Genomic DNA, 112215 nt, shown 5'->3' on the forward strand with positions numbered 1-112215 from the left:
GGCAGGCAGTACGTGCAGCGACAAGAGCAGTGTATCAGGGCACATGCACAGGAGTTCCGTGCCCGTGCGGCGGGGGCTGGCGGAGCCCGGAGCCCCGCGCCCGGGACGTGCCCCCGCAGCCGCCCCGCCGCTCACCCTGAGCGGCGGGCGGGACGGGGCGGGGCCAGGCGGGGGGCGCGGCCTGCCGCCCTCTTCGGCCAATCTGAGAGCAGGGTTGCTGCCGTATGTAAATGAGCCGCGGGGCGATTGGGCGGCGCGGGCGGGGGCGGTGCTGGGGCGGGCGGCGCTGGACGGGGCGGGCGGCGGCGGGCGCGCAGCTGGAATGGGGCGGGCGGGAGCGGGGCGCCCGGTGCAGCTGGCGGGGGGCGCCGGCCGCCCGCCATAAAGTGAATGGCCACGGTGAATGGGAGGCAGTCGGCCGGCGCCCTCCGCCTCCGCCCTCCCTGTGAGCCGCGGGCCGGCAGGGACGCGCAAAGTGGCTGGGGAGCCGGGGGGATTTACTTTCTGACAGCGGCAGAGCAGCCCGAGGCGTGGGGCGGCGGTCAGCTTCGCCCCTCTCGCAGGATTAAGTCCGCTCAGCCGAACCCGCATCTGGAGCTACTGTAAGTGCCTTTCCTTCCCTCGCCTTCCGAGAGAGCTTCTCCCCTCCTTCCTCTTTGAGCCCCTTCATACTAGCCCAGGCGGTGGTAATCTTTCCAATGCTGGCACAGGGTAAGAGCATCCCTGGCGGGGTGGCTCGGTGTGCTCTGCTCGGCAGCAGGGGTCAGCCCCAGTGCCGCACGAGGCCGGCTTTCCGTCGCCACCCGTGGGTCAAGGGGCAGCAACCAGGTGAGAGCGGGTGGATAGAGCCCTGCCCTGCCATCCAGAAGAGGTCCCGGGGCTGTGCGCGGCCGAGCTGTTCCCCATCGCTGCCGGGAGCGCTGCCCGCGGGGCAGCGGGGCGCCGCGCTTCTACTGCCCTGCCCTTGTAGGGCCCAGCGACCCACGACTCGCTGCCGTGGGGCTGCCGCAGCCCCGACCGTCCCCTCGGGGCCGACGCGGGCCCCTTCCCGACAAGCGCTGCTGTAGTCTCTCGCCGTTGCTAAACTTAGTCATTTTCCACTCGGGGGAGTGGGGCAGGGGCTGTTTAAATTAGCCGGGGTTCGCTGTAAATAACAGCGTTGCGGGCTGCGGCTCAGCTGTCTGCAGGGTCCGGGGCAGAACGGCGCAGGGAGCAGAGGCGGGGAGATGTCGCCGGGGAAAAGGAAGGCAGCCCGACGGCTTTTGGACAGTTGGATAAATGATATTTATGTAAGGGCTGGCTCCTGTTTACAGCAGAGCCGACCTCCCTGTAGCGCCGGGGAGAAGCGAGCCGGCCCCCGCGGACGGAGCGAATCTGCCCCGGGACGCCGCTGGCTGCGGCGCGCCGGTGGATGGGGTTCCGGGGACCCGACCGGGAATAACAGACCTGGTCGGGCCGCGTGGAGGGAGCGCCGACCCCGCGGCAGCTCTGCCGGAGGCATCGAGGCTCCCCGGCGGAGAGCGGCTGCCCGGCGGCGGGAGGCTGCGGGCAGAACCGGCTGTCGGGCCTCCGGGCGCTTGCAGAGGCTCTCCCGCCTCCCCGGCGCCGGAGGTACGGGTCACAGCGGTGCCCCTTCGTCCCGCGGAGTGCCCGGGAAGCCCGGCCAACTGTAGCGGGCTCCCGACGGAGCCCGGTACTGTCCGCTGCCCCGTCTATTCCCCGCTCAACGAGTGCGGCTCCGGGAGAAGAGCCAGCCCGCCAGTGCGGCACCCCCTTGTCCTTTCCCCCGACCTCCTTCTCGGAGTGGGAGTAAGGAACGGGTGCGTCCCGGCTGGCCGCGGCTCCGGCGGGGGAGGGCGACCGAGGCGGGGGCCGATGCCGGCGCTTCGCTGCAGCTGCTGGAGCGGGCTCAGGGAGGGGGGGGCGGCGGGCCCGGTGCCGCCGAGCGGGGCACACCTGTCGGCCGTTCACCCGGCGCCCCCGCGGCTGGACAGCTGAGGGGACAAGCGGGGAGGGGGCTGGATTCCCCCCGCCCGGCACCGCCAGGGCCCTGCAGAGGCGCTGACGGGGGTTGCCGCAGCCCCAGCCCGCACCTCCTCGCTGGGGTTCGGCAGCTCGGGACAGCAGTCCCTTGGCCGGGGCTCCGCACCCTTCCCCGCCCGGCCCGCCGGGTTACCGGGTACAGAGCTCGGCTCCGCACAGGCGGCCGCGGAGGAACACGCTGCTTCAGGACGCCGGTGCCCCGCAGAGCCTGGAGATGAGCCCCCGGCCGCCGCACCCGTCTGATGCTTCGAGCTGGCAGTGCAGAAATCAAAACTAATCCCTCATGTCCTTCCCGTTCTTTCACCTGGGAGAGAAGCAGCCTCCCGACTGATGGGCCCACGATGCGTCCACTTTCTAAGTGCTGCAAGCAAAGAGAGGAATTTGGCGTCCCCCAGACAAACTTGTGGGTCTGCCACACATGGCCCGTGGCCTGGAAGACAGGATGCTAGGGGTGAAATGGCTCTCTCCCATCTGCAGTTTTGGGAGATGCTAAAAGCAACTGCTCAGGAAGGTGTCTTTCAGAGTTTCACCTCTGTTCCTGTCCCATCTTCCAAAGACAGGGAAAGGACCACCTTTTTGGTGATGGGATCAGTGTCTCCCTGGCTCCTGGCACCACGTCCCTCAGCCTGCCGGTGAGCTGAAGGGAGTGGGTGTTTCTGCAGGCTTTGATGGTGCCTTGCTGTGAGGGACAAAAGGCTGCCTGCTGACTCCTGAAGGACTATCTGATCATGGTAGCTGCTTTCGGTTTTCACAAATGTCTGCTGAAGAAGAGCAGAGTTTGCTTTTAATATTTTTAAAATAATTTTTCATTAGCAAATTTTCACACCATGCCCAGTACTCCTCATAAGGAACCTCACAGAGAGATGCCTTTCCCTGCCAGCCTGGAGAGGGGTCTGGGCAAGGGCGGTGGTTTTCCTGCTGTTACTGTAGTTCCTGGGTTTGCCTGACCTGCAGTCCAGATTTTGCCCATGGAAGCCCACCTATATTCCTGTCCTAGCACTGGTTTAAAAACCAATATTAATCTTTGTCAGAGAAACTGTTGCAAGCCTCAATTAATATCTATTGCATTTCTATAAGTGCATAATTCAGGCAATTAATAGATCAGCAAATTGTGACTGGATTGCAAAAGTATTGGTTAATGCTCCCTGTGGAGAGTTGGCAAAAAAAAAAAAAATCTCTGTCAAATGCTACCCAAAACCTTGAGATTGAGAGGTGAGGCTGACTTTGGAGACTGCCAAAAAGAAAAAGCCAGAAACCTGATCTAGGAGACCGCTCCAAAAGGAAGATGAGATGAGCAGGGGACATGAGGTCTGTCTCGTGACCTGGCACATGTGCCCTGGCCTTGGGGACAGGGGAGGTACCTGGGTTTGGGAACAAAATCCCAGATGGGGAGAACTGCTGCTTTCAAGCTGTGCACCCTGCATCAAGAAGGCAATGGGATGAGACTGTGGTGCCATGGAGGGAGGAGGGTCTGAAAAGGGAGGCTGTGGTGTCTCTGAGCAGGTTTAGTTATTTATCTGGCAGTTTAAAAATGAGAGATTGCTATTTACTTAGGGTCTGATGGCAGAGGGGCAAAGCTCCCCATCTTGCTGTGGGCCAGTGGGGCTGAGGGCGTTAGGCTGTGCCAAGGCTGGGCATTTGCTTTTGGCTGGGGAACAGTCTCTACCAGCTGGTATCAAAGTTCGTGCTGAGGCTCGAAAAACCCTCTATTGTCAACACCCAGCTAAAATAGTCTGAGGTTTCGGACGGCTGGAGAAGGAATATTTCTGAGGCCAGTCCGCCACACTTCCCTTCCTCTTCTTTGTGTGCTGCTCCCCCTCACCAGCACCCCTGCCCTCCTCCTGCCTCACCTCTGAATATTAATGCCTCTGGCAGATTGGATAATAATGTGACTGGGAATTGAATGAAGCTGGTTATTAGCTCTGGGCTTCCTTGGGGCATTTAAGGGAGTCCACAGGCTGATCCTGGAAGCTTGGCAGCACAAGGGACTGGGGCCAGATTCGGCAAAGAGGGGAGTCACTTCTGTGGGAAAGGTTTTGCTTGAATCCTCATCTCCCTCTGACCCCAGAGGAGGACAGGTATGGCAGCCTAGCCAGAGCAATTCCTGTGGGATGGTCAGCAATAGATCTGTTGGGTTTTGGAAAAAAAAAAAAAATTAAAAGTTTTTTTTAGGAAAGACCTAGAAGATCTAGCTGGGCAGAAGCTAAGAGACATTTCTGTTATTAGGCTTTAAAAAGATGTGGGGAGTGAGCAAGGGAGGTCCCTCTCTTCCCTTCCCATCAGTGTCAGAGTATTACCAAGCCGATTCAAGATGAGAGCCAATCCTCTACCCCTGAACAGGAAATTTCCCACTGATTTGCAGGGTGTAGGTTCAGCTTTGGAACACTCATTTCTGAAGAGCTGAACCTTATGATCTCTCTCCTCAGGAGCCTACTAGCTTTTCTATATGTGAATCTCTGGATGCTTTAGCATGAAGGGAAATATCCCTGTTGAGCAGAGGAGAAATTGAGCTCTGGCAGAATTACCTGATCTGAGTCAGAAATATAGCCTCTGTCCCTTGACCCTCAGTCTGATGCTCTTTGCTATCTCCTAAACCACAGCTCCACCAAAAAATAAACATTTACACCCTTTTGAATAGTGCAAAAGAGGAGGGAAACAAGAGCTGGATTTGCAGAAACTGATAATAATTTTGTTCCTCTGATTTTTTCAACTATTCAAAATGTTCTGAGATGCATTAATGGGGCTGTAGTTACTGGGGATCCTAGCAGATCCCCAGCTTGCCGAAGCTGGGTCCTGTGTGCACTAAATTAACCTCTAAAAATCACCACCAGAGCTACTGTGATTGAGACACCTGTTTGTAAACCCCTATCAAACAAGTTCACAGTCCCAAATCTGAGAGTAATATGTAATACATATGCCACTCTGAATCGCGTAGCACTGATCTGATAGACTATTCTTTTCAAATAAATACATTAAAATGCTATTTGGGGAGCTTCAGTGGTGTGGCACAGGCTGGAAGGATCAGGACCTGCTGAGCTCTCTGCAAAAACTGAAAAAGTACAAAGATGGAATAAAACAAACAACTAGAGGTTCACAGTTACTTCCACCTCTCTTTCTTTTCTCTCTCTCTTTCCATTCCTTCTTCCCTTCACCCTTATTTAAAACAGAAGCAGCTTTCCCACCACCCACTGCCTTTTCTCCCCTTTGCAATGCTGCCATTTATATGAGTCTAATTTTCTTTTTAAAAAGCTGATTATAAATGACCATTGTGAAACACGAGGATTTAACTGTAAATCAAGTTGACCTGTCTGGGTGTGGACATTTTTATTTACTCCTTTTTTTGAAAAGCAAATAAACATAGAATCCTTCCCACATAAAACAGCTCCCCACTTCGATTTGAACACAGTTTAAAAGAAATCTCTTTTGGTTTAGCCATTTTTATTTCCTGTTTGTTTCTGAGCTTAGACTTGACAATGAAAACCACATGAAATTCCCTTTTTGTTCCATCAGTTTTATTTTTGGTGCTATAATATCCTAACTTCCAGTTCTGTGAGTTGGGTTTGGGTTTTATTTGTTTGCATTTATTTGAAGGCTGGCTTTTTTTAAAGTAAATGCATGGAGGTTTGCTTCCAAAATAAGGAAGAGGATTGAGAGGACTGGATGGAGTAGGATAATTTAAAAAAAAACAAAATAGATCATTACGGTAAATTAATCGAGCTATAAAGGTCAGCCTCCGTATGGATCCATACCTAAGCAGAGAGAAATACCAAAGCGATGAAAAATATGGACTTTCTTGTCCCATTTAAAAGGGTTTCACAGCCTACTTTGTTTTGGGTGGGTTTTAATAACAGTGCCCCAGTGCCTGAGCTCAGATATGCCCGAGGTGCAGAGCAGGGCGGGAAGCTGGAAAGCCGTTCCCTGCCCCTGGAGCTGCAGCAGAGGTTGCTCTCAGGGTGACAGGGGCTGGGCGGGCAGAGGCATTTTTGGCGGTACAGCCCCGTCCCCGGAGCGGGCTGGCCCGTCGACGGGACGTGGTGTGACCCAGGCAGCAGCGTTGGGAGATGGCTCACATCCTTCTGCCCCATCCCTTTTCTCTCCGAGCCGCTTTGATGGGATCGCCCGAGGGCCAGACTGGCTGAGTAATTAGGGCTCTGCAGCTTCCACCCCTACCCACCCAAACTGCCTACCTCCCAGGGCTCCGCATGGGATGCGGCCTCGAGCAGATGGAAAAACTGAGGATTTGGCGGGGGGGGGGGGGGGGGGAGGTGGAGTAGGGGTGGAGGGAGAAAAAAAAAAAACGAGGCAGGCTTTGTGCATTGTCCTTAGGCAGCACACTCCCACATTTCAGGATTCCCAAAGTCAAACCTCTTGGTTTTGCTTTTGCAATGACTGTTGTGCCCTGGATTTAGGGACGCGAGACATTTTGCCACGGCCTCGAGTGGCGCCTCTGGGCGAGAGGCTCCAGGAGAGGGGCTGCCAGTCCTCTCTGCTTACCCACCCGCCCTTCCTCCTCCTCGCCCCCGATACGCACAACGTTCGCGGCCGGTGCACGACAGGAATCCCGGGCGATCCGCGGGCCCGATCCTGCCGGCACAGGCCGTCTGTGAGGCACTGCGGGATCGGCCCCGGCAATGTTTGCTAATTGCCTCCTTCGGCCCCTTCAAACAGTGTCTGGGTTAACAGGCTGACCTTCAGGGCATGTTGCAAGGTCCATAAAGATGCAGTGCGGAGAGGGAGCGAGCTCCAGCATCCCTCTCGGAGTCGCCACCCCTCCTGCCCCAACCCTACCAGCTGCAGTATCGCAAGGAAGAGGGGAGGGATACTGTAAGCTGAGATCATCCACTTGTTTTATTCACGGCAGTCTCCATTCTGCAAGGATCTTCCTGCCAGAGAGCTTTAAAAAAAATTTAAATACAAATTACTTGAGGGTGGGGGAAGAAGACAAATCATCAGGAAACTTTACAGCCGAGCACAGCAGACATCGGCTCCCTCCAGCACTGCGGGTTTGCACTGAGACAACGCATCCCCCGGAGCAAGCCAGCAGTTTCTGGGCTCTTGTTTCCTTAACCAACAGAGCTGCTCGTTGGCCATGGTGGTTGGTGGGCCCATCACAGAACTCCTGGCAGTTACCTCTTTTCCCTTTGTGGCTCTGCAACCCACTGAGCTCTGACAGGTTGTTTTAAAACAATGATCTAGTACCACCCCCACCCCACCCCCCCCCCCCAAAAAAAAAAGCTTCTTTCTAGCTGCTGGTTTTGCTGAGTTCTGTCATAGAACAAATTTTTGTGATCAAGCTGAAGGTTCTCCAGAAAGGATTTCCAGAAGTGGTGATGGATGGCAGACACTGGCAGCTCTAGGGCACAGAGATCAGAAAGCCATAGTGGTGTGACATGCTGGTGGCAGGGCATCCACCCCAACCTTCAACCCCCTGCGTTACCCACTTGATGAAGAACTTTCTTGAGCATGTTTACTAATTGTGAGAATCATTTACATCCTTGATAACGTCTGATTCATCCACTGCCCTCCATCTGCATACAAATCTCCTAACAGCAGCTGGAGTCACAGAGCTATCTGGGCCTCCCTAAAATGAGCCAACTTTACAGCCACAGAGATACAGAAATGACCGTGCTGAGCTTCTGCGAGCACAGCCCCCCTAGGAATCAGGCCAGTTTCCTTTGACTGCCAGAATAATTAGTCAAATTTATACAATCACCCAACTAAATACAGCAACACATACCGATCTGCTGATGCCAGGCCGTGGTGGCCTTTGCTGCTGCATGAGCAGCGCGTGTTCGGCTGAACTGCAGACAGGCTGCCTGCACCTCCCATTCCTGCCCGGGATCCCGGCTTGCAACTGTCTCATCTTGCTCCTGGCTCCGCAAAAGCAGATCATGATCCCCTGTACATTGTGGCTGTGCAGCTATTTCTCTCAAGCAGATGCAGGCAGATCCCTTGGTAGTGGCAGAAGTTGCTTTGAAGCCAGCCTGACAGGGCTGCAGGAGTGGGCAGGGCAGGTGGGAATGAACAGAGTTGGTATGTTCTGGCCAGGCCAGTGCTGGCACTCCACTTTAGCAGATCCTTTACATCAGTTGCAAGATTTCCCCAGGCAGAATTTCTAACTGAAATCAGTCTTTTTTCTCCCTTCCCCAAAACAAAAGGATTAATTTCCCTAAAGGACTTTTCTCCCATAACTGCAGACCATGCTCTCACTCCTAGCACTCCTGCATGGTGGATCCACACCATGCCAGCAACTTTGTGTGATCGAAAGTTGTTTGGGCAAAACTGGGTTTTTCTGATTTATTTTGTTCCGGATGCCTAATAAACAAGGGAAGCCATAACAAAGCGTAGCCTTATTAATATAACTGCGCAGTCTGCCAGAATGAAAATCCCAATCCCGGTTGATAAATCCAAGGTGCCAAACACCCCACTGAGGCATAGCATCCAACGGACACTGGAAACACAGTCGAACACAGTGAGACCTGCAGCACAATGCTTACAAGAATGCAAGAACTATGAATGTTTAGTGTAGGGGAAAAAAACCGACTTTGCAGAAAGTCTGGAAGTGCTAAAATTAGCAATTTGTTTCCAAATTTTGTGTGCTATTTCAGAAACTATCCAGGTATGCTAAGGGTAGCACTGAGGCCCAAAGATACTATTGCAAAGAACTTGCTTTAAGCCAAGCCCAAGCATATTACCCTGCCTCTGCAGAACCTAATGCTTCAGCTCGGCAGGGTCTGCACCAGTCTGGGGGACTGCAGACACACCTGTTGTGGGGAACGATGCACTGTGTATGGGGCATGGTGACATCAGGGTGCTTCCACAGCACAGGGACACAGTGCAGCCCAACAAATAAGCGAACAGGACACATTCCATTGTGGGCTTTTTTTGCTGTGGACATGGGTATGGAGCTGTCAATCCTTGGGACATTTCCATTGTGATAATCCTCCGGAATACAGGCAGTTTATTAACCCTCTGCTGCCTAGAGCAGAGGTTTCAGCCATCATCCTCCTCTGCAGCTGGGGGTTCATGTCAAAATGAGGGAAGCAAGTGGACTGGTCCCATTTTGCAGGCTGCCTCCATCCCCCAGGAAATGCATTAGGCAGCATCCAGCATGGTTGGGCATTTTCCTAGCACTTCCTATCTGAGGATCTGAAAGCACTTAAAAGAATTTTGCTTCATTACCTCCCCCAGCTCTTTTACATGATTTCTGAGATTAAGGATACAATCCTAGAACAGTCAAGTAGTTTTACCTACATCATAAGACAAGTCAGTGGCAGCACCTTACCTCCTCACCCTCTTCCCACCTCACATTTTTGGGGACTTCTCCTTAGAGCCATGCACAAAAAGAGAAATAACCTGGACCCCCTCGTCAGAGAGCTGCCAGCTCACAGGTCCTTGCTGCCAGCTGTGGCCAGGGCTACTGCAGTTCCATGCATAGCTCTCAGTGCTCTGCAGCCCAGTCCGTGTGTGGGGCAGTGCCAGATAACTTGCTCTGACAACAAAGCCACTAAATGCCTCAGGATGCTTTGGCAGTTCCTACTGATGAGAGGAATAAAACCCCTAAACCGTATTCCAGGCTTCAAAGCAGCACACACCACTACGAAGCCACCCTCAGGAGCTCAGGGGTTAGTGCCCAGCTGTAGGGACTAAATCGAGAAATGAAGTTTATTATAACCTGTGACTCAGCCCTTGCTGGAGGTCGATGATCCACTTCTGAGTGCGCACCCGAAACCACTGCTCAGGCAGCCTGAGGCTGTGCCTGATGTTTTTGGAGGCAGGCAGCTTGCTCTCCTGTCCCATAATGGCCCTGTGCTCCGGGTCACCAGTTGGCTGCTGCTGTTTATCTTCCAGTGATTAATGGTTGCTCTTGGTTCCTGCTGCAATTCCATTAAGATTAGAGATTTAAAGCTACACGGAGATGTTTAGCAGTGGGTGACCTTGGTCTCCCCATAGTTACATTGCCATAGTCACAAGGAGACAAATATTAACTCATTTTGCACCCCATCCTTCTTGCTTTCTAGCAGTGGGGCAAGAGCCCCTCACAGGCAGCACTTGTGTTGGCCAGCAAAGAGAATCTGACTCTTGGTTAGTGCACGATTCACGATTCACGAGCTGTGCTGATGTGTCACTTGTAATTCCAGCCCACGGGCACTCTGATGGCACCATCACCTGAACAAACACGTGTCCAGAGAACAAAATGCTGTTCTGCGAGGGAACAGGCACGGTCTCAATCACTTCCTCTTTGACAACGAGCAAAGGGAGAGGCAGGAGCTGTTCCACTTTACCTCAGCCCCTCACGGGGACCAAAGTACAGAGGCAGATCATCTTCCTGAAAATCTGCATTTAAATAGAGTCCCAAATGTTTGTCTGTCCTAAAAGTAAGCCGGCACAGGGAACATGAGCACGGGAGGAGTGAAGCAATCAGCAGTAGATTGACTTCTGCGATTGATGGAGCAGGAAGAGACAGCTCTGACCCGAAGGATCTAGTGTAACATCATACCTTCACCTCAGGGGATGCAAGAATGAAAGGACACTTCCCCCTAAATGATTGTGGAGCACCTTTCAGCCTGAGGGGTAACCCTGAACTCTTTGTGGAGATCAGCAATTCCAAGCAGAAGATTCAGCTACTCTGGCCCTGGCTGGAGGCAGGGAGCTCACAGCTCCACAGGGTTGTGCTGATGTGCTCAAGAGAGGCCAGCTTAGGGCTTCTCTCCTGTCCTTGGGTCATCAGCAGTCATTGTACTGCTGTCTTGGAACCTGAAGCATCAAGTCCCTCCCAAAGCACCCCTGCATGCCCATGGGATATGAAATAACATCAAAAGAATGCAAGAGACAGCTTTTCACTTCCAGATCAACCTGTCAAAGCAGGTCCAGCAGGAAGCCTGCTCCCCAATGGCAGTGCAGAGAGTCGAGCAGCACACACCAGTCAGTCTCTAGGCAGCTCTCAACGGGCAAGGCCCACAAACCAAAAGCCACCCCTATATTTGACCTTACTTTGCTTGAAGTCAGCCTTTATGTTTCCTTCCCACCCCTTCAAAGAGAAAAAAAAACCCCAAGCAACGGCCTCTTTGCTCCCAGGTGATGGAGCAGTGTGTTACTTAGAACCAGGAGATGGGTCATAGGGACCCTTGTTTCTCTTTTCAGGTAAACAAGGTTGCCCTCCTCACAAAGGACTGTCCTCCTTCTACTGCCTAAATGGCCCTGGCTTGGGCAGTCGGGAACTGACACAGAAATAGAAATGGGGTCCATTTGAAAAGAGAAAAGGCCTAGAGCCAGGACTGCTCTTCCCTTGCCCTCCACCATGCCCATGGCACAGGGACAGCCATTCCCTGTCTGGCTGGAGGGTCTTGCACAGGTGACCACAGCATGTTCACATGGGCACCAAGGAGAGGATGCACATAGGCAGGGGTCATAACATATATCAATGGAAGGAGTTACAGGTGCTGGAGCAGACTGGGAGCCATGGCTAGTTTTACCAAACTGAAGCCTCTGAGCAAGCCTGGCTGCATGTTGCTAGTACAGGACCTGTCCCTAAAGAAATCATTCTTTTATGCTAAAATAAAGTGAGATGAAGAGTCAAATGAAGATAGTAAATTTGATTTTATCTAAAAATATTTCTGAGGTGCCAATTCCACTGATTTCTTGAGACTGGGCAAACAACTTAGTAGAAATGCCATGAAGGTTTAGCGTTGACTTTCTTAATGTCTCTGCCTACAGCAAGATCTAGCCAACGTGGACAAAAGCTCCTTTTTTTAAATCCAAAAGGGCTGTATAATCTAGAGGAATACCTCACAGCCTTTTGTGTCAGTACTATGGGGTTGGCTTTGGGTAAATACATTGGTACAGACCTCACATACTGTCACCACTGCAGACTTTTCCTGCTTTTATAATCAAGCTGAGAAGATCCCTCTCTCCCCTTGCTCTAGCTTCTCCATGACCTGCTCAGAGCAAACTGAGAGGGCATTCCTTGATGCTACCATGTATGGCACGTGCAATAGGTTATGCAATTACATATATACATACATCTCTCTGAAATCCTCCTGCTTTTAAATTCAGTTCACAAAGCAAACTTGTGTTCAGCCACAAGTCCCAGTTTAAACTTGAATGCTGGCCACACTTCATAATCAGTTTTAATCAATGTGCCCACTGTATCTCGGAGGCAGGCCAGCATGCTAGGTTGTGTCCAGCAGCTTAGATGAACTTTGCAACCACTGCATAGGTGCAGCTCGGGATGGGGCATAGATTTTCAATACCAGGACTAGGTTCTCCTGGGCCTTGTACCTTATGTTGTCATTTACGCCTATGGAAACTTGGCAATGTAGGATACTCCCCCCTGGTTTTACTATCTTCACTCTAGTTTGTACAGATGAAACCCATGCAAGATTTGGAAAAAAGAGCAAACAGGACCCGGCACAGGAGGACACTGTCCTTGAGTTACAGCAAGGCAAGGATCTGAATTCCTCCTTAAATTGTCCAGTACAGAGTCAAGCTCTAGAAGAAAGGAAATTGTGCTTGACAGATGCAATCATATGCAAATGGCTGTAGAAGAGGGGAAATTATCATCTACAAACATTGGGCAGAAATTCCATCTGCTGCAGACTCAAGAAGGGCTCTTAATAAATTCTGAGACAGCAAAGTGACACACATCTTAATCAAGACTTAATCCATGGAATTAATTCACTGCGCGTTTCTGCATAATTCTGAGAGTAATGCTAAAAGCCATGGCAATATCAGCAGCAGATGGACTCCCCTACTCCATGCAAAGGTATTAAAGAAAACACAGCCCCTGTCACATCACTTCATATATGTACACACAGCAGAATGCAACAGGGCTGTGCCGGGCTGCTGCCAGGAGCTTAACACAGCCAGCAGACATCAAAGGTCAGGCTTGCCACAAAGTGGAAATGGAAGCCAGCCTCATGGCAAAGCCAGAGTCCTGCCACTTCTCTCCCATAGGAGAGGAGAAGCCCAGAGCAAGGCAAAGGTCCGGGAAACCAGAAGCAGGTCCTGGTTCATTAGGTGCTGCTTCCAGAGTGCACTGACTGAGGTCAGTGTTGAGACTGCCCCACCAGTACCTGGGAGAGGCAGTGAATGGAGGTCAAGTGAAGTGAAGAGCAAGGAAAACTGCAGGGGTTTTGTGAGTGAGATCTGCTGCAAAAGGCAGCCAGATAAACATTAGAAATGGCTTCTTTCCCTCTCATCACAGCCTGAAAGCACACTACAGGTATGGGGATCAGCCCTGACAAGGGCCCTGGCAGAAGCCTTGTGCAAATTGACTAAAGGAGGCTTTAGACAGCTCTGAAAATACATCCTTAGTCACTGTCATCCTCCTCCAAATGAGGTGCAACAGCTATGTGATTAATCTCTTGTTTACATGTCTAAAAACTAACACAGTCCAGACTGTCTTCAGCACGTTCCCTCCTTGACATGCATGGATTTGAGGGGCTGGGCAATCCTTCACCACCCAGGATCCAGTCTTTACAACAGATCTCCACCAAAGTTTGAAAATCCCAAACACCTGGTCCAATCTTCCCTAAACCCAGGGGTCCCAGATCCTGGTGCAATGTATCAGCTGTTGTTTCTTAGATAAAAAGGACCCCTAGCTGAGAAGGTGAGGTATCAGCTGGGAGTGGCCTAAGTTTCAGAAACTGCTGTGGTTCCTTCAAAGTGATCCAGCCTTCATAAACTGTGTGCCGGTGGCAGTGAAGCATCCTGCATTTTGCTGGGTTATGATCCAAAATTCAGATTAGGGGCTAAAACAGGGCCAGCTCACCTTTCCAAGCGGATGCAGCCAGGCTTGGAACATTTACTGCCTCATGCCCACCTCTTCATGAGCATCCAGTGTAGTCCAGAACAAAGCGGTGCTCTCAGCTGAGCTCCTTTAGGCAACACAGGTGGAGGGTGCAGGGTCCATAAGGAAGTGAATGATGAAAAGAATTGATCTTGGGACAGAAAGGTGTGGAAAGAGGTGGCAGAAGAGTCACAGTGGTTCCTGCTGTCGTGGGGAGCAGCACTGACAGCTTCCCAGTGGGGATGCTTTCAGCCAGGGAAAATGGCTCACCAGCACAGGCCAGTCACTTGAGGGGTCATGGGGAGCCTAAAGTCAGCATGATCTAAGGCTGGAAGCAAGCTCCTGCTGCAGCCAGGACCACTCGTTCCCAGGCACCTAAGCATGTGAAATGTGATTCTCATGTTAATTCAGGTTCCAGAGGTCCTTGTGTAGCCCAAAGGAGTCCACTTGCACCGCCTGGATCTCTGCTTGTAGCAATGGCTGTGCAGGCAGATGTGCCTTCTTATCAGTGCCAGGCACCAGAATGCTTTTCTTTTGGGATGTGTGAGTGTAGTGCTCTCTGAACAGCCAGAGGCTTGGCCAGCTCATGGAGAAACAAGGGAGAAAGAGGAGGGAAGCTGGGCAGGGAGGATGGGAGAGGTGGGATGACTGGGGAAGGTGCTAACAGCCCTTGGCTGGCCCAGAACCACTTCCTCAGATCTCCATTACACAGCATGCTCCAGGCGTTGCTATTTCAGTCTGAATGTCACCTATAAATTGGAGGCTCTTTCTCTGAAGGCTGCAAATAGAAGTGTCACTAGATGATCTTTGATTTATAGGGAAGCTCAGCTGAAAGCCCAGTATGTCCATTTTCCAGCCAAGAAACTCAAAGGTGTCCAGGGATCGCACAGGGATCCTTTCCTTTCCCTAGACCTTTCCTCAAGGCAAGTCCCTGCTGGAGGTGGTGAGGAGAGGTCATACATATATTGATCTCTCTGATCACCCTGTGACTACTGTTTTTCAGATTCCTCCTTCACCACCACCCATCCCTGCCCCATGGATTTCAACCTGCTGGCAGACGCGGAGGCTCGCAGCCCGGCCTTGTCTCTCTCGGACTCTGGAACTCCTCAACACGAGCACAGCTGCAAAGGGCAGGACCACAGCGGTAAGTGCAAGGTTCAAGATACAAGAAAAACCCTGACCCATCTTGTGGGTGGATCTGGGTGGCCAGTGGCTTGCAGGAGCTGGCTGCAGTGCTCCCAGAGGAAGTTTCCCATTCTACTGAGAAGCCAGCAAAATGCCATAGCAGCATGGCTGTGCCAACAAGCAGGGGAAAGGCATTAGGGTCCATATTGCAATGACAGCTGTCGGGAGGTTAGGAGCATCATGTCAGTGGTGGGGTCATCTGGCCCTGGCTGCAGGAAGCCACTGCTCACCAGGGTACAGCCCATGGCAGGCCAGAGCCAGGCAAGTCAGGTCGCAGCCCAATCAAGATTTTATTGTATTTGCCTAAACAGAATCCCCAGAGCAGGAGAGCTCTCCCCACAACATGGGAGGTATCCAAGGCACAGAAGGTTACACCTAATCTTAAACTGCTCTTCTATTTTTTTTTTTTTACCTCTGTTTAAATTGTTTGGGTTTAAACTTTCCACAGTAAAGGTAAACCTTAGGCTGAACTTTCCAGGTTCAGGATGAAAGGGAAGCACTGTCTTGTTCCTGATTTAACTGAAAAAGTCTCCTCATCTGTGCCTTGGTGCACTGCTCTGCTGCTCTCCCGCAGAGGTGCCTCTGACCATTCCCAAAGGCTGAACCATTCCCAAGCCTGCTGAATTTTTTATCAGGCTCTGAATAAGCAGCATCACCATTCACACCTGTTCAGAATTCAGCTACCAAATGCTATGGTTTCCTCTGGATTTTACATGTGCCTGGTTACCACTCCATCCCTTGTTATTCTGGATGTGTCAGGACAATGCAAAGCTGCTTCTGCCAGTGCCAGCATGAGGGAGTGAGGGCTGGGGACAGCCCGTTGCTCTCCGTGTAAAGCCTCCAGGCTCACCCGCATACAAAAGCTAATAAGGATAATGATGCAGATTAAAATTCCCCAGAGAAAGTATCATGAAGGGAGTTACACTGGGATAACTAGAGTCAGAGAATCCACCTGACAAATTCCCCACTGCACACGTACCTTAGTTGGGCACATCCCCAAGCTCAGTGGCTCCTCGTCAGCTGCTTTGGATGCATGGCAGTGTCTCCATTCAAGTGGCCTTCCCTATTGAGCCCACCCTGGCATGCTGTAGAAGTGCCAATTTAGGCCCTGACTTTTCTTTCCATTAGGCATGAGCAGCTAATTCCAGCTATGGCCACTGTCATTTCACTGAGTGGGTGAATGTGTACAAGATATATTCCACAACCTATTTGGGGGTGACAATAAACGTTGGATACCTGGCTACAATCACTCCCCACTGTCTTAAGCAGTCTAGAAATAAAATGGTTCTGGGAGGCAACTGTTTGTCAGCATTACCTGTCTGCAGATGCTGGCACCTTGTAGAGGTTGATGGCCTCTGCATCATGCATCAACAGTGTCAGGCAGAATAGAGCTGGCTACCAAGAGCTGCCTGGGACAGGGGCAGGGCTGCACTTCTAGCACTTCTTGACTCCCCTCAAGAGAGCAGCCTCCCTACTTCTCCTTGGCTCTGCTTCATTCATCCACACAAGAAAGAGATCCTGAGGAAGTGAACACAAACCTTGCTTGTCTGGGCTCAGCACTCAGGGAACACAAGTGTCCTCCAATTGTATGGCATGGTTTGTGACACCCCCTTCTGTTAGGTTTCATCAGGCAGCACAGGTCAGGGGAGAGCAATGATGAGGAGTGAGGCAGGTAAAGAACTGCCCCACATCTCCCCATATTGTGCTCCTCAGCATGGATTCAAGGCACCCACATCCTTTCTGTGGGCTCCTTTCTTTCCCTGTATTGCCATAGTTTGGGTCCCCACTGTGATCAGTCAAAACTCTGCACCTTTTACAGAGGACACTTAATCCCTGCTTACAGAAAAAAACAGAAAAGAGATGACACACAGAAAGAAACACAGGTAGCAGATATAGAAACAAAGAGGACACCAAGATGAACTGCAGAGATTTTTTCAAGGCTCAAAGCTGGGATTCCTACTTCTCCTTGGACTTAAGATTTATGGAAAAAGGTATACCAGAGGGTGTTGAGAAGATGAATACCAAATAAGATATATTGTGATCTCCTTCACCCAGATGTAGCCCATAAACCAGTGGTACCTTCACTCCATTTTCTTTCCCTCTTGGTAAAGTTTCTTCCTGAGTGAAGAAGGGCAGTCCTGGGCAGGAGTTCCTGATTAGGGCATAGCCTCCTGCTTCACAGCAGCCCCTTTGGAAATGAATATTTGTCAGGGACTTTGGTAGGAATACACCCCCTGTATGGATCAGGCTCGTAATTAACCCAGGCTCAGCAGATGAACAAACAAACCAAATGTTGTCCGTTCATCAGTGTTGATCCATTCCTAATAACTAGCTCAGATGGGTAGCATCACTCCCCATTTAATCTCTTCTGGAGATGGATAGTGCAGGAATCTCTCACATCCAATACTGGTTTAGAGCACTGAGCTAGAGAAATCAGATTAATCTCCTTGGCAAGAATCACTATAAAAATCCGCATTAAGAGCACGCTTCCAAGAGTTCTGCTGAATTGGGATGCTCATGAAAATGAGAAGAGTAGCACAAGACCACAACCAAGCTCTTTCATTCCACTTTTCAGTTCCTAAGGCTTTGTTTCAAGAGTGTGCCGGGGAAGTTCTGGTACAGGTACAGCCTGTACCAGATGGAAACACAAACTGGTCCAGATGTTGAGAACAGGACATAGCACCTTCCTGCTCAGAAGAACCAACTTATACCCTGCTGCTGTGAGCAATGGCCAACTCACTGTCCTTGCATTCACATTCCTGCTGGTGGATAGTATCAGACGTGCTACAGAAGCAGAGGTGGCTGGTGGGGAGCAAATCACTGACCACACCCAGGGTTTCCTCCCTGGAGAACGAGTACCTCTCCTGCACATGCTCTCTACAACTCCCGCATTCCTGCCTTTGAAGAAAGGCAAGTTTTCAGGAACAGCAGGAAAATATTTCTGAATTAACAGACTGTCATAGGAACAAGGCAGTGGCACCAGGTTCCTGAGACAGGAGCATCTTCCAGGTCTGGAGCCCACTAAAGCACCTGCCGTTGGCACAGCACTGCCCTGCAGCAGTCTCTGTGGGGGCTCAGATGCTTTTAGGCCTCTCACATGCCCCATAAAAACTAAATGGAAAAGACAGAGCCTATTATTCCAAAGCGCATCCATTTGACTTGTGGAATCCCTTTTTTAACTGACCCAACTGTATTTTAGGCTGCTGTCTCCTTGCCTCCCTACTCATTAGGGGGCTGTACCAGACACCTTCATGTAGAGATTTTTCTGGACTTGGAAACCTTTTAAACCAGCTTCCACTCAAAGAACTGCAACCAAACAAAAATTTCAATTATAGCAGAGTGATGCCAGGATTTTTTTAAAGGTTCTTCTTCCAAGTGGAACAGTTTGGGAGCAATTTGCAAAAATTTCTACTTAGTTTAGCTGACTATTTCCCATTGTAAAAGAACACCTTCTCTCCTGGCTGAAGACCCAATTGTTATTTGAAAATGCTTCACCTGGCTTCTAGATCAGAGGAAGGTGTTGAACATCAGAAATTATTTATTTTCACTGGAATACGTTTTCCTATATGGTGACTTTTCTTGATTCCCAGCACAATTAAATACAAGATACAGCTTTCCTACATCATAAAAGAAAGCATCACATTTGAGCAGTTGGGCACTCTATGGAGGACAACTAAATGGAAGATACCTGTATTTGCACTCTGCCCCTATTTGCATTTCTCCTGCTCATATTTGCACAGCCCCCAGAAAGGGCTGTGGGAGATGCAAGCAGCTGGCTGCCCACCTCCACAAACAGAAGCCAAAAGCTCAGCATGCAGATATGGACTTGATGCCCAGAAGGAGGCTGAGCAGTACATTTCAGCAAGATATCAGTGTGAACACTGGAGAGTTTTGAGATGTTCATTTAATGGGCAGTGAAATTAAAGACTGCCTCTAGGAGAGGGATCTGTGAATCAGGAGGAGGGCAGGGGCAGAAAGACAGGGAGATGCTGGAGTGCTTCATGGTAAGGTCTAAGAGAGGCCTTTCCCTATTTTTTAAAAATCAAAACACATGCACCTAAGGAAGAATGTAAAGGAGCGAGAAGGGGTGTGAAAATTTGTGCTCCTCAGGTATACTTAATTGAAGAGCCTTAGCTTACTATCAGTTTGCAATTTGTTTTTTCCCATCACTTGTCCACAGAAACATTAATGGATCTTTCTCTGTGTTGTGTCAATTTCTGTTCAGTTTTTCTAAAAGACACCTTAGGCAGAGAGTTTTAAGCAGATCTGAGTAAGTTCTGCCACTATGCCCCATGTGAACTGTGATAAATGAAACCCAAATATTGGAAGTTTGGAAAATCTAAATCCAGTCACTTGGAAGCTAACATCTGTTATGGCAGTTAAATAAAACTGTGCAACATGAAGGGGGAATTGGTTTTGGTGGTGTGTGGATGCCTGCTTGCAAGAACAAGGGAGGGAGATGGGACCACTCCTGGTGGCTGCAGTGGAAAGGGACCTCACTGAGCATGCACTGGTTGCCCCAAGGATAGGCTCCCCAACTGCATCCAAGCCCTCAAATTAACTCAGGGGATCTCTCCCTCTTTCTGTTTCTCACACAGACACTGAGAAGTCCCAGCAAAACCAGACGGACGACTCCAACCCTGAAGACGGCTCGCTCAAAAAGAAGCAGCGGAGGCAGAGGACGCACTTCACCAGCCAACAGCTCCAAGAGCTGGAAGCCACTTTTCAGAGAAACCGTTATCCAGACATGAGCACCAGGGAGGAGATTGCAGTCTGGACCAACTTGACAGAGGCACGAGTCCGGGTAGGACTGCAGCCCTTCCACATTCCTGGGCCTGAGCTTGTGGGGAAGAAGCCTGCTGTGATATATGACCAAGCTGTCCCCCAACCAAGGAAGAAATTAAGAGCACTAGAAAATTTCCCTGTCTTGGAAACACCTCACCAGGGTCTGCACTTGAGATTTGACACATCCTGCCACACACGTACTCCACACTGGTGGTGCCTTCCCCATCCAGGGCCACCTTGCAATTATACAGGAAGATACAAAGCCCAGGCTGTGCCCCACAGAGCCCCACCAGCTGGCTGCCTTGACCCAGCAGACCCCTTCCTTGCAGTACCATCACTCCCCAGCCTTACCCTTGCTGGAGGGCACTCTTTTGGGTTCCCAAACCAATGTGTAGTCACAGGCATGGTGTGGCAGGGCTCCAGCTGGAGTGAGAGCTTCTCTCTGCTACTAGAAATATGAGTTAGCAGCACCATGAATAGCCTTCCAGCAGTTTCCATGCTCTAGGAAGTTATATTGTTTGAACCCCTCTAACACTAACAGGTTTTCCTTTTAGAAGACAGACTTACAACATCCCACTCCAAGCCAGTCCTGAGATAAAGTCAAAAGAAGAGAAGTTATTTCCTTTGTTCAGCAGCTTTCAAGCCACATCCCCCAAATACTTTGCTCCCAAGTCACAAAATCCCAACCCCTCCTCCTGGCTGTGGTCACTTGGAAATGCAGCAAGTATTTTCCTCTCTTTTTCCTCTATAAAGGGCATCTGTTTGTTGAGTGAGGTGGGTTATTCTGTGTGTTGTGAAATGGCAGTGGTTTGGGTTTTAGTTTGTTGGCTGAGGACCACCTGGTGATTCCTGCTAGGAGATGACCCTGAAGCCCAGACATCTTGCTGTAGCTCTTCCCTGATGCTCAGCCTCCCATCTCACTGGGAACTTCGCCATCCCTTCAACAGCTCTTGTCTTACTGGGCAAAGAAACGAGGGCAAGGCTCCTTGCAAGGTCAGCCAGTGCAATTCCCATGCCCTCCCTCTCTCTCTCTTGCAGGTCTGGTTCAAAAACCGCAGAGCTAAGTGGAGGAAACGAGAGAGGAACCAACAGGCTGAATTGTGCAAGAACAGCTTCGGAGCCCAGTTCAATGGACTGATGCAGCCTTATGATGACATGTATTCCAGCTATTCCTACAACAACTGGGCCACCAAGGGGCTTGCCAGCAGTCCACTCTCGGCCAAGAGCTTTCCATTCTTCAACTCCATGAACGTCAGTCCCCTCTCCTCCCAGCCCATGTTCTCCCCACCCAGCTCCATCACCTCAATGACCATGCCTTCATCCATGGTCCCTACTGCGGTGACCGGAGTACCAGCCCCTAGCCTCAACAACCTGGGAAACATCAATAATCTGAACAGCCCGAGCCTCAACTCTGCTGTCTCATCCAGTGCCTGTCCTTACGCCTCAACAGCCAGCCCCTACATGTACAGGGACACGTGCAACTCCAGCCTGGCCAGCCTGCGGCTGAAGGCCAAGCAGCACGCCAACTTCACCTACCCAGCGGTGCAGACGGCAGCCTCCAACCTGAGCCCTTGCCAGTACGCCGTGGACAGGCCTGTATGAAGGGCTGCCCTCTGCCAACCAGGGACTTGACCTTAGCCTGACAAAAGGAGACCTTTAGCCCTACAACAGCGTACGTCCTGCAGAGAATGAGAGTGAACATGAGAGCATAAGACGGAGACAGGGAGAGAGAGAGAGAGAAAAGAACGAGCAGGCAGACGAACCTTTATGAAGATTTGTCTATTGTATGGTGAATTTTGACTGTCTTTCCCCTTCAATGCCCCTTCCCTTCTTGCCCACCAAACCTTCTCCTCCATGGTAAAATAAACCAAAAGAGTCCACTGGAAGCCCCATGGGGAAATAGCAGCCCCAACACGCAAGTTGCCTGACCCATGGGCAGCACAACAAAGTATGTTTCAATCTGCCCCTCCAAGCCCCACAGGGGTGAGCCCCCCAAATTCCCGGGACAGCACAGGCAGCCTCACACCACCCTTGCAGGAAATAGCCAGAGACAGGACAGCTTGAAGGGGGCTGCCAGTTGGTGCTTGGCTGAACCATATTCTCTGCACATGTGCAAGATTTCAATGAAAGATATCTTGCCCATTTATTTATCATACAGCCAGTAAGGAAGCCTTGTCTCAGTCAATTAGCATCTCTTTATAATGCATATATACACATGGCCCTTCAGACTTGAAGCCTTTAGGAGTGGGGGTTGTAAAAATATAAAATATGTGTGTATATATATATCTATCTTATATATATACAAATACACATAGAGACATTAAAATATGCTTTCTTGTTTTGTATGTGAAATAACCTACAAAGTAGACCTTAAAACCAAAAACCCTGTAAAGGAAGCACATCCACCAAGGCAGTGTCCTGGCTGTCATGCTTTACTGCTTCAGTCATTTTGGTCAGACACACTGCTGCCAGCATACATCCCAAACATCCCCATCTGCAACAATCAGCTCCTCCTTGCACATCTCCTTCCCTTCCCCAAATCCCATTTCCAAAAAAGATAATAAAAGTTGGTACAAACTCTTTAAGCTTCTGCTTGTGTGGTTATTGAAAGTACAAACCTGCACCTGAAGATTCTGGAATCAAGTGCCAGCAGCCCAGGTAAAGGTAAGCATCCTTAGAAGAACCAGCACAAAGCAGTCCGAGTTGGAACAGGGGCTGAAGTTTGGGAGAGCAGTCCATGTTGCTCACTTACATTTCAAACACCTGGCTCCTCAGAACAAAAAAAATCCCACACGCACAGTAGGAAGAGGTAAACAAGCCCCCTCCCTGTTTCCTGTCTACACGCACCCAGTGCAGCAGGAAGCTTCTGGCGGCTCAGACTTCCCCACTGTGCTGGATAGGGCCAGTGCCTTTGGGCTCCCAGGGCAGGGGAATCCCCCCAGGCACTCTGGCTCTGAGAGTGGTCCCCAGGGGAGACATCAGATGCAGCAACTTGCCCTGCTCAGTTTCTGTTGGGAAAGCTGTAAAACAGAGGTGGCCCTCTCAAGCTATACAGGCTCCTGGAAAAGCTGCTCCTTCAGCCAGTGCAAAGCGAGGCAGCAGATCGCCCCCAAGGGCCCAAGGAAGCTCCACATGCAGCAGGGGAGCAGGACATCTCTACCCAGTGCAATCACCTTTCCCTTCATCAAGCACAATCTCCAAGGGGAAAACAGAACTCCAATATTTTACTTTCCTCTTTAGATAGAGAAGAACAGCTCTAAAATACCTTCACGACAAACTGTCCTACCAGGAAGAATAAGACAGGCAAATCTGACATAACCCATGTTCTGCAAGATTGAGAGCATGCAGAGAGAAAGCAAGTTCTTCACTAAGAATGGATCCTCACCAGGACAACAGTAAGAGGTGTCTCACAAACCAAGCATGTAAACTGCTCAGTCTTTGCTAAAGCCTCTTTCTCAGGGAGCAGTTGCTTCTGAAGGTATTCAAGAGCAGGTGCTGAAAGCAGTCACAGGTGTCAGCCCACCCTCACTGTAATGAATTATTCTTTGCTCTGAGCTAATCCAAAATCTGAGAGTCAAGATATCCTGCACTGAAACAGCTAACAGTGGAAGGGTTCAAAGATCAAATGTAAACATATAAAACATAAACACAGTGTATCCCAGACCATATGTTTCATTGTAACCTGGATCCTACCTTGCTGCTGGGCACCAGTGCTGTTGAAATAGATTCAATGGTTAATCTCCATTCTGTGCTGGAGCTGCCATCCAGCAGCCTTTCCACCAAATACACACTTCATCTTGGTGCTACTGTACTTAACTCCCTTCTCTGGCACAACTCTTCCATCTATGGGAGAAAAGAAGGGCCTGGGCTTCTCCCTAATACCCTTTCCTCCACTGAGCCCAGCTGATAACAGAGTCCACCTTTTCTCCCTGGTAAGCCAAGACAGGTGGTGCCACAATCCTCTCCTACTGCCTCGATGAAGAGCTGATCCCTTTAATCTTTTTACACACTTGGTCTTTTCCCTCCTCCTTTTCACCACACACTGCCCCTCCACCCTGTGCTTGGTGATTCTCTATGCTGCTCTGATGCTTGTGGAGGTCCTCTACTTGTCACACAAAGAATATGATGTTTGGCTTGGGGAAGCAGTACAAGACTTGGCTGCTGACTGTTGCAGGTTTCAGTGGATAAAAGATATGTCCAACTGTGCTGAGCAGGAGGCCATCTCCAGCACATGGTTCTTATTATCTTCTCTGGGAGCCAGTGGGGAAAAGTCAAGACCTAGTTTAGGTCCTGGTTTTTCAGCCTGAGGTTTTTCATGCAGTCATTAAAATTAACATTACTCCAGACCACTCTGATTCCTGAGCAGGACAGACACAGTACCCATATGAGGTAACTGGTACCTGTGGCAAGTGGCTCTGCAGCCTGGCTAGTTGGCTCAAGTTTTTCCTTCCCATGCTGTATGGAGAAGATGGTGGGGTCTGTTTCTGTTGTCAGAGGTATTGCACCGTGTAGGACCCAGATCAGATGGCAAACCACACACCTGCTCTGAGCTGAAAGCACTTTGTAGAATGGTACCTAACAACTGACACAACCACAGGAAAAACCTTAAAATCTACAGAAAAAAGAGATGGCCAACAGCAAATAACTAACTGAGCAAGCTGGCAGCAGATTGCTCTGGGAGATGTCTCCTGTCTGACAAATGCCACCTGCCTTCCTGGTGCAGGTAAATCAGTTCAGCCTCTCACGTTCAGCTTCTTCCCCACGGGGCCAGGACTTTGAACACAGCCGGTGTTCTACAGACCTTACCCAGGACTTCTCTCTCACAAGTCCTCAGTACCTCCCCAGATATATCTTGTTGATACTGCAACCCCAAGCATGTGATTTTGAGCAGGATCCCACTTATTCTGGAGACCTGTTAGACAAATAACTTTGTCGTTGGATACTTCCCAATCTGCAGATTTAGCAAGTGCACATTCTCCTCCATCATCCAGATCATTAATGGAAGTGCTGAGCAAAACCAGACCCACAACAGATGTCCCTGAATTTCACTCAACAGACCCCTTCCTTTTCAGCGGTGAACTGTGGATAACTCACTCGGTATAATTATCCAGTGGGTTTTGTACCTACCCAAATCCCATCTAGATCATCCTTAAAAGCCATTTGATTGGCAGCCAAAGCTCTCTGTCACCATGCTCTTACCCTGTCAGAGAGGAAAACCGGATTATTTTGACCAGATTCTGTTCTTGATGTGCCCACAGCTCCTGCTCATCTCCACTGCTTACACATAGGGAGTACACATAGGGAGATTATTTGATCCATTTTTTTCTTGTTTGGTCAGCTGGGGTTTTTTGGTGGTTTGGGTTTTTGTTCGTTTGTTTTGGTTTGTTTGTTTGGGATTTTTGTTTTGTTTTGTTTTGTGGGTTTTTTGTTGTTGTTGTGGGTTTGCTGTTTTGATTTATTGTTTTGGGTTTTTTTCTTGTTTTGGTGGAGTTCACTGTTTGTTTTGTGGTTTCTTTTCTTTGCGGTTTTTTTGTTTGTTTGCTTGGTTTTTTTGGTTTTTTTGGTTTTTTTTTTTTTTTTTTTTTTTTTTTAAGGGGGGTTTAACTGTGAGCAGTTCCTGGCTTTTGGCCCCCAGCCATTTTGAAGAGGGGAAAATTCTGCGAGAATTGTCACAGGTAACAATGACTAATTCTAGGATTGCTTTGTGTGAGGTTCGCCACACCGAGAGGGTCTGAAAAAAAAAAAATCCGTTTATTTAAATACTCTCTTCCTTGCACTTTTCGTATTCAAGGCCAGAGTTTAGCCCCCATCACCAGCACGGCCTGTGCTCTCCGCTCCCCCGCAGCTGTGTCTGAAGGCCAGCACGGAGCGCAGCGCCCTTGGGCGTCCTCGGCAGCTGCCGTCGGCTCTCCCTCTCAGCCGAGAGCAGCACGGCTCCGTCCCCGCCTCCTGTCCTGCTCACACCGCGAGGATGTTCCGGCTCCTCTTGCCTGGTGCGTGCTGCAATAGAGCCCCGAAGCGCGGGGTGGGTGCGCGCCTCCGAGGCGCTGCTGTGCGTGTTAAAGCTGGGCTCAGATGGGTCCACGGCCGTGAGAGGCGGCTCTAATTTCCGTCCCAGTCGCCGTTCAGGGCCCGGCGCCGTCGGGCCTGCGGGTCAGGCCCGACCCGGCCGGCAGCGCCCTCAGCGCGGGCGGCGGCGCCACCTAGCGGCGGGATGCAGGAGTGCCGCGCTCCCGCCCGCGGGGCCGATACAGCCTCAGGGAAAAACCTCCCCACCGCCGTGACGGCCTCAGGCCTAATGATGAGATGGGAGATTGAGATTAAATATGAGAAAAAATTTCTTCACTGTTAGGGTGGTCAGGCACTGGAATAGGTTGCACTGGAATAGGTTGCCCAGGACTGTGGTGGAATCGCCACCCCAGAGGTGCTGAAGAGGCATCAGGATCTGGTGCTGGGTGATGTGGTTTAATGGTTACAGTGGTAGTGTTGGGTGGATGGTCACTTGATGTTCTTAAAGGTCTCTTCCAACCCCGATGATTCTATAATTCTGTGTGTTGGCACAGATGCCCGACACAGCTGAGGGAGCATGCCCGGGGCAGCTGTAGACAGATAGGAGAGGTGGCAGTTGCTTCACCAGGACCACAGCTGTTAGAAAAAGTGCCCCAAATAGCACCATGCAGGAGAGAGACCACGCCATTACTCCCATATGTTCACCACTCCCTCTCTAAAGAGACTTTCTAAATGTGGAAGCCAGTTTATTCCTATTCCCCAACACTTCAGCTGACTGCTCCTGACTTTCCCACAGGTGGGGAAGGTGCTGTTACATCACTACCCAACACGCTGCCAAGTCTAAAGCAGGAGCCCTTGTCAGGGAAGGCTGGACAGGGCACAGGCTGCTGCCATCTCCCGGCATTGAAAGTGCAGCCACAGCTCTGTGGTAACTTTCCAGTCCACTGCCTTGAAAGGCCAAATCTCATTCACCAGGCAGGAGCCAACACCCACCCAGAGGGCTCAGACCCTCGGAGTCAGGCCCTGAGGCACATCTTGGCTTTATGAAGCACAGTGACATGCTCATTTCATATGGTAAAACAGCAGCCTGATCTTTTTATCATCTCTCTCTCACTTCTAGCTCCCTGGGGGTGAGCAGAGGAGCTCAGGCAGCACAACCAGCTGATGACTGCAGAAGGGGTAAGCACAGAGGGTCAGCCTGCTGGACAGGTTGCTTATCCTCAGGTGACACAGTATTGAGATAGAGAAAGCAGCACTCTTCTCACAGTTCTGTACAAAGATCAAGAATGAAAAAGGCATCAAAGAAAACAATCAATCAAACAATCCATACATGACAGTATTTATTACATCACCCAGTGGCAGATGCACCCAGAGATGAGTTGACTCTGGGACCCTTTGGCCCCAGCCCATGAGACTGGCCATGGGCTGGGATCATTGGCAGTGCCTGACATACTCTACAGGACAGAGCTGGACCCTGCTCGACTTCTAGGGTTTGAGGCTGTAGCTACTCAAGTTAAATAGATTGTTTAATATTGTACAAGAGGCACACCACAGGTAACAGTCATTAAAGTTCATGGGATTCAGTTCCTTGCATCACAGAGGAGAAGGGAGAGCCCAGGCAGATCCCCTCCCTACATAACCTTAAAAAACAGCAGGAATTTTCCATTTCAGTGCTGTTTCCACCAGTAATCTATTAGAGCTTCCCTGCAGAATAGCGGCAGGTTTGGGCTCTGTTCTTCCCCAAAACTGGGGATCACGGAGAGGGCAGTGCTGCTTCGAGAGGAATTTCCCTACCTTTTTTCCAAGGAGAGCCTTGGTGTATGCAGGATTATATCAGTCCCCAGGAAGGAAGTGAGGCACAAGGCAAACCCAAGTGATGCAAAGAAGACAGAAAAAAAGAACCACAACCCCAAGGTTTCCAGCCCCCAGCCTCTTCCCCTTTCTCCTGTTAACAGCCTGCCACAACCTGCACCTCACTCTGGCATGCCACCCACTGCAAGGCAGACACACCAAAGGCCAATGAGCAAGTTACTCTGAAGGCTGTTACCCACAGTGATCTCTTCCTAAACCCCATCACACCCATCCCATCAGGCACTCGGGCTCCAGACAGAAGCAGAAAGTTTCCCCTTTCCCTCTCCCTCTCTCTCCACTTCCATCCCAATCTCTTCTTCCATCCCTTGGTTTTAATTCCACTTTGATTTCTGGGTGCTACTCAGGTAAGTTTTCAGGAAGAAGTTGGAGAAGAGGGCCAATAAAGTGGTATACAAGACCGATGAAAGGAGAAGGACTGGCCACGTAATTTGGCAGAGCTTATCATCTTTCCAGAAGAAGATAAAGATGTTCATTATTACAAATCCTGTCATCTGCACCATCTGTGCAGTGGTGAGTAGCATGGCGAGGGAGCGGGGTACTCGGATGCCCATGGCTGTCACAGTGTAGTAGAAGTACGTGAAACAATGGATAACGAGGTTCAAGGCTGCGTTCCACCCCATACCAACTGCCATATCCTTATAGCCCCACCAGGCTATAATCATTGTGAAAAAGTGGTGGTACCAGTGGACAAAGATGAGCTTCTTTTTCCGGAGAACAATGAACAGAGTGTCACCTGGGGTTGGGGGAGAGGTATATCATAAGTCAAGTGAAAGCACAGCACTTGCACCAGTTGTCACATGAAACAGACCAAGCAAGCTTCAATGCTGAAGCCATTATTTGGTTTGATCCCACCAAAACCTAGGTTCCCATTGAAATAATCTGTATTGAAAGACTGTTTAGGCACCCTACCGTCTGGCATGTTCCTAGTATACGAACCTCTTGCCCCAAGCTTGCTTTCCCAGATCTACCTGGTCTGCATTTCCAAACTGGCTCTTCTTTACTTCTTTTTATGAAAACTGTGTGGAAAGCCCAGCCCTCCCTGCCTGTCTGCTGCCCCCTCGCCATGGTCATTCTAGTGCAGAATTACCTAGTCCAGGTACTGACCTGGGGATCAAACTAGAACAGTAACATCAGGCTGCAACCCTGTGGAGAGCAAGTGTATGATTTGAGTTGAGCAATAGGGAGCAAGAAAATGAGTGACACATGCAAAGCTAAGCAACCCTTTTCTCCAAGCAACATTTGGACAGAGACCTGTAAAGAAAATCTGCTTGTAATAGCAAAGTAGTTACAAAAACACAGGATAAGAAGTTTCAGACTCACCCAATTCGACAAGTTTGCTCAGTGCAAATAGATACATCCAAAGCTTGGAAACAGGATGGACGTGGACAGATTTACTACACACTGATTGCTTAAATCCCTTGGTAAGGAGGAGGAAGGCCATCTGCTTCCAGATCCTACAGGCTGCAATGAAACTGCAAGAAAACCAGAGGAGAGCTGAACACTGTGCCCAGGGCCTCAACATAGCCTCTGACAGCTCTGCACCCATGGATATTCAGTTGACTCCATCGTGATGCTCGGGGCAACCTCAGAGATATTTAAGCAAACTTTTGCCTTCTTAGACTCCCCACCAAGTTTTAGCCAGGATTCAAAACCTATTCCTGCAAGACAAAGCAGCATCAAAGAGTGCTCCCTCATTACACGCCCTGCTTCCACTGCTTGAAGAGGCACTTGAGAAAAAGCTGCCCCACCTGATGAGAAATGGAGGACAATTTTCCTGATGTCCCACCTTTTGACATGGGCCCACAGGACAGGCCCAGGGAGCACTTATAACTTCCTGTGGCAGGCAACTCCTATATCTTATGAGAAGAAATACCACATTTTCCTTGTTATCAACCTAAATGTTTCATTCACACAAGCTTGTCTCTGAACAGACCATGAACAGCTATCCCCTAACCTCCCCTCTCCCACAACCTGTGATTTTACAGACCACTGCCATACCCTGCCCCAACAGACAACAACCGGTGCCCCTTGACCTTGTCAAAGTCAATCGGAGTTTCAGGGCCAGTAGTCTAGTTTTTTCTCTGTCCCACCAAACAGACAAAAGAAGTTGTGGAGATGAGGGTAATTTTCTAAAATTAACATCTGCTTGTTTAAATACAGAGCACAGCACAAAACCTTTTGATGGCCACTGCAGGAAACTTTTACCATAAGACTGGGAAATTTGAGAACACATTTAAGATTAATCTTTTGTACTTCTGTGAGCGTAGCAGAATTTTCCCCACCTCCTACACAACGGGATTAGAGAAATGGGGGAGGGAGGGGTGTGTAGGGTAGGGGAAGAGAAAGAAATCTAAATTTTAAAGAGAAATACACCTCAAATCAAACTTGCAATTGGCAAGTACCCTTTGAATGAGGGAAGATGTCTGCTCTTGCAGGCTTCATGTTCAAATCTACCCACTAATGATTTTCAAGCACTCTCCCCAGCAATCCTTTTGCAACTCATTTGCCTTGCTGGAGTATTTCTGGTGAGAAATAAATTACTTGTATTAGCAGGTCACTAAGAGGAAAAATTTAATTTATTTCCCTAGAGATGTAGTGGATAACCAGAACTTTCCATCAGTCCAGCTCTGAGGGAAGATCTACAGCTGTCTGCAGATTTAGCCAAGGCTCTTACCTGAACAAAGTCAGGTTGAAGGACCATAGGGTCATTGGTGCACGTAGATTGAAGGGCCTCCGTTCCTTCATAAAATGCTGGATTCCAAAGACCAGGATGAAATAAATAACAGAGAAAATAATAGACTTTTGCCTGCAAGTAGAGAAGAGGGAACAGTCAGGAAAAGACTCAAGCTGACCTATTTTTAGCCAGACTTCTGTAGCCCCAGCAAAGTACTGTCACTAAGAAACAAAAGATCTCCCATCCTCGTGTTAAGGTTCGGTTTGGTCACAAGAAAGCCTGCCCTAACAGTAAGCAAACAAGAACCCTGGGACTGCACAAAAGAAAGCGAACTGCTACATCATGGAGATTTCCACAAGACCTTGATGGGATGAAGCAGGTTCTGGCAGCCTTTGAGCAGGATCCAAAGCAAACACATCAATGCATCTTATCCCTTTACGCATGAGACTCTACAGGCAGAGGATGTCTGTACAGGATGTCTACAAAGGCCAGTTTCATGTTATCTAGAGCCTCAAGTGCCTTGTGTTACATCCCACACATTCCAAGGCTTTAGTGCAGCACGGCAGGGTTGAGTGCCCTATTTGCCAGTGCAAGGGCTGCAGTGGGTGCTCTTTGCCCTCTTGCCACATCACCATCTCCCTGCAGGCTGCAGCACCACCTGGACCACTGTTTGCTCTGCCACATGTACTGCTGCATCTCATCCTCCACAGCCTCAGGTGTGCAACTAGAGACCCCCCCCCCCCGAGCTTCTCCTCCTCGGAACTGAACATCCTCACACCTGTTCTGCTAAAAGCAGCAGAACCTGATAGGGCTACCAAGGGTTCGGAATGCACTAGGTCAGCAACCTCCTTTCCTCTCCCTCTCCTCTCACCAATTCTCCTCCATCCATTTCCTGGCTCCCAGGTGATTGAAGTTCTTCTCGAAGTCATACTCCCCCAGCGGCTGTAGGTCCGACGGGTCAATGTTCACTTCCATATCCAGCATCCCCGGGAGCGACCCGAAACGAGCCACTGGCGCACGCTTCGCGGGTAGATATAGTCCCGGGAATGCGCTCCGCCCCAATCTCACCCCGCGGCAGGGGCGGGACCGGCAGCCGCCCGGTCCGACGGAGAACCGGAGGTCCTCCCACTCCTTTCGCTGGGCAAGGAGAGGGAGGCTCCGGTCACCTAGTGAGGCTGAGCCTGAGGTCCTCCCATTCCCCATCCAACCCAGCTCCTCCCTCAGCAGATGGGCAAGGAGATTATAACACTGTCACCAGCAGCAGGCAGAAATTCCTTTACCCTGACTGCGGTTAGCTGTTGCTCCTTCATCATAGACTGAAGCATTTCACCGCTGCTGGACACTAGACGGGTTCTGAGTAATCTCCCACTTCAGTTCCTGCAGCTGAAAATGGCTTCAGTACAAAGTCCCCTGAATACAGCATATCTCATTTCTCCCTCTGGTCACTTCACTCATCTTGGTGTCCCTCCCAAGTGTCATGTCTTTACACATGTGCAACAGCTGCACCCCACAAAGCTCACAGACTTGGGAGGGGTTTGCCTCATGCAGGCATCACTGCACCTTCACACAAGTCATCTGCTTAACTGCTGCCTCTTCAAACAGGTGAAGATTTGCCTGGGTGGGATATTTCATAGGACTGTAGAATGCTTTCGGTTGAAAGGAACTCTAAAGATCATCTAGTTCAACCCCTCTGTCGTGGGGAGGGACATCTTTCACCACACCAAGCTGCCCAAAGCCTTATCCAGCCAGGTCTTGAACTCCTCTAGGGATTAGGCATCCACAATTTTCTCTGTATTTGACAATGCAGTAGTTGGAGAAAATCAGGAAATAATGTGACATGCAGGAATTAAAATCCCTTGGTGATTTTTGCACCACCCCTGACTTACATGCCCCATTTTGCAGAGCACTTGCATGTATCTGTGGAAAGTACAGCTTACACATAGCAGCAGCAGTGGTTTTACCATACCCCACACAGGGAAAACACCCTGTACATAGCATGAGCTTCCACTGTGCCTTGCACAGCTCTCACCTTAGTGTTTCCAGCTCCAAGGAGGTCCTTCCCCTTCCAGAGGACTGTAGGTCAGGGATTCTGCAGTCTCCATTCCTAGGTCACTTGTCTTCCATCTTTCATCGCCTGCTTTGGGCAGTAGCATCATCAGGCATAATATTCAGGTACATGCTGAAGGAAACGTTCATCTGTTGCAAGGGCTTCTGCACACCACAAGACCAGGTGCAGCCGCCAATAAAGCCAAGGGCAAGAGCAGAGAAGAGGCAGCACTGTAACACAAATTTTTGCACTTCTAATGGATATGAGTCAATGTTCAGCCTCATTACTCAGCAGCAAAGCCACATTGGGAACCTTATAAATTTATCCCTCACCAATCTCTTGACAATGGTTTCACAGTTGCTGACTTCTTTGCCTGCATATTGTCTATGGATTCACTGTTCTTAGACTGAGTACAGTTGTTAGTTGTTTGAGGCACTACAAGTACAAAACACCTGCTTGTTTCACCTATGCTTTAGCAACTGTTAAACAAGGCCTCCTTTACATAAGACACCACACGAGAAGAGGAAAAATCTTTTAACCTGTTGAGAGATGCAAGGATGAGTGGGATTAGCTGAGTAGAAAACGTCCCAATATTGACATAATTTCTTGTTCCTAATCTAGTTCTAGGTTCAGTAAAGTTTTCATTTTGAAATGGTTTCATGCCGCATGAACAAGAACAATGCCTCTCCTGGGGCAGGTCTGTCCATCCATCTCTTAGGTGGCGGCATCTGCAGTTGCAGGAGCAGCTCATGACTGCAGCAATATGGTACCATCTGAGCGGGCAGCTGGCAGCTCTCCCCAAGTGTCTCCTTGGCAGATGGGAACAAGAACAACACATGTAAAGAACAGAAGCAGATAGAAGAGATGAGGTTCTTTGCATCCTCTGAGACACATTTCTTGCTTAATAAGGCAGGCTTTGTCGCAGACTGAAAGCTCACCTGCACAATCCAGATGCAGTTGTGACATTCTCGTTATCCTCTTTTCTTCCCGCTGTCAAATACCTCTCTGCACTCCTGGATCTGGGTGGATTAGCATGCATAGAACTGCCAAATCCAGTGTCTGGCCACTGGCACTGCTCAGAAACACTGTTGGACTCAGAATGCTTTAGAAGCTGACATGCAATATAGACATGAGAGGGACTTGTAAATAAACAGATGAACTTATTTTCACACATCACAGTGAATTCCACAGAGCTCAGCTGCTGCAGATGAGGAAGTGGAGCCCCAGCAACACTCCACACAGAGCAGGAACATCAGGACTGCAGTCCCGAATTAATGGGAGGGGATCACTTCATTCTCACATTGAGTGAGAAGGAGACAAATACCCTATGGAACAGAAGCGTCCATGTCTTTATTTTGAGCCCAAAATGGTTAGGTAGGACCTCAAAGAGAAAGGACAATTTTGTGAAGACTATGAAATAACATTGTGGATCCTTATGGTGAGCTGGGTCCCATTAGACTGCTTCTACAGCATTTCTGAAATAATTCTTTGAGGTAGCCCTAAATAGATGAAATTCTCACTTAAAGCTTAAATTGCTATTTTCAACAAGAGTTTCAGTTTTCTGGTAAAGATTCACTTTTTCATCAATACACATGGAGAGAGAACTTATGGTGACTGAGCATCACCTACATGCTTATTTGCCCTGTGGTCAAGAGTACAAGAAAATTGATTTTTGCACAATTATCACATTTGGTGTCCTAAGTCTTAAAATAAATTTCCTGTAACAGCACAGTGAACAAGAAATAGACTACTTTGGTGGTAGATAGCACATTCACCTTCTGTCAAGACTTGAGAGCATGAAGATATTTGTGAAAGACTCCAGGCACCATTCAGAATAAGTAACAACATGCCAAATCCTGGTACCATCCAAAGTGAAGGAAGTGGTTTCTACAAAGACAGAGTGGTAGTCTCTTTTTTAAGAATACTACAAATTGAGAAAACCAGAACTTCGGGAAAGAGAAAGGACAGCAAGCATTTACAGCTCCCTAGCCTCACAGATCAACCACTTCCATAGCAAGTGACACGAAAAAGACAACACGAAAAAGAGAAGTCTAGGACTTAAACATGGTGGGTACATGGCAGGAGTCAAGAGAGCAGCTGCCATAAGTAGAACAGGGCAAAACACTATGACTGTGTGGGCCAGAGGCAATGTGGCCACCAAAGTCTTCAACTGCCTGTTGGCTAGCTGACTGACACTGTACTGCCACCAACTACCTGCCTGATCTCCACAGGTGGGGACAGGGAAACAAGAAGGCAGAGTTGTTGGTTTAAAAATGAAAAAAAAAAAATAGTTCCAGGTATAATATGCCAATTCAGATTGTCCCTAAATATGAGACCCCTGACAGTCTGCAGGGAAGAGTACGTACAGAGTCAGCCTCACTCAAGCTGGGCCATGCTGGTCTGAGTTACACTGCCACCCCCACCAGTGCAGAGGACAGAGTTTTTTTGCCCAGGAGACAAGGCTATTGCACATAACCGCCACCAAATCAGCTTGTTGTACTGCCTGTGATCATTACTTGTGATTTACACATCAGAACAGTGAAAGCCACGGAGGGATCTCCTTGCACAAGCACTGCAAGCTTTCATCAAAGCTTAGGATAATGACCTGATTCCATAATGACCCTCCTGACTGCAGAGAATATGACTTCATATATGGGCCCTCCCAGGGCAACATTTTCACCAGACTGAGCACACTATGAAAACAAAGAACAATCTTTGTGTTCTTGATCAAACTATCTTTTAAATACTTTGACAACAAAAAAAGTGGCATGGCAGGTAAGGCATGATTTTACACATATCATGGTTTTAATTAGGTTTAATAGGTAAGAAGAAATGGTAAGGATAAGGAAACAAACCTTCTCTCCTGACTGATTCCCTAATTTTGGAAAGAAGCCTAGTTTTAACGCATATTGCAGCAAAGAGCTTGACAGAAAGTGCTGGAGGAGTCACTCTGGGCTATTAGGCTTACACTCAGTTAACACAAAACTTATGCCCACACGAGTGGTGAAACAGTGAAACAAATTGCCCAGAGAGATGGTAGACGTTCTGTCTTTCAAAACATTCAAGGCTGAATGGGGCACTCAACAAGAGGACTTAGTTAAAGATGTACCTACTCATTTCAGGGGAGCTGGGACTGGATGATGTTTGGCTCTCTTCCAAACCAAACCATTCTATGACAACCCCCAGATACAAAAGTTGATGCAAAATGAGATATTATTTACATTTTCTGGCACTTCATATGCGGGTAGCTCTGAAGAGCTTTTGTTTAGAAAAGGCAACAGCAAGTAATGCAACACAATAAATAGCATAGCTATTTAAAAACCAAAGCCTCAAACACACGAGCACACACATTTTTGCATAGATTGAGGATTTATAACAACCAGTCTGCAGAAGATTATTAATAGCTGGCTTGGGTAAAACCCAGGCAGTGGGCATCATTTGTTCCAAGGAGAGGCAAGAGTTGCAGTGCAAGTGTTAGAGGCAAAGAGGTTCAGTCAGGAGGTAGGCAGGAGACGCTGACTCAGAGAGGACTAAGACCTGTGCAGATTTACCAATTTGCCTTCACTGCCTTGCTTTGACAAGTTTAGCTATAACCCTTTCTCCCAGCCACCATGGTAAATGTGCATTTCTTTTGGAGATGTAAACGAATACAGGGATAAACACCAGCAATCAGAGCTGCAGGAAAAGCTGTGAGAGACCCCATCCCAGTGCTGGGTAATGGTGAACATGCCTGGACCTGAGGCTCAATGCTTCACAGGTCTGCTAGCACAGGGCACCCTCTGGCACCAGCCACCATGGCCTGTGACACCAAGGTCTCTCAGATCTTTGCCCATTAGTGGGGAGCAAACATTGCAGGAGTGCAGGGAGGCATCACCTCCTCAACAGACACCAAAAGCAAGAGCAGGCAGGAGGTTTGCTGTGCTTCTTCCTGACTCTCTGGAGGTGTTAGCTGTCCTCCCCTGGAGAAACATGTCCTCAGGCCTAGGGAGAAGAGAAGATCCCCTGCTGTTTGCAGGCAGTCCGTCTGTCTTCCTGCTTCCTCTGTCTCACATGAGCTTCATTGCCTTGCAAGAGTCACCCAAGCAGGTTGGTACAAATAGTTTGGGGTTTAACAACCACACAGTACCAGAGGAAACAATCCTTCCTTGCAGCTCCCAGCATGATGTTTGACTAGAGGTCATTAAGAGACACTTCTCAGCAGTAGCATCTCTTCTTTGTACCCTGGCAAGATACAGCCATAATCGGCAGCCCTTGTATCTGTATCAGACCTTCACTGTAGAGGGTTTGGGAATGATCCTTCTTAAGGATGTGTGTGATGACCAAGAAATTTGGGCATTTGAGAACAATTTTGCATAGAGCAACACCAAGTATTGTCCCTTCATGTACACATACATCCAGTGTGTTCCCCATAAGGCATCTTTAAAAGTATGTATCTGCCTTCCCTCTGCCATGCAAGACAGTGTTTTCCAAGCATGAAAAAAACCCAAAGCAGATGCACTGAATGGGAATATGAGACCTCTCAGAAGGGACCACTAGGAGTCCTTACTAGTGGCCAAGTTATTTCTTGCTCTCTGACCTAGTTGCTCTTACCACTTTGAAAGATCTTTGAATAAAAAATAACAAAGGGACTAGGAGTTAAAAATCCTAAGGGTTAAACAAAATGGTGATGACATCAGGAGCTATTAACCCAAAAATGTCAAAATCTGCAATGACCCTTCACGAGAATGCTATCAACTCTAAGCTAAGGGTTGCAAATCTGATGTAAAACATCCATGTTGCAAATCACCTCTAAGGAGCTCTTTTGTCGATACCCTATAATTTAAAAACCCTTTTGTTCTCTAAAGCCTTTAAGAGGCCCACTGGTGTTTGGAAACATTGACTAAAACAAATACATTGAGTGGGCAGCTGGGCTTTTGCCTGGAGTTGCTATGTCTTCACACTTTGTTCAGAAAACAATAGTTGGATACACATACAGAATCCAGAAAACCTGAGATTAACATAGAATCTGCTAATTTAATTCATCAGTGTCTGTTTTCACAGTTGAAAATTTAGAGGCAGAGATTAAATTAACTAACAAGTTCTTGAACCAACACATGTACAAAAATCCCATTGAAGGACTTCTGATTAAGATCAAGGCTGTCCTTTGAACAACCCAATCATCTATGCCTTTATCACAGAAATCTCAAAGCTCAGGCTGAGTTTAAGAACACCTATAGGCATTCATGCACATACCTATTTGTGTTTTTGAAATTGTCCATTAGAGAGTGACTTTGTACAAACATTCAGTGTTTCTCAACCAGAGCTGGTTCTATGCCTTAAATAAGAGTAAAACAAACCACAGCACAATAACATTATTGCGTTGACAAAATTGCCAATGTGAGCTGTTGCCTACACTTGTCATGCTGTGTAAGAGTTCTCCGCCCTGCATTCTCCAAAATACAAAGCACCTTCTGCTTTGCAATTTTTGCTAAGCAAAATTGCCCCAGCATCATTCACAGCCAGACTTTGCAAATGTTTATGTTGGTCTTCAAGCCTTTGTTCGGAATTTGGGTTTTTTCAACCTATTTGTAACAAAACTTACGGTAATGCAACTTCCCTGATCAGACCCAACCTCTTCTTACAGTATAGGTGCTCACTCCTTTTGCTACTGGGCAGTCCTGACAAAAGGTGGAGGGGATGTAATCCAAACACCCAACTGTGAAAGCAGTCTCCAGGCTGCCCAAAAGGTCTGTGCTTGTTTCTTCAGCTCCTCCCCACTTTGTAACCCAAACTACAGGCAGGGTTTTTAACATCAGCTTTTACCAGTTTTGTCTTTTATTCTTGCCAAGGTACTCAGCTTCTTACCTGTTTAGTTTTAATGAAAATTAACCATTCAACCCTCCTTCCCAATTAGTCTAGCTTTTAAAAAACTGTTCTTAATAGCAGTCCCTGTAGATCTCTGGTGGATTCAGAGCATAGCCTTTAATATTACCCTGCCTAGAGCCCAAAATCCAGCATTACCACTGCCTGAACTGATAGATGACCTTACCCAAAGATTTGCAGGAAGGGCACTGAAGTTCAACTCCATCCAGAGCATCTGTTGAACTCTATTGGCATTATAACACAGGGTTTACCATTTGCAGAATGTATGTTGTTTCTTTTTCTTGTTTTTTCCCCAGCAAGATACACGGGCTGATCTGTGTTGCTTTCAAGAATGCTTTTGATATTATTTCTCTGTTTATTGACGTACTTTTCTAAAAGCAAACATTAGTTATGTGGGGCTACTGTTGCCCTTGTGAAGCTTACCATTCTGTTTTCAATAACTCCTCCAACCTTCCTTGTTACCTTGGATTTCTCAAAATCAACTTCCTTTGAACTACAGATGATGCATATCACTATAACCACGCTTATCTCTTCACAATCAAGCAGGATCCCTTTGGTTTTCCAGGATTGCCAATATCAGAAGAAAACTCAACTCTGCAAAACTCTTTACTAAAATAGCTGAGTTTTACATCAGCACATGGTTTGATCTTGGAAGAACTTACCTTATAGGAACTCTTATAACTGAATTCAAAGGAAACAGGATAAGGTTAGTCAACAACATCACTACTGTAGCACTAGCACACTTAAATAGTAAGTCAAAAGTTTTCCTTAAAAACGTTGCTGCACAGCCATTCCTACTATGGACACCCCAGAGAGCAGATGTAAGAACCTGAAAAATAATAGGTCCCAGCTGCATCCCACCCAGAGTCTTTTATAGCAGTAGGTACAGTGGTCCTGATGGGGGTAAATGAGCCCAGGTGGAGAGGGAGAAGCATCTTAGCAGCAGTCCCTGAAAAAGAAGGAAGAGGTTGAGAGAGAAGGGAGGAGCTTTCTGTACCTGAGACATCTGTCAGTTATTTGGAGTGATTGGCTGCCCTCAACTGTCCTGAAAGGTATAGTGCCCACGTCTTGGCTGGTGTGTAATCTCTCCTTGGTATTGGCAAGGATTTGGGAAGCCCTTCCAAAAGCACAGCTTGGGAGGGACCACGGGCATTTCCGGTTTTTGAGATTATGCCTTGCCCGAGTGCCTGGGAGAAAGCTGCTTTCCATTGCACTGCCTTCAGGACTTGCTGCGCAGTTCCATTTGCCATGACACAGCCCTAAGGAGGCCCTGATGGGGACAGAGGGCCCAGCCTGCTCCAACGGTGCTCTCAATGGCAAAAGGCCACTGCTGGGGACTGGGGACTCGCAGAGCTTGGCTCGTTGCCTTCCTCTGTGGGAAATACTTGTAACCTGTAAGCATCAGAGAAAAGCATTTTCCACACTCTCAAGAGCATCAGAGAGGTGCCGGTGGCCACAGGCAGAGATGAGCCTGGGGCTGAGCCATGCACGGGCAAAGGGAAGGGGTTCCTGTCACGGAAGCGCTTTGCTTGCTGTCATTAAACGGTGGGTAAGTAAAAATGATCGTCTCTGGGCTTTCCTCTGTCAGATGGAGCGATTTCACACTCACCTGCAGAGGGAGACGGCTCCTCTTTATTAGCCGAATTCTGTTGACACGGTTGGGTGCTGCCACCTTGCTAGGCCGGAAAAACCAGATAGGGAGTTGATGTGGCCATTCGGCAGCCCGCAGCCAGTTTCTCGCATGGAGATGCTGCCAGGGGTGTGCGGGGACCCTTCCAAAGCCAACGCTGGGGCTGGAGCAGCAGTGAGTTTATGAGCTGGTTGCAAAGTCCTTCAGGGGAGCAGCCTCCGAGGCAGTGCCAGGCCCCGCTGTGTGCTCCAGCTAAGGAGAGGGGTCATAACAGGAGCCATGAGAGCGTGTGGCTTCACCCCTTCCTTCCCCAGTTCCCCACAAGGAGCTGCTCCCAGCAGAGGAGCTGCCCCCAGCCCAGGGTTTGGGCAGAGCTGCACAGCCCTCCATTGGAAAACATTCATTTGCAAACCCAGGGTGTTTCCAAGCCAGGACGGCTCCCAATCACAAGGCTGCCGTACCTCATGCAGAGAACTTTTGTGAGGAGCTGTGGGGCCGGGTGAACCTGAAAAGCTGGCTCAAGCGTGCCCCGAACACCTCCCCGCCGCACTCGGAGCCCTTTCAGGGAGATCCGCACACAGCAGCGAGACTGGAGGTATTGCTGCATCCTGCGGGTGTTGCTGGATCCTGCTCATGATCCCCCTGCCAGGAGCAAGACAGAGGGACAGAAGGCAGCTTTGCCCTGTGCACAGCTCAGCTGGAGTCGCAGCTCTTGGGTGAGGCTTCTTCAGTCTTCTGAAAAGTACTGACTCATATCCTACTTTTCCTTGAGGGGAAAAGGAAAAGGCAAAAGAAGAGCTTGCTCCCTGCTTGGTGCCTCATAAACCCCAGTTTTAATTTTTTAATTTCCCAAGTTACACCACAGCCCTGCGTGCCTCCCTCAGTACCTATGACAGGGAGGACATTTAGTAACTGCAGGCACCGTGCCCAGAGATCAGGCACCAAGCTGAAGGCAGAGCTGCATGAAGGATAAAGCTCACCTACATCCCTTCCCCCACCATGGCTTTAAAGTGTGTGACAGGCTACTCATTATTCCTAATTTAACTTAATAACTAGCTTAACGCCTTGTTATACTTTTCTTCTGTATTCAATACTGAAAGGATAACAAGGAGAAAAGTAAAGAGAGAAAGCTATGTGTTTATTAGGAAAAGATCTACGGAGGACAGAAATAAAGCTGGAAAAGCTAGAGGAGCCTTCATCTTAAATGAGTATATTCAAATACTTCTATAAAATCACCTTATAACTTACAGAATGGCTCCTTACAGTTTATAAGGCAGTACATGGCTTTTCCTAGGGAAGACTCTTTACTTCAGGGGTGCTTTTTGAATGTCCACTTCTTACTCACAGGGTCCTTGGCCAGGTTAGTGCTTTACTCCATTTGAAATAGTTGTCACTAAATTGCGGAATCATTTTTTAATAGACTACATATATCTTGACTCCCTGGATAGGCATGCCTCCTAATTCTGCAATACCTTTGGGAATGAAAGCAGCCATGAGAAGTTCAAGAAGTTAAAAGCATATCTGATAGGAACAACATGCTAATGCTGCATGTGTTTCTTGCTTGAACTTCTTTCTGAAATTGTGAATAGCAAGGAGGAAGCATAGGAAAATAGTGTCACATTTTTTTTAGCCCACACAGGCTCTTGGGTCACAAATATTTCCGTCTGCTCTTTTGCTAGCAAACAAAGCAATGAGGTCTCTGTCCTCATCAGGCTGTGGTGCTTCTGTTGGTGCACCAGTTTGCAAACATGGTGTGTTTGTCCTCTCCCTCTTTTTTCTTCAGGTTCAAAACAATCCACTATTGTCACCAAGCCACAAGCTTGCCCACTCTCTTGCTATATTCAGCCTAATCTGAACATCAAAACTCTCACGTAGGCAGGAGTAATGATCTCTTGCTTCCACCTCAGAGATGACAAAATGCCCCACCTCCACCCCCTTGTCCAAACTCATCTGCTAGGAGATGACAACAAGGTCATTATAGTGCAACTGGAAATAGTCAGGAACGCTGAAAATTTGTGGCAATATATTTTCTATCAAAAAAAACCAAAACAAAACAACAACAAAAAAACCAAACCAAAACAAAAAAAAAACCACAACCAAATCCCATCAACCTCCTAATTTCAACTTGCAGACAGAAAGCTGCTGGGCAGACAGTGTTCCTATTACTTATCTACAATGCGTATTTTCCCCCTAATATCTATTAGCACCTTGGTCTGATCTCACTCTTCCTGTCATTAGGGACTATTAGGGTCCATCCGCAGCTCAGAGGGCATAAAGCCACAAAATGCTGCTACAGAGCAAGGTTGATGGGTCATCCAAAGTCACCTTCACTTTAGCTCCTCTGCAAGCTAAGGACTGGGGAGGGAAGACAGTGCTGCCTGGCCTCATAAGAGCCCCCAAATCAGAGCCAGGCACTGTCTCAACTTAGAGCAGCCCAGGAGCCCAGCCAAACTATTATTTCACAGGTTGCAGTAGAAACACATCTTCCATCTGGGAATAAACCCACATGGAAAAGCAAGCAAGAGCAAAGCCTAGAAACCACCAGCGAGGGCAGCTGTGGCAGTGAAGTTACTCTCCAACTCCTGCCAGCACTGCAGTGGCCCCAGTGGGAGCATGGAGCAGAGCCCTTGATCCTCAGTTTGGGGCACTGGCAGTAGGACCATCGGACAGCTCTGTGGGCAGGTTGTGCAACTGCACCCCACTTAGGTCTGCCTTAGAGTCCAGGGTGAGTAAAAATACATTGGATATCACTGCATACCATGGCCCAAGTGGGGCAACAGTATTGTCTATTCACATTAAAATGAGCAGAGCTTGCTGCTTCTGTAAATGTGGTGTATGGCTTATTGCCTATGACCAGCTCTCTGAGCTATTGGCTGCTGCTCCTGTGGTCCTGGCACTTGCATCTGTTCCAGATTTTCCTCTCATCACAGGTTTGGAGATGCTATGGGCATGGGTGTGAGTCACATGAAGGCAGAGGGAAGGCACTGCACGAAAGCATGCAGAAAGGCCAAAAAATTGCTAATGAAGGTAGGTGGAGACCATAGAAGCAGTAATAAGAAGGAAAAAGCACTTTAATCTTGATTGAACAATTTCCTGTTACAAGAATCACAGGTTCACATTAAACCAAGACCAGAGAACTGCCACACAGGAGAAAGAATATAAGTTTATTTTAAAAAATAATAATTTAGCTCAAACACAAACAGGATTGTAGAGTGTTGACTGAAGCAGGAAGAACAATATTTATCCAGAGAACTTAAAATAGACCAATTTTTCTCTCTTGTGGATGATACTTTCAGTGCCCTTCCTTGTCCACAGCTCTGCTTCAGGTTCTCATCTGCACATAAAGGTATCCTGACTCCTGGGGCTCTTAGTAACAAGGTAGAGGAGACATGGTGCCTGCTGCACATGAAATGCTGTTCCTACCTCCAGACCCTCCATGATCCAAAAAGCCAGAAGAGCAACACCAGCATCTAAACCAATGTGCAATACAAAGGGAACAACTTGCACTCCTCTCTGGAAGTCTACCTACCTATGCCCCATTCCCAGCATCCTGGCCAAGTGCTCCCACCCACGCCGGAATTCACCCCCCCCACCCCCCCCCGCCCACAGGTGCTGTACACAGAGGTGTAGACACAGGCCTTTGCAATACTCCTCCCTCCCCACTCTCTTCTCATCCAGACCTGCGGATCTTCCACCTTTCTCCATGCCTGCATGCCACACATTTCTTGGCACAGCAGCAGTTCATTTCACAGTGATGGGATATGCCCTGGAACACACTCGCCACTACTGCAGTTTTTTCTCATCTGTGAAGTGGCCTTTCATGCAATTGCCATTCTGATACACAGGGCTGGCCCCCTTCCTTCTGCACCACACCATGGATTTGTAGAGAACAAATCCAGTACCAGCCAGACACAGCAAGAGAAGAGCCAATATGTCCAGGCAGAAGTACTCATAGAGGGAGAGGTCGTAGACAGCCGGGCGAAGGTAGGGTGCCCCATCGTGACGAAGGATGTACTCCAGCCAATACACTGTCCTGTTGAGAGCGTGCATTGGTCTGTCCAGATGCAGAGCTGAGATGTGCTGGGCTGCTTTTCTGTAGCTGCAAGGGAAGATCACTAAATATTTACCTTTTGACAGAAACTTCATACCTGAGAATTGGCCTGAGACATCCAGTAATGCTTTCAAGTCCCAAATAATACCTTGAGAGAGGGGGGAATTTCTTCCATTCTTCTTCTGAAAGGCACTCTGATGGCACTTGCCAGCCATGAAGGCACAAGCCAGAGTGTATTTTACTTTGTGTTTTGTAAACAACACTGAGAGTTTGGCTTGCAAGTTACCTGTTCAACGAGTTCATGTGTATGGTACTTTCTGAGGGGAGTTTGCACTCTAAGACCTCACCCAGCATGAAGCTAAAGTTGCACACTTGATGAGTGGCCAAACCCTTGCAGGTACCAAACTGCAACACCTCTTAATAGGTTAAAAATACAAAATATTTTAAAAATCAAGTGCTCAGAGAACATTTAAAAAACCAGCAGTTGCACATGTCCCATTAGAAAACAGGAGCCCTGTGCCACTTTTCTGTTCCTGATTCAGTTCTAGGAAAAAGCAGAGTATATAAGTGACAGAAGGTCACTTTTTGACAAACTGGTCCCTACACTCTGTTTGCACCAAGGAAGAGCTTGATGCTTCCAGATGCCTCACCTGGGGTCAGAGATGACTGTGATGACAGCCTGGTAAAGCTCCTCTTCTTTTACTCTGCTCCAGTCCATGAGGATACCCATGCCCTTCGCCTGCACTCTGGTCATGATGTCAAACTGGTCCCCATAGAAAGGAAATCCCACCACTGGCACACCGTGATAAATTGCCTCAAATATACCATTCATCCCACAGTGGCTGACAAAAGCTTTCACGTTGGGGTGGCCTGCAAGTAAAAAAATAGTAGCAAGTCAATGCCTTCCATGTTGCAATAGGGCTACCAGGGGGTTCCTCAACACACGATGTGGATGTATGTCTAGGGAAAAACAGGCATGCTGAGCAGAGAGGATGCTACCCTTTGGGAATACATCTGGCTTTTGGCAGCCCAAAATTGCTGAGTAGAGCCTGGAGGAGAAGGGAGATAGGAGCCAAGCAGCTTCAAGCAGGTGTTAGGTGAGGATCGTGTTTTGTACAGTTCAGACACATAAGAAGCTACAGACTTAGATCCACACAGGTACTGCTATCCTTATGTGCCTTTGCTGTGGTTTGGGCTAAAATCCAGGATGTTGCTAGTGGCACACACATACACAGAACCCAGCCTTACCTAGCAGGTCATTCTGGGGCAGCCACCCCATCATCAGCGTGTTCTCACCCAGGTTTCTTGGCTTCTGACCAAAATATCTGTGGGAGGAGAGAGAGGAAGGGAAAAAAGGAAAAGAGAAACACACAGAGAACAATAATAAATTCAACCAGATCAAGAGACAGAAAGCAGATTCTCTGATATGAAATTAATCAGCCCTCAACATTGTTTTTCGTCCAACTCAAGTGGAAATGAGTCCCATTCCCTTTTCACCTCCACACCACCCTTTGCGGGAGGCGAGCAAATGCACCAGCCATCTTCTCCACCAAATCCCTTGGAAGAGCTCGGATCCCGATGCCAAAGGAGACAACAACGACACCCGCCTCTGCTGCTTCCACCCAGAGACGCAGACCCTGTGGGCAAAACACACACAGATGCCTTGAAGTATTGTTGCAGAAGGGCCCTTCCCACTCTTGCCTCTGTCAGTAGAAAGCTGGCCACAGAGAAGATGAAGCCAAATCCACCTGGAGCACAAAGCTACATGGTTTTCACCACGCAATGAACTCTAAAACCGCTGTGATTTTTGCACCCAGCCAGGGAAAAATTACTTGAGCACTTGGTGGTCTTGGTAGTTGCAGGGAGATGTACAAAACCCGCATTTCATAGCATTATCTCCTGCACTGCAGGTAACACAATTACTCTTTGACAAGAAAGGTTCTGGAAACAGAGGGGCCATAGAGGAACAACCAGGGCAGAGAAAGAATTTGGAGTAAAAAGAGGAAGGCTATTTTCCCATTACCACTAAGAGAGGAGGCCTGTCAGGGTCTCTAGATGTAGGCTGATACAAGAGACAAAACATCACACAGTCAGGAACAACTTCCTGGAGAGTTCCTACAAACTCTCCAATGTCAAAGGCTCCTGGAAGGGGCAGAAAGTCTTGTCATCTTGACAGGAGAGTTCTACCCATCCTTGATAGCTTCTTGCAGACAGCAGATTTAGTTTTTGATCACTGGACAGAGAGGTAGCTACCGATACAGTAAAACCCACAGTTCTTTGTCCTTCATTTAGAGGCTACCTGTAATGCCACAGAAACAGTGGCATCTGTTTGGTGTATCTGAAGAGAGTCTGTACTTTTCTTAACCAAAGCCAGAAGGTAGTAGGGAGAAGAAATCAGCAACCACAGCTGCTGTGAAGCAAACAAGGACTATTTCTTCTAATGCCAGGCTGGGCTGAGTCTATTTCTCATTATGAATTCTGTCCTGCTTCAAATTTCTTGTGTATCCCAGTCAGGAGCATTTTAGGGAAGTTCAATAAAAATCTGTCTTTGAAAATAGCTACTTCCTAAAACAAACATGTAGGAGAATTAAAAAAAAAATCAGAATGAATTTAAAAAATTAAATAAAAAAAGATTTTTTTTAAAAAAAATCTGTTATTAAAATAGAAAACTAAAGTGATTAATTCAGAGTATTAACTGTAGTCTAAAAGCTAGGGGATCAGAGCACAAAAGAGTTACAAAGCACATCTTAGTGTTACTCTCCAGGGATATTTCTCCTTTGTTGTATGCTTCAGAGACACAAATCTGTCTTTTCAGAAATGCTTAGAGTGCCCTAAAACAATCCAAGAATCAAAAAGTTTACAACAGAGATATTTTGCTTTTTCCATTCTTTTGAGTTTCACATCCTTTGAGCAGTACGACCACTGCAACTGCTAGAGAAGAGAAAGTGCTGGTTTTCCTTTTCTAAATAAAAGTACAATGACTCCTAAACCAGATGACTGTGTTATCCATTACATTTGGGCCATAACATTTAACCTTCAGAAACAGCATTGAAGTTGCCAGGGAAGCATGGTTGACCACCAAACGTTCTCACTTTCTCTCAAATACATATCTATATTTAACCAAGTCCTAATTAGAAGCAAACAAAATCATAGTGATTCAAATAGGAAGAAATAAACAATTACATTTCAAATGGGACATTCTTTAAGGTGCACCTACAGAGGCCCTCTCTTCTGCTGGCATCCCATCGTGTGGACACAGATGTGCCTACCTGCTAGCATGACAGCCACCACCTACTGCAGGGCTCTGGGCTTATCTCCATCATTCTTTCCTTAGGTGCCCTGGGATCTGTTCTGGAAGCTGTGAAGCACATGAGTAATGCCCTAGCAAACAACTCCCTTCTTTATAAGGCAGGTGTGTACGTGGCCAGGTTGGACCAAGCCAGAGTTTTGCAAGAGTTCTGTGAGGCAGCCACCCTCTGACACAGCTTTCGGAGCACCTTACGTGCGTTTCATTACCTGCAGCCACGTGGGCAAGGCTCATGTGCAGTCAGACACATCTGGAGAGCTGCTTCTTAAGGCCCCTGATCTCAGTTTTTAACTGAAAAATATTGGCATCTACAGCATCAGTTAAAGTTGCCATCAGGGATCTCGACAGGCCTCTAATAATTTGAAAGTTAAAATCTTATTTCCATTTTAGACCCTTAGGACACCAGGACACCTTGACTGCCCAAGTTTTACTATCCAGGCTTATTTCCCCTCAATGTTTGTAAAAGTGGTAAGACAAGTCCTACTCTGTTCCAATACTGTCTTCAGCCAGAGGCTTTAGGAGCTTGTCCCTCTGAATTTTTCCTGGGATTAGTGAAGCATAGGTTGGAGAAAGCCTTGAGAGGAGTTTTCAGGACTGAACCTTGAGAAAAAGGGGATTCTACCCTTCAGTTTTCTCCATTTTGGGATTCTGCACTGAATTTAATGAAGGAATAAGAATAGCTCTCCCCTGTGGTTTCTTAAGACTACAAGCTCAAGGACAGAAATGCTCTGTGAGAAATAGGGTGAAGGAGGAAATTCTGGGTTAACATATCAGTGATGAAACAAGGAAGATTAATTGTTCTTCCGATTTCCACTTTAGCATAGGAGCAAACAAAGTATTCATTATCAAGTGCCAAGGGCAACACACTTCCACCTTAGGAATTCCACACACCATTTTACATGGACAGTGAGGCCAGATTCCACTTCAGAGTGGACCACTTAATTCTACATCCTCCCTGCAGCCCAACAGTCTTCAGTGTTCTCTGTCTCGCCGATGCACCCACAAGCATCAAAACACAGCAGCTTTCCAGACACTTGGGGCTTCAGAACTTTTACAAGGTTCTTCCAAAGAAGATCTGTACTAAGTAGCTTCCCCAGTTGATGTGCAATCATAGATCAAAGCTTGCTTGCACTTACCACAGGAAGGGGCTTTGCAGGCTCAGCGAGAATCCCCCCTGTGAAAATGACATGGGGGAGTGTTGGACGGGGAAAGTCCAACACCACATCATTACAGAGGAAGAAAAGACTAGTTCCATGAACAAGGTCCAACATGGATGTCTTGGGCTCCACCCTATGCTTCTCCATGAGACGTTCAAACTTGGGCAAGATGACCAGTTTTGTAGCCACACGAGTGATTATGTAGACCAGGAGATTCCAAGTCCTACCAAAAAAGCCCATCCTGTCTGTCATCAGGGAGTTGAATTCAGGGACATAGGCAATGGGGGAGGTGGCACCAATCTCTGCTGGGAACCAGAAACCAGTGGAAATCACAGCATATTTGACGTTTAGGATGTGGGCCAGGATAAATCCGCACATCTCATTGGGGTCCACCAAAAGCAGGTCAAAGTGCTCCCACTGGAGTTTCTGCAGAAGGGTAGAATTTCCCAGTACTAGGTCACAGTTTTCCAGGTACTTCTCCAAAAACGAGAACACCTCCAGAGAGGTCATCTTCCCTTGAAAGACACGCCTTATCTTCTCCTGCACCCAGGCATCTGCGCTCTCTGTGCTGAAGGTACCCCAGTACCTCTGCACACGGAAGCCAGGCAGGGAGGCCTCCATGTCCCGACCTTCATGAAGGAGCAGCACAGGGTCATGGCCCCGGTCAGTCAGTGCCTCTGCCACCCGCATGAAGACTCGCAAGTGGCTGTCAAAGACTATGGTGGGCATGATCAGCACCTTGGCACAGTGAGATGGCTCCACAGTGAATGCAGTCACTAGGAGAAGAAGAGCAGCAGGGCATGGTAGCACCTTCATCATCTTCATCACTGCAAGGAGACAAACATGCCATTAATGTAGTATCTCTGCCATGCACTCGGCAACTAACAGTTGTGATTGTAGCTGCAAGCCAGGACTCATGAGCTGGGAAAGGAGAGCAGTCTGGAGTTCTTCACTGGGAAACATCCATCCCCATCCACTCTGCCTTACCCGAAAAAAAACCAAACCAGAAACAAACCCATAAAAATACCCCAACAACCAAAGTCAGATATCAGGGGAGTTTTCCAGAAAACCTCTTCTCTGTGCTCCTAAGGCTCAAAAACTAGCAGCCTGACTCACAGAGAGTTACTGAGTGGCTGAAGGGACTATGCTGGGTCACAGCACCAGCAGGGACACTTGCTGCTCAGTCCCTGTTTACCGCTACAGAACCAGCTCAGCTGGATTTTATTTTTATTTCTGTCCAGCCAGAACAGCTGGTTCTCTCTAAGCCCTTGATGTCTGTGCAAGCTCACAGGGAGGCCTGCAGAGCTTGGTGGAAATGCCAAGACGTGTGCTGTGGCTTTGGCCTTCACATGGCTGGCAAGGCACCTTGCTCAGCACAAATGGGGCAGGAGCAAGTCCAGGTCACAGCAGGACCCACTGAGAGGAACCACAATCCCAGAGAGCACAGGAACAGTCTGGACAGAGCTGCTCCAGTATGGATGAGTCACAGGAAGCTCTGGGAAAAGGGCTGGGAAGGGAAAGCAGATGCCAGGATACTCATCCACTAGAAGAAGGCAAACCCAGAAAGCAATCCCAGAGATAACATGCAACACCTGTGGCACACTGACGCCCCTTAGTCACACTCCTAAAACCGTCATCCCCTCTTCAGTTTAGTGAAACACCCAAGATTTCTGTTGTGTAAGGGATGTTGCTACATCACTGGAAGCAAATGCGCCTCACCCACACCTAGCATTATTTTGGGAGAAGAATTATGTGATAATTATTTGGGAATAGTCAGAAGCAGAGTCGTTTTCTGAGAACCCAGTTCAGACATGCTAGGAAGCAGCAGTGGGAAGAGGAAGAAGTTACAATGGGAACTAGAAGTGGATTTTGGATGGCCCCCACACACTAAGCCCTGGTGGGGCTGCAGGAATGTGGTAGAGTAGAATTTGGTACAAGATTTTCTAATAGCCCCTCCACTAGTGCTTGATCAGTTAAGAGGTGGGAAAGAAAGCAATGGACAAGATTCTGCTAAATACAATCTTCAGACTACCCTCAGCAGGCCTCTCTCTGGCCAAACTAAGCACATAAACGTGCAGACATGAGAGAGTAAAAGTGCCCTGTTCTCCCTCCATTGCTTTCTTGTCCCATGAGGGGATAGGACATGGGAAAGAAACAGAGCAGCTGGTGGTTGGGACCCTCCCCTGTTTCAAAGGCAATTCCTACTAGTGCTTGGATTCCCACCCTTCCCACCCTGGGTCAACTGTGTGGCTGTGCCTGCACGAGTTATAAGAAACATGAGAAAAGCTAACAGATCCCAAGAGGGTAGTTGAACCCACAGAACAAGAGCTCCAGGAGAATGTAGACAAAAGTGATGGGCTGGAGAGAAGAAACCATAAGCTCTACAAGGAAAGTAAGGATTTGCCCAGCATCCTGCCTCCCTAATAGCAGGAAAAAAGGCTGGCCTGTGACAGTGTTGGTCACAACAGAGCTACAGCCCACAAAGCTGGTCTAGTACTCAGATTACTTGAGAGGCCCAAAGGGAACCTATCCTGCTCAACACCAGGGAAGGTAAAGCATTTGGTTATGACATTCACAGCAGATCCAGGAGCATATGCTGCTTCCAGGAAGCAAGGGAGGGATGGCAGCCATGTACTCCTGATCTCCTCTGGGGTGGCAGGGAGTTAAGGACAGAAGCAAGCACAGGCTTGTCCTGGGGCACCTAGTGGGTCATACATGCATGTAAGTCTGCCAAGAAGAGTAGAGAGGTTTTATATGTGGGGTAGGGTGTTTTCCAATTGGGCAACAAGTAAAAGATGAAGAAATGGTCCAGGTAAATCTATAGTTGTTTAAAGAAAAAATTTATCACCCATCTTCAGCAAGGACTGTATTCTGCCATGGACCTACATGCCAGACACTGCTGAGGCCCTCAGCTCAGCCAGGACCCTCTGGGGACTACCAAAATCTGAATGACAAGCTGTCAATCTTAGCCCTCAATTCAGGAGCAGATGCTGACGCAGTGAGACTTGCAAACTGTTCTTGGTGGTTTCATCTCTTCCAAAATCAGGAGCAATCTCTAAAGGTGCTGGCACCTCTTCTCCCTGCCCAAGTAACAAGGGAGGCTGTAAATCTTGCTAAGAGGTGAGAGGATGCCAGGCTGCAGGAAGAGACCTTTTTTCCTACTTCAGCTCAATACCACCAGAGATAATCTCTGCTCTGTCCATGCCCAGAGAGGTATCCTGGTCATAGCTCCAGCCCTAGAGTTGTGCTGGATACACCAGACACATCCCTGATTTTTAGTGCTTTTGGGATATAATGAAGGCTAACTACCAGCAAAAAGGGCACAAGGGCTCTCTGTCCCTTGTCCAGCAACTAGTCATTGTTGCAGTCTCAGGTAGATAGCAAAGGGGAAGGAAATCCCAGACTTAGACAAGGGCTAAATGCCCCAGTTGAGGGAAGGCTCAAAATTCACCTGCTCACCTCACTGGTTTACCTCTTACTAACATTGAACAAAAAAGCTGCTCCATGAGCCCTGCAGCAGGATCCTCCAGCCTGGGCAGCTGCTATGGCCAGTGCAGCACAGGCTCAGCCCAGTTCTCTGGCTATGGGAGCTCAGCTACTGCAGGCTGCAGGCAGGTAGTCTTCAACAGAAACCTTCAAACACCTGGGCATGGGAATGTGATTCTCTGGGAAGGTGAATTCACAACTTGTGCCTTGTCAGAGGTGCAGAATCCAGTAAATGACAAAAAGTAAATGACAGATCCAACACTAGGCCTGAGAGCAGAGTAGACAGAACCATCTCCTTTGTGATCTGAAAGTCCTAGTGGCTACATCACATAAATACTTCAAAAATAACCCTGCCACTGCAACGGGAAGGCTTGTCAAGAGAGAACAGACCCTTCCCTGTTTTCATGACAAGTGCTTGGCAGAGCCATGTCAGCTGGGTGATTTACACAGAGTAATGCCCCTAACACCACAATTGACACTGGCAGCCAGAGTAAGGGCTCAAAGGAACGGTGGGAAAAGCCCACACTACAAATGTTTTAAGATTCACCACTGCAGCATTCAGGGCAGAGCAGGCAGCTCAGTAAGAGCAGGACCTGGGAAAGTGAGATAGTCACTGCAAACAGCAGCATTCCCCCCTACCCTGCACTCCTGTCCACCTTCAGCTGCTGAGAGATTGCTTTCACAGCCACAGCAATGCACTGATGCTGAAAAGTGAGGCAGCAGAAAGGGAACAGAGAGCATAGCCCTGTGAAAGGACCCTGAGAAACTTCCTACTGGGCTGAAATTTGTCCCACGATTTTGCCCTGTTTAACATGTTTGACAGGGTGTGGCTTTGGTATTGATGGAAAATTACACCAATCAAGTGAAATAACTGAACAGCTACAGCTCTAATTTAATTTAGGTGCCTTTTATTGGGCTGAAGTACTAAAACCTCTGACAGCTAACAGTCTAGGCAAAGAACCCACAAAGAAAGGGATATGAACAGGCTCAAGTGAAAGGACTGCCATTTATCTCTCTCCCTCTCCCTCACTTTTTTGTATTACTAAGTTCCTGTCCAGGACCTGGAAGCCCATATACATGGTACTGAATTATTTCCCCTCCTGCATCCCAGTCTCTATGCAGCTCTTGCCCACAGTAAGAAATGCTTTCGCTGCAAACTTCACAGGAGTTAATAAAGCAACAGAATTAATTGAAAACCAAAAGCAAAAGATAACTTCACCTGGATGCTCTAAACTCTTCCTGGAATATGGTACTGAAGTTTGCCTGTTCTGTTGGGTATGATCCAGAAAAACCAGGGCCATCTGCTACCATCACGTTGATGACAGCCAGCCTAGCTGCAGCTAATTTATGGAAGCTAAGACTCAGTGAAAGCAGCCAGGTATGCAGCTCCAAGAGCAACTTTATCACTGCAGGAGAGTGTTGCACTAGAATCAGGGGCTGCCCAGGGGAATCCCTAGTAAAAACCAAGAGGATACAATACTGTACAAAGCAAACAAAGCATAGGTTGAAACAGGGAAGTTTAACCATCAATTATATCCAGCCCAGTGCTTGGTGGGCTTCTGCACTCTGGTTTTGGTTTGTCATAGACTGACTTAATCAGAGTCACCTAGGTAAATTACACTAACACTAAAACATTAATATTAGCACTATAATATACTAATATCACAGTACACCAATACTAGCATTAGTTTTTTAGGATAGAAAACAACGATGAAGAAAAAAATATCCTTCAGATATAAGCATTCCCTGGCAGTCTACAACCCTGAGGGTTCTTTAAAATATTGTTTGCACACATACTGAATGGTGCACAGATGGTCTGCTCAAAACAAATACCTTTCTCACATTTTTCCTTCTACATATTCATGGCAGCCCACTACAAGCACACAGAATGAAGGAAGTCAAGATGTCCAGAGGACCAAAGGGAACAATCACAGCAGGTCAGTGTCAGAATGATTTATACTTTTCACCACATTGGTGCTACTGCTGCCACAAAACACCAGAAGTGCTCTGGCTTATCTGTTTTGGGCCAAGATTGATGTAGTCCCCAAACAGTTCATAACTTTTGGTACTTTGGATCATCTTCAACATCTTTTCTGTCTCATTAGAGTTATATGGAAGAAGTTCTACAGGCGAGGTGGGAATCTGTAGGTTAGCAGGAGGTTACCAGATGACAGATCACTGCCAGGGAACCATGGTACTAAAGGAAATACTGGTCCATAACAACTGAGAAAAGAAATAAAGATCTGGATCTCAGCTTGTCTCAGTATTTGAAACTACACACATATTCAAGACCTTGAGCTGGGAGATGGTGTCAGACACCACACATCTGCTTCCCCACCTGGCCTCTCATCATATATTGAATCTGTCTAGGTAGTAAGAGAGATTTCCCCCATTCAATATCCACAGGCTTCAGGTCTTCTGAAAGGAACAGAGATGATTTGTGACACCGGGATGCTCTGCAATAGCAAGTGCTTCCAGACAGCCTTTTCCTCTCGCTTACAACATGGTTGTAAGACAGAAGCAGCTGATGCGAGACACTGCCACTTGTGAGTGGTCTGAGGTCTGCAGTGTGCAAGCAAGTTAGAACATTATTTGTAATCCCTGGATGAAAGAGAACAGCTTGGGGCCATTTCCAAATAGTCATGTGAGCCATAGACCTCAAAGTGAGAGCACATGACAGGGCAGAGCATTATCTGGTCTTCAGAAGAAATTGTGTTTGTGTGACACTCAAGTTAAATAAGTTCTTCAGACTACAGAGAAAACGGGGAAGATACAAGGGCACCAAACCTTAGAGAAGCAGTCAATAGGAATGGAGAGGAAAAGAGTCTTCCCATTTACTGCATTGTTATTTCAGCTTCTTTCTGCAGAGAAGCACCACATTTAAAGAAAAGTTATTAAACACCCCAGAAGGTTGTGAAATCTTGTGTAGAAGGCTGTGGGGACTGATAAAGTCCTGACAGACAAGTCTGATCACATTTGACAGTTACAGGAGTAGAGAAGCTAGGGGTGAGTCTTATCTTCAATGAAACAATTGACGCCCTCATGTAAAAGAAACCCACAACCAAACCAAAGAGCTTCTTGGCTCTGAGCACGCCAGAGGAATGAGACTTGGCTGAGCTGCCGTAAACAGGGGTTGAAGAGGGTTGCATAGGAAGAGGAGGCAGAACAGGAGACGGAAGATACTCCTGAGATGTAATCTTCTAAAGGAAGATGAAGCAAGTTACACAAAAGCGCTCTGAACGCGTGTCCGTGTGCCAAGGCTCTGGTCCTGCGCATTGAAGCAGATGCTGAACTCGCGCCCGACAGCAGCCTCTCTGGAGCAAGCCAGGCTGCACACACGCTTCCGGGCAGAGCCGGGACCAGGCTGACAGCAGGGAATTCAGACCGAGTCCCTGTCTCCCCGGCCGGGCAGCGCTCGGGTGCTATCAGCCCAGCCCTACGGCGCTCACCTGGAGCGCAGCTGGCAGCCCCCGCCCGCGGTCACCCCGACCCCCGCCCGCGCATCCCACCGACGCCGCCACGCCGCAGGGCGAAAGGACCCTTCTTGCACGGCAGCCGGGCAGAACACGGCAGCGGGACAGCACCGCCGCTGCGGAGCCGAGAAGCGTCCCCGGTGGGACGGGCCGAGAAGCGCCGGCCGCAGCTGCTGCCGAGCCGGCTCCTCCCGGGCCGCCCGCCCCCGCCGCTCCGCCGCGGTGCCGGCACCCACCTGCAGCGAGTCCCGGCCGAGCGCGGCCCGAGTGAGAGGCGCGGCGGTGCGGGAAGTGGGAGGGAAGAGAGAGAGGGAGGAAGCGAGGGATGCGGCCGCCACCCGCCCGCCTTCCCCTTTCAAGCCGGCAGGCGCAGGTGGGGCCGGGTGGCGCAGCCCCTGCCCACGGGCCGCACCCCGGGCAGAGCCGAGTCGAGCCCGGGGCTGTGGCACGAAGGCGGGGCGAGAGGGGGACGGGGTGGGCACCGAGAGCCGCGCCTGCTGCCCCGGCAGGTCAACAGGCAGCGGGGCAGCGCCCGTCAGCTGCAGCTTGTGCCCCCGGCCCGGCCAGTGCGTCTGATCGCCATCACGGCATCCCTCCAGTGACCGCTGCCCGGACAGCCCCAGGGCCAGAACCCCCTGAGAGGAGGGCAATAGGAACACGATAGTCAGGACAGCAAAAGGGAAAATACGGTGCACAAGGGAATCGGGCTGTGAAGGACAGTGTTCCAGCACACACCAGAGGGGGAGATGTCCTGTTGGTCCAGTTCCAGCACTAGCAACAGCTGTAACTGTACCACTGTTGCACAGGAGGAAAAGACCTCTACACCAGGACAGCAGCAGAGCAGAGATGTAGGCTAAGTATGTCTAGCAGATGCAAAATCCTGTCAAAGGACCAGTTTTTCCCAGGAGTGTCAAGCATGTCACTTTGAGAGTCTCACAAAGCATTTCCCACTCCAACACTTGTTGCACTTGCTCAGTCAGGAGCTGATCTCCAGGAAAGCTAATGACATTCTTTGCATCCTGTGCTGAAATTTTAGACAGCATGACATTTCCTGCAGCATCACATTCAAGGTGGAATGCTGTGGCAGAGTGTTCATTACAGAGCAACAGAGAGCCCAATGCACATGGGGCATCATATCACCCTTTCCAGAGAACCACAGTGAAAGGGATAAAATTGAGCTTTTCAGCACTCACACCTATCAGCCAGTTTCTTTTCCTTGCACACAAAGAGGAAGAACTCTAAGGGACACACAAATCAGTTATTTTAACTGACCTATACAGGGTTTTCAGTTATGCCTATTCTTCCTTCTTCCTATTTGCTGGTGCTTGCCATATAGCTGATTTGGCAGCAATATTTGAGAAGATCTAACGAGATATTCTGAAGGGAAGGGCAGCCTTGAGCAGCCTCAGTTTTTGATATAAGCTTCTAGCACCTTACCCGAATTTCTCAGTCACTCACCAGCCAGCTGCACTGGCCACCTTTCACTTCTGAAGGTCTGTTACATGTCCACAATCATGTAAGTAAGATGACAAGAAGTAGTTGTAGACAGATATAGAGACAGTGCTGTTACCCCCAAGCACTGGTACCCTCCCTTTTCCCACACACTATTCCGTATCTTTAACTACCAGATCCACTCAGACTAAAAAGGCAGCAATTTTTATTTTCTGACACATTAAATTCTCACATTTTATAGGCTTTTATAAAAACCTCAAAGCGTAAAAGTATTTTTTAAAGAGTTTCCAATGTAAATTCCTGATAAACAGAAAAAAAGAGGGCAAATTACAAGAAAGACGATGTTCAAATCCCCATGCAGAAAATACTCTTCCCACCTTCCTTTGGCCTCTAACCTTTACTTTCTTGTAATAACCATGGTCTCTTGGGCCCTTCTGCACTGTAGCCTTGAATCTAGGTCCCAGTGATTGTGCAAGCCGGGAGGGGGGGGGGAAGTCCTGAAAAATGCTCACTGGAAAAAGTTGCCACTCGTACATGGGGGTGGTTCATCAAGTCTCATCCAACCCTCAATTAGGTGACACTGCTTTGCACACAAACATAGCTTCCTGTAACAAGGCTCTTCTCATTGGCACCCTTTGGGGAGGGAATGGAAACATGGAAATCAGGTCCTGCACCAGCTCTCAGTCGCTGGCAGTTTCATCACATGGGGTAAAGCATATCTCACAGCCCACTACTCCATTTCCCAAACACGCATTACCACTATTCAACTCACACTGGCTTGTGGGCTTGACCCCACTGCTCCTCAAATTAGTTAACCCACCTAACAGAGGGCAAAGTATTTGAGGGAATATTTTCTACCAGATGCAAGCTGTACTTAAGTAAGGACAAAGTCACACAACTGAGTGCAAGCCCACCTCTCAGTACACCATTATATTGTCAGTTGCTCATGAAATTTCAGTTTAGGCTGCAAGTTTCTCAACTTCTTTGTGGCTCTCCATACTGAACATACACTTGTAGCTGGTACTTCAAACATTACAGCACCAGGGTTTGCCTCAGTGCTAGGGAGAAATGGGCATTTTACTTCTCAAAAGGGATTTAACAGATGGAAAACAGCTGAAAGACAAGTCAAGTGATCCAACTCAGAAAAGAAATTTAAGGCATTAATGATACATTCATCTTGACTCCTAACAAACTGCAGCTCACACTGCTGGCAGTAAATTAAGTAAGCTGGCACATTTTATGTTCAGACAGAACAAGGAGTGATGCCACACTGCAGCCAGAGCCTCTGAAACAAAAACACTGCTTATCCACCTCTGCCTTTTGCTAAGAGGCCTCTATCTCCTCAGTCTCCTTCTCCCGTCCCATCAAGTGAAACTTCACAGCCCCCATGCAGTCAAGTTTCTGCACAACTTCACTCCCCAGCTACACTAATGGAAGTGTTATCAAGAGTGCCACAGTAGTACTACAGACCTTGATCTTTCTGACAATAGCCCTCACCTTGCAACTGCAATCAATACTGTTATTCAACTACTAAACCATATTTAGAGACTGTTCTCCAAGTACTCTAGTTAGTGGCCTCCACAGGAGTGCAAGGAAGAGGAAAGTAGGTATTTATTGCAAGGTGAAACCACAAAAAACAGAAAAGGAACCCTGTCACACTACAAGGGTAAACTTGAAATGTCAGGTGGGGTTGGGGATTACAGCCAGTGCTCAAATCAGTTGTTGTTCTTACAGTAACTAGTCAGAAGCAAGCGACAATACTTGCCTTTTCACAGGTGTGAGAGTTGAATTGGCTGAACAAGAAATGGGAGGTTAAAATACAGGACAATGATTTCTCTTTCTTCTACTAGATAGGCAGGAAACCGAAAGTAAAAATGACTGCCAGCCTTTTAAAATAAGACTGTAGAAAATACGTCTTGGCGGTCACCCTAGTGGTGCCAACAACACCAGCTTAAGGATGGTTTCAAATTAGGAGACTAAAACAAAATTAGAAATAAAAAGGGAAACATCCAACCATTCTCCCACATCTCTACACTGGAGCTGCCTGCCCCACAAGGGGCTTTGGGGAGGTAGCATTCCAGGCAAGCTTGATATCCATAACACCCATATGCCCATCCAAGATGTTCTGGTGAGCAGATGGTTTATGAACTCCAATATTCTCAGTCACTTTCAAACTTGACGGAATTGACTTGGGTCGATATAGTGCCCCCACGGTAGCTGCCTCGTTTTTTCTTTGTTTTCTCATGACGGAAAGATTTGCCTTTAGTGTATTTCAGGATGTTGTTAGCTTTCTCACCCCAGTCACCAGCTGCTCCTTTCTGTGAGGGTTGGAGGGGGAGAAAAAGGAATTCGAGTCAGTATCTAAGAGAGTGAATGCAATGCTTTGCATTTCACCGTACCCAGCAAACCCCAGCACACTCACACAGGAGCCCATACCACTCTCTCATGCGCCTCCTGGTGGAAGAAGTTCCCACCAAAACCACTCCCCAGCAGCACACCGAGACTGCTCTGCAGACGTACTTCCACAGACCAATTGTTACCACTCTGGCACCACCTAGCCCTACCTTTGCTTCAAATGAGTTATCGGCCACACGGGCATCCACTTCAATCTCTTCTTCCCTTACGCGGCGGAATGGAGAGGAGGGCTGTTGAAATAGAAAATGAGATGCAGAAACCACATACAAACACACAATATTCCTTTAGTAATGACCTCCTTCCTTGCCCTGCAAATACTGAACCCTGTTCACATCATTTCGATCTTCAAGTGTTTCTCAGATTCATCATTCTTTCCCTGCAACAGATCAGGCAGCCTCAGGTGCTCCTGTGCAAGTATATCCAATCAGCTTTGGCCAGAATACTACTACGTTCTTATGTGCACTCCCCAGGGTTCTCTAGACAAGGTTAAAGTGCTTAAGGAGACGGTAAAAATACAAATAATCCTGTGGGCCTACCAACCCAGAAAAAACCCCAAACCAGCCGACTTGTTCAGAAGGCAGTGATGCCTCTTCAGCCAGGAGCCACAGTCCACCCCCACTTACCCGCTTCACCTTGGGAACTGTGTGTGGTGTTTTGGCTTTGATCTTTGCTTTTTTAGTGTGCGGCGTTTCCGGCTCCTGAACATCTTCCCTCTTATGTTTCTTGCCGATTGTGCCTGTTAGATGTACAGCAGCAGAACTTTAAAGGCAGCATGGGGAAAAGTAATGGCTTCTGTTCCCCAGAAAGCAAACCCAATGTTGACACAGGTGTGACATCTGGTGCCTGCATTACTTCACCCAGAAAACAGACTGCTGTACCAGACACTAACAAATTCTGAGTCAGTAAGTACCTCCCCATCCTATCATAATGTATAATATTTTATGCACTAGGGTAGGTCTGTATGAATGATTTTGCATACTTGAGAGAGTTCTGTTGGTCAAAATTTGCCAGATTTTGGATTCATGCCATATGTACTTGTACGTATCCCTAGTGCATCACTAGTTGTTTTCCTCCTGGAGGGTTAAAGATTGAGACTGTGCACCAGGGCTTCAACTGTGGTGTCCCACTCCTCACAGACAAGGTCCTCCAGCAGTCTGCTTTGCTGTCACTAAATCCTGTGCATGCACAGATAGCAACCGGCAACAACTACATAGAAATGTACTTGACATTACCACAAATTTCATTACCAGCAGCCATGTAATACAGACAGAAAGATCCCACCGAATTCAAAACTAGCACCCTTCCCACTTACTACTGCACCAGATGGCACAATCTAGCAACACAGAGAGATTAGAATGAGCATTGTGTCAGAAAGTCTGCCATTCATGCTTAGCTCAGTAACTGCCTGACAGACCCACCTCCCAGACTGTTGCTAATACCTCCATTGACTTTTCCAGCCTCTTCTTCAGAGCTACTTTCACTGCTACTACTGCTGCCACCAGCTGGCTTAGACTTCATGTTGTTTGCAGCCACTGCAGATGCTTTTGCTTTCTCTGTGGAGGCAGTGGCTTTAGAACCATTCTGCACCCCTTTCACTGCCTTTTTGGGCTTCCCATCCTCTTCACTGGAACTGTCTGATGAGCTGCTGCTACTACTAGAAGCAGCTGCTTTCTTCCCCACAGTTGTTTTTGCTGCCCCTGTAGATTTGGAGGCTGGTTTCCCTGCTGGCTTTTCTTCTTCACTGTCTGAGCTATCAGAGTCAGATGTGTCTGCTTTGGGAGCTGGAGTAGGTTTGGACAGTGGCTTAGCCACTTTGCCAGCTGGTTTAGCTGGAGGGCCTTTCCTCTTCTCATCCTCAGAACTGCTGGAGCTGCTATCTGAATCAGAGCTACTTTGTGCTTTCTTTGTGGCAGCTGGTGACTTCTTTGCTGCAGGAGTTGCTGCTTTAGTTGTGGGCTTCACAGGAGCTGCCTTCTTGTCAGAACTATCAGAATCTAGAATGAAAGAAAAAGAGCAATCAAGACTAAGCCCCATTCCTTTAACACAAGGCTAACATTCAGATTCAGTGTTGATACACAGTACACTTCATCATCTGCTTGAAACAACACCGCAACGGATATTCCTGTCCAACCGCACCCTCAGACCCTGCCTAGAAACAGAAAGGTCTGAACAAGAACAACATGCATGTAGAAATTCTCCTTCTCTCCCACTCCAATACCTGAGCTGTCTGAGGAAGAACTGGAGTCTTTCTTTGCTTGTCCAGGCTTGACAACTACTTTTGCTGGTTTGGAAGTATTCTTTATCACAGGTTGTTTAGCAGGAAGCTTATTCCCTGCTTTCTTTTTATCATCTTCAGAGCTAGAATCTAAAAAAACCAAAAAAGGTTCTTCAAGTTAATAGGCTTCATGTGCAAGTTACTTTAGTGGTAACATGTATGTAATATATGGGTAAGTGAAAAGCAAAATGGCTTGTGGCTCAAGGCTAAGCCACTAGGCAACTGGCAAGCATCTAATGAACACTTGAACGGTCAGGGGACAGCATTCATTTTTCCATGCATCCTCTTTGTTGGGAAAAAGTGGAAACAAACAGTTTAAGTTCTTCACTAATGCATGCACAAGGAAATAAGTATTTGGAGAATAATGTAGGAGAAGAGGTACTGAATAAAGAACTTTAGAGATAGTACCAGTATCATCAAACTTGGGGAGAAGAAACATTGAAAAAAGAATCTATATGGTAAGGACCAAAAATACCATGCAAAAAATTAAGAGACAAAGTTGACAAAGCATACCAAGTGAGGCAGCAACAGCACAGTATCTCATTTTAGCTACTTCCTCTACCAGATGAGAGAGCAGCAGTTTGAAAATGGAGACCCTTGAGTATAAGTACACCTTTGTATTGTGTAACATGAATCTGGAACACTAAACCTGTTCTAATCCAGTATTTCTGAACACTTAAGTAACAACAATCAAAAACCTGACAGTTTTGAGAGAAACTAGGTAACAAACCCAGAAAACATAGAACAGCTGACACTCACTGGAGTGTCACACAACCTAGTGCTAGGGCCTGCTGTCTGCCACCCGACTGGCAGCTGCCACCCAGTCCCTGCCATGGCACCAGAGATGCTGAGAGATGCTACATGAGCATCTAGAACTCAGAGGGCAATTGTAGCACACAGGGAACTTACATGGGACCAAACCTCAAACCTGGTCAACAGGAGAGACAAAGTACACTGCTCCCATTTCTAGGGTCACTTCAGGAGAAGACAGCCATCTTCCAAGTCGATTTTGTACCTCATATGGTGATTACATTTTTATTTCAGAAACTTCTCCAAACACAATGGAATGCCAAACCCCAAAAATCTCAAGACACAGATGCTCAAGAAAAGTTTAGCCATTAAACTTCTGTGAGAAACCTGATTCACAATTGCCTGCCCTTTCCACCCAGCAATATGAGGACTTCTCTGCACTTGCCTATGGTCGTCTCATGGTCACACTTCACCTTGAATAGTGGGCTGCTGGTTTTCAACTTCACATCTTGCTAGCCATGGAGACTCTGAAGCTTTTAAGCTCATACACTAAGACTCTTAGATACACCACTATGAGCAACTTGGCCAGTAAAAACTTTTACACAAAAGAATCAGAACTTGATTTCTTGAATTACCTGAGTCACTGTCAGAACTGGATTCAGCCTTCTTGCTAGTCACAGCTTTCTTCTGGGGGGCAGGGATTGTTTTAGCTACTACTGCTTTGCCTGCAAAAGCAAGTTTAAAATTAATAGGCCACATCCTCACCAAACCTTTGTCCCAAGATCCAAACTTCAGCAGATGTGAAAATGCTCCATTCTCAGTACACCAGCCACTCAGCCAGTCCACGGAAGCCATGTAAGAACTTGGCTTATTCCCACCAAACTAGATCCCAATAACTTTTCAAATCAGCATGTGCAAATCCAAGCTGACCACAGTTCAGATGCAAAAGTTGTACACAGTGTGGTTTGGGATGCCTTCAAATTAAGCAGAAGCTTCCAGAAGAGCAAACAAACAGCAACATAGAACAAAGACAAATGGCTTTTTCCAGGAAGCCGAGACCTTGCAAAAACCTTGCTGGCACAATGAAGTACTTCCCCTGCAGCCTCTCCTCCTCACAACGTACCTGCTTCTGCCTTTGAGGGCACCTGCTCTGCCTCATCACTACTGTCTGAAGAGTCACTGCTCTCAGCCTTTTTTGCAGGAGCCTTAGCAAGGCCCTTCTTTGTCTGAGCTCCCTGCGGAGGTGGTACAGCACTGTATTGACCTATAAAGAGAAACACAGCATTCAGATGCCTGCATGACAACGTGAGCAGCACAAGATGTTTGTTGTGGTTAGAATAAAGCACTTCTGCCATTCACTTCCATTTATTCTCCTGTAGCTACAATCCAACACTATCTTATAATCTGAAAGATTATACCCACTCCACTGCTACCTCCTTGTTTCTATTCGGAGTTTAACTCTCCTCTTGGGGTTCGGCTGACCCAATCATCTCTGCAGAAGTTTTCTCTGCACTTTTAGAAGAACAGGAGCTTGTCAGCAAACTTTTTCAGAAAAAAACCACAGGTATGTAAATTTTTCACTGTTTTCATTTACTGCTTTCTCAAATCTTCTGGTAGGAGAGTCAGACCGACCTTGGATGATTGACCCTCTACTCAGACCAGCTCTCTATTGGAAATCTTAAAGACATTATACCACAGTGAACAGAAGCCCATTTAGCCCATCAGCTGGACTGCAACTGAACAGCCCTGGATACTTCACAAAAACCTCTATCTGGTATTTTTTACATACCAGACTTTGGCTTTTGTTTTGCAGGAGGCTTTTCATCGTCTGAGCTGTCAGATGAGTCCTCGCTACTGGAACTTTTCTTGGCACGTTTGGTTTTCCCTGGACATGCTGGAGTGGCTGCAGGTTTTGGCAGAGGTGATTTCTTAGGAACAGCCTTAACAAAGGAAATATGCATTAAAAAAGAAAATTTCAGAAATCTTGTGGAGACAACTGGATGTGGATCTTGTTTAATTCCCCTCAAGAGCAAATTCTCAAGGCAAAGGGAAAAATATTAATAGAGATTCTCAAATGCAAATTTCAAGAAACACACGAGCATCATTATCTTTCTAGCTCCTCTGCTATTTTCTGCTCCATGAACCCCTAATGGAAGCTCCAGTGGACAAAAGGGCAGAGGACTGATTGAAATTTAGCAACTGCCACATGATTAAAAACAACTATGATTATTTTTGTGTTGCAAAGAACATTTTTAAACACTCGCTAGTGGAAAACTCAAAATTACAGACAGATAAACATGAAAGAGCCAAAGTGACTTTATATAATGGAGACACAATATGGTTATGATATAAGATGTCTTCCTGTAAAGGAAGGAGCAGTAAAAGTAGTGAGGAGGTATCAGGAGAGAAAGCAGTAGATGGGAGAGATGCTAGAACACATAATCCCACTGTATGAAGGAGAAGCAGGTTAAGAGTTAAGTCAAGCACAGCATCTGTGTAGTCTGTGCCTGCAAGGTGATAACACCCAGTCTTACTAGACCTCTACACTGTTTATGAAGCTTTTCATAGTCTAATTTACCTTTTTTGGTGCAGCCTTTTCCTCATCAGAATCTTCACTGCTGCTGCTACTGCTTGCTGCTTTTCCATTGACAACTTTGGTGGTTGCCTGGGCAGCTTTACTTCCTTTTGAGAGACGTAAAAAGGGACATTGCAAAACATGCTATGGTAGATGAGGGATAATCACATTGAGCAGTGAGTATCTTAGAGAGAAAAGAACCACAGAAGTCTATAGAGCAGATTAAGGTAGTACTGCAAAACTGGTGGTTTATCCTACTGCAACCTTAGAGAAAGTTTTCTGGAAACTGTGTCTTCTAGCTCATGGCAAGTTCCAAAACTAAAGGCTTAGTAAAGATCTTCCCTGTTTTTTGAGGGGAAGTTAATGGTAAAAGCAAAACATAAACAGTTATTCAAACAATGTGGTGTTCAGGACCAGATGTTTTATTTGCATTCAGTTCTACACCTCTGTATCAGAACAGACTAGACTAGAGTGCAAATGGCAGTGAAAGCAGATTTTCAGACTACTGTGTTAATACATATGTCTTTGCATGCAGGTACAGTCCCCAGCACTCCTCCCGCTTTTTTGATTTTGCACTTTACTCATGATACACAATAACAGGTACCTGATTTAGATGTTGCTGGTTTTGGTGGTTGCTTCTTAGGTGCTTCTTCATCTGAGCTGCTTGAGTCAGAACTGGAACTCTCTGCTTTCTTCTGAGGCTGGATTTTGGTTCCAGCTGGCTTCACCATAGGTTTTGCACCTTTCTAAACAGCAGCAAGAAAATCTAATTAACTCTCAAAGTCATGAAAAGAAGACAAGGCTAATAAGATGGATTCACACAGAGTGTAGAAACAGCTGTCTTTCACAGAGGTTACCATTTAGATTTGAAAAAACCACTCTGCTTAATGGTCAAGGTTCTGAAAATCCTGGGATAACAGGATTTGCTCTAGAACACTTTGCCCTAGAAACCTCCCAGAAATGCATTGGAAGCCTCCTCTGCACATCAGTCTTCAATTCTGCCTCCTCAAAATGGGACAGCTCTGAGGCTGGCACTGTTCTCTTCCTTCTACAGATCACACTAGCCTGAAGACTGAAAATACTGACTGGGAAACTCTAGCTGGTCTCCGCTAGTGTACAATGTTATCACTCTTCCTCCCCTGACATCATTCTTCCTTGCCTCCACTTCAAGACCACAACTGCAGCAAGAAAAAGGAAAGAGAAGATTCTCTTTTTACATAAACACACACATATATATATAAATACCAAACTTATAGTAGCAACTGTAAGTGAATCTTTCTTTGGAAACGAAGTAAGCCCTGGAAGTCTTAGGATAAAGGCAAGGACCAGACTTGGACACAAAACAAACTGGTGCAAGACAAAAAACTAATTTTTCCTGAGGCCAGTCCAAATGGCAGTACAGAAATGTCTTTTTGCATTGTATCTGCAGCAGCCTGGGCACTTCATCGTTCAGGACAAGTGAGCCCAACTTCACATACAATTCTGTTGGTAGAATTTACTATTATTCATCACTGTCAAATGCATATTAACCATGTTGGAAAGAAAAGCCAACCTTTGCTGGCTTCTTCTCCTCCTCCGAGTCTGAATCGTCACTGGAGTCCTCACTGCTGCTCTCTGCCTTCTTGGCTGCAGGAACTGCTTTTGCCTTGGGCACAGCTGATGCTTTAGCTGCAAATAAGGGACAGCATACATTGATGACAAGTTAATTCACAGTTTTCACGTACCTATATCCTGCACTTGTGGCTATCAGGGCAAAAGGATATATTAAGGTCGTTAAGCCATGACTGAAGTTCATAACACTGAGTTTGCTTCTTGTGCAGTGTATGGCACACTGTTCCAAAATGGGTAAGCTAAAACATAAAAACCAATTCTAGACTTAATCTTTGTCTCGCACAAATTTAAATGCAGACTTCTATCACCAAAAAGGACAGCCCACAGAGAAAGAGCAACCCCCAAACTGAGATAATATTAGCTGGGTCTGCACAGCTTCCAGTTTAAAGAAACCTGCTGAACAAGTACAGACAGGTGTTTGCAAAGAGACCCACAGCAATGCCATCTTAAGGTTCCAGACACCTAAATGTGTTTTAGCCAAATCCACTTCCTGGTTACTGATTGCTTTTTAATGATATGGAGCTAAATAAATAGTTTTGTCTCATGTTGTATTTACAGCTGTCTTCATCAAATAAAAATCACACCTATGTTCAAATTCAGCTTTAGAATAGCTCAAGTTGAAGACGTACTTTCTTTCTGTGCCTGTCCCTCTCCTCATTTATTCCTTCCCTCCTGCAAATCAACAGCTGGACACACAAAATCTTGTGTACACAATCTGTGTACAGTGATTAACAAACATACAAGAACTGTTTCACATTAAAACGAAAAATACAGCTCACCACATGGGACCGAAATGCAGTGCAGGGATGTATTTTTTGATAGCACTAGTACATGAACTTGAAAGAAAAAAGGGCAGCAATCTCACACAAGCAGCAGGTGAGTATGGATGCCTAGCATTTCTTTGGAATGGCTAAAACCTTCTATGGCACACAAATTATGCTTTGCATAAATTGTAACAAGATAAAGAGACCACCCTTAATTAAAATGAACGTATTTTCCATGTCATGGGCAAAAGACCTGCTAAAACCGAGATCAGGCAAGACAAACCTAACCCCTGATAGCTGTTTAAGACCTCAAAAGAGCTACTGAAGTTGAGCTCTAAATGCACGTGAGAAGCCAAAGCCAAACACAACCGCGGTCTGCACTCGGGCCGCCCAGAAACCTACCTGGCTTCTTGGCCGGGGGTTTCTCATCCTCCTCGCTGGAGCTGTCGCTGCTGCTGGCGGACGGTTTCCTCTTCGCCTGGGCGCCGTTCGGGACCAGCTTTCTCTTCTTGGCCGCCGGAGACCTGCGGGCAGAGAGGCTGAGCGGGGCCCTGCGGGGCGCGGCGCGGCCCGGGCGGAGGGGCCCCCGCCCCCCGAGGGGACTTACCGCAGCCAGTAGGTGAAGATGTCCAGGAGGGACGCCGCGTTGGGGTCCTGCTCCTTCTAAAGCGAGAGAGGCCGCGTCAGCCAGTGTCGGTCGGCCGGTCAATGAGCCCCAGCACCCGCCCCGCTCCCCGCGGTCCCCGCTCCCCCCGGTCCCGCTCACCGCCGCCGCCTCCCTGGCGAAGGCGCGCGCGGCGCCCTGGCAGCCGCTCTCGCGCAGGAACGCGAGCACGAGGGGGAACAGGTCGCTGGGCACGGGGCGCCGCTCCGCCATGATGCCCACGCCGACACGTGCCGCGCGCGCACGCGCCAACGCCTGCGTGCGTGCGTGCGTGCGTGCGTCCAGCGCCCCTCCCGTTCCGCTGCCGAGGTGCCCGCCTTGGCCGCCGCGGGGCTCGGTGGCGGCGCGGGCAGACCGCGGCGGGGGCGCTCCTGTCGTGGTGCCGAGCGGCCCCCTCAGCGTCGGCGCCTGCGTCAGGGCAACCGCGCGCCGTGCCGAATGGCTGCCTGTGGTGCAGAGGCAGTAGAGGGGCTTTCCGGCCTCGGGCGTGCCCGCTCGACTCTGGAAGCGGGAAGACTTAGATTTAAGTCCACTTAAGCCTCACCAGCGTACTCCTTCTTGTCATCCGTTTTGAATCACTGAAAGGGGAATTCTGGGGAGCAGGAGTGAGGAGCTGGGGGAATGCTGGCGAGCAGAGTTGGGTTGCTCCAGGGAGGAGAACAAGCTGAGAGCTGTGGGCAGGCTCAGTGCGGCACGGCCCCTGGGACGCGGCAGGCGGAGAGCTGGGTGCTGCTAACAGCGTTCACCCGAAGTGTCAGGAAAGATGAGCTCTGAAGCAGCTGAACCCGTACTAAATCCATACAGGAACAAAGGGAGTTGGTAAAAGTAACACCATGATCCTAAAGCAGCAACCTATAAGAGAGAGACGGAAAAGGAATTTGAGACAAGGCTATCTACAATATAGGCTCGAAGGGCTTCAAGCCTGGAGGTAGGGTATGAAAGAGGTATAGCTCAAGTAAGTGCTGAAGACCTGGACCTGACCTTAAATGGAGCTTCTGGACCTATGGAAAAGGGTGGATGTGGAAGTCCCAGATGAGGCTGAGCAGGACAAGCTTAGTGTGTTAGTGTACTCAGAACCCTGATGAGTATGAGATTTCATTCACCCGTTATATATTGCTGTGGCTTTAGTTACTTTTCCAGGGAAGTTATATTCTTGTAAAACTGAAGGGCTTACTCTGTTGGATGTAGTTCTCTAATTCTGCCTTTGTGATGAATGGCGCTTTTCTTGATTTTCTTCAATAGAGTGTACTATGAAGATTGCTGAGGGCCAATGAAGAAGATTCCTGTGCTTAAAAGTCTAGATTTAGGGCTGCCAGGGTCAAAAACCCAGTGGTAGGTAGGCAGTGTTTTGTCTTTTCAATTTCCTCTACCTAGCCCTCTGCACTTAACTCTTTCCAAATATTGCTGTTCTGTGCTGTGTGGGTGTTCTGTGCCCCGGTGCCTGATGAATACACACAATTGGGCTTTGTTCTCAGCAAAGCATGCCTGTTGCTGGTGTTTCTGGAGGGCTCCGTGTTTGCACTCATGGAGAAATAGAAGTCAACTCCTGCGATATTTCTTTAAGATTCTGTCATTTTGTACAGGTGCTGTAGCCTGTGTAGCAGAAAAGGGGTGTTCAGCTGGGGCTTGCTTAGATATGTTTGCTTGTTTTTGACACGTCCTGCCCCTTTTATATATGGAATAACATGGGGCTGTGTTGCAGAAAGGAAACTGTTTTCAGGAACTAATATTTCTTAGTTTTTGTAGTTTCTCTCTACAGTAACCTACAGTTGCAAGCTTCATCTGCAAAGCTCAGCAAACTTTTGAGCTTTTGCTTTCATTGGAAGGGAAAAGATGCAGCTTTTGCTGGTAAACTATTGTTACTTTAAACCCTGCTGTGTGAAGTAACTGCTGTGAAAAACTAGGGAAATTACTGACTCTGTTTGCTTCCCTGGCTCACTTTGCTTCTCCTCTGGTTAATAAGTATCTCCCTCTCCTGCCTGGCCTTTGCCAGTTAGGTCTGTTCCCTGGGCTGTGTGGCAGCTTCTCTTCAAAGGTGTGTGGCTCTCTATGTGTGTTCCCGTGTTGTGCCTGCAGCTGTCCAGATGACCTGACAGGGAAAACTGTTTTGTCCTTGTATTCCCGAAGGCAGCAGTAGGAGATCCTGGGATCTAATGAGCAAATTCAACTGATTTATGTTACTGCTTGTGAATTCCTTTGTTCCCTTCACCTACTCCTCATAAGTCTTTTCAGTCCTCCCTTTGGCTGCCGTGTCTCTTTTGTTAGGGCTGCAGGGTGAGCTATGCATGGGATCTTTTTAATTACACAGTGACTAAACCGCCCCCAGCACTTAAGGTGAGGTGGCCCCAGTGCAGAGCAGAGGGGACAGTCCCCTCCCTTGGGGTGGTGATGCCGTCCCTGATGCCCCCAGGACACGGGGGGCCCTCCTGTCTGCCAGGACACTGCTGGCTCATGTTCAAGTTGCCATGGACCAGGCCCCCCAGGTCCATTTCTGCAGCACTGGTTTCCAGCCCCTCATTTCCCAGCTCATCTCAGAAGAGGACACTTCCATGAGAGGTCTCTGTCCTTTTCACTCTTTTCAAGACCAAGAAAAAGTGAATACCCATGAGACAGCACGGGTATTCAAACACTAATTCTTTCGTTATTACTGCTTATAAGTACCTAGCAAAAGCAGCATTGGCTCCAGGAAGAGCAATCTAGTCCTTTTCTTTGTACAGGGATAAGGCAGACCCTTGAGAGTAATGGTGCAAATGCAGTTATGTTTGTATGCTGCAGTGAACTGAAATGAGGAAAGACTTGTACAGTCAATTTTGGGCAAGGTAGGATGAAATGCTCCCTCTATTTCCCCTCTCTCTTTTATTTTTTTTTTCTTTAATTATTTCTTTAGGAGATTTGTAAGAGTTTGTTAGGCCTTCCTAACAGTGTGCCTAGTGTCCTAGAGTGTGAAGGGGCTTTTGCCTTGGTCTGTCGTCTGAGTTTTCAGTTGGAGGTTGCTGAAACAACACACTAGCAGTTACTTTATTTCAGGTCTTTTGTGGAGGCACATTAATTTCACTTCAGAGACTTGGGAAATTTAAATGCTAAAGAGGTTTCCTGTGGGCTTTGAATTGATTAAATAAAATGCAGAATATCCTAAGTGACATGGAGAAGCCCTGTGGATTCCCTGAAAGCTGACTCTGCTAACCCTCTGTGTGATACTACAAGGCTTTAAAGAGAGAGAATTTAAAAGCTTGTTTCATAAGAGCATGTTGAAATTCTCATTTAACATCAGAGAGCTGATATTGTTTTTAACTTTTTATACTGGAAGTTAGAAGATACAGAGCTTAACAATGGAAATAGTGTGGAACAGTCATAAAGTCATACGTATAGTTATCCATCTGTTTTAATAGTTCTTAATATATACTTGCTATTCCATAATAGTAAAATACTTTGCTTGGAGACTAGTTTCCAACTAGTTAACTTTTGTCTTTCACATAAATCCCAAGTTGGTTCTGTATTTGCACACTTCTCCAGTGCCAGTATGTTCTTTATTCTAGTGAATATTTTTGGGATGGTTCAGAGGGAAAAGTTATGGTTTCTTCTTTGCATACCTGGAGTTACTCATAAGGCTCTATCATCAGGAAGTGCTTTTTGTCCTACTACTTCCCTATTGAGAGAACAAACACCTTGGTTTTGGAAGACAGGCAGCGGCACACATTTTATGCGCTTAAAGTAGGTATTGAGTAAAGAAAGATTTGAAAGTAACAAAGGTTGACCAACTTCTAAAAGAGTTGATTAGTGGAAAACAGTTGGTTCCTTTCTGCTTGTAACCACCTCTGTTCTAACATTAGTGGTGACTTTAAGCTGCATACAGAATGTCCACGGTCTGCTTGGGAATGACTGCCTCGGCTGGGAAGCCACATTGTAAGGAGTCTGCTTTTGCTGTGCTGAAGTGCATCAGTGAAAGGTCTCGCCGGTACAAGTGTTTTTTCCAAGCTTGCAGAGGAATAGGCTGAATAATTTAGGCAGAATTTGTTACTTTGTTTTCAGTGGCAAAATCAGCAAATTGAGTCCCACCCTCTGAACAATAACAGTGTCCTGCTGCTGCTTATTTTCTCTATTCAAACATGAGCATAGTGTTACAAAATGGTAAATCTCATTTGGGAGACAGCATCTTCTAGATGAAAACACAGAACATCAAGCTAGTTCATTCTGTTGGGAACAACTTGGCTTCCCCCTGGAGTTTTCCCTGCTCATAGAAGACACGACAAAACCTAATTTAGGGAAGAGTATGAAGTAGGTATCGCTTGTTCTTTTCCACAAGTATTGCTCCAGGTTTCTCGAGACCACTGTATCACTGTAGCACAACTTTTCCTCGTTGTAGCGCTGTTTCCTCGGCCACCTATGATTGGAGCCAGCTGGAAAAGGCAGTTCCCCTCCTTGGGGAAGAGTCCCGCCGAGCACCGGGACGGCGACGCGCGGCCGGGCAGGAGCAGCCCTGTGCCCGGCTCTGCAGGGGGCGCCGCGGGCGGGAGGCGGAGCCGGGAGGAGCCCGGTGCCGTGTCCTGTGCCGTGTCCTGTGCCGGGTCCTGTGCCGTGTCCTGTGCCGGGTCCTGTGCCGTGGGCGAGGGAGCGGCCGCGGGAGATGCACCGCGTTGCTGCGCCGCCGATGTGAGGGAAGGGGAGCGGCCCCTTCCCCGGCAGCCCCGGACCATGGCGGCCCCCGGTAGGTGCCGCGGCTGTCGTCCCGGGAGCCGCGGGGGAGCGGCGGGGCTTCTCCGCCCGGTCGTGCTGCGCGGCGGCCCCGCCGTGCTCCGGCGGGCCGGGGCTCTCCGCCGCTGCCCCGCGCCGAGGTGCCGGCCAGCGGAGCGTGGCGGAGCCCTGCCCGCTCCCCCGCGGGGCGGTGCCGCTGCGCGGCTCTGCGCGCCCCTGGCGCTCCGCTGCTGGGGGAAAGGGGAAGGGGGCTCCGCTCTCCGAGTTCAGGGAGCGCTGGCGCTCTTCAGAGCAGAGGTGGCTCCTTTGCTCGTAGCCGGGCTGCAGAGCTTTCCAGCTGGTCTTACTTCGCTTGTCTGGAGTTTAGGGCCGCTGGCAGAGCTTTCCTGTGTATTAAGTGCACTTCGGCTTGGCAGCTGAGCGAGCTCTGAGGGAGGGTGTTCTGTGGAGGAATTTGCCCCTGTCCGCCTTTATCACTTGCATGTTTTTCTGTGATGTTTTATAGAGAACTCAGTTTTTCCTAAATACGGCTTTATCCTTCAGCACCACTTCCTTTTGGCGATATGACTTGGTGCCCCTTGTCGCAGTGGCACAGGATCACAAGCTGAACTAGTTTGCTGTAATTGAAAATGTTTTAGCTAACATATATAAAGGTAAGACTGCCTAGAGTAGAGCTGCAGACTCAGGGGGAGAGTGGTTTTGCCTTTATTGTGTAAGTCTTGCTAATGCCCAATTTGCAAGTTCCTCTCCTTGCAGGGAAGCATAGGGGTTTTATCTAAAAAAGGAAAAAACGTGCCATTCTCAGGGTGTGAAGTAACATTTGTGTTTCATTGACGCATATCTCCTTGTGAGGTAAAAATAGGCTAAACAGAGGCCTCAGGGGACTTGTGGGCAAAACTACTTTTCTCCTTATAAACAGAAGGTGATTTCACAGGACTCTTAAAAAGAGAACAACTTTAGATTAACGTATCATAATGCAAATCACTTGTTCCTCTCTGTGAAGTTTGGTTTGCAGAAATTTTATCTGCTTTGATTCTGCTATTTCCTCTTGCTTGTTTGCAGCATTTTATTTAAAGTGAAGATTTTCTGTTCAAGTTGAGGTAAGAAATCTCACTAGGATGTTAATAATTATTACATGTGATCACTAATACTGTGCATTCCATGCATGCAGAGAATGCATTTATTTCATCATACATCACTTAAATACACACACTTCACATACTGAACTGTGGAAGGTGCTGAGGAATTCTCTTAATGGTCCACTAGCAGTTTTTATCACCTCCTGGTAGTGCTCTCTCTTTTAAGAGTTTGGTTATTAAGACACTTGAGTTGCATTTGCTTTATACCACAGACAATTTTCTTCCATAAAGAGTGAATTCCCATTAGTCAAGGATTGTTATTTTGCACAGCAGTATTTCTGTATCCTCCATACACATGAATTCCAAAACACACTGAAACAAGTTACATAATGCCTTTCTTATGTGGTCAGAATTGGAGATGGATTTTTTTTCTAGCACATGAAAATAAATTGTTTGCCACTGCATATGATCCTCTGAGTTGGAGTGAATGATTTAGTCTCAGTTTTTTTACATGGTGTGTGGACAATGAGAAGTCACAATCTACTTATGAGAGGTATGTGAAAGATGACACAGGAAAGTTGTGTGTTACTACAAGCCCTGAATAATCTTTACGGGGCCCACAAGTACAATGGAAACCTTTCTGATCTGTAAATTGAAAAATGGTCAAACCTTTTGGCTTATGGAATGAAATAATAGATAACAACAGTTGATAATGTAAGATGTAGTCTTACCCAGAGCTGATACGCCAGCTTCCCAGAGCATTGTTTAGTTATTTGAGTGGTAATCAGAACCTTATGATATGGCCATTAACCACTATTGCCTGTTTGGGCTGAACCTGAGGATCATCACCTTACTTCTTGCAGACATAGTTTGGAGGTGAGCCTGATTTTTTTGCTTCTCAGAGATGGACTGTGAAGACATGGCATGGTCTTGTGTACTTCTGTTCTCTTGCCATGAGGGTATGTGATTTTTATTGAGTTGTTTCATCCTCTTCCATTCTGCGTGCAGTTCGTAAGCTAGGGAAAGCTTTGTATCATGTCGTTTTTGCTGTTTAGTTTGTAGGGCTTACCCTTCAATTAGAGGTCTTGGGCATTTCTATGGTTCTGGTTTGTAATCTCATCAGTCTGTTATTGTTGCTGTATAGTGAAGTGTGCAGCTAAACACTGAAGGGGCAGTTACAGCTGAAAAGCAGTCCAAAAGTTATGGCTTATCATTGCAAACTGCAACAGCACTGCACCTTCGTGATCTATGAAATAAATGAACATGCCCTGCAGTATTGTTAATAGTGCTGACATTTTGTAAACAGAGGCAAAAGTATTTTTAATATTCTAAGATTAGGACTCCAGTAAAAATTAAAATTTAAACTAGATCACACACTTTAGTGTGTGAAAGACAGACTTGCCAGCTGTTTTTCTTCATCCTTGCTATTGTATATAGTGTTCATATATTTCTTCCTTTAATTGAAGACTTTTCCAAAACCAGCCTTTCAAAAGCATTGTTAAACCATCCATCCAAGGGCAGGGTTTAAGAAAATAAAATGTTTGGTGTTCACCAAATGATTTCCCTATATGTCTACAATAGGCAGAGTATACACTATGTTTTGAACTGTGCTCTGTGAGTTTTTCTGATATTTGAAGAGTTGTGAAAAGCTTTCCTGAAATGTTCTGTATTCTCATGGCACTGTTCCCTGACAACTGGATAGTAGTTAGTGCTGCAAAGGCAGCTATTTGGTTAGACAAATAATAGCATGATCCAGGAAGGAGAGTCCTGTTTCATTCTTTTAAAGGAGAATGTTGCAATTGAAATTATTTCTAGATTTTTGGGGGTTTTTTTAAACAGTCCCAATGCTGACTTAAGCTTATTTAGCTCTGCAAGACCTACTTCCAGTATTTTTGCTTATGAGCATCGAGCATTACTTTGGCTCTACAAGTAGAGTCAGCAATTTTTTCTCAGTTCTCATTTTAGGAGCATTGTTCCTCAGTTTATTGCGTATGTGTAAAAGGCTGTAGGAACTGAGGTAAGAAGGCCTGAGGAGAGCTGGTACAGCTCTGTTAAGGGGAATTATGCTCTCGTAGAGCAGTGCTAGCTAGGAAATCGATACTTTTCCTAAACACCAGAGGAAGTTCCTTCCTGCTGGATGCAAAGGTTTCACTGCCCTGGCAGGGAATTTGCAGTGAGTCTGTCAAGTTTGCTCTCTTTCTCTACATAGCAGAGAAGAGAGGGATTCTTGGATACTTTGTGCCCCTGCAGTGGCACATTGAAAGTCGATGGCTCTTCCACCCTGTCTCCAAGCACAGCTGCTTACTTTCTTTGAAAGACTGGAGAAGGGCCTGTTGGCTCACAAGTATAATGTGGAAGCTATCTGCTTCCTAGAAGTGGATGACAAGATGAGTTGTTCCATTTTACGGAATGTTCAAGTGCCCAAGAGGCCACTACTAATTTTTCCAGAGATTGGAGGTGAGGCAGCTGCCAGAGAGTGCCGGGGTAGGACTTTAAGAGCTTGGGGCACAGCTCAGAGAGTCATTGTGTGGTTTCCCCATCTGTTGAGGTCAGACTCAGCTGACCATGGTGCAATGCGTGGGCTACATTCTCAGCAGACAGTTGTGCTGTCCTTTCCCACTGTACTGCGTGTAAATCAGCCCAGGGCAGTGGAAGCAAAATTCTGTGGTACATCTCCTTTTCTAGAATTAAACTTGAATTCTGCTTGGTTTTCATGGTTTTGCTCATGTAATTCTGTTGTCTTTGCCAGGTGGTGTTCAGCCACCATCAGTGATATTTTGTCAATGGTGGTGGGCTCCATTCACTGGCGTGAAAGCCATCTTTTTTCACAGCAGTTATGCACTCTTAGCTTAAAAGTCCCGAGGTTTTGAGTCCCAAGGACTCTGCTTTATGAGTTTGCTGGATCCTCTCCTTTGGCAGTGCTGTCTCATACAAGCCTCCATCTGTGGTTCAGGAGCTGTATTCACTCACAGACATGCAGCTGTCCTAGTGAACATGTCAGCTCTGCACTATCCATGTTCTCTGTAGCTGGGATATCATCCTTTTACTGCTAGAGACTTCCTTACTTACTCAGGTAACCGTAACACTATTGGTCAAGGACTGAGCACATCTCCATTCTTCTCAATTGTATCACTTCTGCTGAACTGTAGGGGAAGGGAATGCAAGTGACCTTGCCCCTGATAAGTAACAACTGTGTTAATTACCCAATACAGCCTTGACAGCTGACGAGTCACAGCTATATCCAGTGTGATGAAAGGAAGTGGGTTAGCTGTTGAGGGGAGTCATGAAGGCTGAGGAACCTTGAGGAAGAGGGAATGAGAGAATCATGAAGAAAGATCCTGGGGAGAGAGAATCACTGCTGTGGGGTCAGTCTGGGTCTGCAGTTGGAACCTGCAGTCGTAGTTTAGCTAGGTAAAAGCCTGCATTCAGAGTCTGCAAACGAATGTATGCAGTCAGAGTTCAGCAGGAAATAACCGGCAGTCAGAGGCTGCAAGGGAATCCTCCAGTAGGAGCTTGCTGCAGCCAGAGTCAGGGAATTGTTGGAGTCAGGATGACTGAGCTGTAAAGAGGAATAAACCAGGACCCTTTTCATGCTGTAGTGAGCAAGAAGTCTGTGTTGGCTCATTTCTACCCTTTAACAAGAGGGCTGCTGCAACACTGAACTGCAGTTTAAAGCTGTATTTAATTTAGGGCTGGGGTCCCTCAGCCTAGATGCTATTTCAGCCTTAATTTCTTAATGGAGGTTCTGGGAAAGGTGATAGAATAAAGTCTTTGGAGGCTGTGAAATTTTGGTTGAATTTTTCTAAGGTGACTGCAAAACTATCATCTTCGATTCTGGTAAATTCACTCTGCAGATCCTCTTTTTGGCTGCCAAATTTTAGGCGTTGCTCTCCGCTTTAATTGGAAAAATTTACCTTTGCTTACTTCATGCTGGAGTTGGGTTGAAAATGTTGACATTTCTAAAGAGTCAAACTAGAATTAGAAGACAATTTGTTAACAAGATTTTAAATGCTCGGCTCTGAAATTTACTATGGACCTGAGCTGTAAACCTCAATTTTGAGTAAACTTCTTCACAGGTGAATGGAAACATTAAATTTAGACTTAAAGGTTTCCTTGAGATTGGTGGGAGAGCACTGCATCATGTCACACTGGTTCAATTTGCATCTACTCTTAGCAAGCTGTTAACATTTTTTAAGTGCTTTTGTGCCAGAGCACTGACATGCATGAGTCTGTAGGTAGAAGCTGTCTCTAGAGAATTGCGGAAGAAATAAACTTTCATGAGCATATTTTGGGCTGTCTTATGGCTGCCACGACTGTATTAGTTCTTTCCCTCTGAAGAGAGTGTCATTCCAAAAATTGTTGGGAAAACTTTCCATGACAGTTTTGAGGAAGGACTCTTAATATGGCCTTGAGAAATGTCTGAAGCCTGAATCACAGAGTGGCTGTGGTGTGAGCACTGGGGCTGGTGTTCCCTTAGTTGCATGCATACTTTGCAGGCAGTTTGCTTTCTGCTGCAATGAGAGCAAATATCTAACACCACGGGGGCCATAGTGGCTTCCTGTAAGTAGTGTGACCTCATTTAAATAAAGGACTTTGTTATTTTAGGTGTGCTGTTTGGTGTATGGAGTTGTGTTGCAGAGACTCTATAGTTGCCTAAAATTATTTTAACTTTTCGTGTGAGAGTGAACTCCCCTTTTCAAAGTAGTTTGTTTTGAAGGTCTGGTTTTTGTGGCTTTTTTTTCCCCTATCAGAATGCTTTAAATCTGTAAATCTCTGTGTGTAGTTTGTTTAGCTTGAAACTATGCAGGAAATGCTCTTCTTTATAGGAAGAGCATTTTAATTTTTTTCATTTATAAGAATGAAAAAACTACTTAAATTTAGTGGAGTAGATATAAGTAGGAGTTCATTCACCCTTAGAACTGCTTTGTGGCTGTGAACACCTCACTTTGGATAGAACTACTGTTCTTTTGAAATGCTTTGTAGTTTCTGACAGGAATGAGAGACAGTGCTGTGGGTTTTTTTGTTGCAAAGCTGTGGGCTGGTTCACAGTTTAAATTTAATCCTTTTTCCTGTGATTGTCTTGCACCTGTACAGGAGCCCCTGGAGAATATGATGTGCTGATTGTGTATGCAAGTGACGCTGCTGAATGGTGTCAGTACCTCCAGAACCTCTTCCTCTTTACTTGGCATTTGCGAAAGCATCGGATTCTGAGCTACCAGCTGGAAGACGACTCTGCCATCTCCCACCAGGAGCTGGACCTGTTCAGCAGAAGTCGGAGTATCATCCTTTTGCTTTCTGCTGAGCTGGTGCAGAGTTTTTACGTTCCTCACATCCTGCAGGCCCTTCAGGAGGCTTTATGGCCCCCGTCCAAAGTAGTCAAGCTGTTCTGTGGTGTTACGGACTGTGATGACTATGTGACCCTTTTCAAGGACTGGTCTCAGTGGCAAGAACTCACAAATGATGATGAGCCTGATGCGTACCTTGCAGCTGTTGAGAAGGCTATTTCAGAAGGTAAGACCATAGCTAGGAGCTGTGCTTTCTGGTTGGAGGAGGGAGATACATGGTACTGTTTATTCTTATTTTAACACTGGTAATGCGCTTTACTTAATGAGCAAACAAAAGCAAATTGCCCAACCCTTGTAAACTAGAAAGTTACGCAAGCAAATTTTTCTGTGCCTGGTCGGTTGGTCCCTAATTCAGGAGAAATTACCAGCAACTCACAGAGAACTTCTGAATTTGAGGTTGTCTTGGGTGCCTGCTTTTGAAGCAAATTGAAAATGAAAATTTTCTATATTTAAAATTCTGCCTGTAAATATTTTACTCTGCAGTTTATTGACCCCAATCAAATGGAAAAATTGTCATTTATTTAGTTTAAGGAAAACTAAAAAAACTCTTTTTCTTCAGACTTATTTCTGTCTTATCAGAACCAAAATAAAGTCTAATGTGTATTCTCTAGCAGTGGGCATAAAATCAAAGTTGTAACCATACTGGCAAAAGATCACTTTGTTACCTATGATGAAAAGGCAGAGATTAATTAAAGAATTGTACTGACGGCCTTAAAAGTAACCCAACCAGTCTGAAAGTGATCACCTTGTAACTAGTGCAGAGGACTTACTAGCAGAGAAGTATTAAGAACTGGAGACTACACAGGCCCAGTGTACTGAGTTTTAATTGATTCCAAACTTCCTAAACTCTAGAAGAGTGTGTAGAATTCCTTTCTCATAGTTTCTGTTGAAATGAAGGTGGAGAGCTCGGGTCAGCCGTGCTGGTCTGGGGATTTTTATGACATTGCCATAGGTAGGGTTATTGTATTCTTTGTCAGCCTCAGCAAGGCTGGAATCCTGTGGTTTCATCTTGCCTTAAGATTTAGCTCTATTCCATGGCATGAATGAGGCAGTGTGTCTAGTGTTGTGTGCATAAATATGCCTTATGCCAGGATAACAACTGCAATAATTATGATGACAAATTTATCACAGTAAAAATAAAATTTGAAAATCATGATCTTGGCCAAAACAGTTCCCCTGAAAGAAGATTATTTAGGGATTATGCTGAAGATGTCATTCTCAGGTAATCAGGTCACAACAGATACTTAGTACATTTTAAAAATCTCTGTAAGCTGAAAATTTGCATCTCCCTTTCACATACCTCTAGAACATCTTGTTTTCCCAATGCTAGAGCTAAACCAAACCTGGAGCTCAAGTAGTCTGTCTCCTTTGCTTTCAGTCTGGAAGAAGACAGAAAACAGTGGCTGAACTTCTATACTCTGAAAAATAGAACTGAACAGAGATTAAATTAGCCTTTCTGACGCTTTTTGTCAAAAGCAAAATTTAGGTACTGTTTTCCTCCAAACTTGGGTCTAGAACACAGAACCAATATTTTGTTGATTTTAAATATGCAGTTCAAAACTGGGGAGATTTATTAGCATTAGTGGTGATACTAAACATACCCAAGGACTGTCAAAGTTATTTTAGGCCGGACTAGGAATGAGTTCTAGTATTGCTGAAGACTGTGTGAGAATACAAAGGGATGTTGATTCTGAAGTCTTTTCCCAGAGGCAGCTCTTGCCAGTCCTGCTGCCAAGTATGTTGCATTCTGAGCAGCAATTTAGTGGACTGCCTGGCTCTTTAGTTGGCTGGCTGCCAGACATCTATTGCAAAACTTCTTAGGGTAAGGCTCTAGAGTTTGACTTCTCACAGTTGGACCTAAATTTCTTCTCCCTCTGTGCTGCAAGTTAGCATGTGCTGAAACAAACTGTGCTTTGGCTTTATGAGGTGGTATTTTGAAAGGGAGTTTGTGCTTTAGATTTTTGTTGCTGTCTCTACATAACAAAAAAAAAATCTTGCTTATTTTCTGTTTTCTCACTTTAATAAGCGTACACTGACCTCAAACTGATTCCAGTCTATCTAGAGAATACTTGACTGAGAAAAAAATGAGATAACACTGCTGTGGAGTCTGCTGTAACGTGTTTGGGATAGTTTGGTACACAAAGATTTAGAATTTCTGGACTTCTGTTACTGTTATGGCAGTCATAGCTGATGTGGCTGTCACCTGCATTCCATGTCAGGTTTTTGGTTTGTGCACATCGGAGCAATTGCAAAGGTGAGCCATCTGCTGTCACTCTTGTTCTTGTGAAGGAAGAACCTATTTAATATGGGCTGCTTTCATGGCCAAAGTATTTGGATGACCGTATCAGATCCTACTTCTGTGCGGGGAAAAAATGACTCTGTGACCTCTTCTATTGTGTGATTCTACACATTTTGTGAATGGCCTCAAATGCAAATGTTCTGATGTTTCCCCTGAAGACAGCTCCAGGTGTACATAGTTCCTTTTTTGGGTGAAACTGTGAAAACTTTCTTCTTGACTGGTTAAAAAAATTCTGCTGTATGGTTTGGTTGCAGCATGAGCAACTTAAAATGTTTGTGACAGCAGACCTCTCCCACAGAGAAACATAGCTTCTGGTATGGTCTTAGTTAAGTTTGAAATTTTCCTGATTAAGGCAGCCCTTAATTCTTACAGCACTTAGCAGAGAAAGTTCATGACCATAAAGGAAATCGTTTGGGTCTGGGTGTCTTCCTCTGGGAGGTACTTCTCTTCACATGCACTCACCTGTACTTCTAACAGCAGTGTCAAAAGTAGGCCTGATGCTAAAATGATTCATGTTCCTAACTGCTGAATCCTGAGCTACTGAGGCATGGTACAGGGGTAAAGGACACAGTCAGGGCAAATTCTTCTCCAGAGGCTGCACACTGGCCCTGTGCAGGCAGTGCTGTTGCCTCTAGCACAGCTGTTGGCTGTGGTTTGTTCAGAGCATCATGGGAACATGACACCCCCAGACATCACATGCTGAAACCTATTTTAATTTTTATTAGTTTAGTATGAATTCAGAAATGAGAAAATGTTCATCTAGCCTTGTTGACAACTGTGTGCTGATGCTGACTTGCTGTCTTGTAGATGTGGTGTTTTTATTGTAAAGTTTCTCAATTCTGGCAAACTACAGAGCACATGAAGATTTGCATTTGCAGGTACTCCTGTTATCTGTGGGGAAGTTTCTCAGACTATGCAATAACTGTGCTAAGGGGATGGAAATCATAGAATTATTACGGCTGGAAAAGATCTTCAAGATGAAGTCCAACTACTAACCTGACACTGCTAAGCCTATCACTAAACCATGTCCTTCAATACCACATCTACTTTTTTTTTTTTTTTTAACAGTTCTGGGAATGGTGATCCCAGCACTTGCCTGGGCAGCCTGTTCTAATGCTTGACCACCCTTTCAATGAAGAAATTTTTTATAGTATCCAGTCTAAGCCTCCCTTGAAGCAACTTGAAGCTTTTTAATCTCGTCCTATTTCATGTTGCCTGGGACAAGAGTGTCTACAGCCTCCTCTCTGGTAGTTGCAGAAAGCAGTAGATTCCCCGAGTCTCCTTCTCTCTAGATTAAACAGTCTGGCTCAGGATGTCTTTGTACACACCAGCTCAGGTCCAGCAGGGTATAGTCACTAGCCAGGGTGCAGTGACCAGCCTGCTGCTTAACCCCTCTTGCCTGGCTTGTGATAGCTCTTGTGTGTGCACTGAGCAGCTAGGAGTCTGAGCCACACAGGTCAGTGGCCTTTCTCTTCCTTATGTGTTCTCAAAGCTCACTTGACATTTCAGTTGCTCCAGTTTATTTGTTCCTACCAACATTGTTTTGAAACATTTCAAGTTTCCCATTTTGAAAGCTGATGTTTCCAAAGCATTTACTAATTAATCAGTGACTTTGAGCTTTCTGTATATAAGCCATCTCTTTTTGGTAAAAACACGGGGAAGTCCACATCTGCCTGAGATTGCTGAGGTGACAACTGAGTATGACAGCAGCTGTGAACTGTGCTGCTGAAGGACAAGTGCGGCCTCGGCTTAGCAGAAATCTTGTGCACTGGAACAGACAAGAATGAAAGATGAGTATCAACAAACCTTTTGTGAAATGAGAGGGTCAGAAATCAGTGTAAGGAATCACACGGTGAAGGTGGTGGGCCTTTGACAGAAGGAAGATGAGAACGTTTTTTGGCTTTGTAGATCAGGAGGAGTGAAATATTACTCCACTTACTGAGGGGCTCATTGAGAGATGCCAGAGACCAAGGCAGTAAGCTTTTTTTGACAGGGAAATGACATAAGAAGAACCACATAAGCTGTATAATTCTTCCTCCTGTTCATGTCAAGGAATTGAATTAAATTCCTGGCTTTCTTCCGTTGCACTGATGAAACCACTGGTGAAACTTGAGAGCATATCATTCAGGTTGGAAGGGACCTCTTGAGCTCATCTAAACTTTCAGCTCAAGCACGGTTAGATAAAGCAGGTTGCCCAAGACCATTCCCAGTTGGGTTTTGAATGTCTCTGCAGGTGGAGACTCTGCAGGACTTCACAGCCTCTCTGAGCACCTATTCCAGTGTTTGACCACCCTCAAGAGTAACAAAATGTTTTCTTGTATTCCGATGGAACTTCAGGCATTTTAGTTTGTGGCCATTGCCTCTTTTCCTGTCAGTGGGCACTCCCTCTTTTTATTTCCTCCTATCTTGTTAATATAAAATTCCCCTGAGTCTTCTTTTCTCCAAGCTGAAGAGTTCCAGCTCTTGCAGCATCTCCTCTTATGAAAGATGCTGTGGTTCCTTAATCATCTTTATGGTCCTGTGCTGGACTCATGCTGTAAAGATAAAGCAACTTTGGAATAAGCTACTCAGAATTTAAGGTCATGTTGGTCAGATGTTCTCAACTGTTTCTCAGCCCAGACAGGTGAAGTACATGTGAGATTCCCTTCAGCTTTATGCTTCTGTAATTATTTGATTGCTTACTTTTGCTCACAGTTGCCATTTAGGGCTAGAGACCTAAATTCACAATGTATTTTTAAGTTTGCCAGGAACTGCCTCATGGTGTCTACTTCTGGGTCTCAGTGCTCTGTGGAGGAATATATTCCAAGTAGTTCTACCTCAGCTAATTACTCCAACATTGACTTCTGCCAGCTTATTGAAGTGGCCTTGAAGACATGAGGTGGTAGCATGCAGTTCTCTCTCCCTCCTCTTTAAAGGGGTATAATTAAGTGAATTCTTAAAACTATATTTTTCCTCTGTTCTATTGTGTTTAAACATAAGATGTGGTTCTTTCACCCTGCTCACTGAAAAGGAGCAGGTGAGCCATTAGTCAGCCCTCTGGGTGCAAATGAGAGCCCGCTTTGTTATGTGGGATCTTGGCAGCCTGGCTGGTTCTCACTGCTTGTCAAGGAGAGGAAACTGTGACGCTCTTGCACAGGAGTTCAGGTTGAGAGAACATGCAGGTAGCATGCCTCTCCATGCATGGATATACATGACTGATGCTGGAAAGTCAGAGACTTTAGAGATCTGGTTAAAGCAATTGGAGAAACCTTAACTAAGCCCCCAAGTAATACTGAGAGTTCTCTGAGAGAAATGCACGGATGTTCTTATCCATCTGTAGCATATGGAATCAAGCAGTTAAAATAATCTTCCCAGCTGCAGGATTGATTAATTATTTGTCATTAAGGTGTTTCAGAAAGTCCCAGTTTATTTACATAAAAGGCAATACTTCATGGGTTTTCTTTCATGGCACTATAAAATTCAAGCAGTGCTAGCATAGGTGCATACTAGCTTTCTAAATAGAGACAATGAAATGATAGCCCAGAAATAGTAAAGGACAGAAACTGTTGTGGTTAAGAAGCTTCAGACTCTAATAGTTTTTATGCACCTTGTAAATACTAATCTTATTTCTCTGTGGCTTGTGGTTCTGACAGTGTCCTCACAGGTTGCTTTATGGTGATGTCTAAGACTAATTCTAGGTATCTGCTGTGAGAACTGCTAGGCTTTAAGACACTTGCTTAAAGTAAGAGCCCAGTGGCCATCACTGATCACATTCAAGTCTGGAGCAGCTGAGGTAATTTCTGAAAAATCTTGGCAGAAGTATGTGGTCAAGACAAGCATGCTTTACAGAGCATGTCAGATGTATGGAGAGATGTATGGAACAGAAGAGATGTATGGAACAGAATGTCGGGTATTTCACAGACCCTTCTTGTGTTCTTGGACAGTTGTTTTGCTTCCAGGGTTGCATTTTGGAAGATTTTCATGGCTGTTTTTCAAGTTAGTTGAGAATAACAGTGTATTTTGAGTTTCCCAGGGTGAAGTTTCACCAGTGGCATAGGCTGACCTTAGTGCTGCAAAAGAGTGTCTACCTCATTCTCCGCCTTTCGTCTGTCTGGATGATTGGATGTGGCTTTGGACTGCAAGGGTATTCCAAGAGAAATTATTTGAAGGAGAGGGAAGGTGTGACTGCCCTTGCAGTAGTAATGTGGTCTTAGATCTACTGAAACCACTTGAAGAACCACACGATTCAGTCAAACAGTGACTGGTGGGATGTTTCCAAACAGCTGCCCAACTCTCTGAGGTGGAGTTCCAGGTTTGTAGGCTTTTATGGGGACTGTGTTTTTTGTCATGCAAGCATTATGCATTGCGCTTAAATTGAAGCAAGGAGATACTGTAGAGGAGATAATGAATTAGCAAATTGGATGTTTATGCTTCTTACCTATGGCTTCTCAGGAAGCCTTGAATCAGTGATGAATATGATTCTTGTCGCCCTTGAAAGTCATAAGAGGCGTGCATATGCCTTGTCAGCATGTGTTGCTCCTTGTGCCAGAAGTAGTGGAAGTGAACTATTCCAACCTCTCTTGCTTGAGATTTTGGTCATGTACACAATTTCTGTTGTCTGGGCGGCCAGAACCCTGCTTCTTCCTCAACGTCTTCCCTATCTCTGTCCTGTTCCTGTGCACCCCAGCTAGTTCTTTAGGTTTATACACTCGATCCAGTCACAAATTGACCACTAGACCTGCAAAAACCTTAGCAAAACCTGACATAGTAAAATACACCTTGTTTCCTTGATGAAGGATGAGAAATAGTTTATTGTGATTTCAAACTTTGCATGACACTTGAAACATGACTATGCTCTTCATAGAATGGAAAATCTGTTGGTAGGCACTATGCCTGTAGATGAGCTGCTTGGTGTGAGGGGTTTGGAGAGAAGGGGGAGATGTCCCATACTTTTTTTTTTGTTCTGTATGGACAGTTTTACAAAGTCTTAAATTTTCCTGTGTTTTGTTCTTCTCACATGCTGTTTTTCTGCACACTTCTCTCCACTCAGTTGAAACGGGAAGTGTTGCTGCAGTATCAGCCAGTTCTGAGGGCTTATCACAAGATGTTTCTCTGATGCACGTTTATCTCGTTGGTAAAGCAGGGGCTCTGATGTTAGCATGATGAAAGATAACTTTCCCTGCTTTCCCTGACTACTTGTTAGTACTTTGTCTGCTTGTTGCAAATGTGGCTGGAGTTTGCTCTGGGAGACTTAATGTCCTTACTAGCACTTTGGAAAGGATACTGGCCAGTTGCAAGCTTCAGGTAAAAGCAGGAGCTCTCTTTGAGGGTCTTCTCTCTTGCTCTAAGCACAGTGAGGTGGAAGTCTGAGGCCTTGTGAGAGCTAATTGTCTCAACTAGTTGATGAACAGAATGGGAGGTGTTTCCGGATGTCAGCAAGGGGTCTACACACAGAGCTTAGAGACAGGCTGTTGCCTAGTTGTGCCATTAGCATAAATATCTGGGTGACAGAGTGCTCTGGACAGACTGTTGACTTCTTCCAAGCATTCACGTGTCCTGTGGTGTAAGGGCTGACTTGTGAGAAACCACAGCTGTCGGCTCCATGCCGATAGCCCGCCAGCTTTGCCAGGAGGAAACGGATGATAGGGCGAGCTGTGTGTGCTTTACAGCAGCGGGTCAAAATAACTGGCTGCTTTATACGAGTTTCTAAAGCTGCTAAATGGCTCTTGAAGCACACGTCCACGCTTGTATTTTCCCTGGGCTTTTCCCTGGGGTGTCTGCAGGACAGATGTGCAAGGAGCCCAGCAGGGCAGGCAAGAAGGGTGTGAGGCTGCTCTCTGCAGCTCAGCTGCTGATGCATCCTGGAGGGGAGCATGTTCTTCAAGGGGAAATGTGGTGGGGTTTCTTGGACCGCATCTCCTCCCCTTGCTGCTGTTCTCACAAGTATTGCACAGACTGTCAAGTGCGGCCTGAGGTAGCCTCTGTTTAAAAGGGAACAGAAAGGGAGAGCCTCTTATAACCACGAGTGTTGTCCTACAGCACGTGCTCATGGAGAAGCTTAATTCAGGTATTCACTTAACTTTAATGAGTCTGTTGATGTCTTCAGTGATGTCCTCTTTAGGCTGGCTATTATTGCAATGTTATAACTGCTGAGTCTGTATATGCAAATGGGTTGTCATTACTCAAGTATCTTAGTGAGTGGGAAACTTGCGCTAACCAAGCATTAGAGCATGGATATTATCAAATGTGATGGGATGGTTCCCTCTTCCAGTGCTTGCATGTTCATGAGACAGTCACTAGCACATGACAGGAACTTGCAAGATGAATCGTAGGATCACCCCACTGCTTATGCGGGAATTTGGTACTTCGCAATTTCAGTATTTTCTGAATGAAAAATCATATTAGAAACTGAGTGCCTGTTCCTTCAGCTATTAATCCAATTACTGATTAACATTGTGTGCTTCTTCCTGTATTACCTAACAGCTCTGTGTTCACATGACCTCCAGGCAGTCAACTCTGTTACCAGAATGCAGAAGTGCAATGCCAGAACTTCTTAAAAGCTCTAGTTATTCTTTATTTGCTAAATTGTTTCTAGTATCAAATAATATCGCTAAAGCAGAGAGGTCAGGGGGCTTTCCTTGCTCCCCCTCTTATCCTTGCTTGCTGTGTATGTTGTAGCTGAGATCCACAGCTTTGGTTTGATTTTTTTCTCTGAAAAGGACCATGTGTTGGCCAAATGAGGTAAAAATGACCACACTAATGGTTCTTTACTGGGTTGGGGATGAAGCCTTGACGATCAGGATGCTGGCAAGTGTCCATTTGTGTGTATGTTGCAGGAAGATCAATGTGTAGCTGTGTTTTGGTCATCATTGGCTCTCTGATCTGCTGTGAGCTTTGTTTTTCTGATTCAGTCATATTGGAAGTAACCAACAGAGATTACAGAGACACTATTAGAGTAACAGTTACCTCTTCTCAAAAGACTTGGCATCTTGTTCCGCATATGCCAAACACCTGAAGCTATTATATAAGGGAAGGAAGTGGGACCAGAGCTTTTTGTCCTCTTTCAGCAGGGCAGCCTGGCACTCCCAGGTGGGAGTAGTCCATGTTTCTCTTAAGAGAAGGGTTCCCAAAATGTGTCTGATTCTTGCAGCTGATGACTTTGAACAGGATCAATTGAAATAGTGAGTTAAGGAATATAATACCTCAGTTAATTTTCTGTAATACTTGGTACTAGTCTGAAAATTCCAAAGACCACCTTCAGTACAGTCTTCAGCCTTGCGTCAAAGCAGTTGTTTAGTCAAATCTTCAGATTTGGTCCGTTATTAAAATCTCTTTGCTAAATTACATGTACTGTTCTAAGTTTGTTTAAGAAATGTTGATATTAGTGCTCATGCCTTACTGAAACTTCAGAGCTGCAAATTTTTTGCTCTATTCTTTCTATAGCAAACATTAAAGCAACAATCTACTTGTACTCATATGAGTAGGCTTATTGGCCATGTGGAGAGATTCATGTAGTTAAGTGTGTGTGCACCACAATTTGTGAAAAAAAAAAATCAGCTGAATAATTTGCTGAAGTTTCATGGCTTAAAACTTTCATGTAATTCCTACAATCCCATTCAAATATATCAAAAATGCCTTTTAAAGAATTGTGTGACAAAGCACTTCAAACATCCTAGGTTTACGTCTTTGGTGAGAATAATAATAATGGTAATAATAATGAAGAAGTCTACATTAAAATTCCTGACTGACTTCCAGCTTCTATTTGAAATTAGGAAGACAAACTCCTACTGGTGGCCCTCTTATAGTTATTTTGGCTCTCTTGATTTGTGGAAAATTGATGTACTTCGAGACTGGGGGATTCTGAGTGAAATCTGAATTCTTGGTAGCTTCACTGTATGGATGCCATAGGTTTGACCACACAGTTCATCACTTAGATCTTTCTCATCACGACTGAGCATTTTAAATAGAATATTTCTTACTAATATAAGAGTGATGATAGTCCAAGTCTGAGATTTTATCTGGTAAATAATTTGTACTACTCTTTACAGATGTGCTTAAGACAACTAAGTAGTAAATAACACATAACTTACAAAATGTCTTAAATCCTTGACTGCTCCACAGAATTATAAAGTTTGGGAAATTCTGACCACAGGAGACAGTTTTAAGAAGTCATGATAGTCTTCTGACAAAATGGGGTCAGTGACTTTCACCTTGTGTTCCAGGAAATGGTGAGGAGGGGGAAAGGTGTGAACCATATGTATCAAGAAGTAGAAACTAGCTAAAAAAAGTGATCTATACTAAGTAGCTACATAATTGTCTTTTGTTTCCTTTCTCTAGGTGAGGAAAGTATTTCCTGGCAGGGGCGGGTAATCTGTTTTCATTCTGGCTAGGTTTTTTTTCAGCCAGTGGTATCAATTCAGTTTGTTTGCACTTCTATCAATATCTATGCTGGTTTTGGGAAATGAGTGAGAGCATTGTTTTGTACGCACATATCGTAGGTTTACATGTGTTTATTCTGCTCTTGATTCTGTTCAGGTAAAGTGCTGTTACTTTTCAATGCAAAGGTTCCGGTACTTGTCAATTGCACTCTTGTATAGATACTGGAGCTTATGGTCCTTGCTCAAGGAACAGAACCCATTCATGTTTTATTTTTTGATGCAATAATGAACTTGGGAGTTGGGGTAAGCAGCACTGAGAAAACTAAAGATGCTGCTGAAATGACAGAAACATTGGGTTTCGTGTTTTACTTTAGGAAAGTAAGAATAAAGGCTGCTGCCTTTCCTACAGTGCGTCAGAGCTGCTTGAGTCAGATGAGTTCAAATACTGATCATTCTTATATTAGACATTCACATGCTAATTTTCCTGTCTAACGTGAGGGGACCATCCAGCTCAGCAAAGAGTGCCACTGTTGTTTGTTCCATAAGCATATTCAGTGCTACTCTACTGTTTTATGTCTTTGTGAATTTCCCCCTTAAATCCTCTTAAGGGGAAAAAAAAAAAAAAAAAAAAAAAAAGAGGAAACTGTAGTTTCCCTTTCTTCAACTAGATCCCCTTTTCTGAGCATTTCTTTGAGAGGAATAGCAAGTTCCACCCCACCACCTTCACGGCTGTTTTTCAGGATGGATGTGTGTGATAAACATTTTCAGCAAAGCAGAGTGATGCAACAGGACTCTGTATACTTTATTTTAGACTCAGGCTGTGACTCTGTGACTGATACAGAAACAGAAGACGAGAAGAATCCAGTTGACTCCCACAGACTTGCCATGAGTGAAGAACATGAATCATCCAAGAGCACTGGGGACCGTCCAGTGGTGCAGCCCAAACGCATACAATGTGGGGTACTGTATGTCCACTCCTTGGGCTATATTCTTACCATGAGCTGCTGCAGCCTATTATGCTGCTTTGCAGTGGTCAGCTCTACAGGCCTGGAAATTAGTCCTGAATTCTTCTGTCACCTCCCTGTTCAGCCCCATGTCCTCCATGTCTCTTGTTTCATGGCCTTGGCTCCCTAGGCCCAGGCTAGCTTGGTAATGTGCAGTGCTTAGTGCTGTCTAGGCTGTGGTGTCACTTAATGACTGTCTCATTAACATAGCTGCTTGGCTTGGGTGCTGTCAGGCAGCTTCACACTCTTCCTTTCGTGTGTTCTAGTGGCAAGTGGAGTAAGATGACTGTAATGAACTGATTAACTCCACAGTCAGTGTCCAGTCTAATATGACAGTACTGGTGCATGCCTTGCAAGTGACCCTGAAAAACTTGGATCATGGCTTCATGTCTGAAAACCAGCACTTTTTAGTACAGCATTGCCTCAGATGGAAAGAGTCTAAATTTCTTCCTTTTGTTTCTGTTTAGAATGTGGCTGTGCTGCTTAAGGGAAGAGATGGATAGAGTTGAAAGTTAATAATTTTATAAATCTAGCCCTTATCAGTTTATAAACCTAGCAAATAAATCTCAAGATCTATCAGTGTAATGCTTATACGAGTGCAAGCTGTAGCAGAAGCCACCTGCCCAGTTAGTCCGTGACTGGAAGATGCTCCTGGAAACAATTCAGCTGTGAAAGTGATAAATGGCAACTGATGTGTTAGCTGCAATGAGAGCAAAATCCCTAGAAAATGGATGTAGCTGATAAGTGTTTTTGTTTTGAACCTCTGTGTTGTAATGCCTTTTGTCTTAGGTGCAGACAACAGTTTATATTATCCTGAAATGTAAACTAGATGGTGAAATGAAAACTGAGGTTGAATTTTCTCCAGAGAATGCATCTTCCGTGCGTGTGCTGGCTAAGATGGAGAATGAGTACGCAATCTCTGTGAAGGCTCCAAGTAAGATTGACTGAGATTTTTTGTCCCCCTCTCCTTCTCTGTTGATTCCTTTCTATCTCAACCTGCCTGTCCTGAGAAGTGCCAGGGGATACAGGTAAAGATTGCAATGCAGAAAAATTTGAGTCCAGAAAATCTTGAACTTGTATTCTCACCTCTGATACTTTTGATGAAGAGCTGAGAGAGACTGCTGCTTGTGGGCTCTATTTTCCCCTCAGCAGCAGTAGGGTCGCAGGGTGGAAACACCTTGCTGGGAGTTCTGAGAACAGACTGCAGTTTGTAGAACATTTTGAACTTAGCTCTGTGTTATGACCACCACCATATTAGCATTGGCAGGGCACCAAGAGAGAAGGTAAGTGCCAGTAAATAATTACATTACTATAATGGCATGTGTTTAATGTGTAGTGATCTCTCTGATCAGAGCTGAAACTATTCTGGCTTGCCTTTTAATTTAGATATATTCTGTCACTCTAAATATTTACATTTACAAACCTGAAGGTTGCCTAAACTTTAGGTTCACTGAACTTTAAAGGCACAATTTCAGAGCCTTAAAGATTGATATTATTTTCCCAGCATTATTTTATTTAATCTACTTTGGTCTGTCCTCTTGAAGAGCCATTGTGCCATTCTCTTTGAGAACAGAGACTAATAGTCATTATACAGCTACAATAAAGCCAGTGAAGTGGGTTGATTTAAAGAAGGTGACCTCACAAACATATAAAGGCTTAATTTAATCTGTCTAAAGTCAAGACTTATGATATAAACACTGACCTGGAAACTAACTTGTACTTTGAATTATAAACATGACCTTCACATTGATGGAGTGTACAATGTAAGCTCTGAAGTTTCTAATAGTAAGAGAAATAATTTCTAATTCCTTTGTGTTATTAACTGTTTGACGATTTCCTGAGTTGTTAACAGGGAAAGACTAATTTTAGTGGGTCAAAATACCTGTGTTTCAAACAGAAAGTTCAGACTTAAAAATGCATGCTAGATGAAACACCAAGAAACTCCAAGGTGCATGTAGAAGATAATCCTGTTCATGGGTAAAGCTGCAAAGTGGGAATTCCTTTTAATTGATTTTATTCAGAGAATAGTGAGGCTGATAGTGGTTGCAGAATTTCTAGTGACTTTTCTTTTTTCTCTCCCCTTCTTCCCCAGCTCTTTGTATTTATGGTATGGCTTTATAGACAGCTCCAGAGAAGCCAGGGATGGAGAGATGTGAGGCTTTCTAGTTCAAGGTGGAATACTTCTAACATTAGTGGTCCAGTCTACTGTTAGCAGAGGACCTAGCAGGTTATGTGCATTGACATAGCTATAAAGAAGGTAGTTCCAAAGTACTTTCCTAGCTAGTATTCCAAGATCATTACTCTTTTCAAGGCTTTTTGTGAATTCAATATAGCAGAAACGGTTTTGGTATCTGTGTGGTGGTATATCCAAACTTCTCCTGTCCTCACAGTATGTCATGCAAACTCACGCCTATTGTTTGTACTAATGGTGATTTTTTGCTCTTTCTTTTCAAAGATTTAACCTCTGGGACAGTGCCTCTGCAGATATTTTCAGGGGACTTGATGGTGGGAGAAACAAGTGTCACTTACCATACTGACATGGAGGAAATCAGCAATCTGTTGGCTAATGCAGCCAACCCTGTACAGTTCATGTGCCAGGTAAGGACTTTAGCAAACAGCTGCTTTGGAAACCAGCTCTTTCAGAGGCTAGACAAGTAGGCATAAGCAAAAGTGCTTGCCATGAAGTAGCTCTTCTGAAATGAAGAAATGCAGGGTTATTTAGGGATTTTCACCTAACTCTAATATCCCCTTTTGTTAAAAGCATGGGTGTTTTTTCTGTCCCTGGAGCACATAGCTAGCTAACATGAGTCAGGTTATCAAACTTAAAAAAAAAAAAAAGTCAGTCAACACCCATATTTTGACCTTGATGACTTCAAAAGATTGGAGTGACAGAACTTGATACAACAGAAAGTACCATAAAGAAATAAGTTGTTTTGGAATTTGTACCTAGGCGTTATTAAGAAAAAAAGATGTAAATAGTAGCAAAGATTCATATTTGCTGAAGGAAGCAGAATAATATAAAATGATTTGTTCATTCTTAACACTTACATTTTTAATACAGCCGCTCAGATTTCCTATTCTATTTTGCCCAGTTGGGGTACCTGAACCCTATTAGAGGGGTAAAGGTTGCACAAGGAAGTTTTCTGCTATGTTGCCCTGTTGCCTGCCTGCATGTTCCTGATCTGCCATGCAGTGGTAGACTTGTTAGTCACCAACATACCTGGGGCAGGGAGAGTGTTTCCCTCGCTTTTTAGTTCAAGTTGTGGAGCAGTTGGTAATGGTTGATGCCTCTGCTTAGGGAATATGCCTGCTTCCCTGTGGTAAAGTACCAGTTCAAAAGCCAAACCCAGAGTGTGTACCACAATAATTCAAAATGGACTGTGCATCGTTAAAGCAGGAGTGACATTTCATTGGAACAGTTTCAGAAGTAAATGTTCACCTGCCAAGAAAGTAGGAAGCAAGTTTTCTGTGCTTCCAGTTGCATGAGTGACTTTCTCATTGCGCTCTGTCTTGTGGAGTGTACAGTTCTCATCTATTGAGCTTGATGATACTCTGTTTCTGCCCCAGGAGGCTATCTAAATTCTTTGTTTGACCTGAACATTTCTACCTTCTGTGTTTATGCCTACTGTTTTTTGATTTTGTTAAAAAATAAAAACACTATAAAAATCTCACCTTAACTTAATCTCCAGACTCTACCAAACAAAAGTGCTTTCCTTTTATCTGTAGGCCTTTAAAATTGTGCCATACAGCATAGAAGCCCTGGACAAACTGTTGACTGAGTCACTCAAGAAGAATATTCCTGCCAGTGGTCTACACCTGTTTGGAATCAACCAGCTGGAAGAAGAAGATATGACAGCAAGTAAGTTTAAAGACTCTTGGTTCATTTTTAGATTTTCTTTGTATCAGTTGTTTTAGCTTGAAGCACCTTAACACTGCAGTGCATGGTACCTGCATAGGCTGTCTCTAAAACCTTGGATCTCAGCCAGGAAGCTAAATTTCTGATTCTGTCGATAGAAAGGGAATTGCCATTTGAGTCGGGTGACCCTTTTTTTATTACATGTATCATTCTCACTTCCCTGCACTGTGGCAGGTGCTGCTATGTAGACAGCTTCAAACCAGACTGAAAAGATGATGCCCCCCAAATGTCTCCCAGATTTTCTGCTTTGTTCTTTTCTGTCTCATGTGCCATTTCTTCACAGCCTAGTCCTTTTCCCCAAACCCTATTACTCTAAGATTTACACAGTGGGCACTGAGCAGTTGGGTTGGTATGCTGTCTTTTTGTAACAATGGTCTAAGAAGTCCTTGCAAGTCTGTGATCCTACATTCATTTAAGCTATTACAGTGCCATGTTACCCACTGAATGTTATAGGACTTAAGCCTGGACATGCACGAGATAATTTGTGCAGTTATCTCGATTTTAAAACCATATATGTACTTTCAGGGATTTCATAGCTGCTTTGGTCTATGTGTTTGCTGTGTCTGTTTCTCACCTACTGGCTCTGCTGCTACTATAGGAAAACTTAGGTTCTAATGGGCTCCTGTTCTCACAGATCAGAGGGATGAGGAGTTGCCAACACTGCTTCACTTCTCTGCAAGATACGGGCTGAAGAACCTCACTGCCTTGCTGCTGACATGCCCTGGAGCACTGCAGGCCTACAGTGTAGCCAACAAGTATGGCCACTATCCAAACACCATCGCAGAAAAGCATGGCTTTAAGGATCTCCGCCAATTCATTGATGAATATGTGGTAAGAGGAAGCTGAGCAGTCTTTCTGCCTCATCCCACACCAGCTGCAGGCTCTGGCACTGAGCTTGGCACTTAGTGTTACGTCAGCAGGAGTGAGGGGGGTGATAAAGTGTGTTGTGCTAGGTGTAGAACACAGACATCCAGCCACACTGAAAGCTTTTAGGCTGGAGGGTTAGATGCGTCTCTGGAGCTGGGGGAGTTCCTGGGGCTTTTGCACAGAGCAGGCAAGATGGAAGAAGAGACTGCCATGCTGGCTTCCATTCCTCCATCCATCTAATGAAGTTTCTGCAGGGATGTGGTTGGTGCCTAGAGTACTCTTCTTATTCTGATCCTGGGGAAAAAGCCCCTTCATCCAGCTTACTTTAGGGAGTAATATGGGAACAGGATATGTTTGGGAAGGTACAGTCTGAGGTGTTCTCTTATTAGTTGTAGTATGGTCAGGATTGCTTACTAGCTCATTCACAGCTGATCTGTGTAGTCTGCCTGTTCCACTTGATACCCATTTCTCCCTGCATTGGTATAACTGTCCATTCTGTATTTGTTCTATCAGGGATCCCAATTGACAGTTTATTTCTCTTTGAGCTAACCCCACTGCCAGAAAACAACACTGACTTTCCCAGCTGCACGAAGCAATTGCTTCTGTGCATACCAATTCATATGGGTATGCATAGAGTTTCTCCTTTTGTTTCAGTTTGAGCTGTTTCTAGCCAGGAGCTCCTTGACTCAGGTCACATGAATTCTATTTGTCTTTGCTTTAGGTTGAAACGTTGTGTTTAATTGTCCTTAACATTGTCTGAGTGCTGGGTGATAGATCTGCCAGCTTTAGTGTGGTTCTGCCAGCCAATTACTGTAGTGTTTAAGCCCTATTTAGAAGGCATGGGTAATTCTTGGACTTGGGCCTTGCTTCTTGACATTATACATTAGAGCTAAATAAAAGTCATTCCATATTCTGAGATCAGGAGGGCTGCAGAAACTGTAAATTGTGTGATCAAAATCTTTGCATCGAGGCAAGTGAGAGATGTGCAAGTAGTCCTTCCAACCTCTTATTGCAGTACTGTGCTCATCCCATAGTCTCCACCAGCACAGTGACAGAGCTGTGCTAAGAGTGGGTCCTCCTTACTGACCGTCACGCTGTCAGTGCAGTACAAAGCACACACATCCTCTGCAACAGTGTGACCACTATCACTAGTAGTATGGATGTCTGAAAATCCCAGGAAACCCCTTTACTCACCTAGTTTTCTCTCTGGCAAAGGTTCTTCTGGAGCTCTGTAAAGCATTACATGAACTACTGGCCTAGCCCATTTTGACTGTGGAGGGGGAAGCATGTGCAGACAGCTTTGACACACATGCCCTGTGGATTGAGGGCCCATGAGTTGGCATTTGTGGATGGAAGAGTATCTTGTAGTACTGCAACTGCAAAGATGGCTGTGCTTGTGACATAGTTGGGATTTGGGAAGGAGGATGGGATGAAGCTTTACATTTTGCTTCCTTGTGTGTGATTTGGTGAAGCTCTGCTTTCCCCCCGCTATATGTTGCAAATGCATAAGAAAGGATTCTGCTCTCCTCTGAATCAGAAGCTGCCTGTATTAGGTGAACTGCTGCCTGCTGTGAGGTTTCCTGTTAATATCACAGAAGAGGGTCTGTGTACTCCCACTCTGGGTTTTACATGTGGCTGCTAATGCCAAGAAACTGAAACTGAGTCTACATCAAAGCTAAAACTTTGCTATTTTGCAGGTGCTCTGCATGTGATAAGCTTTCCCCTTATGGTAAGCTACGTGTGCCCCAAAATAGCCTTTGACAAGCATTTGTATTTTTAGAGTGAGCTGTGCTTATGTTCTGGGAGTTTACCAACATTGGGTAGGACATGAAAGTGATGGGGTGAGAGGCTGTAATGGCGACTCAGCAGCCCTTGTTTCACCTTTCACCTTTCAACATAGATCTCAAAAGTTTGTCCCAGATAGCTGTAGTGGGGATTTAGGTCACTTGTGAAGCCTTAATCTTTGGGAATGAGCTGTCTTCAGAGTTTTTTTTTTTCCATCACTGATGAAAAAGTGAGATATCTTTTGCTCGCTTTTATTCTCTAGATTCTTTATTTAAAAGAGACTTGAATTTTTTTTTTTCTTGTCCTCTTTCATCTCCAGGAAACTGCAGATATGCTAAAGAGTCACATTAAGGAAGAGCTAATGCAAGGCGAGGAGGATGAGTCTGTTTATGAGTCCATGGCTCATCTGTCCACTGATCTGTTAATGAAATGTTCCTTGAATCCAGGCTCCGATGAAGAGCTTTATGAATCCATGGCTGGATTTGTCCCGGGTGCCCCAGAAGATCTTTGTATGTATATTCATAGAATTACAGAATCATGGGAAGGTTTGGGTTAGAAGGTACCTCTAAAGCTCACCCAGTCCAAGCCCCCTGCAATGGGCAGAGACATCTTTAGATCAGATTGCTCAGACCCCTGTCTCTCTTACACACAAAAGCGCCTCAGTTACAATTTTTCTGCTCTCACCACAAGGAAACTGTGCTGCAGTTCTAACATTGACTGACTGATAAAATTGCTCTATACCTTTTTAATTGCTAGTGTACAAGATCAAGAGCTGTTTCTTTGGTGTTTCAAGGACTTCCTGAACCCTGAGCAAATAAATTAACATATAGAAATGAGACTAAATCTTCTACCACGTCATACTTTTTACTCCTGAGGACTGGGTACCTGGGAGCACTTTGACACTGACAGAAATGAACACTATGTAAGATGTGATTTTACTGACAACTGGGAAACTGAAAAACAAGAGCTGAGATTCTAGCTCAACAACTTGAAAGAAAGCAAACATCTAGAAATATATGTACTGAAAAGATTATAAGTGAAAAATCATTATTCTAATCTGCTTGGTTTATTGCTAAAAATAAGGAGCTAATTCTGATAAACATGCATACGTTTAACTTTTTCATTATTGCATTACCATTCAGTGAGGCCAACTGAAAATACCAAATTAAGTACCTAGGTTAAGCAATTGTAAATGTGCTGTTCTTATTCACCTGTCTGTTTGGTCTGACTTCATCACACTGATAGATTTTATGATTCCCATAATGAGCAGAGAATTTAGCTTCTTATATTTTAAGTACCTCCTTATGGTACTTAAGGACTTCTAGTGTTTCTGCAGTTTTATGTGTGCTGCCTCAAGGGAAAAGCTGCTTTTTTTAAACACTTGGGCTTTGAAACGCTAGTGCTTATGGGCTATATTGGTCCTGGGCTGTTTTTCTCCTCTTCTAGATTAAATAATATTATAAAACACATTTTTGTTGATTATGGAGTCCAGAAGACTGTGTTGGTTCTTTCCTTGAAATCATAACCTCTTTTCTGCTAAGTGTTGTTGGCCACTGCAGGGGTAGTTTTGCTAGCAAAACCAGGATTATTCTGCCTTCAGGAGGAGATGAGCAGTAAATCAGGTTGGACTTACAAGGAACAAAGCTGCTTTTGTTTGCAGTAATGAAAATGAGTTTCTAGATGTTTGGTAGGTCTCCCTGTAATCTGTGCACCTCTGAATGGGTTTGATTGACTAAGCCTGTGGAGGGTTAAAAAAACCAGTTCAACACTACAAAGCCAAACTTCCCTTCTTCCAGGCCTGAAATGCCCAGATCTCCCAGAAACTATGCATGGAATTTTCTTGCATATTGAGCTCCCTGTAATTTAGCACTTATGAACTGGGCTCTGAAAAGCCTCTCTTTCCTGCTTCTTCTGGAGTTCTAGTGTGTTGCCTCTGGACACAAAGCTCTGCTGCTTTCCATTCAGGAGTCTTTTATTGAAATTCTCTGTTTTCCTTACCTGGTCTGTTGGCCTTTGCCTGAAGAATATGAACAGCTTATCTGAACAGTGCCTAAAATCTACCTGTATCGTAACAGATATGTTTAAATTGACGCAGTTCTCAGCACTTTGATTCTCTCAAAGTGAAAGTGTTTCAATATCATTTAGAATACCAGCACACAGGCAAACCCTCACTGAAATTAATGAGAGTGCTGACTGGTTTAGAGCTGCCATCACAAATGAAGGATTTAAACTTTTGTACTGACTTGAAGGTTTGTGAGGATGGCTCGCTAGGAAATCATAATTAACTTCTCTTGAAGTATTTTTTCTAGGAGTTACTCTTATGTGAGTAGATATGGTTGTGGTGCAGAGGATAATACCAGGGCTATTTTAGGTGTAGCCATACTGTGGTAGTGTGCCCCTTTATTGTAATCAGGATGTGCTTCCACCACAGTTTTTCAGAGACTGATCAAAGGAAGGTTAGATATCCCAGCGTCAATTTTTTCTGGCAGGAGCTTGTTTGAGAATAAGGTAACAGAGGACTGGAGCCATTGTAATGAGTTAAAAGTATTTAATATTGTCTCATGTAACCCAAACTATCTAGTTTACATAGCAGTAGATCTATGACATAGAAATAGATTTGCCTCAAAAATTCACTTATATCAATGAGTCTCAGCAATTCATTGATATCATTCTTGTTTTTAATATCATTAGGAATATGGTTACCTAACATTTTATTTTTGTTTTAAGATTAGTTTTAGCATTATGATGAGGTTGACCCTTTTCTTGAAAATCAGAATTCTTTACGTCAAAACACTGAATTAATAAAGTATTCTATTGTTTGCTGTCAGTCCTTTCTCAATACTGAATTATCATCTGACCCTCTAAACATTTTCCAGATCCAAGTAATTAACTCAGCCAACTGTTTTGACTTTATTCCAATAAAAAAACAAACACTATATTATGTGTCATAGGAAAATTGCCTTTAACGTCTTGTTTTTCAAAGTCACAGTTTCCTCTCAGGAGCACTGTACAGAGGCCAAAACTTCCATCTGGCCAACATACACTCAAGAATAGCCAAAACTCAGTGCCTGCTTGAAGCCTTGTCAGAACTTCTCAATTGTCATTGAGAAGCATTGTCAATCACCCTCAAGTGTAAGCATCAGGCAGCTGGAAAAAAATTGTGCAGAGTGGACTGGACACAGCAACTTAGAAGCCTTTTTTGAGGAAAATGTCTGGTCATTTGCCCAGCTTCTTTGATTGTCACCATAAAGTAAAGATCCAGTTTATTATATCATATTACATTGTTCCATGTATTGAAGGATATAATTAACAGGTTCATCTTTCTGGGTTTTTTTTTTTTTTTTTTTTTTTTTTGTTTTTTTTCAGATGTAGAGATGCTTCAATCCAAACCAGACACTCCAGTTGCTGGAGATGAAGCTTCTATAACTACAAAAGACTCAATGCTTCGCAAGTTTTTAGAAGGTGAGACCTATTTTGAGGGAAGGGTGGCACTAGCACAGTTAAAGCAATTAAATAGAACCTGAGATTTCTTCATGAACTCTTAAGGATAGAAGATAGCCCACACTGTTGGCATTTTTCAAAGGACTAATTCTCTGTAGTACTTCGTTGACCATCACACAATAGCTTTTGGTAACCACTGGTCTGTTTTATTTGTTCACTATTAAAGTATGTTAATTAACTGAAATTAATTAAACTAACTGTTCCTCAAATTCTTAGAGCTAGGAGATTTTTCACTATTTTTTTCAAAACAGATGGTACAGGCATAGTGGCAAACAATTGCATGCTACTAGACGTTAATGACTTTATCAAGTCCTGTCATGAAGGTCTTTGGTGCATTTAAGGCCCTGCAAAACTGGATGGTTTTGGCTGTGAAATGGGCGGCTTGGTAAGAATGTGGTACATAATGCATCTGGAGGGAACCAGTGTTCAGTGAAGTAGCCAGGGTTCTATTCTTACAGACTCTGCTCTGTTGTAGGTGGTAGCATGGATATGCCAGATCCTGAGGAAAGAGGTCATGAGCAGTATGATGATGATGTGTACTACTCGGTGGAACAAGACCCTTTTCCACAGGAAATGGCTAACAGACCTCCAGTTCCTGTTCCAAGACCAGAATCTAGCTCTCCACAGCCAGACAATGAGCTGTACATCTCCAAAAGTGAGTTGGTTACCAGTGGAAGTATAGACCAGTAAACTGTAGAATGGCATTGACATGGGCTCCAGTTGCCAAATAAACACCAGGATACCTGGATTATTTGACTCTGGAGTTAGGTTACCTTCGGGATCCAATTCCAAATCTGTTTTTTCATCTTTTGCCTACTCTGAGAATGTGGGGATGCTACATCCCAAGATCTTGGCCTAAGCTTGCTCTTCATGAAAGCCAGTAGCATGACAGTTTACCCCCAAATGGTATAAACAAATCTAACTAAATAGGAAAGATCCTGATGTTATAAGGACACAATTAAGCTAACAAATTGAGACGTTGCTGATCTGTAATGATCAGCATTTGATACATGTTGATACAACTGCATTTGTATAGGACATGATTTTATACCTCAGTACCTCCCTCTGAGGTGGGGTTTTATTGAAATTGAAGATTGTTCCTCTTAGTTCATTAGGCAGCTTTGGAAACCTTGGTCATATATCACGAACATTCTAACAAGAACTACAATGACGTGTGAGAGAGTAATTTCAGTGACTTCTTCCTGCTGTGACAGGACTATGGAGAAATCATGTCCAGATTTCTCTTAGAGGGGGCTGAGCTAAATTCTCTGAGGTCAATAGAAAGAGAATTCTGCTGTACAAATCTTTGTCTTCTTCAATGGACTTAGAAGGGTAACAGAAGCTGTAAAGCAGTAGAATTGTATGTGCTTGCCATATTCATCCTTACTATTTCCTTCTTCATGAGATGCATTTCAGGATCTAAGGAATGTTTCTTTTGCAGTTTTTGCACAGAAGGCTCAAAGACCTGAGAATCTTTATGTTCCTAGAGGAAGGGTTAAGAAAGGTAAGGCAGAAGTTCACCCTGAAAATCCTTTCAGTAATCCAAAAGCAGATCTGTTACAGTAGCTTCATGTGTGTGAAACATGATAGAATAGACTGTTTTGCAAAGCTCTGGGGATAACAGTCCTCTATGAATGGCCAAATCTTTTTGACCTTTTGTGACACTGGAAACTCTTAAAAGCGCAGAGTGTGAGGGGAGCACATCTCATGTCTTGGGAACTCTTTTTTATGTTACAAATGAACTAGAAAATGGTAGCCTCAGTAGAATGGGTTTTCAGTTTCTGGGCTTAAACTACGCAAATTACTTAGATATAGTCTAGCCTTGTGACTGCTAAGGTAAAAGCTCTGTTCTGTGAATTGCTGAGGAAGCAGGGCACTTTAAGGAATATGTTTTGTGTTCTTTACTTAAATTATGTTTTTAAGAGCAGAGCTTATCCCTTGGATATATTTGTGTGAGAGGCTACCTCTCAGTTGGGCTTTTAGACCTGATGAATAGTAGGATGGCCTACGAAGAAAATACTTCTTAGGAAACACTCAGTCTGTAATATTTTCTCTTTTTCCTTCTTTTTTTTCTTTTTCTTTTTTTTTTTTTTTTTACATCTGCTGATTCAAGGGTACTTGATCTCTTTGTATTCAGCAAGGAAGGCAGATGCTGCAAGTTTAATAATATTTTTGCTGGTGTTCTCTCTTCAGAGGCAATAGTCAGGCCTGTAAGGGACCTGTCTCAGTCAAGTATATATGATCCATTTGCTGGAATGAAAACCCCAGGTCAGCGGCAGCTGATTACATTACAGGAGCAAGTGAAGATGGGCATCCTCACGGTGGATGAAGCTGTACTTCATTTTAAGGAGTGGCAACTGAACCAGAAAAAGAGATCAGAATCATTCCGGTTCCAGCAGGTACAGACTTACACTACTGTTTAAGAAATACAGCTGTCTCTCTATGTATATATCACAAGCTTTTCAGCATGGGTACATTTTTTTTCCTGGTTGGAGCAGGAAGGCTGCTAACATAGTCTCCCAGCTAGCTGAGTTCTCTCTTGCCATGGAGGAGCTGTTCCCAGTAAGCAGTTTTACAGATCTGCTTGTCTTGCAGTAATATTGTTAGTTTTTGAATATCTGTATACAAGGAATTGGATCAAATCCAGATGGCTCAATCACCTTTCTAGAGGTCACCCTGCACCCACCTGCTGGCAGGGGACTTCTGTGATGAATTAACTTGTTGGATCTCATCCATTTCAGATCAGCGAAAACTCTGTGTCCCAGATGGTGTGTTGGCTGTAAAGTCCTAGTTGGTAGATGATCTGATTTCTCCAATTGTTTGTTAATGGCTACAGGACTGTTCTTTGCAGCTGGGCAAGGTCTAGCAGTGGTCATTAGTAAAAGCAGAGTGTTTAGGTGGCTTAACAGAAAGAGGGAGTTGTTTTGTTGGCAGCAGTGATGTAATGACTGGTGGAACAATCAGTTAGACTTTAAAATTTTTATTCTCAAGTTAGAGTGAGAATCCTTCTTTAAAACCACTGCCTGCTTCTTTGGGTGCCTTTTGTTCATGCTCTGGCAGTCTGGTCTCCAGTGGGTGACGTTGTTTTGGAAGTTGTCAGAACAAAGGCAAGGCTTTTTCTCACTTGGAAAGGTCCTCTCTACCCAGAAACAGTCAGAGGAGTCCCTTCTTAGACCAGAGAAGAACACAGTACTACTTAAGTAAATTGATGTAGAAGAGATGAAGTGGCATGCTTTATGCCCCATGCCATGAGCAGCTTTCAAAATCTCTGCTCCGAATTCTGCTTCATGGTACAGCAGTTGCTTCATCTGCTTTTCTACCTATTCAGGGGTTTCCTCCTCTCAAATCTGTACATATTTCCCTGCTGAAAAAAGTTCTCTTTTTCCTTCCTACCTTTTTGTACTATAAGGTGTAATATGCTGCCACACAATGGTGAAGAGTCTTTGCTCCCAGTTACATTTCTTCATTGGGGATATCCTGAATTCTGTGTTGTACCTCACGCTCTGGGATGCATGGCAGCCATTTCTGTCCCTGCAGTCAGAATTATCTGTTCATTAGTACAGAAATGACACTGCAGTTACTTGATTGTGGGTCTTGTGTCCATGCCAGTGTCACAGTGCAAACAGAAAATACAGGGAGTTCTAAACCCAGTCTGCTGCTTACCTGCCACTGCCCATGAGTATGTGAATTTGATCTTAACATACATAATGAACAACAGAAAAAACTTGGTTTCTGAAAGGCACACATGGGTTTCTGAAAGGAATAAATTAAAACCTGTTGACGTGATTTGGACTTCAGCCAGGTCTAGCAAGCTTTGTTACAGCTTAACTGCAAAGTTAGCTAAAATATAATACTGGTTTTGTCAGAAAGCTGCTCATCTTCCTTCATCCAAAGCCCTGAAAAAATATCTTGTGATGTTTTTAGGAAAATCTGAAACGTCTACGAGACAGCATAACCAGGAGGCAAATGGAGAAGCAAAAAACCCACAAAAGTGCAGGTAACAGTCTTTGTTTCTGATATTCTCTGGTAATGAAGCAGCTAACCATATTACCAAGCTTTTCGGGCAGATACGTGTCAGTGTGTATTGTGGTTCTGTGATATTTTAATATGCACATCCATGTGCCAGTTGGCAAAAAACTTCAGGAAGTTGCTTTGCTCCTCACTTTCATAGCCAAGAAAAGGATGCCTGCATCTGTGGAGTGGATCTTGATTCATTCATGTACAGTTATGATTGTCCTTATGCAATTGTGTTTAACTTTGTCCTTTAGTGCAAAGCTGTCTCTTGGAGGCTATAATTGCATAGACCTTTCTGAGCTGTTCATTTTCCCTTCCAGATTTGGAAATTACAGTACCCATTCGACATTCTCATAATACTTTGGGGAAACCAGAATGTGGAATATATGAATACACCCCCAGGAAAAATGTTTTTCCACTAAAAAAGGAGTTAAAACGGGGAGACTGGAAAACAGAAAGCACATCCAGCACAACAAGTAAGCAAGCTCTGAGTGTTACCATTCCTACAGGAAAGCTGGATGGAACACACTTCCAAGGCCTGACTCTGGAGTCAACCCAGGGGACAGGACTTCTGTTCCTGAATCCCAGCACTGACAATGCCACCCCAAACCTTGTATGCCTCAGGCCAGTGTTCTTAAAACGGTAAAAGCAAGTTCAGGTGTGCATCAAATGGTCTGCGCATCTTTTGTTTGCATCTCTGCGGGAGGAGAACCTGAAAGCTGAGCAAAAGATTCTCTTGAGCTTTCTCAGGGAAGGCATACCACCTGTCTTCAGTTCTTAAAAGTAAATGGCAGGTGCTGTCTTCTTGGAAAGGATGCTCCCATGTTGTGACTGCCAGCAGGCTGTGTGCTCTTCTGGCCTGAAGGGCAGTTATATTTCAGGCTGGAAATCAGTCTCTACATGTTGTTTCTTCAATTGTTTTACATAAAGGACAGCATTTTTCATTGGTAACTGTGGGACCTCTTGAGTGACTTGGGCAGTCTGCACATTTTTATTATCTTTGCTTTTCATTACGTTTAGTTTGTGCAAATTAAATCCCTGCATTCTTGCTCTTACTTCAGACTGAGCAATTCTTTCAGAAATCATTAAGGATCAGTTTGGTCCTTTGAAAGGAAACCTGACTTCCTGTGAGGTTGCTACCTTTGTGACTGTTGGCAAGATGCAGCTGGCGTACATCCAGAATAGGTGCCAGAGGCGGCTGGCTGAGCCAGTAACTTGCATACAAGCACATGTGAGAGTTGTGTTAACAAGTCTGCAGAGCTCAGCTGTGTGCAGCTTGGTGCTCTTTCTCATGGTGTGATTGTGAGAATGGATCCTACAACAGTATTTAGCACTCTTAAGTGCTGCTGTTTGTTTCAGCTCATGAGACTTACCAAAGCTAGCAGGGAGGGACTGCATCTTAGAAGAAAACCTCTCTATCCACCATTTCAGTGTGGAAGTTTCTGTGTCCCAGTATTTCACAGCCCTATAGAATGTTACCTATTTATGACTGAAACCAGCCAGAGCAGTGTAGGATATGTTTGTGAGTTGCTGTCACCTTTGGAGTTGGCATGACTGATTGCAAAAACACTCCCTACTCTGAGTCCATGACAGTTAAATGAGTTTGCACAGATGGGTGCTGAAGGTTGTTTGAACAAACTTGGTTTTAACTTGGAAATAGACTAGGAAACATTCCTGTGATGAGGGAGGATTGTTGTAAGAGGGGGTAGTAAACAGTTACTTATTTGGAACAATAATTTCTTAAGCAGTCACTGCAGAAATGAGTGTGACAGTGCTCAGAGCCATCCAGCTTCATGCACTTGTTAAAGGTATGGGGACTGATAATTTAAATGTACCTAAGTGTCGGGAGTGTAACCCTTGTGAAAACATTTGCCTGACTTTGCCAGATGATATTGGCATTGGATCTTTTCAGTTAGATTATGGTTGTGAGTATTTAACCAGAAGACTGGATAAAGAAAGATAAGGTAGAAAACGTCTAGAAAGAAAGCATAATTGAATGGCTTGGTCCTGTAGTTTGTGTTGTATGAAGTGCTGTTGTTTGGATCCTGAACATATGAAAAAAACCAGTGAAAATAAATTAATCTAAACAAACATTAATGCTGTGTGCAAGTATTAAGCATGAGGTTAGAAAGAGCCCTGAGTAAGGGATTTGCAGTTAAATCACCAGGATTTATTAATCAGTTTTTCTCTTGCCTACTCCAGGTAGTGCAAGCAACCGCTCCAGCACTCGGAGTATACTGAGTGTCAGCAGTGGGATGGAAGGAGATAGTGAGGTAAGCTCTCACCTCTGCTATGTGCTGCTCTGCTGTCCTTAAGTACATGCCTTTGTTTCCATGCAAAAAAAGGAAAAAAAAAAAAAAAAGAGCTCAGAGCTGGCATTGCACTTAGAGAAATGCCAAAACGTAGCAACTTATTTCGTGAAGATACCAAGAACCAAATTCTGCTATTTTGTTAACACTTCTCCGCATTTTTGTAGGACAGTGAAGTCCCAGAAACAGCAAGGAGCCGCAGCCCAGTTCCTCACCAAGTAGAGAGGCTTCCTTTCCCAGAAAGGCCACCCAGAGTGCCTCCTCGAGGTGCAAGCAGGTAAAACCAAAATGCAGCTCAGAATGTGTGCTTTCAGTGAATCCATATGGAAGCCTTGGATAGAAAGCAAGGCAGAAAGTGAGTGTGTTTTTGAACAAAGTCTACCAGACTGCTGTCTGCCAACACACACTGTTAGGAATTGTAAGGTCATTGCTTTTCATCTGTATGTGGAGGAATCTGTTTCCTAGTTGGTAACAAGGCTGTTGCAGTGCTGTCCCTGTGGTTCATGCACAGTAAGGGGCAGCACTAGTGAAGCACACAATGCTTGTCATAGTAACACTGACCTAGGTGGAGTTGCATTCTGCCCTTGGCAGAGATTTAGTACCTGATTCTCCTGAGAACATCCTCTTGGAACATACAAAGTGTAGTGCAGGGGGAAGTTCCTTTCGGCATTCACTTGGACTTCTTTCTTTTTACAAAGTTCAGATCTCTCCAAAGCATATGTGTTTACACATTACTGGCCCCAAAGAAAGAACTGCACTGGTTTTATAAAAGGTGTTGAGAAGTTTTGCCTTGATTCGATCATAAACTTATATAACTTGTAGACATTCCTTTAGTCCAACCAGTGCAAGTCTATGAAGTCTGTTCCCCAAAAGGTTCTCTCAGTACAAATAATAATAAAATTCTCCAACTGTTAAAGCAGTAATTGCCACTGTGTGGGTACAGCAAGGTCTGTGCTGTCACTTGGCTTTGGCAAGGATATAGCTGGAATTTATCTGCAGTTAGTTTGAAAAAAGGTTTTGAATCTTTTGATCTCTTCCTATTGCATCTTCATTTCAGGAGAAAGCTACCATACTATCAAAGTTTTACTCCAACCAACTAGCATCTCTTTCTAGTAACAGTAGAATTACTGCAGCTGAAGAACTGAAGAAATAGCTTGGACAAGAACAGTGGCAGCTTGGCATCTGCTCTGTTGCTGAATCAGCCTGTTTTTCTTCTTGTATGATTATAGATTGTACAGTATGCTTACATATGATGTTACTGCATGCAATGCGTTGTTCCAGAACTCTATTTTCTACCACTTTCACATATATTTTCGTTTTCTGTCTTTTTATAGGCCTGTAAGCTGTGAAGGCTTTTATCCTCCACCTGTGCCCCCAAGAGGTCGCTGAATCTTTCAACATCTGTGGAATATGAGATTTTTTTTCTGTTTATATATGTGTTTGTACAGATATTTTTGGCCTGTCTTAAATTATTTATAAGTGGGACCCAAATGAATTCATTCCCTTCATCATCCCTGAAAGTCTGGTGGCTTTTCCCATGATTTTCACTGGGACTTTTTGGCATTCTGTAACTTTTTTTTTAGTTGGAAGAATTTTGATGCTTTGGGGCTTCAAGAAAAAGTATCATCATTGGGAAGAACACTGATGTGTATCTTGGGAACCCTGCACCAACACGAAGATGCCATTTGATCAAGAAAGCACATGTGTCCTTCTAGGAACTAAATCCTGATAAACGTTGTTACCAAACCTCTCAATACAGTCTATCAGGGCTTGACTGGAAAACATGCTTAAAAAGTTAAGAAAATGTTTGAAAAGTGCTCATTACAGCAGGAGCAGGTGAATGTACTGCCATTTGGCATAACATTATGGATACAATTATACTGACCTTTCAGAAGGTGTGGCATCTCCCTTTAGCAATCATTAAACCATGGGGGGGGGGGGGGGGGGATGAGAAATTGTCTGCAAGAATGTATTTTGCATACAGCCTTGAAAATGCTTTTCCTGTTCCCTCCCTGAAGAGGACAGACAAGGTGTTGTGTGTGCTGTATTCACCAGGAAAATTCCCAAGACAGGGACCTTCTGTATCACCAACCAACTGTACTTAAACCCTTCTCAGCCAGGGTGCAGGTATTGTGTTACAAAATCATGACTGAGCTCTCAGAGAAAGAATTGGTGGAAGTGCTGTGTTCTGTGTCTTTTACATGTGGTCATTATAGCAGCAATATGAAGGCATTTCACTTTATACTCTGGAACAGTAGTGAGTCTCCCAATATTAGTGCACACTCCTCACAAATATCAGCTGTATTTTAGCTGGCTGCAGCAGAAACAGACAGCCTGGGGGCTGGACTCAGCTTGCTTACTGTTCCTTTCTACCAATGTGAATCTGTAGCAGCTATGGCCAGTTTTTTCTGCCTGAGGGCTTACAAACTTAAGGCTTCTTGGTTTGGCTCTCTTCCAGACCTTGAAATCTTCTGTGCATATCCCAACCCCTGGGGGACAGGCTTAAGGCTCCGGTTGTCCATGAGTGACACAGATGGGTATTCTACAAGATAATATTCAGGGTAGAGAATTAATCATCATTGCGTATTTTGTTTCCTGGGACGGAAGAGGGGGAATGGCTTGAGAAACAAGACAGATACATTTGTATTAGGTGATCCCTCAAGTATAGGTAGGGCATGTGGAGCTTCTGTCTGATCGTGTCAGCTCCCCTTCATCTGGAGGAGAGAAGGTGAGGGAGGGAGTTGCAGTTCCTTTCTCTTGCGGGGTGGCAAACTCAATTTGGGAAGCTGCAGAAGTGACCGCAACCATGACTTGACCAACACTGGATGAAGGTGGAGAAGCCCTGCTGTTTTCAGGGATATGGGCATATACTAAATGCCATCTATGCATTAGACTGATAGGATTTGGGTGACTCCAAATGCAGTTCATGTATCTTCTCCTTTTGATGACAGAGGGATGCAGGCGTTGTGCTGCATACACAGCACAACAGATACAGAGGTGTCCTTTCTGTTTTATTTTATTTTTTAAAGGAACCTCAGTGCTGTCTCCAGTAACTGCCACTATGGACTCTCAGTAACAGCTGGCTTTTTCTCACTGGAGCCAGGGGAATGATGAGGTGAGGGCTGCTTTCCTGAGCTCTTCTTGGAATGAAACAAGATTTCCAGCACTATTAGCTCAAATTGGAAGGAGGGAAAGAGGTTTTGGTGCTGAAGTGAAGAAAATAGTAGCAAGGATAAGTGAAGAAATAGGGATAAAAGAAATAAACCAAAAGAAGAAATTCAGCAGCTTGATTGTCTTCAGCTGTCACATGCTTTGGTTTGCACACAGCTCCCTGGTTTTGCTTAAAAATTCCCTATCTTCTTGGTGCTGACTGCAGCTGTGCCTCAGACCTTGAAGCTGTGATAAGAGGAATTTGTCTGCTTTCACATCTGCTAGGTACATCATAAAGTAGAATTATAGGATATGGGTAAAACTGTAATAAGGCAGGAAAGGAAGAGCAAATTATAAGTGTATCATGAAGATTTTCTTTCAGCACTGTTGGACTGGCGCAGCTTACCTGCTTAGCCACCAAAGTGCGTGTTCCACATAGGTTGGATTCATCTAGTTGCTTTCAGCCTCTTACATTTCAATGTATGAAGCCCCTGTATCTGTATTTTGTGCTGGTGAGCATGTGGTGTGTGTTGCTTCCACCCAGGATGAGAAATGCACTGAAACTGAAGATCAGAAGAGACCTGAGAAGAAAACAGCCTGCATGCAGATTGCTGGTTACTTAAGAGTGTGCTTGGGAGGGAAAGCGGAAAGGGAAATATGAACAGTGTTTCTGATGCATAGAAGAGTTCAAGGACTGAACAGATAATAAAATCACTTGTAAAAACTTAAGTGGACTGGCCAATTATAGGGGCATCAACCAATCCACCAAACTCAGGTGCCAGCTGGCAGGCCTGGCGAAGAGCGTTTGTTCTTTGTACAGCATGCCTTGCAAACCCTGCTGCAGCAGATGGCTCTGGTTGGCCCTGTTGCTGACTGAGAGACTTAAGTACTGAATAAACTGAAGATGCTGAAGCCTTCTCTCTCTGTCTCCCAAGGGTAAGCTACTCTATTTTGGACTGAGATGCAGTGACTAGAAAGAAACATATGGTGTTATCAAAACTGTCTAGGTTTTTTTTTTTTTAGTCTGTATGTAATACAAGCATGGATTTTCCATGGGTTTTGGCAAGTATCTCTACAAGGACCTTGCTTCTACTGGAACAGTGCATGCACTGTCTCCTGAATCTCTGGAAAAGGCTTCATATAAAAATACCTTGTGAAATATGTTCAGGGAAGGTAATACTGAATGTGTAAAACCACAAGAGGAAGAACTTTCAGCATAGGTATGATGGTCACAGGGAAATCTGTTTTCTGTGTCATTTCTACAAGGCATGGATGACACATAACAGCATGGAGTTCCTGCCTTCTGCTCATGTCGTTTATTGTCTGCTTATTTGTTGGCTCTCTTTATTTGAGAAGATGGTTTAGCCTCCAGCCCTTTTTAAAAGAATATATGATAGCTTTTGAATTTTTTACTCCATTTCTTTAATTTAAAAGTTGTCTGATGAATTAATGTTCAATACCATGAGCTTTTTGGATTGGAGGCTTTGTTTGGTTTGCCTTTTCTTACTGTGGACTTGTAGTTTGAGGTAGGTCCAAGTTTAGAGGCAGGTTTGTGGAAACTGTCTTAGAAACCTTAAAAACTGACAGAAACCTTACCCTGAACAAGGTCCAGGTGCGGCTGTGGCATCTCAGTGCCCGCCCTGGGCCCCTGTGGCTCCGTGTGCTCCGCTGCTTGTGCCACAGGCGTAGAGAATGGGCCTGTTTCACAGAATCACTGAACTGACGAGCTTGGAAAAGACCTCAGAGTTCCACCTCTGCCTGAACAACACCATATCAACTAGACCAGGTCCGATCTTTCCTTAAACACCCCCAGGGCCAGTGACTCCACCGCGTCCCTTGGCAGCCCCGTCCCACGTTTGATCAGCCCTCCCGTGAAGAAATTGCGCCTAGTGCCCAGGCTTGAGGCCATATCCTCCTGTCCTGTCACTGGTTCCCGGGGCGCAGAGACCGACCCCGGCCTCTTCGGGGCAGTGGGAGAGAGTGACAAAGGGTCTCCCCTAGGCCTCCTCCTCTTCAGGC

General features: G+C 45.7%; 5 protein-coding genes across 6 annotated transcripts; 2 read left to right on the forward strand and 3 right to left on the reverse strand.

The window, feature by feature from the left end:
- The first annotated feature begins 432 nt into the window (after positions 1–432).
- PITX3 (paired like homeodomain 3) lies at positions 433–22369 on the forward strand. Its single transcript, XM_066191329.1, has 4 exons — positions 433–602; positions 14838–14978; positions 19618–19823; positions 20843–22369. The coding sequence occupies exons 2-4, from the start codon at positions 14870–14872 to the stop codon at positions 21404–21406; spliced, it is 879 nt and encodes a 292-aa protein (XP_066047426.1). The 5' UTR covers positions 433–602; positions 14838–14869; the 3' UTR covers positions 21407–22369.
- A 4347-nt stretch (positions 22370–26716) lies between these two features.
- ELOVL3 (ELOVL fatty acid elongase 3) lies at positions 26717–31385 on the reverse strand. Its single transcript, XM_066190625.1, has 4 exons — positions 31231–31385; positions 30360–30491; positions 29006–29157; positions 26717–28418 (listed from the first exon to the last, which is right to left on the reverse strand). The coding sequence occupies exons 1-4, from the start codon at positions 31341–31343 to the stop codon at positions 27997–27999; spliced, it is 819 nt and encodes a 272-aa protein (XP_066046722.1). The 5' UTR covers positions 31344–31385; the 3' UTR covers positions 26717–27996.
- Positions 31386–43513: 12128 nt separating this feature from the next.
- On the reverse strand, positions 43514–55678 carry LOC136293694 (2-hydroxyacylsphingosine 1-beta-galactosyltransferase-like). Its single transcript, XM_066190626.1, has 6 exons — positions 55609–55678; positions 48393–49240; positions 45447–45586; positions 45198–45274; positions 44600–44819; positions 43514–43997 (listed from the first exon to the last, which is right to left on the reverse strand). Exons 2-6 carry the CDS (start codon positions 49236–49238, stop codon positions 43682–43684), a joined length of 1599 nt encoding a protein of 532 aa, XP_066046723.1. The 5' UTR covers positions 49239–49240; positions 55609–55678; the 3' UTR covers positions 43514–43681.
- A 1328-nt stretch (positions 55679–57006) lies between these two features.
- Positions 57007–68101, reverse strand: NOLC1 (nucleolar and coiled-body phosphoprotein 1). Of its 2 annotated transcripts, none has more exons than XM_066191336.1 (14): positions 67981–68101; positions 67822–67877; positions 67617–67738; positions 66392–66507; positions 65444–65585; positions 64843–64946; positions 64054–64204; positions 63388–63528; positions 62900–62989; positions 61458–61604; positions 60679–61233; positions 59863–59975; positions 59389–59469; positions 57007–59142 (listed from the first exon to the last, which is right to left on the reverse strand). In XM_066191336.1, exons 1-14 carry the CDS (start codon positions 68089–68091, stop codon positions 58984–58986), a joined length of 2088 nt encoding a protein of 695 aa, XP_066047433.1. In that variant the 5' UTR covers positions 68092–68101; the 3' UTR covers positions 57007–58983. The 2 variants fall into 2 exon arrangements, with proteins under 2 accessions (XP_066047433.1, XP_066047430.1); XM_066191333.1 differs by having other exon boundaries at positions 60658–61233.
- A 4148-nt stretch (positions 68102–72249) lies between these two features.
- PIK3AP1 (phosphoinositide-3-kinase adaptor protein 1) lies at positions 72250–111642 on the forward strand. Its single transcript, XM_066191337.1, has 17 exons — positions 72250–72583; positions 78744–79160; positions 90462–90610; positions 91444–91588; positions 93110–93252; positions 94381–94513; positions 95205–95401; positions 97542–97731; positions 100589–100684; positions 101199–101378; positions 102165–102227; positions 102917–103122; positions 104648–104720; positions 105058–105213; positions 106940–107010; positions 107214–107323; positions 108381–111642. The coding sequence occupies exons 1-17, from the start codon at positions 72262–72264 to the stop codon at positions 108433–108435; spliced, it is 2706 nt and encodes a 901-aa protein (XP_066047434.1). The 5' UTR covers positions 72250–72261; the 3' UTR covers positions 108436–111642.
- Positions 111643–112215: the final 573 nt, after the last annotated feature.

The sequence above is a fragment of the Chamaea fasciata genome, unplaced genomic scaffold, assembly GCF_029207755.1.
Source record: "Chamaea fasciata isolate MVZ Bird 193981 ecotype frontalis unplaced genomic scaffold, bChaFas1.0.hap1 SCAF_9, whole genome shotgun sequence".
NCBI lineage: Eukaryota > Metazoa > Chordata > Aves > Passeriformes > Sylviidae > Chamaea > Chamaea fasciata.

What these genes read in the sequence shown, in the direction of transcription:
- LOC136293694 (XM_066190626.1), bottom strand. Translation starts at nt 49,238, where the DNA reads ATGAAGATGATGAAGGTGCTACCATGCCCTGCTGCTCTTCTTCTCCTA. An exon ending in GCCCCAGAATGACCTGCTAG is followed by an intron (nt 44,820 to 45,197) that starts GTAAGGCTGGGT and finishes TTTTACTTGCAG; the next exon opens with GCCACCCCAACGTGAAAGCT. An exon ending in ACAGTCATCTCTGACCCCAG is followed by an intron (nt 43,998 to 44,599) that starts GTGAGGCATCTG and finishes CTTCCCTTGCAG; the next exon opens with CTACAGAAAAGCAGCCCAGC.
- PIK3AP1 (XM_066191337.1), top strand. Translation starts at nt 72,262, where the DNA reads ATGATTGGAGCCAGCTGGAAAAGGCAGTTCCCCTCCTTGGGGAAGAGT. An exon ending in TGAGAAGGCTATTTCAGAAG is followed by an intron (nt 79,161 to 90,461) that starts GTAAGACCATAG and finishes ACTTTATTTTAG; the next exon opens with ACTCAGGCTGTGACTCTGTG. An exon ending in GCTTCGCAAGTTTTTAGAAG is followed by an intron (nt 100,685 to 101,198) that starts GTGAGACCTATT and finishes GCTCTGTTGTAG; the next exon opens with GTGGTAGCATGGATATGCCA.
- PITX3 (XM_066191329.1), top strand. Translation starts at nt 14,870, where the DNA reads ATGGATTTCAACCTGCTGGCAGACGCGGAGGCTCGCAGCCCGGCCTTG. An exon ending in CAAAGGGCAGGACCACAGCG is followed by an intron (nt 14,979 to 19,617) that starts GTAAGTGCAAGG and finishes TTTCTCACACAG; the next exon opens with ACACTGAGAAGTCCCAGCAA. An exon ending in TGACAGAGGCACGAGTCCGG is followed by an intron (nt 19,824 to 20,842) that starts GTAGGACTGCAG and finishes TCTCTCTTGCAG; the next exon opens with GTCTGGTTCAAAAACCGCAG.
- ELOVL3 (XM_066190625.1), bottom strand. Translation starts at nt 31,343, where the DNA reads ATGCTGGATATGGAAGTGAACATTGACCCGTCGGACCTACAGCCGCTG. An exon ending in TTCAACCTGACTTTGTTCAG is followed by an intron (nt 29,158 to 30,359) that starts GTAAGAGCCTTG and finishes GTTTTCTTGCAG; the next exon opens with TTTCATTGCAGCCTGTAGGA. An exon ending in GAGCAAACTTGTCGAATTGG is followed by an intron (nt 28,419 to 29,005) that starts GTGAGTCTGAAA and finishes CCCCAACCCCAG; the next exon opens with GTGACACTCTGTTCATTGTT.
- NOLC1 (XM_066191333.1), bottom strand. Translation starts at nt 68,091, where the DNA reads ATGGCGGAGCGGCGCCCCGTGCCCAGCGACCTGTTCCCCCTCGTGCTC. An exon ending in ACCCCCGGCCAAGAAGCCAG is followed by an intron (nt 66,508 to 67,616) that starts GTAGGTTTCTGG and finishes CCTTATTTGCAG; the next exon opens with CTAAAGCATCAGCTGTGCCC. An exon ending in CAGTTCTGACAGTGACTCAG is followed by an intron (nt 61,605 to 62,899) that starts GTAATTCAAGAA and finishes TGGTTTTTTTAG; the next exon opens with ATTCTAGCTCTGAAGATGAT.